The sequence below is a fragment of the Dermacentor variabilis genome, chromosome 1, assembly GCF_050947875.1.
Source record: "Dermacentor variabilis isolate Ectoservices chromosome 1, ASM5094787v1, whole genome shotgun sequence".
NCBI lineage: Eukaryota > Metazoa > Arthropoda > Arachnida > Ixodida > Ixodidae > Dermacentor > Dermacentor variabilis.
The window spans coordinates 273,157,948-273,302,126 of record NC_134568.1 but is presented as its reverse complement, the minus strand read 5'-3'; the positions used below and the strand labels follow the sequence as shown (position 1 = coordinate 273,302,126).

Sequence of the window (144,179 nt, the reverse complement as noted above, 5' to 3'; positions counted from 1 at the left end):
GTGATCATATTCTCCTGTTTGTATATACAGGACAATATGTCGGCGTCAAATATTGCAATAGAATCTCCTGTTCACAGAGATTCTCATGGAAAAACCTATGCAGCAGAAAAAGCGAAAAGAAAACTATAGAAACGGGAAATGGCCCAGTTGCAAAACTATGCAGGGTGTTGGAGGCAATTTGAGTCCCTCTTTTAAAAATCGCCGATAGACCTTGAGTGGATAAAGGCGTTGCACTCTTGCTCCGCTATTAACTGCTTACTACTACTGCTGCTAAATAATTAACAATTTACTGTACTACTACGTGAATGTTTTAAACGCTGTTTTGATAGTATTCGGTCGTTCAGGTTCGGCAATATTGTCATCGCCCCACTATTGATGTAGAAGAAAATGCCACCGTGAACATAGGCCCTGTCCTTAGTTCAACAGCAAGGTAGTTGCAGAATGCAGCGAGAATGTTGGCGGCCTTGTTTCCCAAAAGCAGCCCGTATACGCGAGGAGCCGCAATTGGCCCGCGCCGTCCACGTGGGGCGTCGCGGCGGTTGACCGCCAAGGCGGGGGAGCGCGCATCAGAGACGAGCGCTGAGAGTGGCGTGCGACCACCGAGGCAGCCAGCCCCGCAGCAGAGGGAAGTGCGGGGAAGCCGGCTCTCCGCAGAATGAAACTGATCTCGTCCTCACGAACCGGGCACTACGCTGCTGTAAATAAATAAGCGCAGTTTCCCCTGCCGGGCGCCTAAGCGGCGTTTTATGGCCTCCCCATTTCACCGTGAAAAAGACCCCAACTGCTTTGTAAAGTGTGGCAATCCGGCACTTTTAAACGACGCTGGGCCGATCGAACCAGGGCTGCCTCTGAGCGGAAGCCGTTTTACGGGCTCCGACGCCACTAACTCCTTGTTCCTTGGACGAGGGGGAGGAGGACGCTCTAGCCAGAAAACAAAGAGCGCCGGGCTGAAAGCACGTTGTTGGCGGCGCCAGCGGCCGAGGACGTAGCTCACCGCAGGCCCGCCACCATGGGCGCCAATTCGCCATTCTAACAGACGTGTCAGAATGCCGATATATTTGCGCAAGGGCTGTTTCCAGTTTGACCGATGGGGCTAGCACTGCCATTTCGTTCACGCAAAGTGCTAAAGAACCACCGTTCTGCCAAACTCCAACTGAATACGAATCACGTTCCATATGTTGCTAGAGTTGGAGTGATAGACAAAATAACTCTGAAGCTTATGCAGATAATATAGTCTCAAGGAAAGGCGCCACTACTCGTACTACCGAGCAGTCACACATTTGTACGGGGAAACAGCGCGTAAGACGAGGACAATGGAAGGTCAACAACACATTCCCCGTCCAAATGCAGCGCCAGTTAGTTCAACGTCGATGCCTTATGCATATCATCAGAAGCCAACAAACAAAGACACCGAGGAAAACATGGGGGAAATTACTTGTACTTACTAATTGAATTGAAAAAAATGATCCCCGTAATGCGAAGACGTTCGCCACCTGCGGCAAGTTGTTTTTTCATCGACTTTCATTGCCATTAATTTATCATTTCTTTAATTCAATTAGCAAGTACAAGTAATTTACCCTGTGTTTTCCTTGGTGTCTTTGTTTGTTGGCTTCTCATGATATGATTGATAAAAATCGGGCCCCTCGGGTATAATCCGATTTCTTCTCGTTGGATCCCTTATGCAGTTACACATCGCAGTAATCGCCAGCGGAAATAACCATTGTCGTGGACACAAAGGCGTAGTTGCTTTAAACATTTTCAACATCAATGAAGTGTACTGTTTGCAAGGAAAACACAGCACGAGGTCTGTGTTCTGCAATTAAAGTTGATGCGCATGCTTTGACTTCGTGTCTAAAGAAAGACAGTGCCGCAAACTTGGAAGATAATGACGGCATCTGTACTAATTCCAACTATATTTCTTACATTTAAAAGAGAGATGCAGGAAAGCTTGTAAGTGGTAGGCAAGAACAGTTTATTTGAAGGCGTCAATTTTCGCAAAGCATTGAGTGAGATTGCGAAATCTGAAGTTGTACATTGAAGTGCTGAATTGAAAGAGGTGCAACTGCATCGTAAGAATATTCTAATAACTATAAAAAAGTTGGAGAGGCAGACCTCCTGCATTATCTTTCATTTTATCTTGTACGTACAGCACACGTAATACCTTTTTCATGCATATGAAAGAAGACAACGCAAATGGATTTTCATACTATTAAACACACTTCAATCCTTCTGTTGGCATTGTATCTTAATCGTATCTACTTGACGGGTGTGGTCTTGTTATCGTGAGCTTCAAGAAAGCAAAATTAAGGAGAGAAAGAAAAGAGAACACAAGGTTGCAGGCCTGTTATTTTAAGTTCTTTGATATACTGCGTTATCTTTCACTTGTTTTAAATTTCACCAGATTATTCAGTAATTTATTTGTTGCTTTCACCTGTTCTTTTTGTATCAACATCTGCACCGAGGGGGCAGTGCGCGTGATAACGGCGACGAGGTGGCGTCCGAGCGGATGATGAAAGGTGAAGGAAAATTGACAATAGACCATAGGGTGGTTGCTCGGGTTAGTCGTTAATTCATGATAAAAAATGACGTACAGCGCGAAGGACAAGGACTGCGAGAGACGACATACACTGCGCTGGTGAACTATAGGGTGGTGAACAGCGCAGTGTATGTTGGCTCTCACAGTCCCTGTCCTTCGCGCTGTACGTCATTTTTTATGAGAATAGACAATGAAAATAATTGTTACAAAATACGACCGCAGCCGGGGTTTAGTTAACGCTCATCATGCTTGCCTAGCTCTTGCTCGCGACCGTCAAGTCCCTCAAGAAATAAAAGAAAACTGAGAGCTGCTGTGCGTTACAGCTCTTCGTTTCTGAGTTCGGCAATCCGTATTCCGTACTTATTAAAACTTCAGGTTGTTACCACGCTACAGAGCGCTCCTTTATACAGCACGCGAAATGGCCGTGCATGGCTGATGTTGCCTCCTTCACAAAGGTTCACAATAATAATAATAATTATTATTATTATTATTATTATTATTATTATTATTATTATTATTATTATTATTATTATTATTATTATTATTATTATTATTATTATTATTATTATTATTATTATTATTATAGACATTTTTGTGTCCCTGTCGGTGATCAACAACACGCAGCCATCCACAGAATACAGGGTCTTTCTAAAGCTTATTTTCATGATCTTGATATTTTTCATAACTGGCTGTCATCATTCCTTTCCGAGCCTTGCCTTGTTCTGTAATAGTTTCATGCATTGTTAAACCGCCCTTCTCCAACTTTTCCTTTTGTATTTACATTGCGCTTTGTTGTATCTACTCACTTCTCTTCACAATTGTTCTTTTTTTACGTTAAATAAACGTGATTGATTGATTGATTGATTGATTGATTGATTGATTGATTGATAACCGTTATTTTTGCGACATCTCATGCAAATCAAATTAGCGACTTGTCAAAGCCAGAAATTGGCTTTTAGGGTTTATACATAATTTGTAACTTATACGTTATTTTTAATTCTTAGGGTATATCCTAAATTTTTACGACCCCAAGTCACTTACACAGTGCACGTTGTCTTACACTTGTTGGAGCACAAATTTTATGGAGATCATCACCGCGTATATATATATATATATATATATATATATATATATATATATATATATATATAAAGAGAGAGAGAGAGAGAGAGAGAGAGTTGATATGACGATTCCATCCCTGTTAGATTCGGGTTCTAGTGAACTACAGCTTTTCTAGTACTTCATCACTGCTTCAAGCGTGGCCGGGCCACCATAATTAGGCACCACGATCGGCCACCAGTCGGCGCTGAGGCTGATAAGGGCGGTACAGCCTCGCGGAAATAGACTCGCTGTATAATACCGGCGCTGGTCAATACTTTCGTTTTCCGCGTAGTTCTTGTACCGAAGGCGCGGGCCCACAGCAGCGGAAGGAAGTGCGCAAGCGTAATGGACGCGGCGCGCGGCCTGATGACGCACGCTTCCCCCAGATAGGGCGAGCGCAGCGCGAGAGCATGCATGCATGCACGAAGAAGAAGAGTGCGGCGGTCGCAAAGCGCGTGTGAAGTGCCCGTCCAAGATGGAGCGCCACGGGCAGGCGCGCACCTTAAGGCACCCGGATCGCGCGGGGCGGGAGCCGCGCGGTGGGAAAAGAAGGCGCTCCCTGCGCCGGAGTCCATTAACGCGCTCTGGCAGCGTTCCTTCTCCTGTGATCCGTCCAGAACGGCGTAATGGATGTTGATGATCCCAAATCAGATTAAAGCTTTTCGGGTCTTTCCATCATGTTTCAATTACGGAGCAAGTATCGGAACACCGGAGCCCATTTATTCGTTTCACGGGGCCTCGGATTAGACCAAATTGAGGGCCTTTGGAGAACGATCGCCCATCAAATATTTACGCCGGAAATAATGTTTCCGAGAGCCTCGCTCTTCTCGGATCTCTTCACTGGCGCGCACTGGGCCGCTCATCCCGTGTGCACTTAATTTGTTTCGCTTTCACGCCGGCAAACGCGCCGATAGATGCGGCGCCGAGCGCTGGCGCGGTAGCGCGCGCCCCCGTCACGATCAAGCGCCGGCCCGCCCCGACGAGACAGGCGCCACTCGGCGCACGCGGGGAGCGACGCGGCGCGCATACCGACGCGCGCTGGACGGCGCCGGGAGGAGCGCCACTCGGGCCGCTTTGCGGCTCAGGCAACGCCCCTGGGCGAACTGTCTCGCAGGTGCACTGCACTTGGCCAGTGTGGCAGCAAGAGTTGCGCAACGCTTGCGGCGAAGACGCGAATAAGCGAGTTGAGGGAGAACTGATTTCGCCAGGTCGACCCTCGCGGTTAGCATGGTTCCCCTTGGAATGCCTTCTCTGGCGGTTCAGCAAAATTAGTAACGCAATTTTTTGTGGTCTTTCATTGCGTTGTAGTGCGTTCGTTTGATTTATCTGGCTTCTTTTCTTTTTTTTTTTTAGCAAAGCTGTTTATGGGTAGAGTTCCGTGCATTTTTGCTCTGTGTGTGCCAAAACCGTGGGCCGATCCCGGAGACAGTGCAATGACACCGGGCCGATGCGTGGCGGAAGTGAAGCAGGCTTTAAGCGCTCCGCCAGCTTGCAAGAATAAGCTTAATATCTTGTGTCTAAACGGAACCCGTATCAGATATTAAGCTGATAAGGACAGACACCAAACTTTGACCCGCGTTGGCCATGTCTACGTTCGCACCTCCCTCTCTTTGTCGGCGTTCCAAGCGTTTGCGTATCTCCTTTCCCTTTCTTCCGCTCTCCGTGGTGGCGCTCCCGTCGAAACGTCACGCGTGTCTGGTTTCCTCCGGCTCCTCGGGACGGCGGTCCCGTCTCCCACGCGAACGTATATAATAATCACGGTAAATGAGTTCGTACATTTGTTAAAAACTCTGTGTCACCTCTGTGTCGTGTGCTAAACAGCTTCGCTGGTCATCTACCTTCACAGAGTGGAATGGCTCATGACATTTTTTTTTTCTAAGACGTTACATTGAGATGGAGTATTTAGGCACCAGCATGTGTTTTTCTTTTTTTTTTAATCCTGTTCATCTAACACACTCATTTAAACACACACCACAATGTGATTCCGGAACTTGTTTTCACCATACCAGTCCAGTTCACTGAGTTAACTTAAGCGACAGCAGCTTATCGTGCCCCCCCCCCTCCCCGTCCTTTTAAGCTGTTTTCTTTTTTTTAATCTTTTCGTATGCCACCGAAGTACTTCAATACGGGGATGTGAATGCGATGCCTGGACGCGTGACCGGTGCGATCGAGAGCGCGGTGTTTCGTCGCCTATATAACTCGCATACACACACAGCGCGTCAACGGGCAGTATATGCAGTTCCGTACGCGCCACGCGCACTCACGAGAAACAAAACGCAGCTGCCCCAAGCAATTGGCGCGCTTCTCCAATACAGCAGCGCCAATAATTCCCTGCGGGGAAAAGGGATAGGACGACACCGTTCGCGGCAGTTTTACACAAGGCAGCCCCGGCGGTCACCACAGCTCGATATGTCTTGATGAACGTCAAGCCGTTTTGCCGCGCCAGGCTTTGCGGCGGGAGGAGAACGGCCCTGCCTGCCAGTGCTTCCATAACCGAGCGAGCTCGTCACGGTGGCACGTGGCGAGCGTTCTCCGGGAGGGGGACACGGCCGCGGAATCGCGTGAGGGGGGGGGGGAGGGGGGGCTCGGCGTGTAAACCAATTAGTGTATTTCCAAAATTGTCCCGTCTCGTCGGGCAGCAGGCCTCGCCGGGGGGTCGCGTGCCTGTGGCCCCACGACGGCGGTGGTTGGGCGAGAGACAGGCGTGACGGCTGGCGCTCCCTATTGTGCTCCCCAACGCTCGACACGGTGTCGGTGCGGCACGACCTGTGCTGGCTAGTGCGACCGTGGGTCCGAGCCCGAGAAAGAGATAGGGATGGGGGCGCCCTGCCGCTTTTTGATGGGGAGGCGTGTTGTCGTTGTTGCAAGACCATTGAAACGAGCGCGCGGGAGTGCTCCTCCTGAATGATCCTTTAATTTGGTTGTCGAGCAGCCGAACCACCTGTTTAACGCTGTCCCGACAAACTGCCGTGCCGCTCGTCCTTGGGGACGCATTTGGGCGCCGTTCGAAGGCACGCTGGCGCCGCGTCTTCATTCCTGCTGACTCACGTAACTCGACGCGCTCGCCGAGCGCCGCCGTACACGCTCGCGCGCGCGCCTGCGGGACGGCGCCGGCCATAATTTATTAAGACGTGGGAAAAAATAGGAAAAGGCAGCGGCCGCTTGGCGCGCCGCACTCGGCGTAGGTGCGCGCGCGCCGCTCCTCGCGGTCCCCAGGAGAGGCGGCTCGCGTCCGTGCAGCGCGTGCCTGACCGCGCGGATGGGCCGCTTTCGCGGACGTGGGAAATTTGCTCGGCATGACGACTTTATTACGGCGCGATCCGGGCTGCTGCCGGCGCAGTTTGTGTTACTCGCTCCGCAGGGAGTTGCCCAACATGGCGAGGCCCGCACCACGCTATCGTGGCGTCGCGAGCGCGCCTGGCGCATTTTTTTTTTTTTTTTCTGCCGCGGCGTATAAGCAGCCGAAGCACGCAAAAGCAAAATGCCCGGGCGTGGCCCAATAAAGGGGTGTCCTTTGAGAGAAAGGCGTAAGCGGCGAAAAAAATCGAGCAGGGCACTTGAGAACCTGGGAAAGCAGACGTGCGATTGCCGCAGTGCAATAATAATATACGTGGACTGAATAAGCGTCAAGAGCAGCGATAAGCGTGACTAGAGCGACTAAATGTAACTGTGTATATCACTTCTTGATTGCCTTCGTGATGAATTCTTTTACCCGGATCTCATAGACTGAGCCTTTTAGGCGTAGTCTCATTAATTCTGTAGGGCGACAGATTCTAAATCAATTGTAAACATTGTGAAATGCTGCGTTGCTGGCCTCTCCGTGATTAAATGTTCAAAAAATCACCGGGTGTCCTTAGCTGTCGCCTAAGAGACGCGAAGGCTGAAGCCTTGTAAAGCTTACTAGAATTCACCCGAATCGCCCTCAATCCTTCTTAATCCTCCTTCATCCACTTTAATCGTCCTTATTACACTTTAATCCACCTTAATTGACCTTATTCCCCCATAGTCCACATTAATCCACCTTAATACGCATTAATCCACCCCAATCCACCTTTATCCAATCTCTAATCAATCATTCATTAACTTTGCTGATCATTAATCATCTCTCATACGGCTGGACATGCGTTAGTTTGTTTCTGGCCTTCCTTGGGTGACGTGATATTTTCTGTACCACACAACGAGACCTTGAAACATAGCTTGCTTTCATTCTAAGGCTTTCGCCTTAAGAATGAAAGCACGGAATGAAGTGAAATGACCCTCACAGCAGTAAAGTCGTTGACTACCACCAGCGCTGCAGTAATGTTTATAAAAGGATAAGAGTAAATACAGACATAGCAACTTCCACGAAGTCTTGGCGATGACGTACAAAGATACTCAAAAACACAAACCGAACACAAAAAAACGGAATCTTGTGTTTGTAATAAAAAATAAGGAATAACAACAGCAATAAATAAGGACAAAATAGACAAAATAAAAATAGTAGCAACATATCCCCCTTTAGATATCAAAATTTGGACACAATATCAGAACGAGTTACAGCTAGCTGAAGTCGGTGACAAGTCATGAATGCCGGAGCCTGATGCAAAGTCGGATGCCTCGGCCTTTCGTACTTTCATGCTTAAAGAAAGAGTGAGACAGGCACGAAAGAGGAGGTGCCTCGGTTGTTCAGCAACAAAGCACACGTCGCATGGTTCCCTCACCATAGGCACGATTAGCCAGAACCACCAAGGGTGGTGATGAAGAAGGTAGCACAAAGCACAAACGTGCTCCTTGAATATAGATGGATGGCACCTGAAACTTACTACTCGTAAACACACGCCTCCCCTTAGCGTGGGTGCGCGCCATCCCCGAGATGATGCACCGCGAAAGCTTGAATACATCGGTTGATCACTTGATATGAAGACATCACTCGCACCTGGCGAGCTGGAGGGCTCGTCAGGTGCGAGTGATGTCTTCATATCACAGGGCTAAAGGGTGAGGATTGGCACGACAAGGAAGCGCCTGAGCAATGCGAAGGCGGGTGCATGAATATAAAATGTTAGGAATTAAGCAGAGGCAAAATAGGACGAGGTAATTGGCGAGTCCATGTCTCCACGTCCCTTTTGGAGATCACTTACCGCGGCATTCTTGACCAGTCATGAACAATGCTACACAAAGGATTTCAGAGGCAATATATTTGTACTAAGGCTTTCAAAGCAAATTGATGTGCTAATGCATTTTAACACGGCCCCAACAGCTTTTTCATATTAAAAAGGCGGTCACCAAGGAGATAAGCACTGCAAAACAGTCCTTTGTGAATCGTATCGAGAAGTGCTCAGTAGATGTTCTACATACAACTCAACCTGTTTAATTGACATGTTATAATGAGCACTATTGAAGTGCTCCACTGCATCCTTCTTACAAGGTAGATATTCATTGTGGCAAGTTAAAACGAGCGTCTGCAAACAAAGAAAAACAAATAGAGAGAAATAAATCTGCTATATTCCATCTCACGATGCATGTCGACGCTAATGCTATTCGCATTGAAGCATTGTAGCGACACACAGTATTGTGACCGCGCTGACGCGCCACGTATGAGGCGTGCATGCCGCCGGAGCTCCTGCCTCGCGCTTCCCTCGGGACACGCTGCGCCATCTAAGGGTGCCGTCGTGAACTCCAAGCTGGCGCGTGTGTGAGTATATATTCAGAAAAGAGTGTTAAGATATACATTCCGCCTTGCACTGTGGAAATTTTAAATGATTTTTCTGGCTCAAGCAGAAGTTCGACTAATGGTACCAGGAATACGAACAAAAGCCCAACTTTCGTCTCCAGCTCTCAAGCAGCTTTCACTGCTCTTGCTGTATGAGACATACAACGAGCATCATCATCTATATACTAACGCTTCAACCACAGTGAATGGGCCTCCAGGATCGGTGATCTTTCCTACAAAAGCCTCCACCATAAAGATTCGACTACCTCACCGGACTACATCGACTGCCGCGGAGATTGCTGCTATTCGTTGTGCACTTCGTGTAGTTTCTGATGAACTACCCAAGAAATGGAGCGTATTCAGTGACTCCAAGGCTGCCCTTCATTGTTTGGTTTCTGCCTTAAGCCGAGGACTCCACGAACAGCTAGTTCTAGAAATCAGACTGTTGCTTCACCACCTCGTCGAGCAAGGACACGATATCACGTTACAGTGGATTCCAAGCCACTGTGGCATAATGGTCTTTCTTTCACCAACCATTGAATAAACCGCGCAAGTTTCGCACTAGAAGTCGTCTCGTCCCTGCCTGATCGCCATAGTCTACCGGACGCCTGCAGCCTGCCGACAACGCCACGCTACCCAATAGTAACGCCGGTCGAGGTTGAAGAACCAAGCGTCGCAACAACTGTCAGCAGCGGTGGGGTACGCTACCCTGGAGAACGCACCAGCTGGTGGCAGCGGTGGGATACGCTACCCTGGAGACCCCAACTTTGGATGACATTTAAGAGATCGCCTTCTCTTCGTCCTGGTGACAACGTTCGGAAGGAAGGTGTCAGGATTCATGACTGCATATGGTAAGTGCACGGCTTTACTTCACTAAGATATATCACTTGGCTTTACGTATTTTTTTTTTGAAGAAGTACAGAGCAGTGATTTTTCTTTAACCGTTGACGGAAGTTCTGAGTACGTCGAGGTTGTTATAGAGTTCAGCAGCACTAAGGGCAGCCATGAACTTGAAGGTACTAAAGAAGCCGGAATTGTTGAGCTTGGCCAGAGAGTTGGGCCTCCAAATTGCCGAATCAAAGAGAAAGCCGGAGAACATTGAGGCGATCGACGTGAGCGGGGCAGACGACGATGACCTGAAGGAATGCCTAGAGACATTGCGGATAAGGAAGAAGAGCGTAAGCGCCTAGAAGAAAAAGAAGAGCGCGAGCGGGCCGCACGTGATCCCAAAGAAGAGCGCGACCTCGAAATGAGGCGCCTTGAGATTGAGCTCCACAAAGCTCAAGATACTGAAAGACCTAGCACATATCCACGAGAAAGCGAGCGCAGAATGACAGACTTGATGGCACCCTACACAGTAGAAGGGGACATAGGTCTCTTTCTGGTGCAGTTTGAGCGCGTGTGTGAGAAGGCAAAATTCGCAAGAGACACGTGGCCTCAACGCTTGTTGACATTACTGCCACGTGAGGTACCTGATATCATTACCCGCATGGGGCAAGAAGAAGAGGTCTTCGATAAAGTCGAAGCAAGTCTGCTTAAAAAGTATAGATTATCAGCAGAAGCATTCAGGCGAAAATTTAGGGAGGTCGAGAAGACCAAAAGTGAGTCACACTCAGATTTCGCATACACATTGGAGCCAAACCTGAAGTACTGGCTCAGAGATGAGGTTGCACTCGGCGACGCCAAAAAGACAATGCAGTGCGTTGCTTTAGAACAATTCTACTGCCGGCTGCCAGAAAACATAAAGTATTGGGTTCAGGATATTAGAGGCGAGGACACTACCACAAGAGCGGCCGATCTCACTGACGAGTACGTAACTCGCCTTGTGTTGGAAGGCAACGAAGCTCGTAAGGAGAGGAATAAATACAGACCCGACAAGCAAAAGCGATGGTCAAAGTCGAGTCAATATAACTCAAAGGAAAGGTCAGATTTGGTAAAAAATAGTGACGAGGACAGCGAGGGAAAGGAGGAGTCACCCGAACGGAGGGCAGAAAGGCAAAAAAAGAAGCTTTCGAGGCAAAGAAACGAGTAGTTTGCTACAACTGCCAGCAAACGGGTCATATCTCCGTGGGGGGGCAGAAATCCCAAACTAGTGTTGATGTCACTAAGTAGTAACGTGGAAAATCTCAACTTGATAAAACCGTACATTCGAGATCGACCTTTTGGTAAACGGCAAACAGTATCGGTTGCTTCGCGACTCGGCCTCCAGTGTTTGTCTCCCTGTGGCAAAGGTTCGTATCGAAGGCCCTTTTGGGGTACTGGACACTGAAGCCGCCGTCTCGGCACATCTCTCGCCTCAGTATCCATATTTGTTTTCTAACAAATCTGAGGATTTGCTACGACGCTGGGGAATCGGTTTTAGTGAGGGAATAGTGCAAGCCCTAACTCATTCTAAGGCAAGGGAGCTCGTGGCGAAGGCAGTGTACGAATGTCCTGTGGTGGAGGAAACAGGTTTGATGGAGGATTCGTCAACCAGCACCAAACAGGACAGCCCTATAGGGGATAGTGCGGAAAGTACACTAGCTAATGAAGAGGTCAGGAAAGCACCGGAGCCTGAAATGTCTCGAAAGGCAGAGTGCAGAAAAAAGTTATTGAATGTAAGCCCTGCCACAATGATTGCTGAGCAGTAAATGCGCAAGGGCCAAATCAATGCTAAGTATTACTATGACCGGACGGGTCAGACGCGTCGCTTCGAAATTGGGGAAAAGGTAATGATCCTGAAACCCTAACTGAAGAACAAACTACAGGTTCAATGGGAAGGACCGGTTGGCATAATTCAGAAATTATCTGAAACAAACTACGTAATCACGGTGCAGGGAAAACGAAGGACACCCCAAGTGTACCACAGCAATCTACTTAAACCCTACCGGCAGAAGGGGGCCGTTGTGAACATGTCCCTTAACCAACCTGAGGAGATGCCTGTCGACTTTCCGGAGTTAACAACAGTAACGGGGGCAAAAGACATTCACGAGACCATTGACAAACTAGTAGAGCAGGCGGAGTTGAATCCCATTCAAAGTGCCGAACTGAGGGAGCTCGTGTTTGAATTTAAGGACATATCTTCAGACGCACCTGGAAGGACCACTGCAATCATTCACGATATTGAGTTAACCTCATCGGACCCAGTTCGTTCGAAAGCTTATCGCGTTTCAGCTCGTCAACGTCAAGTCATGGCCGCTGAAATAAACAAGATGTTAGAGCTAGGTATAGGCGAACCCGGAAAGAGTGGTTATACCTCGCTTCTTATCTTTTTTGAGGTCCCAGGAAAGGAGCCACGACCGTGTATCGACTACCGCAGGCTCAACTTAATCACGAAGGACCAGACCTACCCAATACCGCATACAGAGGAAAGGCTTGAGAAAGGCAGCAGTGCTAACTTCATCTCCATGCTCGATTTAGTCAGAGGGTACTAACAGGTTCCGTTGACCGAGAGGGCAAGCAGGCTTGCGGCGTTTATTTCTCCGATGGGAACCTTTCGGCCGAAAGTCCGGAGCTTTGGATCGAAGAATGCTCCCTATTGTTTCTCTAGCCTTATGGACCAGGTGCTACGAGGAATGGAGGACTTTGCACTTCCGTATCTCGATGACATAGCAATCTTTTTTTCATCATGGGCGGATCACATATGCAACTCTTGCGAACCATGTGGTGTCGTCTACGAGAGGCTAACTTTACTGGCAAGGCTCCCAAATACCAATTAGGGCGCGCGGAGGTAGCTTATCTAGGTTATGTAATACGGCAAGGCCATCGTCGGCTTCCGAGGTTAAACTCACCGCAATAGACAACTTCCCGCAACCACCTACCAAGCGGGACATAAAGTCATTCCTTGGCTTGGCAGGATATTACCAAAGATATATCCCGCGTTATTCCGAGATTGCAACTTCTTTCACAGATGCTCTCAGAAAAACAGAACCACCAACGGTAAAGTGGGATGACGCAAAAGAAAAGGCTTTTAGTATGCTGAAGAAAGCCCTAACGAGTCAGCCAGTGTAGAACGCGCTCGACTAATCTAAGCCATTCATTCTTCAGTGTGATGCCAGCGACAGGGGTATGGGGGTGGTGCTTTGTCAAAAGAGAGATGACGAAAACTAACACCCTTTGCTGTACGCCAGTAGAAAGCTTTCAGTTCCTGAGGAAGCATACAGTGTATCAGAAAAGGAATGCGCCTGCGTAGTATTGGTGGTGCAGAAGCTGGCATGCTGTATCGCTGGTTCAAGGTTCACCATAGAGACTGACCACTGTCCCCTCATATGGCTGCAGTCCATGTCTACGAAAAACGGTCGTCTTTTGCGCTGGAGCTTGGCTCTTCAACAGTACACCTTCGATATTCGCTACTAGGAGGGTAAGCTTAACGGCAATGCCGACGGTCTGAGTCGTTGCCCCTAGAGTAACGAAAGCCTCATGCTTACTAGGGTTTCCGTGGCATTTTTACGTTGGTACTTTTTTTCATACGTTTTTTTTTTGTTATCGCGAAGTTGTAGTTGATTGTTAGCTGCTTTTAGCAACCACGTCTTAACGCTTTCAAGAAATGGCTGTTTTTAGTGTTCAGGGGGGAAGGACGCGCGACAGGGATGGGAAAGCAGTAGTTTTTTTTGCAAAGCCTGGTGTGTCTTGAGTAGGGGCGGCCTTGTAGTCGCTTCCTTTGTGGTTGTGGGTCCGACACTGTTCTGGATGGATTGTTTGCCCAAACAGGAGACGAAAAGTTGCGAGACCGGTTTGTAAGTCCAGTTCACCGGGCCGGACCAGGGAGAAACGGCACAAGAGCGCTACAAGGACTGATGAACGACGCCCAGGAATCTACCAGCTAGGAACCAAGGGTTCGTCACCCCTGAAGAAAATTCTGCTGCTGAAACGCCGATCCCTCGCCCAGTGGCTGCTCGGCCCTACGCGTCGTGATCACCCCCCCCCCCCCTCGCCGGAGATGCTGTTACGGTTGGCGTGTAACACCCGGTGCAAAAAGGATTCTCAACCACCATGCCTCATCGAAACGGAGGGTGGATACCTAATTGGCTGTGGTTGTTTCAAGTGGTTACCGGTCTGGCAGGTGCACCGCAGTACTTACAGGCCCCTTCGTGTGTGTGCATGCCTAAGCGAAACGAAGAATGGATTCCTAATTTGCTACGGTTGTCTCGAGTGGATGCCGGTCTGGCGGACGCCCCGCAGTGTTCACAGGCAGTGTTCAAAATCGTTGTGTGTGTGAAAATTGTGTGTGTGCGTGAAAACACTTTCTGCGAACTGTCAAACTCAAGGGGAGAACGCCCTTTCCGCAAGCCAACGACGTGCGAAAGAGAAGCGATCAGCTGCCTACGATCCCCAGGACCTGTGGGCTGCCGCCAGCGGAGGCACACTCGTGAAGACGTCAACTGGAAGAATAGATCTGCCGCCCATCCACAACCCGACGCCGTTTCCGCGAACCAACGACGCGCGAAAGAGAAGGGATCAGCTGCGGCTTGCCACCAGCGGAGGCAAGCTCGGGAATACATCGTCCTGGGAAAGTGGGTGCCGCCTCCAAGCACCGTGGGACTGAGTGCATGTCACGTGACGTTGACGTGAGCAAGATCCCGCCTACGACTTTAGTGGGCTTAATTAAAGGGCCCCGCAATGTACCTTTTCAGTTCATTCATTCTCTTCTTCTCATCTTTCATCAGTCATTGAATAAACCGTGCAAGTTTCGCAGTAGAAGTCGTCTCGTCCCTGCCTGATCGCAATGGCCTACCGGACGCCTGCAGCCTGCCAAGAACGCCACGCGTTACCCAATAGTAACGCCGGTCGAGGTTGAAGAACAAGGCGTCGCAACAACTGTCGGCAGCGGTGGGGTATACGCTACCCTGGAGAACGCAACAGCACGCCCTGACGACAGGCTACTTTCAGAACAGTCAGTGTTGGAATGCCGATGTGAACTGCCGTCGCATCGAAAGTCGGTCAAGGCTTTGTTGACCTTTCTAATTGGCAGTGGCCGATCAGAAAGACTATAATAATCCCATTCCGTCTCTTTTCCTTTCTTTTCAGGCTTTTACTTTTGTCACGCTCTTCTTTCCGTCTTTACTTCCCCTTACCCTTCCCCTGGTGCAGGGTAGCAAACCGGAGGTTTTAACTCTGGTTAACCTCCCTGCCTTTCTCTCATTTGCGTCTCTTTCTCTGTAAATGATTTTCATCGTGAAACGTCCTTTGAGTTGGTCAGAGGGGGTCGCTGTCGAAAACCTCATGTAATGAAAACATGTTATATTATTATCACCAATATATATATATATATATATATTGAAACCGTACTACCCACACGCCTTGAAATCACTGTGTGGAGGGAAGAAGCCATTACTCGATCGATCATGCATGTGTCGCGTGCGCGCTCGGCATACCGTTGTCGCGCTGCCCATGACGCAATCTGAGCTAAATGTAGCCTTGCGTGCGTCTTTCTGAAGGGCATAGCTCAGAAGTACGCTTGAAACTTAAACTGGTGCTCATAAGCAGTTATAAGGCCTACAAGTGCGTAATTTCTTGCAGACATTTCAAGCTTTCTCATGCTATGGCGCCCCTGCGTTCCACACGTATGGTCGAGAAATGTCATGGAGAGACTCAGGCAGCAAGGTAGAAGGATTTACAACCCTTTTCACCAGGGCGGAACGTATCCAACTCCATAAGGAACTTAGCACAGGAGATTGAGGCAAGCACAGGAAGCCCAACCATCCGCGAGGGTGGTGGGCTCGAGCGGCGCAGAGGAGTCTGGGGCGCCACCAGGGGACGCATTCTGAAACGATCCACTTCGGCGATACGTACTATCACCTCGGCGACAGTATCGCCGCCAGGCACGCGCTTATTGGCTGGTTCAGCAAAGTCGGGCAACGTAGTGCTGAACGAGCCAATCAGCTCATCCGATTTTTCTAAAATAGCCAATTAGCACGCGCCAATAATGAAGGCGTGGCCAAAGCGACAGTATCGCCCAAAGTGTTCGTTTCAGAATACGGCCTCAGTATGGGGGTCAGTTCTTTACCGTAGTGCCCAAGCACCCCTTGCAAAACAAACGGGCCCACTACGAATATAGGGAGCGAGCATGATTGTAAAATTAGGCCGTAAGACTACCACTAGCTGTAACATAAGTTCTGCATGTAAGGAATGCGCCAATAAATGTAACTTAAGTAATAATACGATTAGAATTCTTAAGATACTTCAGGTACTTTCTGGGATCTATCTGTCTATCTATATATATATATATATATATATATATATATATATATATATATATATATATATATATATATATATATATATATATATATACAACCGTTTTCCCGCCAATTAGGGTCGCTGAATGCATAGCGCATTCGGCTACCCTGCTGAGGGAACCAGGTTCGCAACTAACCGCCGGACCGTATTGGGTCACTGCGGCGATTAGTATGCTCTAAACTTGGCTACCATACCTGAACATTACCCGCTTCTACTATTATCGTTACCCGCCGTGGTTGCTCAGTGGCTATGGTGTTGGGCTGCTGAGCACGAGGTCGCGGGATCGAATCCCGGCCACGGCGGCCGCATTTCGATGGGGGCGAAATGCGAAAACACCCGTGTGCTTAGATTTAGGTGCACGGTAAAGAACCCCAGGTGGTCAAAATTTCTGGAGTCCTCCACTACGGCGTGCCTCATAATCAGAAAGTGGTTTTGGCACATAAAACCCCAAATATTATTATTATTACTATTATCGTTATCAAAATCAGCGAACTATTATCGAAGATTCATTCCTCGATATGCCTTTATCGTGCAGCCTCTTGGAGCCCTGCTCAGTTACACAGCTTCTACAGTAACTTCCAGCTAGTGGTCTGATTCTGCCGGCGCCGCCTTCGTCGCCATAAAGAAGCAACTTTCTGCTGTCAACCTTCTGGTTCACCCAAAGGATGATGCTCCAACGAGTGTCATGGTTGATGCTTCGGGTTGTGTAGTCGGAGGCGTGCTTCAACAGATAACTAATTCACGGCCAGTGGAGACCAATTCTTCTCTAGAACTTTCATCAACCGAACAGCGATACAGCGCTTTTGGTACAAGAGCTGCTCGCGGCTTACCTTACCATAAAACACTTCCCTTAGTTCTTGGAAGGACGGCAATTTGTTATTTTTTTACGGATCACAAGTCATTATGTACTAATGCATTTCGTCATCCAGAAACAGCTATTATTTCCGAGAAACTCGACATCTGACATTTATTGCTGGATTTCGCACTGATATTCAATATGTCAAAGGCGCTGACAACATCCCTGCCGACACTCTTTTTTTTTATTGAAATGAATATTAGGAGAGGTTGGCGCCTTTATGGTGGCACCGGCTACTCCTTGTCACTTGGCAGAGGAAACAAATTTGCGTAGAAACGGAGAATAGCGACACAAAATATGGCAGTCAGTAGAACACTGGATGAATAAAAAATATACAGTCCAACAGTACATGAGTCGCAAAGTTCTGCGGATTAGTTCAGTCTACGTACGCATATATAAAGTGACATATTTTGAACAGCCAAAACACACAACACATGTAATGCACTGCAAGTACAGAACAGAATTATACATATTGCGTAAAAGTTGCGATCACCACATAAACCAATTAGGAACCACGAACATTGTTAGTGTAACTCATTTAGCGTATTCGGATCATCTGATACCTAATATTTTCCCGAAATGTTGGTGTCCTCTAAAAACTTTTTCAGAGCAAGGAGCGCTCTTTTTTGAAGGCCCGCAGTTGGCCATGGGCCAAGTATCTTTTTTAGAGTGAATGGTCTTCTGTCTAATATCAACAAATTTGCTCGCAGTATCCTTCTTTGTGGATCGTATTTCGTGCACTCGAGGAGAAGATGATGCACATCTTCGTCTGGATGGCCACAAGAACACTGCGGACTAGAGACACGTTTTACCCCGTACAATAAGTGTTTTGTAAATGCAGTACCAAGACGCAGCCGGTGTACCAATGTTTCAAATTTTCTGTTGTCTCTTAGATTTTCCGGCATTGATAAGTTTATACATGGGTCTACAAAGTATAACTCCGAGTTTTAGTTTGCTGATCAAACCAGGTAGTTTTGCTGAGGCGACAAGAAATCTGTCTCAGGAGCTGACGAACTCCACTACGCAATAGGGGAAGATTGGTTGTCCCCGCGTAATTGTGCGCCCTATTCGCAGCTGCGTCCGCTGCAGTATTACCAGGAATATTGCAGTGCCCAGGTATCCACTGGAATGCAATTACGTGGTTCATTGCGCTTGCTTTTGCAAGTTCTTTGAGTGTCTCATACAATACCAAAGTGTTCAAAGAATTTTTCTTATTGCTCTGTAGTAATGTGAGAGCGGCTTGCGAATCGCTAAAGATAACCCATTTTTGCGAATGTTTTTCTGATGTTATGAAACGCAAAGCACACAGGATTGCAAACAGTTCTGTCACAGTGGAAGATGTCTCTCGGGATAATTTAAATGTTTGCTCTAGCGCTAAATGTGGAATGGCGAATGCTGAAGTCGAGGAATTTTTATGACACGAACCATCTGTATAAACGTGGATGTACTGGGGATATAAGGAGTAAATTTGGAAGAGTGCCAGTTGTTGTGTGGCTACTATAAACATGTCTCTCTTAGATATAATTCCGTCAACCGATAATTCTATTTTAGGACATGTTAACATCCAGGGAGGGTAACAAACATCCACTTTGCATAATTCAAATCTTGGTAATAATGCTTTATGTTCTCGAACAACATCGTGAATTTTGCTTTTGTTTCTTTCGGTAAGCGCGAGGTTTAATGGATGCTTCTCGTGTTGGGTTAAGATGCGACAAATATGTCGGCATGTTTCAACCGTTCGTATGACTGGAAATGGTGGATGACGAGCTTCAGCCATTACTAAAGAACTCGAGGTAGCCTGCGGAACCCCAAGACACACTCGCGGCCCTCTTTCCAGCAAACGCTGAAGACGTTCCTCAGAAGTTTGCGATAAACTATAGAGAATAGGTGCCGAGTAAGCAATTCTTTGTTTTATGAGTGCGTTATGAACTCGTAGTAGTGAAGAGACTGATCCCCCCCACGTTGTGCCAGCGAGTCGCCGAAGTACGTTTATTACTGCATTGGTCTGCTTTTCAATTGCGCGGATGTCTGAAGCCCATGTTAGCTGGCGGTCAAGAATAACTCCAAGAAATTTATGCTCTTTCACAAACATCAAAGTTTGCCCATTAAGCATAAGTCGGAAATTATTCAGCTGTCGTCTAGTGAAAGGAGGTACGGCTGTCTTTGCGTATCAAAGACTCATGTCTCTTTCTTTTAAAAAGGTGTCGATACTATCAAGACCCTCTTGCAGCGTTGTTTGAATGTCGTGCATATGAGATCCAGAGGCCCATATGCAGATGTCATCTGCGTACAGCGAATACTGTAGACCAGACGGGAGTTTTAGTGGCAAGGCTGCCATGAGACAGTTGAATAAAAACGGACTGAGAACACTGCCCTGCGGAACGCCCTGCGTGATGCTGTGATAATTACTGTCTCCTTCGATTGTTTCCATAAATATTTTTCTGTCTTTCCAGAAATTTGATACCCATCGCAGTGTTCGACCGTGTAGGCCAAGCTCTAAAATACCAGCAAGGATGTGTATGTGACTTACAGTGTCGAATGCTCTTTAATGTCTAAAAATACTGCTACTGACACATTTCCGCAACTTCGCTCATGTTCGACGCATGTGGCAATGTCTAATACTGAATCCATTGTACACCGATTTTGTCGAAAACGGGTCATGTAATTGGAAAACACATTTGTGTGTTCACACCACCACTGCAGTCGACGGTCTATCATCTTCTCCATTAGTTAGGAGAGAGAGAGAGAGAGAGAGAGGAAAGGGGAAAGGCAGGGAGGTTAACCAGAGAAAAAGATCCGGTTTGCTACCCTACGCTGGGGAGAGAGGGGAGGGGGGAGGTAAAGTGGTAACAAAGTAGAGATAAGGAAAGAAAGGAGCATAGACACACAATCACAATCGGTCACTGTCACCGAATACTGTCATCGCACAGCACAGTGACACTTGCAGCACTATCAACAACTGTTCAGGGTACAGCCGCTTGTCCAATTCTGTCGCCCTCAAAAACCGCAACAGTGCCCTCGTCGCCCTCTGCTGCGATGGCTTGTGATGGCGGTATTTTAATATAAGTTCCTCTGTGAGAGGTCTTCGGTCCAAGCGCGCTATCGCGATTGCGAGTGATTGTCTCTGTAAATTATAGCGAGGACAGTCACAAAGAAGGTGTTGAAAAGTCTCCTCGTTACCACAGTCCTCACACGAGGCGTCGTCGGCCCATCCAATTCGGTAAGCAAAAGACTTGGTGAAAGCCACCCCTAGCCATATTCGACAAAGCAGGGTAGATTCGCGACGGCAGAGTCCAGCTGGAATACAAAGGCGTAGAGAGGAGTCAAGATTGTGGAGTCGGTAGTCGTGAAAACTTCCAGCGTTCCACAAGGAGAACGTGATGTCACGGCTGAGCATTCGAAGTTTTCTAGCGGCATCTGTCCTTGATAACGGTATCGGCTCCTCTTCGTCCCCTTGAAGAGCCGACCGAGCACCGTTATCAGCGTGTTCGTTCCCTATGACTCCGCAGTGACTTGGAAGCCACTGAAATGTCACGGGGTATCCTCTCTCAGTTAAGGTATGGATTAGTTCTCTAATGTCAAATACCAGTTGTTCGTGTTGTCCGCGCCGCAGGGCCGATAGCAAAGATTGCAGTGCTGCCTTCGAGTCACTCAATATTGACCATCTTCGAGGTTGTTCTTGGCTGACGAGACGGAGTGCAGCGCGAAGAGCTGCAAGTTCTGCAGCCATCGGTGTCGTTGGGTGAGAGAGAGAGAGAAAACAAGGGTAGCAAAGGCAGGGAGGTCAACCAGAACAGCATCCGGTTTGCTACCCTACACTGGGGGTGGGGGAAAGGGGAATAGAAAGAGGAAGAAAGGGAGAGAGTAAGTACTGAGTACGTGTGGGAGGGACACCATACACAATGACACTATAAACGGTCTGTTAAGCCCGTGCACTTCAAGTGCCGCACTATTGCACGAATCGCTTTTCGAGCCACTGACAGGTGTGGCCTAGGTCCGAGTATCTTTGACTCGGTGAACGGTCTCGAGTCCAGTCTGCGTAAGGTTGCCTGCAGAGAGAGGCGTTGGACATCGTCGCGAGGGCAGGTACACAATAGGTGCTCGATGGTCTCCTCGCACTTTCATATTACGTAAACTGGACCCATGCTACGGCTACAACTGCCATCTAGCCTTTCCCGCGGCGAAGCAACCTTGTTGTGTCGCTTGTGGCTGGGTGTGGCGTTCACGAACGCATACTCCTACCGTATGGGAATGGCCGAGAGCCATGTGTCGTTGGGTGACATGTCTTGAACCTGATGGTGGTGGCTTTCGCTGGGAAGACCACGGCTCCAGAGGAACACTGGAGAGTTGCAGATCCATCAGTATAAATATGTACGTGTTCGGCGTACCTCTCGTGCAAAAGGAGCAGAGTTAGTTGTTTAAGAGCAGGTGATGACAGCTCAGATTTTTTTCTGATTCCTGGTACGGTGAGGTGCACTGCGGCTCGAGCCAAACACCATGGAGGAATCGATGGTATAGTTGCGGGGGTGAAGCCTGATCGAAGGCAGGTGTAATACTCCGAAATCGTAGTACAAAATGATGCCTGCGGCCTTTCTGACGGTAGTGTTGCCAGATGGTGGGAACAGGCACGGGCAACGTGCCTAATGTGCACTCTCAACACTTCTACCGCAATGTGTGTTTGTATAGGTTGGTCCCGGGCAATCGCAATAGTCGCTGCTGTCGATGTGCATTTTGGCAAACAAAGACAAACCCTGAGAGCCCGAGCTTGAATAGCCTGTAGAGCACGAAGATTTGTCTGGCAGGTGTTGGTCAGTGCGGGCAAACTGTATCTCAAGAAGCCCAGAAAAAGAGCCATGTACAATTCCAACATTGCATGCACTGACATTCCCCAAGTCTTTCCTCCCAGAAACTTGAAAAGTTGGGAGATTGCTCCATGAGAGATCTCTATCAATGATTAAGCCAAGAAATTTGTGAGTCTTCTCATAAGAAATTATTTGGCCGTTTATTGAGATGGCGTAGGGTGCCATTGGTTTGCGAGTGAACGCCATCAGTGCACATTTGTCTGACGAGATTTCAAGACTTTGGTTGCGGAGGTATATAGCTGTTAGATTAGCAGCTTTTTGAAGTCTTGCACGTATCTGAGGACGTGTCACACCTGAGGTCCATATACATATGTCGTCGGCGTACATTGATATCTTGATCGCTGCTGGCAGATGATCAACGAAACCAATGAGTGTGAGGTTGAATAGGGTGGGGCTTAGTGCAGAAAACAGCTTGTGAGACTGACGGGTCGGTAGGAGTCAAGACAAAGGGGAGTCTTTCCTCGTTTTAGTACTGGAATTACCCGGGCTAATTTCCATGAATCTGGAAGAGTCTCTCTTATCGAGGTATCAATAAATATCTCCAAAAGAGCCATTCTTCCTACTGGACCTAGGTTCTTTAACATCATATACATGACACCATCTGGGCCTGCGGTTGTCTTTGTACGGCATGACGAAAGAGCACATTTCAATTCATTTAGACTAAACTCACAGTCAAGTTGAGGATGTAGTGACATAAAGCACGCACGAACTTTCTGTTCTGCTAGTGTTGTCGAACTTGTAAATTGTAGGCAAGTAAACGGAATTCCTGGTCTGGATATAAGTTGACAGAATTCGTCAGCAACAGATGTTTCCGGAGTGCATCGAGCTACGGCAAGGGCTCGGAAGGGATGGCTCTGGGTAACTGGACCACTAAAAGATCGGATAACGGACCATATTCTGGGAACTGGAGTAAACGGAGACAACAACGCGCAGTATTCTCGCCACCTTCTCGTACCTAATTTTTGTAAGCGTCTGCGCGAAGTTCACCGGACTTTCTGTGCCATCTTGTAGTCATCCAGCTTTCCACTGCGGCGGTAAGCCCGTTTTGCGCGTCTTCTAATTGCTCTTAGACATTTATATTCCCCGTCGACTGCAGCGTATTCATTTGGAACAATCGCTTGCTTTGTGCAGATCTTGAAAGACTCACACAATATATTTGCAAAACTTTGAAAGCTCGGATTTTCGCCCAATGAGTTACTTAAATGCTGACGAAAACTTTGCCAATTAGTATATTTTGAGTAGCGCCGGGTCCCCTCAATCCGTATGAGGCGATTTTTTGCCAGGATCGAAAAATGATCACTACCGTGCGTTTGTATGTCCGTTGACCATTCAACGCCATCATGAAGGTCTTGTGAGCAGAGCGTAACATCTATACAGCTTGAGTAACGAAACCCCCGCAAGAACGTTGTAGAGCTGTCATTTAACACGATCAGATTACTTTGCTTCTGTGGCAGACTCTATAATGCTTCCACGGGAATCCTTATATTCACTGCCCCAGATGACGTTATGTGCGTTGAAGTCCCCACAAACCAGCACATGTGAGTTTCCTATACCGAACACATTCACCAAGCTGTCTACTGATATTTTGCTAGCACATTGTAGATAAAGACTTATCACTGTGACGCTTGTATTTCTAAAAGATATCTTGCATGCTACGAACTCCGGTATATTTAAATCGCTCGACTGTATTAAATAGGACGGCAGGTCCTTTCTCACGCATAACATCGCTCTGCTACTTCCAGCAATGCGCGAAGATTTATATATAACATAGTTTGAAAGACGAAAGTCACCTCTTACGCCTGCCTCCTGTATACATAAAACAGGAAAGTTATGTTGAGCTAGGAGTTTGCGAAAATCAGCTGACTTATTTCGAAGGCTATTAGCATTCAACTTAAATACGAAAACATTGTTGTACCGATTATTCATTGTAAGCCTGCCTTGGACCTGTTGGTGGTTGTGGAAGCACCAATGATTCCATAGAAAGCAGTTCTTTTACCTCTGGTAGGTTGTTTGCTTGTGGAATGGAACTTAGAATTGCACGCAGAGCTGTGAATAGCATGGGCAGGATCATCTGTGCTACGGGTAAAGACGCGCAATCACCAAACGACGCTGACGCTCCATGCGTGCTCGAAGCACGTCGCTGAAGAGTTGACTGAGATAGTCACTGGGATTACCGGTGTGGTTGAGGCGAATGCTGAGGTAGTCGCTCAGATGTTAGATGAGGTTGCTGTGTCAATGGCTGAGGGCGTTGCTGAGGAGGTCGGCGAATTTCACTCGAAGCCTGGGCAAGATGAGTAGCATTCTCTGAAGGTGGATCATGTCGCTCGCTGTCAGAACGTTGTCGACCTGAGCGCTTTAGAGCTGCAGAGTAGTTCATATGGACCCCTTGCTCTTTTTCTTTGTTAGAAGTTGGAGGCGCTCATCTTACAGCATCAAGGTTGGGTGGGGGCGCATTACGAGGAGGCAGCCTTCCGTGTTTTAACTCATGTCTGCGTAACCTTGAGGCCGCTCTGCTCTGAGGGCACCCGGAGTAGGAAGTTGTATGGTTTCCACCACAGTTGGCACACTTTGGCTGACACACAGTCTTGTACTCTGAATGCTTGTGGTCTTCTGAGCATATCTTGCAGCGACGCTGACTGCGGCAGTTCTTCGATAAAAATGTCCAAAGCTCTGGCAGTTGTAACATCTTAGAGCAGGGCCATGATGTTCTTCTACTGGGTGACTCGTGAAACCTAAATGCACTCGTTGCGGCATTGGTTTGTCTTCTCTGAAAAGGAGGATGACGGTTCTCAGAGGGCGTGATTCTACCGCTCCGTCTTCTTGGGGATTGTAGCGCGCCTGACGACGGGCAGATGTCACTCCAAAATCCTTCAGGAAGTGAACCAGTTGTTCTTCCGTATACTCAACTGGCACATGGCGTATCTTGCCAACATTCTTGGTATAAGACGACGGAATGAATGGCTTGACTTCCAAACCAGCCACTTCGCTCATCGACAGTAGATGTCTTGCAGATGAGACCGAAGTAACGTTGACAGAGGAACTTCCATCTCTATTCATGCGGAATGACTGCACTTTTTCCTTTGCCGCGAAGACAATTTCCGACGCAGCGCGGTTCGGATTCACTTGCCAGAAGTTGCGTCCTTCCTGTGAGGGTCGAAAAACAACTGGAATTCCCTCAGGCCGCTTCTTTTTATACGTTGCCGAGGGGAACGGCGTTTCATCGCAGTCTATGTCTTCATCTTCACTTAGATCATAGGTAGATGTTTTGTCGTCGTCAACCCGTGCTTTCTTGGCTTCACTTTCGCTTGTCTCAGCCATATTCACTGAAGGTGCGCTGGAAGGTAGGGCAGCGTTGAAAACTAACGTCGCCGGCTTGATGACAATGGTCGCTTGTTGTGTCACTTCCGAGTTCGGCGCCGATTCTGCGGCACTCATGCGCCTAGGAACGCGCTGTCGGACATCTGGCTCGTGCCGGTGTTCCATCCTGCCTACCGCCGTGGTAGGTGTAGATGCGCTGCGGAGCGCAGCAAAACCACGCGATATTCTGCGTGATCTTTAGCACACAGGAATCCCACGGGATCTCCGTTCTCCCTGGACAACAGTGAAGTCTCAACACAGCACTGATTTTTCGAAGGAAGGAAGGAAGGAAGAAGTGGAGAAGGAAAGGCAGGGAGGTTAACCAGTTTAGCTTAACCGGTTTGCTACCCTACACATGGGGGAGGGATGGGAGCGATGAAAGATGGGGAAGGGAGAGAGAGAGAGAGCACATAGCACAGCACACACACACACCGTCCGTTAGAGTCCATCAATCTGGCATGGTACATGATATCACTGTCACAGCCGCTTGTCCAATCCCGTCTCTTTCAAAAACCGAAGTAGTCCCTTTGTCGCCTTCACCTGCGATGTCTTCTGTCGGCGGCATGTGAAAATCGTGTCGAGGGACAATGGTCTAGTGTCAAGGTGTGCTAGAACGGATGCCAGGGACTGTCGCTGAACATTATATTCAGTACAGTCGCACAGAATGTGTTCCAGCGTCTCCTCGCAAAGACAGGCACTGCAGAGAGCGTTGTCGGCCATTCCAATGCGGAATTAGTAAGATTTCGTGAAAGCCACCCCTAGCCATAAGCGATAAAGCAGAGTCGCCTCTCTTCGGCGGAGTCCAGTTGGCATATAGAGATGCATCAAAGAGGGCAGGTGGTATTGACGGTTGCTCTGGTTGGTCTGGCTGTTTGGTGTGTACCATAGAGAGAGCGTGATCTCCTGTGCAAGCACTCGAAGTCTGCTAGCTGCGTCGGATCGTGAAAGCGGTATGGACTCTTCTTTTGCGTCTTCAAGAGCTGCCCGAGCGGCATTATCGGCGTCTTCGTTTCCAGTGACGCCGCAGTGACTTGGCAGCCACTGAAACGTCACGTGGTGTCCTTTCTCCTGTGATGTATGGAGTAGGCATCTAATATCGAATACGAGCTGTTCGAATGGCCCGCGACGTAGAGCTGATAGTACAGATTGTAGGGCTGCCTTTGAGTCGCTGAAGATTGATCATTGTCGAGGTGGCTCCCGATTGACGAAATGAAGTGTAGCGCGAAGAGCAGCTAGTTCAGCAGCTGTCGACGTTGTTGGGTGGTCAGTCCTAAAGCTCATGGTAATAGCTTTTGCTGGGACAACGACAGCACCAGACGAACACTGGATGTTTGTGGAACCGTCAGTATAAATGTGTTCACTGTCCGCGTACCTCTCGTGCAGAAGAAGCAGAGACAGTTGTTTCAGCACAGGCGACGACAGTTCAGACTTCTTCCCGATTCCTGGTAAACTGAGATGGACTGTGGGGCTTATAAGACACCAAGGGGGTATCGATGGTTTAGATGCAGCGATGAAGCCCGAGGGAAGTTGGTCGTAGTACTTGATGATAGTTTTAGAGAATGATGATTGGTGCCTGTCTGAAGGTAGTGCTGCAAGGTGGTGATAGGGGACACGTGCAAAATGCCTGATGTGCGTTCTCAGGGCTTCCACCGTAATGTGAGTTCGCATTGGATGGTCCCGAGCAATCGCAAGAGTTGCCTCTGTTGACGTGCATCCGGGCAAACCAAGGCAGACTCTGAGTGCTACAGCTTGTGCTGCTTGCAGAACACGAATATTTGTAGAAAACAGAAAATAATATCTCACCGAAGAAGCAGCGGCTGCTCGGAGGGACTGGGAGGGACACTCTAAGTCGGGTTTTGTTTATTTCAAGAACTGATGTCCTGACCCTCCCACAACTTGCCGACCTTCAGCAACAAGGCAGTGAACTTCGCGCCCTCCACTGGTCGCACTCTTCATCCTTGAGCCTCCAAGACTTTGACAGCTGAGTCTGTCGAAGTCCACGACGCCATGGCTAGTGCAGCGTGAACTGCTGCTTTCAGTGCTGAAATACTTACATCATATGAACATCGAGAATGAATGAACCTATGGTAGCGCGATTCTGGACAGATTCAAGTGAGTCAAAAAGGTGTGCTTGATATGGGGCTTCACGGCATTTCTCGTCATTTACAATGTCAAGCATTCAGTCGACGTCCGCACGAAAGTCTGTCACAGATACGTCCTTCCATCGACTTAGCAACGCGTGCATGCCCTCGGCTGCAGGAGACGGTACACGTAATGCAGACGTGTTGACTCAGCTCCTTGTTCCTTAATTACTGAGAGCAATTTGTTGGAGCTTTTCTCTCTAGGAGCCTCAGCTTGATGAGCAGGTTGCGCGAGGAGATTGTTGTCACGATAAATGTCTTCAGCTTCTCACTTTTTCATCGTAATTGTTTTCAGAGTACGATCACGTGATCACAGCTAAGGGCCCCGAAAGTCGGCGTTCTTTCGGAAATCCGAATCGTCCATTCTCTTAACAGCGAGTGTTTTGGGGATTTTATAAAGTTAATCCGAAAACACAGAACCCTGCTTATATGCGTTTTAAGCGTAACTCTTCTCCCGCCCAAGCTGTCGCAGGGCTCGCTTCCTGATTGCAACTGCACAGCTCTCTCAGAACTAGTTATACACGTGTTCCGTTAACAGTGCACACGGAGGTTAGCACTTCAACCCCCGTGTACAGGAGTTCACTCTTCCTTTTTCTTTTTTCGCCGTTTTGCAAACAGGCTTCAGGCGTTCCGCGTGCCATCGAGGGTCACACTCGTTAGCATTCAGAGTGAACGCAAGCCACGTCGAGCTGAAAGTTGTGTGCATCGCAAACGACCTGCTGCGCAAATTTGTCTCTCCTCCCGTGCACTGCGCGGGGCAAGAGAGAGGGGGAAGAGAAAGAGCTGGACGCGTGCTGATGGGCGATAACCGAAGCCCGAAACGAGCCAACAATCGGTCTCTGTGCGCGCTACACTAACTGCTTCGCGTATTGATAGCGTGCGGCTGGTTTTTTAAGCCGTGCAAATTCTGCGGGCTCTCTGGAACATAGGAGGGAGGGGGTCACGGGCGACCGGTCAACCTTGAAAGAGGCCTGCCGGTGCGCCCGGGACAACGGCCGGTCATGCGTGCAGTCGCTCGTAATGGCTCCATTTCCTCGGCTCCGCAGAGACAAGTCGCCGCTCGGCTGTTGTCGCTCTCGTACAAGCGCGTTTCGTGCGGGGGGTCCGCCGCCTAAAAGCGGCAAGGGGCAGTTTGGCGACGTCGCCCTGCGCTCGTCGGTGCTTGTCTTACAATCCGCTGACGATAAGGCGCCGCGGTGTAATGGACACCACGCGCTCATTTATCCGGCACCCGATCTCGTGCGCGCCGCCTTCCTGCAAGCGGCAGACGTAACACTCGGCGACATGTCGCGCGCGGCTTTGAAAGTGCAAGACCGACGGCTGCGGCCGGCTCGAAATAGCGCCGCCGGCGAGGGAGACGCTGCGCGGCTGCTCGCCTCAACTCTTAAACTTTGTGTCGGCAGCTTTGGCCGCGCGCTCCCGTGCGTTCGGGTGTGTCCGAGCACGCATATTTATGCTCTGGTAATGCTATAGCCCTTACATTTTATCACTTGTCCTGTAAAAGCAATTTTCTCATCTCGAGTAATGGCTGTTGAACGGGAAACGGAGACTGTAAGGTACGCAACATTTCTTCTCAGAAGCGATTCGGCCGGTTTTTTCTTATACTCGTTTGCAGTAAGGCTTCACTTTGGTACTTCGATGTAAGTGTCCTTTAGCAAGTGTGTGTTTATTGGATTCCTATTTGTTAGACTCACCTTTCTTTTGCTTGCTTTTTTTTTGCAACAATGAGAGGAGTAGATTACCATTCTATTATACCTTATAGACAGATGCAAAGCTCCAAACACAAACAAAATAATAGGACATGCCCACTGTTTTCTTTATTATGCATATATTCCCATTTTCTTGTAACCTTGGCTGATGTTTTCAAAGTTTAAAGCAGGAAAGAGAGACTCAACACCAGCAGTTGCACTGGATCGGGTAACAGAGACATGTGTCTTTTCTAAACACTGTAGGCTTTTAAGGAAGGAAGCACCTTTTCAAGCGCCTTGCCTGGGCACGTCAGTAGGAACGAACAGTCTACAACCAACTTTTTCCGACAGCGGACAGTTAAGTTATCAAGAGCAGTGTCAAAAAAAAAAAATGCATTTGTATGATCACCAAACCAACGATAGTCACACGTCATATTCAGATGCCCGGTCGTCTCGTCAAGCCGCATACGAGGAAAACAGCCAAGTGGAGTCGTAAAAGCCAGTCGAAAGGGAAGCACTAACATATTTCAGACAATTCCTTTAAGCCTCTATAGACAATTTCGTTATCAAACACGGACCCTGGGAAGCTTTCTGTTATATCGAAATTTAGCAAGCATGAAACACAGTGGTGAGCCGCAGTAATGCCGCAAAATGCAAGCCCGCGCATTTTCATCGGCTTTCCTCCGCAACACATTTAAGCAATAATTTGGCCATATATTACTCGGAAAAGTATAAATCCCTGTGCTTCAAGCAAGATACGCATTTTGTTTATTTGGAAACGTAGGAACGGCCACGGCGGCCACATTTCGAAGAGGCCGAAATGCAAAGACGCCAGTGTACCGTGCATTGGGAGCTTATTATAATGAACCACTGGTGGTCAAGATTATTCCAGAGTCCACTATGGTGTGTCTCATAATAATATCGTGCAAAAAACCCAAGAATGTACTTTTTTTCAGAAACGCAGGCAGGGGTGCCCCGTACGTTGAGCCAACTTGAAAACACGCTTTCTTTTTCGACGTGATATATAGGGTGATAGGACACGGAACCGGAAGTTGCTTGGTATAGCAGATTCACTGCTGCCAAGGCGCGCGCACAAACCGTCTATAAGGCTGATTATTACCGGAGAAAAATGCAGGCCGTGCTTGTAGCTTTGAGAAGCCAACCGTAACTACATCTGGTTGACTACCCTGCCTTTCTACAAAACCTATTTCTCCCTCTCGTGCTTCAACTGTGGTGCCGATAACGCCGCTGTAATGTCATGGATTTCATATATATTTTCGCGCATTTTGTCCACTTCTACACCTGAAAGTCCCCAGAATTTGTCAGGTTAAGGTTTCGTTCGCTTTATAATTCAAGTTACTTGTCCCTCTTTATTGACAAGCAATTCACTGACGAGGGGACCCTGGCGCTATATAGTGTCTACGGGGTCAGCCGGCGTGGCAATCATGGGAAGTACACGGATTTGCCTAAATATTGTCCTTCTTGCTTTTAAACGGCTTTGTCACTTTGCAAACACATCGTTTCCGACCAATATTGCTTCATAAGTCAACAAATAAACGTAATAAAAATTGGACGACGGCCGAATTAGATTATAGTAGATCTAGCACATAATAAGCCCGTTGTCGTAACCATTATAAGTCATGGACGGACGCATTCGTCGACAGGCGGAATAGAACATCATTAAGAATTTCATTCGGGCAACCCAGCGCGCAGAGACGCTTAATGCGTTTTGATTTGGCCACGGACCCATGCCTCATCAGGTGGAATCGCTGCAATGAGCAGCGATTAGGCGCGTTCGCGGAGTCTTATTGCCTTCTACATGTAGAAAATCATAGACCGCTTTGAAATTGACGTCAATAAACGCCGATAAAGCGAAGAAAACAAATTTACAAGAAGGTCTGAAGCCATGGATGAGCGCGGAGATCAGACAAATTCGTGTACTAGCCATCATTCCAACAGTGGCTAAATGATCGCGCCGCCAGAATCCCATCTAGTAATTCTATAGTAGGAGTCTCAATGCCTTGAAGAATTTGTCAAAATCCATGACAGCACTTAGAGCTGGTGCCTGAATTTCGTGCTGGCGTATCCACCTGCATTTCGCGGCTTATCAACCCTCCACTTACTGCTCGGATTACGCACTCCGTATTGCAGAAATGTACCCTACAAACCTATAGATTTACTTTACCTTCCTTCACCATTCTCCTCGTCTATGTGCATTTTATCTGCTGTCGTGTTTGGCAAGTGTTATTTGAGAATGATTTTTTATTGTTGCTCTTTTTACTTATTTTTGTGTCTATAATATTTTTCTGTTCCTTTTGCTTCGTACCAAAATAAATGCTGAGTCTCACTACACAGTGCTTCATAATCACATCATGGTTATACTGTGGACAGTCGTCGTTTACGCATTTCGGGAAATAAATTACAACGTTTTGAGGTTAACTGTTTCTTTGCTGGTCATCAATAGTAGTTATAATGCCTGTCGAGCTAGAGTGCTGGTGCCCTTTCATATTCATTACTTTCACGCTTTTTTTTTTAATTATGCTGTGTTCTTTCCTAATAAATAACTCAACGTCAAATATATTCCGCACCATTCTCTATAAAGCCATCACTTGATATATCGTCATCGTATATGTTCTGCGTTTTCTTATTGTCCATAGAGTCTGCGATGTGCGCCCTGTTATTCACCACTGCTCCAGCTGAACTTTTAGAGGAGACAGAACCGTCCGTCTAAACATGGATGCGTTCTTTGTGCTTTTCATGTAGGAATGAAAGCACGGTTTGTTGGAGGGCGAAAGATGACATCTCCGTTTTCTTTTTGATACCAGGAATAACAAGAAGAGCCTGGAGTGGATGGAGGCACCACAGCGGTAGAGATGGTCGTGCTTCAGGCGTGAAGTTTGACGGTAAAGTTCCATGGTTGGCGGCAATAATCCTGCTAAACGCTTTGAGTGTTGTAGCGCGTAGTATATCACGTTACTGTGTGAATTTTCCGGTTTCCGTTTTTTTTACTCTTCGTCTTCTTGCACAGGGTAGCCAGCCGGTACTTACACTGGCTAACCTCCCTGTCTTTCCTCCCCTTTGTCTCCCCCCCACTCCTGTTATTCACAAACTCGCTACAGTCAAACCCAATCATAACGAACCCGGAAACGACAAATTAAGCTGTACATCGAACATGCAAAACCTATCTATTAAAAGCTTATTCAATAAAAATGAGTCGCTTAAAACGAACTGAGCATTGTATATATTGAACTCTGAGTGCCTCAGCCTGCGCCATGAAACCACCGGCAGCTGCTTATTTATGGGCTTTTTTTTGCATATGCTTTTCTAGCACGTTTTTGTGCGGCTGGGCATCGTTTTTCAGCATGTTCGGAAGTGACCGTGTATGTGGTGCAATACGGTACATAAGCCGATGCAGCGGTCGATCCTATCGAGTTGCTGCAGAGACACGTGCTGGTGTGAGAGTCAGGTCGCCATTGTCTGTTTTAACACTGTCGCACCCCTCTGTTCTACCTGTGTATAATAAGCTCATCCTAAAGGTTCGTTATTGACGGGTCAGGATATACTAAAATATTAAATTACTCATTATATCTAACTATCTTTAGTCGTCGAAACAGTTCGTTATAACCGAGTTTGAGGGTACCCCGATTTCGTATGCTCTCATATATTCTTCCATATAGCATCCCAGATGAGCAAAAATGCACGACCTGCAATGCAAGCTGTGTAAAGGAAGGTTTTGGCATACAGATGTTCGTCGTCGCGAAGTATGGAGCTCTATGCATACACGCTGCAATAAGCAAGTATAGTAGCAGCATGGTGGTGTGCTCTTTGCGAAACCTCATTTGTGAGTAATCCCAAGCAGACTGGGGAGCGACTTGGGCTATGCAACCTTTCGGCTCGTGTTCATCGCATCTCTTAAATTGTTTTCTACACCACGTGTAAACGCGAAACAAATAATGATAAAAATAACGGATCACGATTAATCGCTCACTTATTCCGCCATTTGTGCCATGCTTGTGTCTTACAGACTGTCTGATCTTTAGCGCTTGACACAAAAGGCTTCTAACAGCAACATCCAGATCGGTCAACCGTCTTTTTTGTTTGTTTGTTTGCCCGTTTGTTTGTGCACTACTGCTTATAGAGCCTCTTATTCGATACTCATTTTAACTTTACTGTCCAGCTTTTAAGGAATTTTGTGCGCCTACAAACGGCAAAATAATATGCCCAGAGCGAATGTTACACGAGCAGCAAACTTATTATCAATGTTTTTATGGCATAAATCATCAATTACATTAAAATAACCTCTAGAAATATCAGATTTATTTTTACTGCCCTCTCCTTTCTTCTTCTTATACTTCGTCCTTTGCGTGAAAGTAGTTAACATTGTCATCTTATAAAGCATACATGGAACATCGGCAACTACTGTACACCTTTCTTTGCCTTTTTTGGATGCAGGTCACTGAACAGCCCAAGGGGGGAAATTAATTTTGTCTTAATGAAAATATTATTTCGTACGATAGTACAAGCGAGAGAGAGAGATAGGTAGATAGAGAGGAAATGCAGGGAGATTAACCAGATGCAAGTTTCCGGTTTGTTACCCTGCAATGTGGTGGGGGAAGTTTAGGGGTGGAAAAGAGGACAGGGCGAGAGAGATGCTTAACAAGAAAAAATAACAGGAAGGGTGTTCCGATTAGAGGCGTTCACACAAGCGCGTTGGAGATCATGAAGCGCACGACCTTCAAATGTGATGTTAAAACCCATCGATGCTTTCAGGCTCTTTCTTCCGACAGAGGCCGGTTGTCCAACTGATTCAGCACAAGGGAAAGCGATTGTCTCTCTACACTATATTGAGGGCACTGGTACAGAACATGACGTATTCTTTCGTCGCCGCCGCAGGTACCATACACCGAGATGTCGGCCATCCCTACGCGCATAGGGGGAGAGTTTTCATTTTTCCGGGAGGGGTGGGGGGAGGCTGGAACCCGACCAGCTTTCCGGACCCCCCTTCCGTGTATGTATGTATGTATGTATGTATGTATGTATGTATGTATGTATGTATGTATGTATGTATGTATGTATGTATGTATGTATGTATGTATGTATGTATGTATGTGCGCCAGAATCAGAAATCAGAATCTACAGAAGTCATGCGCAGCAGCGCTTATACTCGGACTCACAGAAAAGAGAGAGAGAGAGGCTGCAGTTTCACCGGGAAGGCGCAGCACTATTGGTGATAGCCAAGTACACAACCATTACACGAAGCAAGATTACACCACCGAGAGGACTCGGGCTGTGAAATTGAACTTTCTCCTACTATGAGGTCTTGTATGCATACTCCTATAACGCCGTCACTTCAGTGATCAATTCTTGTAGGTCACACGAAGTTTCTTCAAGTGCAAGAAATATATATATATATATATATATATATTTCGTTCGAGGGAGCTGCTTTATGGTCCGGGTGGGAGTGCAGTCACGTGGTGTTCTACATATTTCGCGGAGTTTATGAGTCGGAAAAAAATTTGTACACAATTAGTACGTCGCGGAACATACCACAGTTACATGTCCATGGGCTGTCCCTTCAAATGTCTCATTGATATTTTGATAATTTGAATAGTACGTCTCGAGTTAGATAATTAATTACAATTACATTATTAAATCTCCGTAACAAAAAAAATTACTGGCAGCTATTCCATTGTACTGTAGAAATACGCACTAGGTTTTCTTCGAGTAACGCACTGGTCTATTTTAAAATCTTGGTGCATGATGGTTAACTGGGACACCCTGCGTATATTTATGACCTTTGCATGCAACTGACGATGTTTCCATCCTTAATAAATCTTGTAAATTATTAGAAATTATTTTTTCATGAGTTGTTAGTATTGCTTACTGGAAAGAGGAGCAATACTGAGACGAACAATATTCACGTACATTTCACACGCCATTGACAAAAGACTCTACCGAAGCGTCACTGAAGTCTATAGTTTTTGTTTTTTTCATGGTCAGAAAAGCACGCAAAGCGCTTTGAAGCAAGGTGAACATACAGCAACATGTTCATTCTCTAGGCATAAGCTATACATACCTTTAGAAATAATAGTTAATTGGCGACCTTCTCTTCAAAAATATAACAAACATTGTCCTGTGTATATATTTAAATATACTGTATATGTGCATAGTGTTTACAGTGCAAATTCAAAGCAATGTTTATGTGAGAAAATACGGATGAGGCAGCCGCCGCTGGTACTTCTAATGCGTTTTTTTTTCTTATTGTCAGGATTTGCAAAAATACAATGAAAGTATGAATTAAAAGTCATGCACGTCCGCACCAACAATGATGCAGTAGGCTATTAGCCCCAGTAAAATTTCAAGTGCAGAGGTCAAGAAAAGTCAAAAGAAACCTCAAATGATGTGAGTAATCATATCATAATATCATATCATAAGAAGCCAACAAACACTGACACCAAGGACAACATATTGGAAATTACTTGTGCTTAATAAATGAAATAAATAAGCAATAAACTAAAGGAAATTTAAGTGGATGAACACTCCCTGGATTCTACTATAGGACACCTACATGCCCAAGAAAGTTGATGGGGAAACGGCGCCGCGGTAGCTCAATTGGTGAAGCATCGCAAGCGAAATTCGAAGGTTGTGGGTTCGGTTCCCACCTGCGGCGAGTTGTTTTTTCATCCACTTAAATTTCCATTAATTTATCGTTTATACATTTCATTTATTAAGCACAAGTAATTTCCCCTACGTTGTCCTTGGTGTCAGTGTTCGTTGGCTTCTTATGATATGACTAATAAAAATCGGGCACCAATGTTAATCCCCTTTCTTCGCAGCTGTGGTAATGACACTTTAGGTGTGTGCGAGCCCTCCACCGGAAAACTCCGGAGCGGGCTCGAGCACCCTCCGGCCACCTCGCGGCAACTGGGACATCAAATCTCACAGAACGCTAGCTGCCAAAAGATAATAATATTGCTAATAGGGATAACGCAATACGTTTTCTTTTCTTTCTTTCTAAAAAAAGTAAGCTTCAAGACATTGCTTGTTTGTGGGCAGCGATTCTCTGCGCACGAAATCATGGAAGTGAGCAGAGCCAATTAGTACGATTTTCAGTTCCCGTTTATTACTCACGCAAGTAATTAATAGCGTACGCATCGCGCCATGCTGCGGCAGGAACCGAAGCGCCCAAGCACTGCGCGCTCGCTCGTGTGCGATCGAACGATCATATACATATATATATATATATATATATATGTGTGTGTGTGTGTGTGTGTGTGTGTGTGTGTGTGTGTGTGTGTGTGTGTGTGTGTGTGTGTGTGTGTGTGTGTGTGTGTGAAAGAGCGAAAAAAGGAAAACAGATAACAGTTTGTGCCGATCGGTTTTTCGCCGTTTCGGGGCTGTTTCAGACGCCTTATCGAGTTAGCCGGGAAATACGTTACGCCTCCGGAATTCTTTATTAAATAAGGGAGTCGGCCCAGCGCGCTGAGCCGCCGCCGCCGCCGCGCGTGACAACGCCGCGCCGTGCGGAGAAGCTCGCGCGTCGCGACCGCGAGTGAAAAACAAGCAGCGGCGCCCTAATTAACTCATTACTCGCGAGAAGAAGAGGCTGAAAGAGCTTCGCCCCGGATGAAAAATAAGATGCGCGCGGTTGTTAACACAGACGAAACCAGGGTCATTAATCATTTCGGTAATAGAAGTCTTCCGAATTTTTTCGCCGCTTTGTACATATGATATACGGCAGTGTTTGTTTGGCTACGTGTTTGTCCAGCATTTAGAGCAGGCCTCGGTGTGTAGTACATTTCGCTGCCTCTGAAGTGCTTTTGTTTGATTTTGAACTTGTTTTCCTGTTTTTGTGTTGTTCTTTTCTTTTCTTTCTTTTTTTTCTACTTCTTTTTTTCTGTGTGTATTATTCGGCATGAGAGACCGCGTTATCATGATTCCCACCTCTTTATTTTTGTTAGCAACATTCAGCATGTTATTTTCGCGTGAGGTTTCAGCTTTCTCCTATACCTGGACGCGATGGTCTGAATGTGTGGCTTTTTTCGCTTTTTTCATGGTCAAGCGGGTAATTAATACTGCAGGAGCATATTAATTAGAGAAAACAAATTGCAACTGCTTTATTAATTGCTCGCGCCGAGATTCAAGCGCGCCTAAAGTTGTTTATCGCTTACCGCTATCGCAGAACCAGCGCATTAAACTTGCAGACTCGTGCTTCTTTCGCCACTGTCGGTGGGCGTTCGGCCATCCAATGCCAAAGGGGAAAACACGTACGTCATGTTCAACGAGTATGGAAACATCGTCACGTATAGCACGCCACAGAGAATCCTCATCGACGGCTGGGAAAAACAAAGAGCGATGAGATGTCAGTGCATCTGCAATCGTTTTGCAATGTACAGCCGTGTTCTGGAGACACGAATTCAGTTCGAACAAACGGGATGCGTGTTCGGCGGCGCAAGAACAGTGATCCAACCCACTGCGATCACCAAGGTGTTTAGTTCAATTGCAAATATTTACAATTTAGTGTTCATATACAACGTCAATCGCAGTAATGCATATGAGCAATTCAACATTTGCGTCCTGTTGTTACTCTGGCACTATACAGAAAGTTGATTGATTGATTGATTGATTGATTGATTGATTGATTGATTGATTGATTGATTGATTGATTGATTGATTGATTGATTGATTGATTGATTGATTGATTGATTGATTGATTGATTGATTGATTGATTGAAAGTCCCAAAGCAGCTTATGAGAGGCATCGTATACTGGAGGGTTCCGGGTTTAGTTTGACCACCTGGGATCCTTTCCATTATTGTGCTGCCAAAGCGCAGTACACGAGTGTTCTGCATTCGGCCCCTATCGGAATGCACACGCTGTCTCCAGGAACCAAACCTGTGACATCTTGCGCAATAACAGAGAGCCAGAGCCACCGTGCCACCTCGGAGGCTGCAAAGACAGCTGTGACAGTTCATTGGAGCACCACGCTCGACAGGATTGATGACCGGCCCCTTACGGAAGGCAGAATTCTTGGATGCTGGTCCCGCCGACGTCGGCACGAACTGCTTTAAAAGCGCTAATGTGTTTTTATTTTTTAAAGAAAACGGGACTCAGTGAAAATTACAGAATGTGAGAACTGATGCATTCTTTTTTTATTTTTTAGTCTTGTTTTCTTATCTTTTCTGCTCTTACCCCATCCCCCTGTGCAGAGTAGCGAACGGGACACGTAATCTAGTTAACCTCCCTGCCTTTCACCTCTCTGCCTTTCACCTCTCTGCCTTTCACCTCTTGTTTTCCTTCCCTTCTTAGGGCGATGCCTGCAAATAAAGCATGTGGCTGGAATGGTTCTGTAAGCGTGTGCAGCTCCGATCGCAAGAAAAGCTCCCAGTGAGTGCCGGAGCCATAGCTCGTGCCAGTTTCGCGTCTTCCGTTACGAAACGTTTAGCTAAATTTTCAGCTGCCTGCGGAGTAGAACGACTGAATGAAAAAGCGAAATGCTAAATGCATGTTGTGCCAGTCCTCATTACACGGGTGTTGCGCGTTATACGTAGTATAAGAAATAACTATTGAAGAAAGCCTTCAGGATGATATACACAGTGATTAACAATCGCTTCCGCAATTTATTGGCTTCGTAATCCACAACGTGTATTCTGTGTGCATGAGCTAATCTTTGAGATTAGAATTTCAATCAAATCATGATTTTAATCGGTTTGTTAAAAAGACCTACTGACGTCCAGCAGATGTTGCTGAAATTTGGAAGCACGGTATACCGTTGGTGCAGCTGATGATTAGGGTAAAATATGCACCAGTTTCGCCCGAAATACCAATGAAGTAACGGAACGTCTTCCGCGAAGAGAAGCGAATTTTCTCCCTGCAGAGGCATCGATGGGGGCTCTGTATTGTGGTAAGACGTTAAAGAGACGGGCCTTGTAGTCGGTAAGCAACGGTGGGCCCCTTTGTGCGGGCTATTCATTCGTCCGCTGTGAGTTGCCACTGGGAACAGCGATGATGAAAAGCGCTGCACAAAGTGTCTTTTTCCGCGCTTTTGCTCTGGCACTGTGGCTGCAGACGTTATTCCAGCGATAATATTTGCCGAGCGAACATTCTGCCTACTTCCAATTGTATGGACTGCAAGATCGGGTTTTACTCCCGATTTGGCATTCCGAATTTAGTTAACATTGATTAACTGCAGGGTATAGTAACTTGCGTTAGGTTAAACACCCTTAAAAATGAAATCTTGTGTACTTAGAAAACCGTCTGACACTGGCATTTCAATCATACTACATTGCACTGCTACAAGTATCAGCCATTTATATTTGTATTTTAGTTCATCATTCTTTTATTGTTCAATTAGCATTTGCTGGTTCTTATTGGGGAAGAACTGTCCACATAAAGCCTATAGTCCATATGGGCTCTATGTGGATATATATATATATATATATATATATATATATATATATGCTACAATTGTTAGCACATCGTGGCAGGTCGAATCAATTGCATCGATTTTTTAATTTAATTATGGGGTTTTACGTGCAAAACCACGTTCTGATTATGAGGCACGCCTAGTGCAGGACCCCGAATTGATTTTGACCACGTGGGTTTTTGTAACGTGCACTTAAATCTAAGTATACGGGTGTTTTTGCATTTCGCCCCCATCGAAATGCGGCCGCCGTTGCCGCGATCTGATGCCCCGACCTCGTGCTTAGCAGCGCAACGGCATACGTACCAATTAAGCAACCATGGCGGGTTCGATTGCACCGTTATTTCCTAATACAAATTGTATAACAGTGGCCACTAGGAAATCAACAATGGCTATAAGGTCGATAACTCGATAATCGATAACTCGAATTATTTTAATCCCCGTTAGGTCCAATGACAATTATTCCCTGTCATGAAGCTTCCTCCGCATTTAGGATATCCGCAGAACTGATTTGTCGTATTCGGCGTTCCTTTGCTTCGAGTTGTCTATTAATTCGGCCTGACTTTAAAATCTGCCAGACTCCTGGTTAGCAACAGCTCCGGAAATACGTTGGATGAGGGTTCAAATCCCGCGCCTGCCATGTGAATGACAGTTTCCTTACATGAAACTTCGTCCACCTTGCGAGCTTCTGAAGAGCTGATTTACCATATACAACAATCTTCTTCGTAACTTCCAGTTATACAACGACTGCTATGTGCCTCTCCCGCTGTTGTGTTGAACCCAATAAGACGTCATGAGCGCGTTCAATGAGACAGTAAACACGAGCAAAGATGTATAGGGCCGGCGTCGGATCTTCTGATTATAATAATACAGAGTAATGTGCAAAGCACCGTCACACGAAGGGTTGTAATTATTTTATGCTTTAGTAATAGCTGTAATAGAAGTAAATGAAAAGTTTATGAAATGTCGCAAGAAAACGAGCCGGCGCTCGCCGAAGTAGGCTCTCTCCGATTTGATAGTTTCAGAATATTGTACGCAAGCAAACCTAAAGACAAGTTAATTATGCGCGACTGGCACCTTCAATCGGGCTAATTCCCGAGGTCATTCGGTGATTCTGGCATTCGTACTAGGCCTGGCGAGACCACACCGTCTGCATTACGCGTGCGTTGCCCAGAGCGCACATGGCAATGACGCACGAAGTGTTACCCATCTGCCGGCGTGAAAGTGTCGGCAACAACAATGTTGTGTATACTCTATGGCACATACAGCGACTTTTCTTTCTTCCAAGTCTTCTAAAAGATAAAAAACCCGTGCAACACAAAAGCATTGGATAATGTGCGGCTAGATTCCGCTAACAGCGCCGTGGTTACCCGTTTTCCGGCATTCTATAAACGGCAATATGATCGCAGAAGGCTGAGAGCCTTTAATAGATCTTCCGAGATTCCTCCCCTACCTTTTCCCACAAAGTATATCCCAAGCCATGGTTTATGCTTCAGGAGCCGCACCTGCCTTTCCTTATCCTCTCTCTCTCTCTCTCTCCATTTGTGCGCCGTACTAGGGCAACACCTCCTAGACAAAGGGTGTTCTCTATAGAGGGTGTTGACTAGGGGGATGTGTAACGTGGTAGACAAGACCTGTGACGTCGTCTCTGCTTCAGTACTTATAAGGCGCAGCTTTTGGGCGAGGTGATTTTGCATTGTGATAACCAACGGAGGATAAAAAATAAATAAATAAATAAATAAATAAATAAAGAGACGAGGACAAGAAAGCGGCACCACCTCGTCTCTTTGTGTGTTTTTCGCCGGGCGACACGCGCTGGTCATCCATCATACAATCATTTCTGCTGCCCACAGCGGACGGGCTGCTATAAGAACAAGAGTGCGCGAGCTTTCGTTTACATTTTCAGTTGTTTTCGCGGCGGCATACATCGGCTTAATGTATTGCAGACAGGGTGCAAATGCCCACTGCGCTTGTTTACTTGCCATGTTCAAACGTTGCGATTAAGGTGTATATAGTGAATATGCGAAGATTTTATTCATTTGTTTTATAGATACTCGGTCAACGTCCCGCTGTGCAACAGTGCACGGCAGTGTTTCAACCCGATAGCGTTAAAGGCCCCGTGTCGCAGAAAATCCGGCGTCGCCGTCCCGCGTGCTTAGAAAAAGTTTATTTCAACAAGAGATGATACGAACACCGAGTCACAATCACGGCACAATTCCACGTGCAGGACGATAACATATACAAAATACGAACCATTGTAAACACGGCGCGTTTTCAAAGTAGTGTCCCGAGTCCATATCATCACATAGATCCACGGAAAGGCACAGTTGCACAAAAACTAAATGTCACATGTATAAAATGATTTTCAGTATATACAGCGTACACAATTGTTAAGTACAATGATAATGTGACAGAGACGCTTTACATAATTTTTTAGTGATGCTATGAGATTTGTATATACGAAAATGATCATGTACACGAGAGCACGCACACAAAGAAATCATGGGCACCTAGATTCTATGCACGTGCAATGAATACTTTTGATGGCCTGGCTACAAGAACCAGGCTGGTAGAAAATTAAGTCCCGCGTCCGGCGTCGGACGCCGCTTCGGCAAAATGAATTTCGATCCTAATTTCGAACCACGCATATTCAAACATTCTTTTGCCACCAAAGCTGCCCATACCTTGTCTTTCATTCTTTACGAAGTTATTCCTCGGAACATTGAGAAGGGCGGCCCACAAACAAATGTAAAAGAAAAAAAAAAAACACCGACAATGCATATCTTTTATGTTAGCTCTTCTCAGGTTGAACTATTAAACGTGCGAAACAATAACAGGAGGTCGACCCACGTAAAAGACCGCGTTTCTACCAGAAAGCTTGCCTTCGTGCGTAGCGTTCGCCGCCAGCGTCTCGTGGTAAACGTTACGGTTACATAAACTGTAGTTGCCGGGAAGCACGAAAATCAGTCAAGGGGCTTTGAATGCTATCGCGTTCCACTTTTAAAGGCGAAGCTTAAACATCCTCCAAATTTATTATTATTATTATTTTATTACTGTTGTTGTTGTTGTTGTTGTTGTTGTTGTTGTTGTTGTTGTTGTTGTTGTTGTTGTTGTTGTTGTTGTTGTTGTTGTTGTTGTTGTTGTTGTTGTTGTTGTTGTTGTTGTCGTCGTCGTCGTCGAACAACAGAAAGCTTACCCTATGGAGAGTGCTCCAAGCAGCACTTGCGCGGAAAACTTCGTGAAATAAATTTTTTTTTTCTTCTTTGTTGTTGTTTCACTTTGTAGTCACGATAGTATTTAGGTGTTCATGTGCTGGAATCATTGCACGATAACTGAGTGCGATTGGAATTGCACGCAAGCGTAAGACGCTGAAAAGAGCCCAATCATGAAAAACATTTTTGTTTTGTTTATCAAGGCAATATTCACGTAGATTAGGTTTTTGGACTGCTGAATTATTTGTAGGATAACATAAGCATACACACGTTCTTGCTGCATTTTGTCACACGGCTTCATTCTTTCGGTCATTTCGAAACCGAGCCAAATTTTGCCATTAATCCTCGCTAAATACTAAAATTTACGGGAAAAAGAATGGCAGTGGAATGGAAGTTTTCCCAAAATTTTCATCACGCTTTCCATTTTTCGGTTTCTGCATATCGTGCCTAGCGGACGATCACAGCCATTACGGTGACGCGGCGGCTTCCGAACCACGTTAGAGTTAACAAACAAGTGCGAAAACAATGGTAACTTTGAAGAGGATCGTTAGAAAATACGGCACCTGCAGTATAGGCAGCCCTTACCTTACAAGATAAGTAAAATACTATATGGAAGATACCCTCTCGAATGCGTCGTCCCACAACCTTCATCATTCGTTAAGAGTACTTCTGCACTTTTTGAAGACGACTGGCCTCAATTTATTTATCTATTTATTTATTTACAATACCTCAAGTACCCCTGCTATAGAGGGGTTTTACATTAGGGGTGGGCGAGCTTACAAATTGGCGGAAAACTCCGTTAAATTGCGACCACTTTTCATTGCACGGTGAACGCTGTTGTGCGAGAACGCGCATCACATACTCATTCTTTCCTGTTTCCTTTTCTACCCACTCCTCCCTCCTCCAGTTTAAGGTTGTGAACAGTGCCGGATTAAGCGTGGGGGGGGGGGGGGGGGGGTGCTATGGGAGCTGCAGCCCCGGGCGCCCAAATTTCACGGGCCCCGCTCAACCATTTGAAAAACAAATCAAGTTGCTGAGCGTGCTTGCTGCCAACGTTCTACATACGCACAGTGCAATGTACATACGTGTGTAGAATTGTACGTACGTTTTGTTGAATGTTATGCGTTTATAACTTGAAGATTGGATGCCTAATAAAATGTGTCTCGTTTTGAAGAATGTGCTCTTCTGATTTTTGGTCCTTGCTGCGTGCCGATGCGCCACTTCGACTAATTGCGAATTTGTTATGGACTGACGCTTTAAACATACCGACGTGTACGTCGCATAATAGCCGTTAAATAATACTAGAAATCACGCAAGCAAATTAGTTTCCCGAACCCAAAAAGATTATGTATACGAAGTGTCTATCGACTGCAAGGGTCCCAGAAAATTGGAAGAATGCAAACATTATACTAATCCACAGAAAGGTAGACGTTAAAGAATTGAAAAAATTATAGGCCCATTAGCTTACTCCCAGTTTTATATAATATATTTACAAAAATAATCTGCAATCTAGTAAGGGCAACACTGGACTTTAGTCAACCAATGGAACAGGCTGGCTTCAGGAAGGGATACTCTACAATGGATCACATCAAATCAGGTTACTGAGAAATCCGCAGAGTACAATAAGCCTCTCTATATGGTTTTCATAGATTACGAAAATTCATTTGATTCAGTAGAGATACCAGCAGTCATAGAGGCATTACGTAATCGAGTACAGACCGCTTACGTAAATACCTTGGAAAATATCTACAGAGGTTCCACAGCTACCTTAATTCTACAAAAGAAACTCAGGAAGATACCTATAAAGAAAGGGGTCAGGCAGGGAGACACAATCTCTCCAATGCTATTCAGTGCGTGCTTGGAAGAAGTATTCAAGCTATTAAACTGGGAAGGGTTAGAAGTAAGGATCGACGGCGAATATATCAGCAACTTTCGGTTTGCCGATGACATTGTTCTATTCAGCAACAATGCAGACGAATTACAACAAATGATTGAGGACCTTAACAGAGAGAGTGTGAGAGTGGGGTTGAAGATTAATATGCAGAAGACAAAGATAATGATGAATAGCGGGGGCAAGGGAACAAGAGTTCAAGATCGCCAGTCAGCATCTATGAAGGAGTACGTTTACCTAGGTCAGTTAACGACAGCGAACCCTCATCATGAGATGGAAATTCATAGAAAAATAAAAGTGGGTTGGATTGCATACGGCAGACATTGTCAGCTCCTGACTGGAAGCTTACTATTATCATTGAAAAGGAAGGTGTACAATCAGTGCATTTTACCAGTGCCGACATATCGGGCAGAGACTTGGAGACTGACAAAGAAGCTTGAGAACAAGTTAACGACCACGCAAAGAGCGATGGAACGAAGATTGCTAGGGATAACTTTAGAGACAGGAAGAGAGCGGTTTGGATCAGGGAGCAAACGGGTATAGACGATATTCTAATTGACATTAAGAGAAAAAAATGGAGCTGGCCAGGTCATGTAATGCACCGGTCAGATAACCATTGGAGCATTAGGGTTACAGAATGGGCACTAATAGAGGGTAAACGCAATCGAGGACGGCAGAAGACAAGGTGGAGCGATCAAATGAGAAAATTCGCGGGAGCTAGTTGGAACCGGTTTGTGCAGGACAGGGGTAATTGGAGATCGCAGGGAGAGGCCTTCTTCCTGCAGTGGACATAAAACAGACTGCTGCTGCTGATGATTGTGATGATGATACTTTATCATTAATCAGCGAACGTAATATGGGGCTTCGAAAAATTCAGCGCTTCAAACCACTCATCATCATCGTCGTCATCGTCACTAGGGCCCCAAGGATGCAATTAGCCCCGGGCCCCGAAATTTCTTAACCCGGCCCTGGTTGCGAATGGAGTTCCAGCTGCTTAATCTCCCTGCCTCTCCTTTATTTCTCCCTCTTTCTCTGTCTCTCTCAGCCAAACAGCTGCCAGATTTTTTAAAATTTCCTGTTAACGAAATGTGCGACAATCACATAACTATCACACAATAATATCCAAAGTATGCCGCTCAACCTTTCTTGCAATTCAGCATGGCTAGCTAAGATGGATCACACCTAATTATACGTCTGTTTCAAACTGAAGCTAACGTTACTGCATGCATGCAAATAAGTGAAGGTAATTTCCTCTACAGAAATAATATAGGAGAGATAATCGGTGTCACCGGGAACAATATTATAGCTCTTTCAAGCATTACCTCCCATCTTCCTCCTCCTCCAGAAATAAAGAAAGAAGGAAATGGAAAAGCGTACAAAACGAGTGCCTTCAGCTACTCTGTCCGACATGTAACGAACTGTTTGCTAGGAAGTAGCCCAGTGTCTTACCAGCGAGTGGGTGTACCTCGCGCATCTGCTACATGAATTCCGGAAAGATTTTCCCCACGTGCGTGTTTTTCTCGAGACAATCATGGCTGCGAAGGTGTCAAGAGTGGGCAAGCCGCTCGTTGCTCTCGGGCACAGGTGGCGGGAGCGCGCAAGAATTTCGACGACGCGAGAGCGAAGGGCGACGCCTGGCCGCGTGTAGTAATGAATTGCCGCTTCCAAGGACTGTCACAGGCGGCCATGCGTGAGCCAGACCAGAGCATTGGAGGAGCAGCCGAGAAGAGGTGACGCTTCGCGCGCCATGAGGAGCCCGTCCGCGCCCGACCGCAGATATTGCGTCCAAAATGATAGACGCCCCAAGGAATAGCTCAAGAAGTCTGACCTCGTTATTAAATCTCCGCCGGCGAGCGGCGAAGGCAGCGCGGCTCCATTGGAGGGCCGCCGACGGGCGCGGGCGGAGCGAGCGGCGGCGGAGGCGGGGCGGCAGGTTTCGGCGGCGCGGCCTCCTCCGCAGCGATCCCTCCCCGGCATGCTAATGGCGCCCGCGCGGGCGGCTCGCCATTTGGCGCTGTGCTCCGGTCGCCGGCGGATATCATGAGCCGTGCCTGATGAGCGCCAGGATGACGAGCCCCGAGCCGACGGACGGTAGCCGCTCGGGCTCACCGGCATCGCCCGTTCCCTCGGCCGAGGGTGCCAACCACAAGCCTCGCCTTTCGTTCAGCATCAGCCGACTGCTGGGCGACGACAGCGAACGGCGGCCCGACAGCGCGCTGCTCGGACCTTCGCCGCCGCTCGTGTCGGCCGCCGAGATGCCGGCGCTGGTCGCGGCCGCCCACCTCAGCCCGCTGCACCTGGGCGCCAACGGGACGGTGATCCGCGTGCCCGCACACCGGCCGGCGCCCATGGGAGCCTCGGCGGCGTTCCCGTCCTTTCCATGGATTGGACCCACGCACCCGGCCGTCAAAGACCGCCTCCAAGGTACGCTACACGGGCTCCGGACGTGAATGCCAGCTGTCTGGGCTGCCATTCACGGCCGCCGCCGCCGCTTGGCACGTGCTCGCGCGCGTCACTTCACTGCGGCACACTCGCGCGGTGCTACGAAAGGCACGCCGTGTGTCACACCATCGTATGACGCCTTTGTGTCGCGCTGTTGATGAGAAATGGCGTTGCAAGTACGACAGGAATGGCATATTTCTGCTATGCGTGAGCGATTTCAAAGTGTAAGGATTTATCTTTTCCCGACGTACGTTGTAGTTGAAAGATTGATATCTTGCAGCTGCTAGGTACTACTGTCGCATAAATGACAGTTGTGAAAGCAGTATTTCGTAGTGCCATGCACCAACGCTTATACGCTGTTTCGGTAACCAACTTAATAGTAGTGTTCGGAACAGAACAAAATATGATTAAATCTATGATGTTAATTGGCCAGAAAGTTTAAAATCTTGCATGTTCTAATCGACTAAACTGATCTAGAACGCTTCCAAACTAATTGAGGCAACTTGATATTTCACTAATTTTACGTTTCAGCTTATCGCGTATGATGACTCGTTACCATAGTCCTAAAGCTGCATCAGAAATTATAGCAGCGTGCAGTTATAAGCTGGCGTATGTACGGAGAATAAAGCGTGAAAGAGTGCATCGAAAGGGGAAAACCGAAGCAAGAGAGAGAGAGAGAAAAAAAGAAGGTATGACTGCAACCACGTAATCGCCTAACGCACCACATTACCCTGATGCGAGGAAATACGGCAGAGCTGCGTGAAATGCTTGCAACCTAGCACCTTACGCATGCACATGTGTACCGTGCTTTAGGTCCAGTCTGGATTGTGACTGCCGATTTATTGACATTGTATGAGAGCGCATGTATGACAATAGAGGATACGTAAACCTTAAAGCAAGCAGGAGACAGGATGTATAGGAAAGGCAGGAAGAATATAGCCAAAAGGAAATTCAATTGGTCATGCTGTCCTGTGGAAAGCGGATGTGGGAAATGCATAATGCAGGAAGAACTACCAGGACTTAAAGATAGACGATTGACGCTACGGAGGCATGCAAGATATGCGTATGCCCCTCCCAGTATACGTTTATTGCAAGCCACCTGGACAAATATAGTAATTAGAAACGTACTTATTCTGCTCATATACAAAGCGTTCAAGTATCGGTACCGTCAGGGAGAAAGAAAACCAGAGTTATGTGGCTTGAAAGACTCTATTCGCACTATAATATGAATGCAGACGGTATACATAACGCCTCGATATATACAGTTTCAAATACACCACTATAACATCTGTCTAATTCTTAAGAACTTTAAGTCAAACAGAAACGAGATTGCTGATGGAGCGTTTTACTTTCCTGTGCATATGAATATTTCGCATAGGACGTGTACAAGTGTACTTATTTTTCAGTGTTTATCCAGTTGGACATTGTAATCCTTAAGAGTCTGTCCTACTGCCAACTTATTTCTGTGTCCTATCAAACTGTACGCGACGGTGCCAAGACGGCACGCGCGAAGGGAAGAAGATACGAAAATCGATGACATCGTCTTGTATACAATGCTTCCATCCATTCCGACCCACCATGCGTGCACGCTGTCTTTGAGTTACAATGCATAATTAATTAGCACCTATATATAGCCCAACACTCGAAGCTCGCGCTATATGTTCTTTTGGACTGCAGCACCGCAAAGCAAATGAACCGCTCGTTTCTCCTCGGAGAATTTCGTCGTCGTTTTTTTTTCCCCTCGCTATTTCGCAAACGTGCCCGTGGCTTTCGATGTGCTGTCGCGGTAGTGGCGAAATGTACACGTTTTCAGTGCAAGTGTTCTCAGTGTGTGATTCAGCAGCGTGCTTTATGTCATAACAGCGTAAAGCATAACTCATAACAGCATAACAACAGCAACATAACACATAACAGCGTAAAAAGACGGGCGCGAAACACGTTATTGCCAAAGCATTGCACGTGTTGTGTTTCAACCGTATAGGATAGTGTTATAACAAGCGTGTCATAACAGTGCGCAGCTTTTGAAATTATGACGGCGATACCCTTGGTTGCGCAGTGCTCGCCACAGCAGCGCCGCTGGTGGCTCGCATGTGGTAACACTCATGAATGTCAAACGTGGCGGAGGAAACACCCGTAAAAAGAAAGATACACAAATGGCAAAAAAGTGTTCATTAATGTACTGGCGGCAGAGAATTCTATAGATGAAAGTATCGAAAAAAAAATATTATCTAATACCTGGATCGTTAGATAGCCACAGAGAACGGAACACTTGGCCACGATCACTAATTTGAACACGTACTTAGGTGTGCAATAAAAATTTTGCTGTTGCCATCGTTTTCTCACTAAGTGGGTGGAATTATCATATAAAATTTAATAGACCTTGCCGGCAACTAAATCGTGCCCCTCTATCACAAATCTCAAAAATATAGCGCTTCTCACAGACCAAACCACAACTACTTGTGCTTCAATTTTAAGTTTTAATACTTATGGTTTAATTTAACTATGCGGCGTCTTTCCGTGAGCGGCGTTCTGCTGCTGAGCAGTATATGGGCGTGTGCCTCTATTCCTGGCCAGCGCGTCCGAGTTCCATTGCTGGCTAAATATTTTTAAAAAGCCTATGTATTGACGATTCAGTGCCGATCTAAAATTAATTGGGAGCCAAATAATTACTTTGATTTAGCCTAATCGGACACCACCTATAGGGACAGTGGTAAGCGTAATTCATAGGAGATGAAAACTTTAAAGGCACTGTCTGCAAGAGGCAGCTATTTGGTCGACAACGTCTGTTTCCTCCCCTCCCCCCTTTTTTTTTTACATCTGAATCTATACGTTTACACGAATCCGAAAAAGGCGAGGTGAATCGAGGTAGTGACAGAAATATTGTCGTTATAGGTTCACGTGAACGCCAACGGGTCGAGGGCCGAGGGATAGGGTTGACTGAACCCGACTACGACAGATGGGTTGACTCGCGCCACCAGCTTCGGTAAATGCATGCAAACGCTGCCGGGCCTGTCTGGCACAACTTGTGAATTAACCAGTTGTGATCGATCTCTTGCGAAGGAAGCTTAACACAGACCAAAATCACGAAATGAGTCGAGTTAGGATTCATTATGTGAATGCAGGCGCAGCAGCACATTCTGAGCAATGATGCGAGCTGAATTCGAGAATGCTGCAGGTGGACTCGTCGGTATAGCGTCATGTGAAATACGATCCGTGCAGCTGTAATCAGACAACTCCACCGTCAACAGACAGGTTCCAAAGAAGTGAAGGAATGCAGACTAGGAAAGGTTTCCTCGCGCAATAGCGAAACAACATGCGTGTTATAGGACGACAAACATACAGGCATCAGCAGCGAGCGGCTTTTATTAGCCACCCCCCCCCCCTCTCCTCCCTCCCATTCGCTCCCCTGTAAGCACAGGTTACAATCCACCCGTCCATGTGCTCTCTGTTGATGCTGTCATTATGCCATAATCAAAGAGGCTATCACAGTCGCCGAGCAAGATGCACTTAAGGGGCCCGTGTCTGCTGAAATGCCGGAGGCAGCTCGCGGGGCTGCTATTCGCGAAAACTCTGCTCGATATAACGCCGCTTTCGTTACGCGAATGCTCGCTTATAAGGTATAGCATTATCAGAAAGATGATGCGTGCACGCCGCGTTGCTATCCGAAGCGCTGAAAGACCGAGGCGAGAAATTTTAGTCAGAGAGCTAGCTTTGTTACACACGGCGGCCTCGTCGTATGTTCATGGCGACAGCGATCGCTTCCTGAAGTATATATGAACGCAGGCGGCACCATCAAGAAGAACAAAACGCAGACGTCACTTTAGCATGAAACCAACACCTCGTATATTTATGTATATCAGAGGAACAAGTTCTGACGAAAAACAATAATTCTTGCAGCGTTAATGGAAGAGCTGTATCTGTATTCAAGTACACTGTAAAATAATTTACACCCTAAAAAGTGAAAAAGAGTGTAAATGTGTCTATAACTCATACCCTTAGGGTGTCCATGATATAGATAACACCATAAGGGTGTGAGTTATAGACATATTTACTCCCTTTTTCACTTTTAAGGGTGTAAGTTATTTTACAGTGTAGAAGGAGCTTCTTATCGTCGATGAGTTTAAAGAAAGTCATATCTATGATTATATAATTATGCAACCAGACTAAGATAGCAACCAGGGCCAGGATAACGTATATAGCGATTCTATTTCAATTATACTATATTCCGAGCTTCGTAAGTGGTCAGAGCATAGCTTCGCCTATGTTATCTCAATGATCGCGTGGTCGTGAGCGGTGGATGACAAGAAAGAACAGCTAGAATCGAGCGATATAGTATAACCGCTACATTGAACCGGCCCAGATAACCAAGTATACGCCTATACGCTCTTTTGCTTGTTTAGCTTCATTAGAAAGGAAAAGCGGACAGTGAAATCGATGTCCTAAAAAAAAAGAAAATGAAAAAAGAAAAAGAAAGAAACAACGACTGCCGAAGCTGTACTGAGACAGTATAGTATCATATAACTTCTTTCTTTTGTGAATTCGTGCGCGTTCTCTCTAAGTAATTTTCGTCGCTCGATATTTGACATGCATGAACGAAGTTTCCATAGGACATGAAAAGCACACTAAGCCACGATCTGTGGATAGCTTTGTCATTAATTGACGACAGCAGTAACTTATAGACGGCAGGAGCAACGCGTAACTCTTAAAAACGAAAAGGAAAGAAATACATGTGTGTATTTCTCCCCAATTTCTGTGAGTAACATACTAGAACAGCTCTATACCGGTGCAAGAGAACAAAGACAAAATGGAAAATACTGCCAAACCTAATTTTATTCATAGGTATAAGCTAGTACGTTTAAATACGTGCAGGAAATCGCATTCGCAGTACATCTGAGAGTGAGTGAACAGAGTTTTAAACTGAATTGCACTCTACTGGCTAGCTAATGCGTCCTCCTATATAGATACGAGAAAAGGAGCAATCGAATGTACGCGTCATCTCAGCCTGTCAATGGCAAACGATTTATGACAGAGCAGAACCGAGCAAGAAATTTTAGAATTATTAGAGAGGCTGTACCAAAAATAAAGAAGAAAAATCCTAAACAAAATGCTCGGCGTACCCGCCTTTTTATATAACTCCTTGGCAAAATGTGAAATACTGCCTAAACGCAAAGCGCCTTGCTATTGAAAAGGCGAACATGTCACCTTTGATGGATGAACGGATAAAGTGGTGAACAGGTGAACAGGTACGAGGTGCTTTCAAGGATATGCCTTTGCACAAGCCAGAAGATTGCCCGTCGTTGCTATTACATAGTAAAGACGGAAATAAATTTTTGTGTGCACGTCTACCGAGATGTGGTGACTGAGCTCGTCCTTTCTTTTTCTTCCTTATAGTTTTTTATGCCTTTTTCTAATGCAAAAATAGCTGTAAACTTGAGCGAAAACGATTAATACGAAAAGAAAGCTATGACAAACTAACTGAGTGAACACAGTCATACAGCAAACGGTCTGAATAGCATCAGGTTGCACAACTGCTTGCTCTCGCGCCTTTTCGTTCGTTATACTGCAACTGAACATATATGCGGAACTTTGACACTTTTCTAACTCAATATTGTGCAGCGTGTCAGAGCGGACGAGCGCCAAAATCCACCAATATTTCTTTTATAACGCGTGCCGAAATCTCAGTATACATGACCGTTTTTGCATTGTGCCTCCGCTGAAATGCAGTCTTAAAAAATGAAAAGCCTCTGAGGGTGATCCATATACGAGGGCAAATCAGAAAGTCTTTGCCCCTATTTTTTTTTTTTTTTAGCCAGATTACGGCGGTAAATATGAAGTCAACATATCCCTTCCCAGCGGTGGACCTTTCCTGGACCGTCCCGGCCTTATCTGCCGGTAACTCCGCGGCACGGCGCTGCTGTCAGCTGTAGAAGATGGCGGTTGTACTTCACATCTCCACGGCGTACGAGCAACGAAGTGTGATTCGTTTCCTTTAGAGCAAGGGACGAACGCTCATTGAAATCCACAGGGAAATGCAGCCCACGTACGGAGAAGGGTGTCTCGCTTTGAGAAGTGCGAGGTGGTGGTGTTGTCAGTTCGCAAAAGGCCGTGAAGACTTGCATGACAATGAGCGTTCGAGGAGGCCGCGTGCGTCGCTGACTGACGTCATTTCTCAAATTTAGTGCTGCGATGGGACAAACGTCTGAACCTGTGAGGGGACTATGTGGAAAAGTAGTGTAAGGTATGTAAAGAGTGCGTATATTTGTAATTACGTATCTGTATATGTACCTTATTTTGGCTAATAACAGATAGGGGCAAAAGCTTTCTTATTCGCCCACGTAGTAAGGTAACCATTTGCGTACCTTGACAAGTATGACACGTAAAGACTATCTGTGCCTCTTGACTCGGGAGAACGACAAGGAAATGTTAAAAAAAAAAGTATATACTACGGGTCATTATCATGGTGAAGAAGTTTGAAGGAACTTCACGTGTGCTTTCAAGTCATCAAATGGTAGAAGCGGAGCCAAAATATGCCACTTTGTAATCCAATAATGATATAAACAAGCTGCAGAAAGTGGCGTCATCCAGATGCAGCGATGCTGTGGACAACTTTAAAAGCAAAAGTGTTGGTAATTTCAATTGCGTGATTGAGCTTGCAGACATGCATGCTTTTATTGAAGGATGTTTCGGTTATTATTTTGGGAGAGCATGCTTAAAAGCGGCGAATAGTTATATAGGAAGGATAGAATATATGGTTAATGCATTCGTACGCTATTTTTGCCTGTATACTTTCCTCCTACACAATAAGCAGGCGCTTTTTCACAGTACGCTTCGCTGCGCTCCTTTGTTTACGAATATACAACCTGTCTGCATAGACTTGCATCCGTCATTCTGCAAATCTTTATTGCCGTTGAGCACTTGTTCGGGAGGCTGTAGTTATCTAGAGCGATACACTAAACGAACGTCAAAATCCTCCGAGCGGTCATCAGCGGTCTCAATTTCCTCCATTGTATGCAGACAGAAATGCAGCGAATGGTTAACATCGCCGCAGTTACTGCCAGACGAGCTTCGTATGTGCCTGCTTGCCACGTGGGGCAATTGCCGAACAACACAAAACGACGGGAAAAACCAAAACCATCATCGCGTTACATGCAGTGTGCAAGCTTTCAAAGGCTCTTGTTTACAAAGCGGGTCAGACGTGCTTTAACGCCAGAGCCCCCTCCCCCCCCCTTTTTTTTTTTATACGAATTTGTGTCCAGCTCACTCTCTTCGCATTCGGTTGCGTCATTCGCTGCCTGCGTCGCTCCCCCCCCCCCCCCCCCCCCCACCAGCGGTGTGCGTACAAGCGCGACCGAGCTCGACAGGACGAACACCTGCTGTTGTGCCGCGAGCTGAACGCGTGCTGTCAGCGACCCACAGAGTGCGTGCACCACTCCTCCAGTGACTTGAATGCGTTGCATGTGCAAACCGCGCCGTGCCCAGCGTGTCGCGCCTGCTGAATGCGGGCGTGTGTGTATATATACGACGGACCACATTCCATGCGCCACAGTCAAGCTGCTATGGCGGAATGTATACGGGCTGCGCATGTTCGCACAAGAAACGCGCGTAGAGGATTTCTTGCCGCGAGTGCTTCTCCTGGCTTGATACGCGTACACCACTATACTACTATGCACGCTCTTTTCTGACTGAGCTGTTTCGCAGAACGCCTGGAGTTGAGCGAGAAAGTGTTACTTGGGTCAGGTTTCCGCCGCTTCAATGTGCATACAGGCTTTTTGTTATATTCGAGTTCGTTAAAAGTCAGTGGAAGCCAAACAGCGCTCTTGAATATGCGATAGACTGCCGCATTTTCTTGTAGCTCTTTTTCTTTCCCCCCATTGACATAGGCACTAGAATGGACAATTGCGTCTTATTATTTGCGATTATGTTTAACTCCTTGATTCGATGAGTAATGAACAAACAAGCAACTGCCCGAAAAAAGAAATTTAGAAGCAACATGAATAGTAATACACAGCACAACAATACAGTGTTCTGCTGCGTGTTATATAGGTACACGCCGTCGCCCCGGTAAGAGAAAATCAAAATATTCACTAATGAAACTTTGCATTTCGTATGTCAATTTGTTTTTTCCTCTTCCGTATAAGTATAATTGCAGAAAGTCGGACGCAAAACGAAATACCCTGGACAAAAAGTCTTCCTTAAATACAGACGCAGGTATAACGTACACGCAAATAATATATATAAGGAAAGCGCATCGTTCTGCGTCTTCCGGTACGAACGCGCCTATCGTCGTCTCAAGGGCTGCGAGGCCTATAACAAAAGTATGTGACTATATATCATTTACGTGCGTGTGGGTGTACATCGCGCCTTAGCCAGTTGTTTGTTTGCGTGTTCATGGTGTTTGCTTTCATCTTTCCTATACACACTCCTATACTACTATGCACGCTCTTTTCTGACTGAGCTGTTTCGCAGAACGCCTGGAGTTGAGCGAGAAAGTGTTACTTGGGTCAGGTTTCCGCCGCTTCAATGTGCCTACAGGCTTTTTGTTATATTCGAGTTCGTTAAAAGTCAGTGGAAGCCAAACAGCGCTCTTGAATATGCGCGATGCCGTCATCTATGCAAACGTTTGCACTTTCTCAGCATCTCTTTCTCTCTCTCCTCATGACAAATATATGGCACCAGAATCCGGCAAAATTAATGGTGCTCAAACGTCTCCGTCTATCATGTCAATAAAAAGAAGAGAAAAAGACAGTATTTACAACGAGTAATGAACTTTACGAGAGGTCTCGTTCATGTCGCAACCGAAAGTAAAATGAAAAAAAAAATTTCGGTTATAATTCAGAGCACAACAGGCAGTGATAAACTATGCGATTGATTGCACATGTGCCTTTAACAATAGTGATTAACAATCAGCATTCATGCGTCATGCACCAACTCTAAACATTGTGTTAAAGAAATCTAACAAGTTGGGCGTCATTGTTATCTTTTAAAAAACCATACCTGAAGTGACTCGTTTATTGTTATTTATTAACTGCGGCATTATGAGAAGCTTGGTTGAAGAGCTCCCTATTCCGAATTGGTAGCTAAACACGCAAAAAGAAAAAGCGAAACGCAAGACAAGATAAAAATACAAATAGAAACAAATATAAATTTTGGAAATCTTTCACAGTCGATCAAAGCAAAACAAATCTACATACACTTTACAAACATGAAAGTTTCTTGACATAAATTGCAAATCTATAGAAGTCATGCTTAATGAAGAGTCGGCGTATGACCTGTGACAAACACGAGTATAGTATATGCGCAAAGTGAATAGTCACTATAGAAACCATGGAGCGCGATAAACATTTTATACATATACAGACTGTACACAATGTGAAATGAAGCATCCTGTTCAAATATGCGTGTTATGTTTCGCGCGCAATTTCATCACTTTAACGTATTACGCCGTTTGCATCGAAGTGGTAACAAGCGTTATCTTGCTATAAAGGTCAGGCTGGAGCGAACATTCCGGCAAGGGGACTCGTTAAGGATACCTGTATTTGTAAACTTGTCTTTGCAAAGACTTGTTTTTCTAATGAAGAATTGTCTTCGTCAACAAGTCTTCATCAAGCGATCTTGCCTTCGTAAGGGCAAAACCAAGTCGCTTTTTTCGGAGCGTTCGCTCCGTTGCCGAGACATCTCTTGTTCGATCATGTTGATCACACTAAGATGAAGACTTCGAGTGTACCTCTGTTTTGCCTAGTTTAAAGGGAAATCTATGTGAATTTCTTTTATGCGCCCGACAAATTTCTTATATCACCTTCACTGCCAACGCTCGATCCAGCCTACACTTGCTTATCTGTACCTTTTGTATGCTTATCTGCTTGTTGTTGACGTAGCGACAAATTGAACAATATTGTCCAGAATTTAGTACTACGTTTTAATGGACATATTTGACGTCAAGATAGGTACGGGCTTAGCACAAGATCCAGAGGTATGTATATACGCGCGTGGGGCCTCCCTTGGAAAGAAATCCCCATTTTGTCTCCGCGCATCACTCATAAGCGCGGACGCCCCACTCAAGCAGTGATTAATTCAGTGTTCAGACGTCTTTGCCTTGCCGCGAAGCAGCGCCATGCGACATCTGACTGCCTAACTCTTCCCGCGCGTGAGAAAATTGGGAACGCTCTCGTGAAGAAATAAGGCGGTAATAGCTCTCTGAAGCGACGAGCGCTGACAAGCCGTGACGTGTCTCCTGCATCGCGAGGTCTTAGGGCTAATCAGCTCAGTCACGCCACTTGTCAACTCCCCCTGAGCAGCGGCGTGTAAGCGTGCATCATCAAAAGACAGCATGCCAAAGGCAGATTTTTGGTTTCTTCCACTTAACAGCACATTGTTAATGATGGCTACTCAGGAAAACAATCTAGTAACCAGGTGGCCGAAAATGCGCACGATCTCAAGTATTTAACTGCGCTATATGTACGTATAATACTGCTGAGTGTCTCTAGCCATGCAGGGCTGTGGTCAGTTGCTTCATCTGCACAAGCTTGTTGCAGCGAAAAGGCAATGAAGCTATAACTGCCTATAGCTTTCTCTTATTTTAACTGTCGTTTCCCTATAATGTATTGTTATAACGTGACTTTATTGTGCATGGTCGCATTTGGCGGTGAAAGACAAGGCCTCGATGGACAGCACTATAGCCTTAATCATAGCCGAACGAAACGGGTATGGTCACAGTCGTGCACTAAGTGCAACTCGACTTAATTTGTACTTATCAGATTGCGCATTTATACTCTTACTAGATATGTAGGCTGTTTCCTTTTAATTATTCCGCTGTCTCTAAATTACGCCAGCATTATTGACCATCTGGACTTATGTAGAAGAGGAAAGTTCTGAGATTGCAACGCAAAAGTCTGACCGTGCTTGAATGCTTGTGGCTTAGGTCTACATTTTTTATTGTTGCTCTCTTTTAGTAACACATGCCTTTCGAGCAGTTTTGAAAAGTACTGACTCATCTTTCTTGCAACCGGTATGTCAGCGTAATGGTGGCATCGTCAACTTTTAACAAAGCGGTTATGTATGTATATACGCGGCTTGTTCCTCAAACAATTTGGAAGACATCGATGTGGTTTCCGTGACGGCATGGCGTCTGCAGTTGTCAAACGCTAGCTGTACGTTGTTCGAACTTCACCTTAATATGAATGACAACCAGCACCGCCATTAGGCCATTAGTTTAAACTCTATAAGTTTCGGTCGTGGTTTCCTCTAAAAACCTCTAAGAGCTCGCAATACGTACCACCGCTGGGCACCTCAACCTTTCCCATTGTTCTGTCTTTTTTTTTCTCAAGTTATCATCCTCAGCTTTATTCTCTACCTCGTTCACGCACGTTATATCTAGCTTGGACTTTTCTGCCCTATAGTGTTTGTGGCTGTGCGCCAGCAAGCGGGTTTAGCATGGCGTGCTGCGCCGACAATCGTTCCGTCTGAGCAACTCTGACGTTTTAACGCGATAGCGTTAAGGGCCGTGTCGCCGAAAATTCGGTGTCGGTTTCGGCGAAGTTGTCCGTGAGCGAAAAATGCCGCATACATTTAGGTATATGTACATGCCACGCCTTGCTATATGACATGCAGTACATGCGGGTTGTATTGGCGCACCATTCTGTCACTAAAGTTGCTCATACGTTCTCTTACATTATCGACAGTTATTCCTCGATGTTTTGAGAATCAGAGGCCACAAACAAATGTGATGAATCAAAACACCGACAGCGCATGCCTTTTAAGTTGAATCTTCTCGAGTTAAATATTAGCAGTGCGAAACATTGACAGAAACATGAAAAATTATGTAATTTTTTTGGCGTTGATGTGCACTACCTCCGGGATCCGCCCACGCAAGAGGCCGCGTTTCTACCAGAGAGCTCGCTTTCGTGCGCAGCAACCCACCGTGGTTGCCCAGTGGCTACGGTGTTGGGCTGCTGAGCACGAGGTCGCGTGACCGAATCCCGGCCACGGCGGCCGCATTTCGATGGGGGCGAAATGCGAAAACGCCCGTGTACTTAGATTTAGGTGCACGTTAAAGAACCCCAGGTGGTCGAAATTTCGGGAGTCCTTCACTATGGCGTGCCTCATAATCAGAAAGTGGTTTTGGCACGTAAAACCCCATAATTTATTTATTGATTCGTGCGCAGCGTTCGCCGCCAGCGTTTACCGGTAAGGATTACGGCTACAAGCTGTAGTTGCCGGGAAGCGTGAGAAGCAATCAGGGATCTTTGAACGCTATTGGGTTCAATTCTTAAAGGAGAAACTTAAGCGTCGTCCAGGTTTTTTAACACAGGGTTTCGCCAAAAGTTCATCAAATCAGTGTCTCGGAGGAGATCAGAAGGTGTAAAACTATGTCCCTTCGGGTGGGTCGATAAACGCGACATCTGTGATACTCATGTAGGGAAGCCTCGCCTGTGAAGGCTGTCAAGCAACTGCTTCCTTTTATTCTGCAGCAGGCGGAGCCAGAGAAAGTGTTCCAGGTCTGTCATCTCACCACGCAAAACAGAAAGCGGGGAAGCACGCGTTCCTTTCGAAACGGCGGGTAGCAAAACCCCTGGCGGCCTTTGGCACCGAAGGAATTTTTCCGGCTCGCCCGACGCCTTGGAAATACTTGAGGGGCATAAAAACCCAAAATGAAGAAAAGAACAGACAGACAAGAGTAGCTTTGCGTTCGCGTCATCTTGTACATATTGCAGGAGAAAAAACATTTGGATACCTGCCGAATATGACACCGAGCAAAGGACAGTAAACGCGATCTGTACTGACGAAGAAGGCACTGTCCCGAGAAAGTAGGAAAAAAAAAGAAGCGAAATAAAGACCCCGGTCCTAATTAGCCGTTGCAGGAAAGAGTGGTTCCTGTGCTTTATAGGCTGCCATAAAAAGGATTAATTGGGGAATACTAAATCATTAAAAGGGTGCCTACTAATTCTCAACGCAAACGATAGCTATATCTTACTTGCAAATCAGTACGAGACCCACGCATAAAAGAAAACAATATTTACTGCCTTCAATACGTATTTATTTGCTCAACTACTCAAGCTGAGGGTTGGCTGCGTGAACGTGCACGAACGTTTATGCAGACAAGGACGTGTGGCCAGTCCATTGTGTACGTGTTGCGGCTGATGCGAGACACTTCGGCGCGTGATATTGGAGTGTCCTGCTTTCAGTGCGCAACGCATGTCACTAGTGAGGGACTGTCAACTCCTTGGCCCGCAGTGTACGACATTCGACGAATGTTTGTACCCCAGTGGTTGTTCGCCTCGGCGCGATCAGACTCATCGCGCTCTATCTACTTTTCCAGAATTAACTAACTTAGGTCCACGTTTGAAGCGTCCGATACTATTTCTTCTATTTACCATTCTGTCGTTGCATGACCTTCAGTGACCGGCCCTACTGTGTGCGATCTGCACTGTGTGTTCTACTTTATTCTTTTAGATTTTTCCTGTTACTCTTTCTTTCCTCTTTCCTCCCCTCCTTCCTATCTTCCATTTCTCTGTTGCTGTCACCTTCCTTCTGAACAGTAGGCAGGCGTTGTGCCCCTTCCGGTGGCAGTTGCCAGCCTGCTCCTCGCTTTCCCTTTGCTGTTAAATGTATATATTTTTTTCAAAACAAATAATAATAATAATAATAAGAAGAAGAAGAAGAAGAAGAAGAAGAAGAAGAAGAAGAAGAAGAATTTCTGCCTTTTCAGGCGGGCAGATTTCCTTTCCTATTTAAGCTTGAAACTTAATTACAATCACTTTTGAAGGAACCAAGCAAAATGAATATGATTCAAGCTGACTGCAAGTAACCAAGTTCTTATTTTTTGTATACAGCTTCAGCTACAGCTTCAGCTACGCAGCTACAGCACCCAAATTACGTTCGAAGGCCCGCCCAGGACCAGCGCGGTCCCCCACGGCAGGAGTAAGAATTGTAAGCATGCAAAAAAGAGAAACAGGGAGAGAACGAAAGAGAAGGGGGGGGGGAGAGAGCAAAGGATAAGGAAAGGTAGGGAGGTTAACTAGGACTGAGCCCGGTTGGCTACCCTACACTGGGGAAAGGGAAAGGGGGACGGAAAGATTAAAAGAAGAAGAGAAAGTCCACCGGGGATATCGTTCAGTCACTCAGTCCGGATCATAGTCGCTGACTCAATCCAGTAGCCTTCAAATATCGCAGCAGAGCTTTTGTGGCCTTTTGTAGCTGCGATATGCGAGGCCATGGTCCCAAGATCTTCTTCAAGGTGAACGGTGTTCTATCGAGCTGATTGAGAGCTGTGCAGAGGTCATGTCTTTCGTTTTGAAAAGATGGGCAGTAGCACAGTAGATGTTCTATAGTTTCCTCCGCACCGCAGGTATTGCAGTCGGCGCTATCAGTCATTCCAATCAAAAACGTATATGCATTGGTGAATGCGACGCCCAAGCGTAAGCGGCACAGCATTGTTTCTTCATTTCGCAGAAGTCCTGGTAACAGCCGCAGTTGCATAGAGGGGTCGAGGGAATGCAATCGTTCTTGGGTGAATTCAGGTGTGTGCCACTTCTGTAATGTCATACGGTGCGCTACCTTGCTTAGGTGTTGGGCTGCGTCGGTCCGCGATAAAGGTGCTCCATGCTGCAGTTATATCGAGCACTTTTTATCGGATTGCTACGTTATAGTTCTCCCGTGCTTGCTAAAACATGCAAGTCAAATCTTCGAGAACTACAGAGCGTGCAAGCACAGGCACTACGTGTTTGCCTAGGACTTCCGCGGAGCGCCTCAACAGCAGGAACCATTATAATGGCTCGAGACCATCCGATCACGACTTACATTAGCATCGACACGCTTAGGGCCCATGTTCGTCATGTTTCACGCATGCAGTCAAGCTCTCTTGCCTGCCTGCCAGAACGACGACCACAGGCGTCCTTCTCCAACGAGGTCAGCATCCATCGTGCCTGTCTACCATCGGGCTTCACACCCTCAGCACGTTCAACCTCAGCTTCGTGGTGTTTAGAACAACCTCGAGTGCGTCTCACGGTTCCAGGTATAAGAAAGAAGACCGACCTGCCTACCTTTGCCCTGAAGCAAGCAGCTCTGGATTGTTTGAACGAAAGAGAAAGTATAGCAATAGGCAAGACGCCTGATTGTGAAAATGAACTGCACATTATTTTCCGCGACGGATGCTTTATGTCGCTATTTCACTTTCCCTGATAAAAATAATCAGAGCATAATGAGAATTTCTAACCGCTTCGCTAAAAATCTCGATTTGTTCTTTAGATTATGGAAAGAAAAGATAGCGCCCGATTTTTACGTCCAGATTTTAAGGAATATTACAGCGAAACTGTATATGGCTAGTTTCCAGCGGATCGCTGTCCGTAGACCAAAAACCGTGGGCCGATCCCGAAGATAGTGCAACACCGGGCCGACCAGCGGCGGAGGTGAAGCAGGCTTCAAGGACTCCGCCAACTTGCAAAAATAAGTTTAATATCTTGTCTCCAAATACAACACGTGCCACATATTAAGCTGAAAGAACCCGTGTCGGCCACGTCTACGTTCGCACCGCGCTCTCTTTGTCGGCGTTCCATGCGCTTGCGTATCTCCTTTCCTTCCGCTCTCACGTGGTGGCGGCCCCACCGTCCGCGTGAATGTATATAAAATCACGGTAAATGAGCCCGCACGTATGTTGATTCTGTCTCCCCTCTGTGTCGTATGCTAAACAGCTTCGCTGGTCATCCACCTTCACATAGTGGAATGAGTCATGATTTTTTTTACTCAAAATTGGAAAGGGTGTTATAGAATAGCTTACTCGTTGACACAGCAACAAAAAGAAAGCCAGCGGCAATATATATATATATATATATATATATATATATATATATATATATATATATATATATATATATATATATATATATATATATACATTGTCGCCGTACAAAGAAAACTAATATTCTCATTTAGCATTTCGAAATATCAGGCTGTTAGCCTGTTACGCAGTTTTTTCCTGTAGGTAGGTGGGCTTAACTGGAGTACAGTTGAATAGGGGTTAGAAGCTGCATACATCCGGCTACTTCATTCCCTGACTGTGCACAAAAATTGCTTCATTAACAAAGTGGTGATACGTTAGCATGCGCAGATACTGAAACGTACACGCATGTGAGAAAAAAATACGAATAACTAAGAAAAAAATAACAACGTGAAGCGCTAGTCACTTACATTGGTACGCATGCTTATGTATTCTTCTGTGCCCGTTAAAACACTTTCTGGACTTCTATCTATAGTGGTCACGTGCGCAAGAATAAACTTGTGTGAGGACGAGCAGCACTGCTGGAAAGAAGTTTAGACTTTTCTGTGACAAATTGAAATAGGAAGTTCTAATGTACATGATTATTTTCGGGAACCAATATCAGAAATGAATATCAGCTTAGTGCAAAGAGAGAGAAAGAGACAATTGTTTTCAAAGCAAACTGGACCCTTCAAGCCAGATTTGAAAGCTCTACCAATATAGGCTTTTAATATAGCCTGAAGTATTATATCCTTACTGCACTCAGTTACGAACACCTACAAGTGCAGTTATTCCCCTCGCACAGACAGTAGACCATCGGAACTCCATGGTCAGGCACGTTCGCTCGCTCCCTCGAATGATTTTATTAACTGCAGTTAGCGATGAGTCTTAATCCGCGTAATTTTTTCATCATATTTGTTGTAGTTCTTTGCCTATGCCTGATGTCAATAAATGTACTTCTTTTGTTTTGCTTTTTTCCTTCTATCTCTTGCTTTATTGTGCATGCCCACTCCTGCAATAGCCCTTTGCATAGAGCGGCAGTATGCACACATAAATAAATAAATAAATAAATAAATAAATAAATAAATAAATAAACAAGTAAATAAATAAGGAAACGCAATATAGATTGGCAGCCAGCTCCACTATCGGAGTTAAAGAAAAAGTCAAATTACGGTTTCCTCGCTGCAGATGCTCAGGCTCATTACACTCGCATGAGTTGAATCCTATCGCTCTACAAGAATCCCATATGCTGACTTATCCATTAAGGATCCCGCCAAGCCTCCGAAGGCTCCTGATGTTACAGCATGAGGAGCGCAGTTAGGACCGCTTGTACGTGCAAGGAGTGAAAAGCTGTAAGAGGCCAAGAGTTAATGGGCGCACCACACACGTGTTCTCTGTTTTCTTTCGTCGTGTCTTTCGCGTAAAGATTCACACACGCGCTTCATTAAGCATCACAAGCGCCATTGGCACTGGCAGATGTGTAAACTGCACGGCGGAGCGCGTTCGCAGCAGACTTGTGCACGTTACAAGGGAAAAAACTGTAACCGATCACTTCATTCAAAAATGTAATTGATTACAGTGACCAATTACTGCCCCACCAAAGTAATTGAGCAATTACTAAAAAGCAATCGATTATTTTACGTTATTTCTGTCCCAACGTTTTTTAACGTTGATCAAATACAGTGCGTCCTCTGCAGCACTTCACTCGTTCTTTATCTTCACTAACGATTACATTTCAAATTTTCGTCGATCATCTTCCTTCCGTTTCTTCTGAAGACATCATCAGCGACTAGCAGCGACACTGAGATCTCGCTCGATGCGCGCGCAAGAAGCAACAGGGGTGTTTTAAGAAAAACCTTGCGCAAAAGAATGTGGTCAATCAATGCCACGATGATCACGTTTGGGTCCTCTCTGAAGCGCAGCGCTTCATTATTGTTGCTGGTGCTCGGAATAGGGGCTCCCGGTGAAAAAGCTGCCCTATAGGTGATTTAATGACATCAACGTCCGAAGTGGCCATCACTATTGAGCCATATAGCCAATAGTTGACCAACATCCGGGGAAGTGTTAAAGAGACTGACTATCGATTTTCAAGGACCCAGTTTTTTTATGGCGCAACGAAAAGCTCACCCTCGGCAGTGGTTACACCAGCAGCAGTTACTTCCAAAAGCCCGTGGATGTTTTGTAAGCAGAATTTTCCAATCTGAGCAGCCTCTTAAAAAGAAAAAGTCCCTCCTCCAGCAACGCTGAGAAGTGAGAGCGATTCCGATAGCCCGCTTTACAAATTGTGAAAGTCGCCCCTCCTTCTGCTATCATAGGAATGAGTGCAACTGTTGTTAACCACCTATAAGTCGAGCTTTTCAACCACGCTTTTGAACATAACAAGCTGGTGCAATAAGTTTACGTTGCTGCACAGACCTTTCTTATATCTGTACCGTGTTTTTCGCCAAATATACGACTACGTCATGGCTGGTTGGTACTCGTCGTTATTCTTGTAACTCATCGAAAACAAAGGCCAAGGCAGCGCCACTTTTCTACTCACTACAAACGAAGGCTCATATTCACATTGTAAGTTAGAAATGACCTATAATAAAAAGTGTACGGCATTTAAACACTGATAAAAAGACCAGAAACCGCGCGCACTAGTAGAATGCTACATGAGCTGTCATTTATGCATCTTCATGCTTCTTCCGCGTAGGGCGCCGAAGGTAATTTTTCGCGAATTTCATTGAATTATTAAGTATCAGCGGGGTTATAGCGATTCACGTTCTGAGCTGTCGTCTGTCCCTTTAACACGAGGAAACAAATACTGAGCGCTCGGAGTTTGGCTGTCTGAAAAATGCGCATCCGCGAGGCTGCTGCGCGGCACAACCCAGGGCGCTCTACTGTATAAGTGCTCAGAGCTGTGTCGCCTGTTGCAGGCTTGTCTCATAAAGCAACTGGTTACATGAAACTGCTTGCTGAAAGAGAGCTATTGATTTGTAATATGCGTTAACGAGTAAAGAAAGTAATCAATGAAATACAAAACAATCAAAATATGTATTTGACAACAAATAATTAACTGTATTTCGTTGCATGAAAGTCCGATTCGCAGACGCATACACGAAAAACAAGGCCGCGGTATACTGTGAGGATTCTTTTCGCTCGATTCTTTTCTACTCTATAATCATCCATAGTTGACGACCAGCCGTGTCAGGTGATGAAGTACGTGGGCGGAGAACCGCTTCGACGATTGACGAAGCGCGAAAAGGAATAGAATGAGTATAGAATTGTTACATTATGGCGGCCCAAGTTACAACGAAAGGCGCACCATGGTTGAGCGTAGAACAGGCAGAGGGACCGACTGAGCCATCACCTCTTCGATATCAGAAGCCAGCACGCGTTGAACTGTGACGCAACAAGGGTAGTCCGGCAGCCCGTATACACTTCAATGGGGTATACACGCGCGACGCTCAGCGCGATCGCATTGCTCCTAAGGCATGGCCGTGTAACGTTGCGGCTCAAAACATGCAGGCCTTCTGTTGGGGTATAGCCGGAGTGTGCGCGTCTTTGGTGACGACTGGCGAGGGAAAGCAAGGAAAAGGTAAAGAAACAGCTGCGTCGCGACGAAGTGGTGCCACCATCGTCATCATTATCATCAACAACACTAACGTACGGCAGTCAGTTAAGTCTGCCGAGAGACGAAGGCCCCTCAAAGTGACCTCCGGTTACAACCCTGTCTTGCGTCAGCAGTTTCCGTCCTATGCCTGCAAATTTCCTTATCTCATAACTCCATCTCATCCTTTGCAGCCTTGCACTGGGCTTCCGTTCGCTGGCACTCGCTCTGATACCCTCACAGACCACCAGTTCTGTGTTTCAGGTCTTGTAACGCGGGGATTTCGTGAAACGTATATGCATCGCCCATGCCTGTTGATAAAAAAGAATGCAGGACCATTCAGCGTGACTGAGATCGTGCCGGGGGAGAATAAACCAGCAACAGTTCTTTTTTTTTTCTCCAACCCACGCCTCTGTTCATAATTTTCACCTCGTTCGCGCATTTCTAAGAAAGGCGTTGAGTGAACATATTTTTCTTTCCTCACCTTAACAGGTAATGAAAGAAGCAGCAAGAGAGATTGATTGATTGATTCGTGGGGTTTAACGTCTCAAAGCAACACTGCAGGCCTACGAGAGGCGCCATTGTGGGAGGGGGGGGGGGGGCTCCGGATTGATTTTGATTACCTAAGGTTCTTTAATGCGCACCGAATTTCACGCTCGTGAGCGTTTTTGCATTTCACCTCCACTGACTTGCGGTCGCTGCAGCCGGTAATCGAACTCGCCACCTCTTAACAGTAGAACGCCACTGCCACTCAGTCACGGCGACAGCTCGGCAACGAAGAAACAAGTGGACACGAGGGCAAATACTTTGGCTATTATCGAAAATGGAGAGCTTGGCTTCAACACGCTGCACAATGAGAGGGATACGTTTTATTAGATAAGGCAAAATGACTCCGTCGTCATTTCCCTCTCCGTGGGTATGCAGGTGCGCGTAGTTGTTGAAATGCTTTTTCAGTAAACGACCGAGGTGTTTCATCGCACGAGCGCAAAGGTGTAGGAATCTTTTGATGCCCAGTACACAATGACGTCTGCGAACTCATCCGGGATGTCGTCGCTTCGGGCCTGCTAAAAGCGTCCATTACGCGTACAGCCTCTGAAGATAAGAGAAAACGCGCATAGGGTCGCAAGGAAAACAAGTGTAGAACGGGTGGCAGTTAGGCTGCCGTCTAGGAACAAGTGGGAGAAAAAAAAAAGAGTCTCTAAATGACTCGACGCAGCGGCTATAGAGCGCAAAGGGCGACCGCGGCGTGTAGCTATCGCCCGGCGTTTCGTGTTGGCAGACAATTAGCGACCATTTGAAGCCTTCCCTCTTGTTGCCGCGAGCGCACTCTGTCAAGGAAAGTGGTCATGCGTAGGAAGATTAAATAAACACGCAAATGTTGCCATTCGGCAAAACGAGAAAGCCTTTAAGGTTCGCCAAGGACGAGCGCGCGCGTCGACGGCGGCGCATTGCGAGCGTATCGATATCTTGCGGAGTTAAAGCCTCGTTTCCCCCCGCGTTTTGAGCGTGGCACAGAAACAAGAGACAAAGATCGTCGGTTCTGCTGCGGGCGGCGACTAATGTTCGCCGAGGACGTGAATGCCTTTTTACGACCTGACAATAATCGATGCGAGCGTTTGGCTCGGGGGCATGCGCAGCCGGCTGCCGCGGGTAGCACGCCCGCCAGCCGTGCGTGCGTTCGTGCTCGCTTGCAGCGCGCGTTGCAGCGTCAACGCTCGTGTCCTGATCGCGGACACGCGCTCGCGCGCGGAGCCTTCGCATGGCCGGCCGCCCGCGCGCGGCGGTCATCACGGGCCGCAATTTCCAGCCGTCGCGGCCCTTTTGCCGTGCCTCGTGCTCGAGAGGCGTGTGCGGCACTTTATTGGAGAAGAATGCGCGGTGCGCAAAAACAGAAAACGGATACATTTGGTCTCGCTTTTCCTCGCGTCATCCGGCGCTCGAAGCTCGGTATATGGCATCGCGCTGCGCGGGATGTGCGCCCGGCGAGTCGCGTCGCACGTAAAGTGTTCGGAAAGGTCTCGTGACGTCTCCGTGTGTATGTAGTGCATGTATACGTATATACCGCTACCGATAAGCGCGTTGCAAGTAGATGCGTGCTGCCGTGTCCGTGTAGCAGAGCTCTGTGCCGCGCGATTGATGGGAATCGTACGATCGATTTGTCTTGTCATCGGCTACGTAGTCTTTAGCAGCTATAGTAGGCCTGCTGCTGATGACGACGCAATGAAAGATCTGCGACTCGGTTTTCTCGAAAAAAAAATTTGGCTCGCCGACGCAGGCGTTTTCCTTATTCTCCCGGCGCATACGAAATGCGCCTGAAGATTTTCTGCCCTTAATACCTTATTTTATTGCTCTGGTTGCATTTAAACCACGTACGTGCAAGCGAACCGGTTGCCCGCCTAACGGCGATCAACAATTTATAGAAGAAGTGATACAGCGCAACAACAGATAAAACCTTTGCGTACGGTGCAGGTATATCTAGCGATGTCATTACAGATTCCTTCGTACATAATACCGTAAGTTTTCCACTGCCAACCTCACTTGCGACACGTGTGTGGTTGTTCGTAATGCCAATACATGGTACAGGATAAAATTGAGCATAATTACATGTATTTGGCTCTGAGAAGGTGAACGCGTCATTGCCAGAAACGAGGTGAGATACATATATAATATATTGATGGAGCTGTACATGGAGGAAAGGCAGCGTACATTTCTCAACAGCACCATCGTGGTCCCACGGAACGCGCATGTTCGGCACGCAAGGCAGGTGTTGATGGGCATCAACCCAGAAAAGGCAGAATGGAGGAAGTCGCTGGAGAGATAATCGTCCACCGACCGAGCGAGGGGATTCAGTTGCTGAGCACTAAGTACGGATGTATATACACGACTCATATGTTGGGAAGCAGGACGTTGTCGTTCTTCCGTCATAGCGTGCCATCTTCTATCCAACAGACGAATGAATGCACTTCGTAGGGCCAAATCAACTCGTATGGGTCATACTCTTCGCAGCACGTGGAAATGTTGGGATCATACTATAGCATTGAGCTCTTGAATTCCCGTGAAAAATATTATACAGGAGCCACATCATGCCTATTATCACTTTCAGTCTACAATCACTTGTTTATCTGAAATGCACACTGCCTGCGTTCGTGGTCTTACAGCTGCTTGCACATGTCTACGGAACAAGGAGGTCACAAAATAGCCAAGTTTCTATAGTGACCTGGGCGCGCAGCCTGAGATGTATGAGAACCCGTACGCTAATTTCAAAGTTCACTTCTTGACTTCCGGCACCGCACTTACGCTGCGAAAACGTTTTACATTTCATGCCGCTATCGTAGGCTTCGCCATACAGCTAGATGTATAGGTAAGCTGATGAAAACATTAGAATGTTTAGAAACATAATTAAGTTATATGCGGCCTTATAAGATGTTCAAGAAAACTATCACATAGAAAGCTTGGAACTCTGCGAGATTATTCCATCCTTACGAAAACCTTTTTTTAATTGTTTAATTATTTTTATTTTATGTTTTTACCTTTTCGACATATTGCTTCGTTTCATTCTTCTTGGGACTTAAATATTATTTACGGCAGCAAGATGCAAACGGGCTTATCGTTACCGAATGCAGCGTGCTTAAATTTAATATTAAAGCACCAAAATTCAACGCATGCAACTTCTTCCGACGCGAATGTGCCCGATTTGACTCGCCATATAGTCGCCTTCCGTAAACTCGACATCGGCTAATGGAAGCTATACAACGGCACGCAAACAGCTATAGACTACTAACAATACTGGTTGCACTAAAGTGACGATCTTGCTAACCGACAACACTTGCAAACTCTCACGCGGAATGCGGGTTCCTACCACTTTAGGCACAACAGCTAGTTTTCTTCCCCCGAAAGAAAGGCGTTTTTCACGCACGTTCTTCCATGTCAGCGTTGCTATAGGCAATGCTGACGGAGATGTGCGTGAGCGTTTGGCCAGACGAACGCAACCAGAATTCATACCACGTGCGCTGCAGCGCAGGTATTTTGGACGGCTGCAGTGGTGGCAACAAAGATGTCTATAGGTGTCACACGTTATCCTGGCTGCACTGAATACGTCTCGAAGAATAATTGTTCGTGACCACAGTTGTAATGCCAGCTACAGGTTTTGCAGTGGACGCCGGAGTTACAAGTACACAGAGCGTGACAGCGAGCACAACCACACTAATGGTACATTTAGAGCGAACAAATAAATGCTCGATCCGGCGCGACATTCGAACGCTTCTGTTAATTCGAAATATTTAATTATTCGAGTTGACTTTGTCGCCAAGTTTGAAATAAAGGAAGTCACCTGTACTTACTCTCTATAAATACTGGCCGATTCACAGAGAACGCGCAAAATTCAATTTTATATACAGTGTACCCCCGTGGTAAGTACCAACTCAGTCATCAGCTTCTGTGATCCACTGACATGCTCTAGCGTCGCCTGCGCCTCAGCTCACTTCCATTTTCTTGTACCCAATTGCAGGGTAAGAGGCGGGAAACTTAGATCCGGTTAATCTCTCTCTCACCAAGCACCTCCTAATTCCACCTAACAGTGCGTTTCTCCAGTATGTTCGTGAGGCCTCGACAACGAGGACGTACATGCCCTACTTCTCGATTCGACTGTCCTAAGCACATTACGTAGACAAGCACCTCGAACAAGAACTCCGTTTTACTTGACCCACATCGCCCTTTTTTCACTTGCCAAAGCGTCGGGTCCATGGCCACAAAATACAGAGCGTCGCAAATCGGTAACCGCGCCTCAAGGCTTCTTTAAAAATAGTCATATACTTGATAAATGCTGACTTCACAGCACCACGTGTGTATGTTATTGGTGCGTCGTGGGTGAAACATACTGGCGCACCTACATCTCCAGGCTCTTTCGTCTGCAGCTTTTCGCAAAGGGCTTTCAACCATGAGTCGGCACATATTCTTTATCTTTTTTTTTCACATTATTTGGTATAATGCAACGATTTCTATTATATTTTGTTTAGTATCACTTTTTATCCTTTTTTACTTTATTAATGAGCTGGAAAGAGAGTAGTCGTAGCTAGCATACGGGCGGCAAGGGTCCCCCTGTTTTTTCTTTGAATTTTTATTTCAAGAAAGAAAGAAAGAAAGAACGGAAGAAAGAAATTGTCGCAATGGGGTCCCTCGGCAACTTGCCCTAAAAAGAGAGGAACGACAGAACCACGTTTTTCTCCCTTTGTCAGGACGTGCGAGTGAAAGACCGAAGTTGTACCGCGTTCACAGACATTCGTGGCTCCTTTTCTCGTCCTTTTTTCCTCTTCTGCCGCTGCCGCGACGAATAGTTGTATAATGCTATCAGGATAGCCGTGCGAAAGTGACGCAATGCATATTTGTCTCCGCGGGGTCAGGCATACCAACAGAAGCCGCGTGAGGTGTCCGGCGGTATTTTGTGAAGCTCGCGCGGCAGCGGGCGAGGAGGAAGAGCAGGGCACACATGCGCGCACCTCGCGCGGGGGCGCAGCCGAGCATGACCGCCGGCACTGTGGCCGCTGTGCCGCCGCCGCCGCCGCGAGGGGCGGGGGTCAGACCCGCGGCGTCCCCGAGCTCAGCGCGGCCCGCAGGAGCGCTCTCTAGGCGTCGTCGTCGGCGGCATGAGATAGGCCGCGCACAAATTGGCCCATTCGTGCTCGCCGAGGCGGAGTAAACGCGGCTGTCACTTGAGCAGCTCGGAGGCGACAAGAGTGCGCGCGCGCGAGCTCTCGGCCCGCCGGGGTCTCGCAGATAAATCGTCACTGCGTGGCATGAATAAGCAACGAAGAAGTCCACAGTTTCCGATCTCGCCCCTCGAGAAAGAGAACGCCCTTCTTTTCTTCTGCCTTTATTTTTTTTTCTTTTCGCGTTCGTTTCTTGCCTTCTTGCCCCGGCGTTTCCTTCTGTCCAAGTAAACAGGCGCGCGCCTTTCGTCTACGCACGTAATACGCACGCTCAGTGCGCGGCGCCGTTTGGCCGTTCGGGGAAGCGCCGCCCCGGACGTCGGAATCCGCATCTCTGCTCGCTGGCTGCGGGAGCCCGCTGCGCCGCCGCCACGCCGGGAGGAGATGCCACCACGGCGGCGGCACCGGCGTTCCAGCGTCGTCGTCGGCGGCGCCGACCCGCCACACGTGTGTCGTGCCGTTTGGGGCGGATATTACATCTCGCCGATTGATTCCTCACGCGTATACTAATGAGCCCCGAATGCCCATTTGCATAGATATACGCCTGCGCTCCTCGGCATATTGCGCCTTCTCGGTAAAGAGATGCGCCTTTAGAGAGCGCATCTTCTCGTTTCTCTGTCTATTTTTTTTTCGTTTTTTTTTTTTTACGTATACCGCGTTGCCCCTGCTTTTCCTCCACTTCCAGGCGGTGGAGAAGCCGCGAGCGTCGCCAGCTCAGAGCGGCCTCTCAAGTGCGACCCTCATAAATGCGCAATGATGCGCACCACCGCGCGGAGATGCCTGGCATGGGTGCACGCAGCCGCAGATGCGGCGGCGACATGGGCGCCAGTGTGCGCGCACCGGACCTGAGTAACAGGGCGTGGCGGGCGTCACTCATTTTGCGCTCGAAGGTGCTGTCGATCGAGCACAAAATAACATATCGCCGATATCAAGAGACTGTATACGGCGCAATGACAGAACACAGCTGCGGCAATGAACGCTACCAATGTTCGAAGTGTAGGTCGAGATCACCCTCGACGCTAAAAAGAAAAAAAAAAGATGTGCGTGCGTTTGAAGACAATCTTTCTAATTTGATAGATGCTATAGATACCTTGAGAGAAAGAAATGTGGCGGATATATACAGGGTGTTTTACGTAACTGGAGCCAAGCTTTAAGAATATGCAAATCCCACGTAGCTGGACCAAACCAAGGTAATGTTGTTCGCCGTCGCTTGGAGATACTCGGATTACTTTTCAAATTCAGTCTAATTAGATCATTAGTTTCAATTAATTAATCAACTTCTCAAATATTTTAATTCGATGAAGAGTGTCAATGAGGAAAATGTAGAGCAACATGAAACTCTCCCGATACAGCTTTCTGTTGCTCAATACGGGCTACATAAAAGTGTTTTTCCGAACTTGAAAGAAGCTCGCGAATGCACGCAAAGTGCCTCGAGCGGCCATTCACGCGGCAATTTTGTGTATATTCGCGGGCTGATACTACAGCGAACCTACTATCACCGTAGAAAAGTATTCCATTTCTATGAGGTGCTTTTTTTTCTCTGACGCATTCTCATCTGACGCATGCAGCGCAAATATTGCTATCAGCAAAGTATGTCCAATCACTTGTACTGAGGCGTTAATGCGCCTTAGGCTTCTTTGGCTCCACTATCTGTTGGCTGTGTATGTATAGCTTAGCGTGGCACAGTTGCCTGGCTGTTTATTAAAGCCTCAAGTATGCTTAATGAGGAGAATCAGTGCCTGAATTCTGAGATCTACGTGCTGTATATCACCTCCTGGCCATCGAGTGACAAAATAAAAAAAAACATGATATTCACGATCGAGCGAACAGCTCACTTACTTGACGAGGAAGACACTATACGAAATGCAATAAATAGGAGGCTGACGACAATAAAGAAGTCGTCCCCGTGCGTTTGATCGAAGTCAGTGAGCAAGCGTAGAAATATTTCACGAAGGATTGTTCAGATAAACGCGCCAGCTGACGGGATAACTTTTGAGTTGACTTAATCACTTTTATGAACGGCATTTATATATATAAATCCAGTGATCATGTTAAAAAACTACGCCTGCGTTAATTGCTACATCTACACACAAGAAACTTGACTACGAAATAACTTACACGGATGGCTTTAGAAAGCGTCGCAAGACCGGCTTTGAGAAGCGTAAAAGTGTTTGTTTTCTTATTTATCCATTTGCCTCTATTTTCGCTGTTTTCACGTGGGTCTGGTGAAAAATTGGACGCGTGCCTGGTTGACCTCCGTGTCTTCCCGTCAATGTTTCTATCTGTCTTTCCCTCTCCTCATGACTGTAGAATAACCAATACATTTTACGAACTTTCCATGCTGCCAGAACAACAATTCACTCGCCAGTGCTTTCCTAACATTTGAAAGAATTTACAACAACAACACATGCAAAGTGAAATGCAGAGGCAGCGAGGCGCCGTGGCCCGTGGTTTACAAAAACGTCGTTTGTGCCCCGCTTCCAGGTAACAAGTGCATATCATGCGAATAACCTCTTAGCAGAGCCTCCCGGCGCTTTAATAATAGAGCCCATTGTACTACAGCTGCGGCCGCAAGAAGAACATCAAGTGCTCGCCGGGCAAACGCCGCGGCATGCAGATATACGCCTCCGGGTGCACGACACATGTATACCGCGCGTCCAAGCCAGTCCAAGCTAATGATCACATGCAGTGCCCGAAGTTTGCTCCACCGTGTGCGTGTGTGCGCGGACAAAAAAAAAAGAAGGAAAAAGCAAGCAGAAGAAGAATAACTAGAAAGATACTTTTCTCGAAGCGCGGCGGCGCGCGCAGCAGCTGAGGAACACGGACGCCAATTCAAAACGACTTAAGCAACCTTCGACAAAGAATCGGCCACATCCGTTCAGCAACCGTCTCATTTCCGCGCCGAAACCAGCCATTGAGGCGCGGGCAAGCAAACGTTTGCGGGGCAAACTTTCTAACAAGGCGGGCTCACGCACGCCTGCCGTCCCACGCGCTGTTGGGCTCTCATGCGGCCGCTCCTTCTCTTTCGCTGTGCGTGCGCGCCGCGACCGCCTCGCATAAAAACAATGACTCGGCGACGCTGAAGAGCGCTGGGGCGCCCGCGAATTTCGGCTCGGAGGACGGAGGCGAAGCGAACAAGCGCCTTTCTATTGCCTTACTCGGCGCAGGTCGCCTCAGCGCGGACATTAGAACACGAAAAGTTGATGGCTAGCGGAGAAGCGCTCTAATCTTGAGTGGTGCCCCCCCCCCCCCCGCCACCCGCCATCCCCCCCCCCTTTTCGTCCACGTCGCCGCTTTCTTTTTCGCTTGGTCTTGCGCGTGTTTCGACTAAGCCTCTTGCTCTGATTTTGCCTAAACTGTCGTGCCCCCTGCTTTCCTTTATTTTTCGTTCTTTTTTTTTTTTGTCTCTGAAAGCCAGCTTCACCACACCGCTTTCCTTTTTCTTTTCCTTTTTTTCTTGGGTTTTACCATGCGAAGCGAAGTAAGTGTCGAAGAAGGCAATGATTAAAAACGTCAGAGACGAAACAAATTCGCTAGAAACTTGGGAGTTTGTCATAATTTCTGCGCGTGAGGGCGTTTGGGTGTATGAGTGAATGAAAGAAGTATTTAACCGCTCGCAACTCCGTCCAGTTTGAACATATAGCTTGTGCAATGCAAATTCCTTTCAAACATCGTTTAACTTTTTTCCCCCACTCACTTTCTGTGTTGTGGTGCGAAGTTCCAGTTCCATATTACGGCACTGTTTCTGGAGGGCTTGACACTACAGGGTTCCAAAGGCAAACTTGCTTAACTTGTATCGTATACTAAAGCGAAGTTAATAAAAAGGTTGTACTGGTAAAGCACCCTTTCGAATTTCTATTTTAATTCGTTCCGCGGTTAAGTCCTGGTTACAAAGGGAGGATATCAAGGCTAAACTTTCGTTTTCATTTGTTGAATTTCAAGCCCCAACAGTATTGTCGGTATGACAGTGTGACGTCACAGATTGCAATGCATTTTCACGTATTCGGGTCGTATGCGTTGGGAGAGTTTTCGAAACTTGCTAAAATGAATATTTGTTTTGAGTTAAAATGCAATCCGCACCTTATTTGCCAAAAAACAATTAGCTTGACCTTATATGTCAGACGCTTTCGAAATTCATGACGTCACAGCTAGCTGGTGCGGGAACATGACGAAGAAGTCGCCACTCGTCTTGCGTTTTTGCGTCTTCTCCGTGGCTATAGCGTCCCTTGAAACCTGACTTAAGATATCTAGCCTATAGCTTCATCTCGGCCGGAGGCCATGATTGAGCTAAATGAGAAAACCGTGCCATAACGGCTAACTAATTATGCAACACCAGTTCCTTAATGATCAGCCCTAGCACCCGCAGCTGGGAAATGTATACGAAGTTATACGAGCATACGATAGGCAACATTTCATAGATGCTTATGAAAAAGAAATTTGAAAAAAAAAGGGTATTATAAAGATAAGAATTTCGTTCTCTCTCCCTTACCATTTACAGATTCTGTCCGAATGGAACTTGTGAATCTAATAGGCACGCAAATAGGCACGCAAATAGGCACGAAGGTTACGAATCAAAAGCTCAGAACGTCCAAATATCGTGTATCGGCTATTCAAATATTGATTACACACCCTTGTGGTTCTCTCTTAAGGCGTGCATGTACTATCATAGATAGATGAAACATGAATGGTATTATAGTTCGAACGCGAACAGATGCTGGCAATTTTTTCTTAATTCTGCCGTCTTGAAATGCCGCAGCAATTCACCGACGCTTTCTAATTATTATTATTATTATTATTATTATTATTATTATTATTATTATTATTATTATTATTATTATTATTATAAATGCGTGTGTATGAATCATTGACATAGACATACAAGAAGCAATAATACAGCTCAGCTTTAAAGGCATAAAAAACAAAAATATAGAGTAAAAATAACAGTTGGAACATGTTTACGCATATAAACTCGCAGAAGGCTCAAGCGAGCGCAGAACAGCCTAGGTGGTGTTGCAGCAGCACGGCACTTATGATTTGCACGCTTTTATGTGCATTATGTTAAAAATAGAAATCTACGAAGAAAATTTGTACCGCGTTCAGGAGCACTTCCCACACACACCTGAAATGAAGATAATCCACATTATTTACGGTAAAGGAAGGAAACACCTCAAATTCCAGCGCGATTGAGCACGTTTCAGGTACCACAGAAATAACATCCAAGGTCGGGCAGCGCGCTGTCCTCGACGAGCCACGCCGAATCTCGGAGGCCATGTTGCAAGTAATAGAAGTTCTCACTCGCATCAACTCAAGTTTAGCGCAACGCGACTGTTTTATTCCAAGCAAGTTGGCTTTTCCTTCTTCAGAACGGTTGTGTCATGTGAGGTGAAGATGTGCAGCTGTGTGCAGGCTGCATGTCGCTGGCCTCGAGATGAGAGCAAATGTCCAATCAGAACGACCTGCGTTTTCTTGGCGCATCGTTGCGTGAGTAGATCGCTCGTGTAAGAAATCACAAAATGTAAGAATGAAAATCAAATGGCACTCCGGCACGAGCTCCTTGTTTTGTTGTTCGCTGATTCGTTCACTCCGTTCATATTTCATTTGTTTGTCGCCGAAGGCACGGCAAGTGGTGCCAGCAACGAAAGGATTCCATCAGTCTTGCGTTCCGGTTAGGTGCGAACAGCAGTTATTCATGCGACAAATTGAAAAGATTATGCTGTTAACACCCCCCCCCCCCCCCCCCCCCCCGTCTTTGGCTTTGAATATGTACCACACGGAAACAGCAGCGATCGTCCAAGAGGAAGCTACACACATGGCACGCCCCAAAGATTATGCAAGCACCGTTAACCACAAAGGTCGCACCGACGGCCTCCACAACATCTGTCCAGCGTGTATACAAAAGGCATGCGAGCCCGTGTCGCGTTACTTTTTGTAGGCGTCATGGTGATCCGCATTGGTTGATTTTAGTCTTTGCTGAGCATGGGGCGCAGTGATTACTCTGTTTGTCTTATGCGACATTGAAATTTCAAACTAGTAAGTCATTACTCAATAAATCCCGTCATTGTGTGGATTTGAGCGCAATAAACAAAGCCTTTAGGAGTTTGAGTTTAACCTTTTCTTTTTCTGTCTTTTTCTCGAGCGCACGAGTGAATATAGAATATGTTCACGAGTACAGCGATAGCTTATAAAACGACTGCATAGAGCGTATAGTGGAGACAAAAAAAAAAATGTGTACGCAGAATTAAGCAGCTACGGCCAAGTCGAATCGTTAGTCAAAGCTGCTCGAAGATTTCGCACGTCTAGCACACTTAACGCTCTTCATGCAAGGTCGACCGGCTTGTATGTTATACCACGAAGAACAGAAGGGAAAAAGACGTGACCATCTGTTATATAGCGACTTATAGTCATTAGGTTTCCGAAGTCATCCATCTCGAGAATGGACTGGAAACAAAAGAAAAACCTATAAGAACCGTTCCTTCTCGATTCCGTGTATGGAAAAACTCGGTGAATGATGAATTTTACGGCGTTCATTTTTATTAACATTTTGCATTCTACCTCAAGAATTGTGAACGATCAGCAGCGCACGCCCTGCAGACTCCGGCTGCAAAAGGCCAAGCTAGTGGCATAGGACCGGCAGAAGTTGGTGGTTACGCTCCAAAGAATGTTCATTCCCATATCAGGCGCGGCAGCTCAGCTCTTGTCGCTCCTCGCAGTCTGAAAGAAACCGCCAAGAACGCAGAAAAAGCTAAACTCCTTCGGATGATCACTCCGCTAAGGGCCACAAAAAACGAGGCATCGCTCTTGGCGAAAAAGGGGCCTCTTTACTTTCGCGCAATCAGCCACAGTTAGGCGTGGGCCAGAGGCATGCGCCGTTATACACTATAGTCTTGCCGCGGGAAGCAGTCTTCCCACCTAGCATTGCCGGTTGACTGCCTAAGTGCTTTTCTCTCCCTTTTCGTCTATCTCGGGAGAACAGAGATGGAAGTAAGTGAATGTAGAGTGTATAACGCTCTTTTATTGGTCAAAGCGGACGACCGCGCAGTCCACCGAAGAAAGCAGGCGGTTCTTCCCCATACCGTCGCCGGAAAAACACAACCCCTGCGATATGCAAATTGCGCCGGCTGCGTAACATTCGTTCGCTCTCTCTTTCCTACTCTCTTTGAGTTTCTATTTCTTCTCTTTCCCTCTATTTCCCGGCACACTTAGCATGGGCCGCACTTGTAGCCTGCGCACAGCCGCTGGTCTCTTTCGGCCCTCGCTTCACCGATTTACTACCGCTTTCCGAAATCGTGCACGAGCCAGGTCGAGAAAAATATCGAGAGCAGCGCTATTTAATTTCAAGAGCTGTCCGTATCCATTACCATTGTGGATCCATTTAGAGGGGGCGCCTGTTTTGCGCAGGGCGCCTGTGTGTGCAGGCGTGCACGCGGGTGGGGAATTCGGCGGCCCGGCAAGTGAGCCGAGTCCCGCAAAGCAACGGGAAAAAAAAAGAAAAACGTAAGGGAGGAGGCGTGCGCGCCGAGGGTTGCGAAATCGCGCCACGCAGGGAGCAAGGCTTCCCTATTTGCATGGCCCGGCGTAGTTTGTATGCAGCCTGGGGCCGCCTTGTAAATGCAGCCACGCCATGCGAACGTTGGCAAGGGGGAGAGATCAGAGCGAAGGGACGAAGAGGGGATGGCGAAAAACAGACGCAAGCGCAGGCGCTACCCCCACCCCTTCCTTCCCTGGTTCCGCGCCGAGCACGCTTTTGTTCATCGTCCCCTTTTTTCTTCCTTTCCCCGCGTGTCCCGTCGTTTGTTCCCTTACCTTTGCGTACCGCGCCCTCTCTCGCCCCCTAGTGTCTGAATGTGGATGCCCACTTCGCGAAGCTGTTCTTTTGGGCCCGAAAGAGCGGTAAGCACTCCAAGTAATCAGAGTTTTTACTCGGCCGAGCACTCGGGCCCCGCGCGCCGCGGCAAGTGGCGGCGAACGCACGTCGAAACTGCGCGCACTGAGTGCCGCGCTCAGTGTGACGCGTACCCCCCCCCTCTCCCCTCTCCCTTGCGCGGCTCGAATCGGTGAGCCGTGCATGCTAAACGATGAAGCCCGGCTGGGCGCGGCTATCCGTGGTCAATTCGCGCTCCCTCGCGTGTGCACCTTGAGCTCGCGCTCTCGTCGGGCCGGACGATGCGTACGCCGATTCCGTTGCTGCGCACGTGCCACGCGAGGAGACTCCCTGCCTCCCTCTCTCTCTCTCTCTCTCCCTAAAACATGAAAGGGCCGCGTTAATTTCAAGTCCCATTATGTTTCTCATTTATGACGCTCGAAATGTGAAGCTGGAGCTGCACCTTCTCGTATTCGCCTCCGTTACTTTATGTGTGCTGAATTTTCTTTCCAGCCAAAATTAATTAATTAAACGTGAACTAACTCAAGGCACAGTGAAAATATTAACGAAATCTTCATCCTACTGCTACTACTGCGTGTCACTACACCTACTAGTAAAATTATAATATCAATAAATATGCTTCGCTTGCTATTTATGAAGTCAGAAACGACAGCTGTTGCGATTGGTTTAGTTGATTGAGTCATACGGCGCAGTCTGGTTGACACTCCTTGGGCGTTTACAGATGACTCTGGTATGGAACCACATTCATCAGGCGTTCGCTACTAATAGAGTTCGGGGGATTTGCATTATAAGATTACGCTGCCATGCGTTTGGTTTTCCTCCGCTTTTGTCGGAACGCATGGCAGTTCTTGTGTGGTTCATTGATACGAGTATTTAATTAAGTTTTTCGGTGATTATTTGCGCCAAAGGCCAAATATTTACCATGCAGCAACGCCTACGACATATCCACTGAGCAGTTGTTATGACCCTGGTCGCTGGGGGGGGGGGGGGGGGTCTTTCTCTCCTTTTTTTAAATCTTCCGTGTTCTGCCTCAGAGGCATTCGTTGGAAATATAAACAATGTACGTAGCTGAGGCGATGCGGTGATTAGGCTTACGTCAGTGTCGAAGCTGCCATGACACAAAGTCCATGAAGTCTAAACGTGGTGTGAAGTACAGTGTATCCTTATATTGCGAGTATTAGAGGCCTAGAAATAGCAATCAAGGTCAATTTACGCACATATTCACAATATTTAACGCGCCTTTACTTAACTTGTGTGGCAATAAATCTTAATTTCGCTGTTTTATTTTTCTTTTTATTTTGGATTATAAACAGCTTACGACTGCAAGAAGCGCAAGTATATACGTTAGATGTTTTACTTAATACTGCATACTAAATATGTGCTGAAGCTTAATGCGGGCTATGTGACACGAGACTTCGAACTTGCGTGATCCCTGTGCATAACCGCCAGCACGTTTTCTACTTTTGAACTTGCTCACACGCACAATTTGCCCCGCAAATCTACAATGTAACTGCAGAGGTGTGTCGTCAGCCCCTGGGAAGTCTTGCCAGAAGACATACAAATTGCGTATAAGCATTAAGTAGGCTTTCCGCGGTCTTTATACAAGCGTATTAGAGGGGCAGAAAGACAAGTTACCTTGGGAACTTGCTTGGTGACTCGTCTAGCGTGAAAGCAGACGAAACCGACTGCCTGTGAAATGACACGCACAAAATGCACAAAACTCTCACAACATACACAAATACTATCGGTTACATCGAAAACTATGATAAAAGCATCGGTCGAGAGCAGCGTTTCGCAGGAAGGTTAGAACTGTCTTCAGTGGCGAGGGTCGCACAGGCGTCGCTGACCTACGCATGGTCAAATTTGCGCACATGTGATTCTGCGCAGTTTGCATCTCTAAAAAACGGGCTTTCTTATCCGCGCGTTAGCAGGCGGGTGCACTGCGCGGCCGCCGGAAGGCGCCCGCGGTCTCAGTTTCCGGCTAACAACTGTGCGCTAAGTGACGTGTTGCGTGCTTTGCTTGATTATAACAAATGTGCGTGCTTGCCAGTCTGTTATAATGCAAGTAATACGATTTACGCGTGCAGCTTACCGGCGTGCAATTTTGCGTGAATCTCGCATCAAAGACAGTCTTGAAGACGGGTGCTCAGCATGGCATGCATACAGTGTCAGGCGAGGCGTCCTGTTTAACTATATAACTGTTACAGGTGGTCATTTTCATTCCTGCCAACTAAAGTAGCGGACATTTACTTGTGAACAACAAAAGGGTCTCTACGGTATAACGTGTTCTCAGATATTTCATTTCTTCTCACTTTAGTTGATTAATACCGTGATCACGAATGAGAGCAGGTAATGGCTCAGCGTCTTTGCGTCGTTAAAGGGATAATGAAGAGAAATATTAAGGTAAGCTGTATTAGTAAACTACGCTGCTGCAATGCCAAATTGACCAGACTTACCGCGAGAGGAGTCGTAGCAAGTCACAGAAGATGCGAAAAGATGAGTGACGTCACCAGCCTGAAGTTCTCGCACCAGCCCGCCGACGTAATGGATTCTGACAGCGTCTACTCGGCTCTTATTGTTAATTGTTCACCGGTAAAGAAGCACTACATTGCATCAAAAAGGCACCAAAGACGCAGCCTTGGAAATTCGGAGAACATCTGTTTTTCGCAGCGAAACGGCCCAAACAGTTGAAAATGCTCTGAAATCCGTGACATCAAACCGACTTACCGGCGTTCAGAGTTCGGCGCGGAAGTTACGGAAGTCTTCATTTTCTTTAGTAATTATACACCATTTCCCAAAATGGCAAGCTGAGTTTTGAAAGGACACTATACCAGCTCAAACTGATTTAGTGTTGCTTTTCGGTGTCTCTTTAGTTTGCGTGTTTTTCCGACTGCAAATAACGAAAAGAAAGGGCGCAGTCGGCATCGTCAATGGTACGGAAAACCAGGAATCCACTCCCAGTCCGCGGTAATTATTATGTACAACATTTAGGCTGAATAAAGAAATACGACCTTAGACTGCTATGCGCGTGACCAACTAAGAACGAAGCTTAGCGAACGCAGGGTGTGAGCATGTCCGATAACACAGCATGTGCGTATACAGCCAAGTTTCCATTAAGTTAACAATGCAGAGTCCGAAGACTTGTTATAAATGTACGCCATTGAACGTGCCCGTTGTAACGAGGGCTATATAGGACAGCCATGGAATGACCTGCCAACACGCAACAACTCAGCCCTAAAGAACCCGGCGTACCGAGTGTTTTCATTGTCTCTGGGGAGCCAGGTGCTTCTAAGCAGAGCAGCCACACTCATGCGGCTATTTTCTGTGACCCACCTGGTGCGGAGCTAAAAGGTGCATTTATACCATACAAGACATATACATTAAGACATCGCAAAAGGACAAAACAGGCCGCGACTCACAACTATAGTTTGTCATTTGAAGTCATTGAAGCTCAATCCAATATATAAAGGGTGCTTCACTCGAACTGACAATTTTTTGCGTTGTATAATCAGGACAAACAGAACGCAGTGCTGTTAGCGCTACCAACAATGCACGCACTGTCCAAGCCTTATAACCTAACTGTGTTGCGCAAGATGACTATGTAGCCATGATTCTTATGCAGGCTATTGTATATTCTTTTCCTTTTGAATACAACCGTAATAATCAGTTGGAGAACGACTTCACGTCGTCCAATCTGTTGCAAGTGGTGCAAGGTAATGAATCGATTTCAAAACAAAATGAAAAAGGAAAAATAAACTTACTATACACCCAAGGGTTCCAGCAGTTCTACTAAGTACGAATTCATGTCTCCCATATGAGTGACAATGTTGCCAGCCAAGAAACCGAATTCGCATTATCCTGCCATTAATTCTAATCACTATTAGAATACGAAGACAGCCTGTTATTGTCGGTATGTCCACTATGACGTTATGACCGTATAGCGGGCATTTGCGATGCAACTAAGGGCTGTGCTTTTTTCTTCTTTTTTTTTCTCTTTTTGTGGGATACAAAAATAAACAGACGAGTTGTTATCGCCGTTTGCTGTCGACGGCTGCACCTTTTGGCTTGATTAATATTATAGGATATAATATAAAGAAAGGATTAGTGCTTGGCGAGTTTCCTTTGGGTCGTTGGTCTAATGGAAACAGCGCAGCCTTGATAACAAGTATATATATATATATATATATATATATATATATATATATATATATATATATATATATATATATATATATATATGCGGCGCCACGTTGCAGCTCCTCCGTTTTCCGAGACACTCTTTGGGGAACCCCCTTCGTGGAGCCACTCGGTGTGAACGTCGCGGATCTTAACGGCTCCAGAAACGAACCGCATTACGGTACGACCGAACCACCACTCAATGATTCGCCCCCTCAAGGTTTTGATCCACGCCCACGCAACTTTCGTCCACGAAGACTTGCCGCTACCTACGACTTTCAAAGGCAAGAGCCTCGTTACCCTCAACCGATGTCTTCGGCAGAATAGTTCAATCCGCATTCTGAAGTTCGCCCTTTGCCAGTGTGCTACTTCTGTGGGATGCCTGGCCATATAGGCAGGTACTGTAGCCGACGCCGAGCATCGAACTACGGACCGTCAGCGCCGACCATGCGGTCTAGCGGTCTTCATGCTCAAGAATAAGGTTCATGTGCTGATTGATGGGGTCTCTACAATGGCTTTAGTCGACACGGGAGCAACTGTCTCAGTCATGAGTGTGGGGTTTAAAGGCCATCTGGGACGCAAGGTTATGTTTCGTTGGGACCAGTGCACAAGTTTCCGTGGAGTCAGTGGTGAATCATTATACCCGGTTGGTGTGTGTAACGTGGATGTATCTTTGGGAGGGAAAGCTTTTAATGCAGAGTTTACTGTTCTTCCTCGCTCCTCGCATGACGTGATTCTGGGGATTGACTTTTTGCAATTGTATGGTGCCAATGTTCACTGCCGGACGGGAGAACTCAGTGTGCACACCAGTATTTCGCCTCTGCTCTTTGAAGGTGCAGCTTGTTCGGACACTGTGTTGTGCGTGTCTGATGACACAGTTGCGCCCTCCTTATCCGCGATGCGTGTTGCCGTCGCCTGTTCATCTCCGACTCCTATCTCGTTCGATGCTGCAGTGGAACCTGTACATCGGAACTGCCTCAAGAAAAACGTGTTAGTTCCGCACTGCGTGGTCTCAGTGACCAATGGATGCGCGGGGCTGTGGGCGCTAAACTGTTCCACTGAAGCAGCAGTGCTACCTCAAGGCCTAAAGATTGCCACGTTTCAGGAAGACTCGCCCGCATCGGTGGCAGTACTTACAGAGCTACCCGATGGAGGAGCAACCAGTGTCTCGAGCCCCGGGAGCCCGAACATACATTCCATGATTGATAAATCACTCAGGGATCACGAGCGTCGAGTGTTGATGGCCCTGCTTACGAAACACACCTCGGTATTCGACTTTGCGCAGCACGACGGCCCGCCATCAATTCCTGCGTCCACAACTCGTCACCGCATCAACACAGGAGCCGCCCAGCCAATCCGACAAAAGCCATATCGTGTGTCACCGTCAGAACGTAAGATAATCAGCGATCAAGTCCAAGAAATGCTTTGCAAAGGCGTCATTCGAGAATCATCTCGTCTTTGGGCAGCCCCTGTGATATTGGTGAAGAAAAAAAGACGGTACGTGGCGGTTCTGCGTTGATTATCGTCGCCTAAACGCCGTTACTAAGAAAGATGTATATCCGCTCCCACGAATTGACGACGCCATCGACTGTCTCTTCGCGGCATCTTACTTTTCCTCTATTGATTTAAGGTCAGGTTACTGGCAAATTCCTATACACAAGGATGACAGGGAAAAGACAGCATTTGTAACGCCCGACGGATTATTTGAGTTTAACGTGATGCCTTTCGGGTTGTGTAGCGCACCCGCAACGTTCGAAAGGTTCATGAACGCGATATTACGCGGCTTAAAATGGGAAGTTTGTATGTGCTTCTTAGACGACGTTGTGATCTTCGGGCGAACGTTTAGTGAGCACAACAAACGTTTAGACTTGGTCTTGAACTGTTTGGAGAAAGCGGGTCCTGTGCTCAATAAAAAAAAATGCCGTTTTGGGGAACGACAAACTCTTGTGCTAGGACATCTGGTCGCTGAAGAAGGCATCCGACCAGATCCACAAAAGACTGCGGCCGTAGAAGCATTCAAGGTACCCAACTCTGTCAAGCAGTTACGAAGTTTTTTGGGCTTGTGCTCTTACTTTCACCGATTCATTCCCCGATTTGCTGACATGGCTCATCCCCTTGCACGCCTTCTCCAAAAAGGCGTTCCCTTTGAGTGGACTGCAGAATGTGACTCATCGTTTCGCCAGCTCAACTTCCTGTTGACGTCCCAACCAATTCTTCGCCACTTTGATCCTTTATCACCAACCGAGATTCACACCGATGCCAGTGGCGTAGGCATCGGTGCTGTGCTAGTTCAGCGTGTTGGCGACAGTGAGCACGTGATCTCGTACGCTAGCCGGTCCTTGAGCCGCTCCGAGCGCAACTACACAGTCACCGAACAAGAGTGTCTGGCGGTCGTCTTCGCAGTGCAACGGTTTCGTTCGTACCTCTACGGGCGCCCCTTCACCGTGATAACGGATCATCATTCGCTATGCTGGCTTGTAAATCTGCGGGATCCCTCAGGACGAGTAGCGCGCTGGGCCCTCCGTCTATAAGAATACAATTTCGTTATTTGCTACAAAAGTGGCCGGCGACTTGCTGACGCTGGTTGTCTCTCTCGGATACCACTTCAGACAATTGAATGTGATGCGGACAACTTTGATGAATACATCGCTTTTGTGTCCCCGGAATTTCCGGATATGGGTACCGTCATATCCGAGCAGCACAAGGACGAGAGCTTACAACCACTCTTCGCGGCAGCACAGGAGTCACCTGCAGGCAGTCACTTTCGCCTATACATGATGGTGGCGCGCTGTATAAGAAGAGCTATTCAACCACCGGTGCACGCTACCTTTTAGTTGTCCCCAAGAACCTTCGCAACCAAGTATTATACGCCATGCAAGATGACCCAACTTCCGGTCATCTTAGTTCCACACGTACGCTCTACCGGGCTCAAGAACGTTTTTACTGGCCTAAGATGCGGAAGGATATAGAACGGTACGTCGCCAGCTGCCAGCGCTACAAGTGTCCGCCACAAGCACCACATGGCCTGCTTCAACCAGTTCCCCCTTCTAGCGTCCCCTTTGAGCAAGTTGGTATAGACCTTCTCGGCCCTTTGCCGCGATCCTTCAAGGGCAATCGTTGGGTTATCGTTTGCGTAGGTCACCTTACCGCTATTGTGAGACCGCCGCGTTGCCATCGGCCACAGCTACAGAAGTTTCTATCTTCTTGCTGGCTCACGTTATACTCCGACATGGACCTCCTCGCATAGTAATCAGCGATCGTGGGCGACAGTTTACCGCGGACGTAGTTGAAGAAACCCTTCGTCTGTGGTCATGTAGCTTCCGCCATTCTACGCCGTACCATCCACAAAATAATGGTCTGGTCGAGCGCACAAACAGAACGCTTGCCAATATGCTGGCCATGTACGTCGATTCAGAACACAAGAATTGGCACAGTATCTTGCCTTTCATTACCTATGCCTTCAATACCGCGAGACACGAGACTACTGGTTACTCACCATTTTTCCTTATTTATGCTCGTCCGCCGCGCTACACCCTCGACACCATATTTCCCTACTTCGCTCATGACAACGAATGGATTGATGAGATCCTCTGTCGAGCAGAAGGAGCGCGACGCCTCGCTAGGCTACGCACCCTGGCATCGCAGGACCGATCCAAGATACGCTATGACGGGCGTCACCGCCATGTTTACTTCGATCCTGGTGACCATGTGTGGCTCTGGACGCCGTTGTGGAAGCGTGGCTTGTGCCAGAAGTTTCTCGCCCACTGCGTCGGCCCCTACGTTATTCTGGAGCGCCTCAGCGAAGTGAACTATCGCATTGCGCGTCTCACGAGCAGTGGACGACGCTCGGCCAAGGCTGAAGGGAAACACGTCGCGCGTCTGAGGCGTTACAACCCACGAGATGACTGACTCGCCCGGCGGGCTTCGTCTGCCAGCGGGGAAATGTCACGAGCTCTGTTATGATCCACGGCTGCCGCGCGGACATCGAGGTGGAAGAAGAAGAGAACGACGTGAGCCAAGCTGCCTCGGGACCGTTCAAAACGCGCCTATCAACCAGATTCATCTGGTTCTCCATTAAACACCTCGTGTGTAACATTATATATATATATATATATATATATATATATATATATATATATATATATATATATATATAGATAGATAGATAGATAGATAGATAGATAGATAGATAGATAGATAGATAGATAGATAGATAGATAGATAGATAGAAAGCAAGGAGAGAAAGGCAGAGAGGTCAACCAGACGAGCATCCAGTTTGCTGCCCTACACTAGGGAGTAAGGGTAAGGGAAATAGAAAGAGAAAAAGAGGGAGAGAGTGAGCAGTGATTGCACATGGCAGGATGCATGGGGACACCATACGCGGTCTCTTAAACTGGTGCACTTCAAGTAGTGTACCAGTGCACGAATCGCCTTTTGTGCCAGTGACGGGTGTGCTAGCCTTTCGGCAAGCCACTGGGATAGACGGACGGCTTTAGGGATGCCACAATGTTGTGAACTTCTGTACAGTATACGCACCTCCTCCTCCTATTGTTATCATCATTCATCAACCCCCTTTTCATGCCCGTCCCTTTTTCTAGAGTAGCAAGCCAGAGCAAGATATCGCTCAGGCCGACCTCGCTGCCTTCCTGTTAATTTTGTGTATATATATATATATATATATATATATATATATATATATATATATATATATATATATATATATATATATATATATATATATATATATATATATATATATATGTCGCATTAGGTAATGCTGAAACAGATGAATATGGACCAAGCTAAGCATAAAGGCATCTCTTGAAACGTTCTCGTTCAAACAAAGTCGACGGATGTCTGGTGTACAGAGGTTTCAGATGCACAAATACGAAACAATTACACACTATGCAGTAAAGTCAATAATTGTCACAAATGCCAGTGTCTTCAAAGAAGTGTCGTGATGCACTGTGTGATGCACTTTTGATGGCCATGGGCCAAACACCCTGGCAAGCTAAATAAAAGAAGTTCTTTTTCTAGGCGCTGCATTTGTCTATTTTCTGTGGGACAGTCGCGGAACAGCTGGAATACGTCCTCCTCGTTGTGGCCGCAAGAATGTATTGAAGAGGACGCGCTTAATTCGAAATAGCAAGTGCTTGGTGTAAGCATTTCAGAGGCGGAGACGATGTAAGAAGGTGTCGATGCGTCGTGGAAGTTTGGGGTCTAGCTGGTACTCAACATGTGGGTCAACTGCATGCAAGATTGCTTCCTTTGTGCTCTCTGTGAACCAGTTAGACACGCACAGATCTCAGTTGATGCTTCGTAATATTCGCCGTGCGCCGCAACTTTGACGCGAGAATAAGGCGGCTTTCCGAATTGTCATGAGTCGCTTTTGCCAACGCATCCGCCATTTAATTTTCTTCGATATCGCAGTGACTTGGAACCCACTTGAATACACGTGCGTCTATTTGTCCCGGAATGGCGTTTTCAATATACGTAGGAGCCGCCGCATAATCGGTGATGACGACCCATTTTCGTGGCGTTTTTGACAGTTTGGTGAAGCCGTTGGATACTAAAATGGCTCCGAGCTCCGATGACATTGAAGGCAAAAGAGGACCCAACCGACACGCATATTCTTCGTGCAACTCTGGAATGTCAAATGCCGATGTTGTACTTTCTGGAGCTACGGAGCCATCAGTGTACACATGAATGAAGTCTTGGTATCTTTCAAATATAGATGATGTGAAGCCCACTGCATCACTGGCAACGCGTCTGGTACTTCATTTTTACTACTAAGCACTTCTACTGATATTTCAGTTGTTGGTAGTTCCGGAAGCCAGGGAAGGTAGTTTAGATTTGGATGCCAGAACGTCGAAACTGTGGAACGTATACTGTTGGAACACACAATCTAACTGTGTTCAGACAGGACTCTCCATACGTGATGCGCTGATATGATCGTCAGTTACTCTGTGAAACACGTGACCGAGTGCTTAGAGCATACGATACAATTGCAGTCAGTGTGCACTGATTTCAGGCGAAATAGTGCGAGCATGGCGAGTCAGTAAATGGTGGGCATCTGTATCGCCGGCGTCGCAGATTGCCGGAACGGGGCGCGGACTCTCGGACTCTGTCAGAGACCTTCGCGGTGACTTTTGGGTTCCTTTTCTTGTTTTTTTATTTCTTTATTATTTATTTTTCAGACCAGTAAAGAGAAACTCTGTGGAAAACGAAACGTATACGCAGATAAATATGTGCGGAAAATCTGTCCCAAAGCTGCGACGTTGTTTACGCCGTGTTCGGGTGGTTATGAACTGCGCTTGGTGCTTAATGCGCGGCGTTTCTTGCAGCATGGTATGGCACCGTTGAGCATATTTTTTTTTTTTCGTGACTGCAGTGCCATTCGGGCTGCCGAGCGCCATGCCTCCCGTGCCGCCCCGGAGGATCGGCCATCCGTACCAGAACCGGACGCCACCCAAGCGGAAAAAGCCGCGCACTTCGTTCACGCGCATGCAGATATGCGAGCTAGAGAAGCGCTTTCACAAGCAGAAGTACCTCGCCAGCGCCGAGAGGGCAGCTCTTGCCAAACAGCTCAAGATGACCGACGCCCAAGTCAAAACGTGGTTCCAGAATCGAAGGACCAAGTGGAGGTGAGCCAAATTTCTTACCATCAGTGCAGTGCTGGCGCTGTATCTTCTAGACTATACTGGGCCAAGAAGTGGAGAATCTTTTCTTATTTTTTTTCCGAAGCGACTGTCGTTGTAAATACTGACGCGCTATTTTTATCCTTCTGGTGTTCGTTTTAAATCTTCTCCTCTCGCATATCGCCCTTCTCACGCTCCGTCTGCTCTTATTGCATCGATAGACTCAGCGTCTAATTGACTGTAGCGCCTCAAGGTTCGTGCTAAACGCACTATCGGGAACAAAAAATTTACCCTCACACAAACGGTGCCCTTAATGAATGACGATAGTTGAAAACGAGTGGTTCGCCCCTCTGTTCCCTTATTTGTAAAGGCTGAAGGCACTATGGAAGAGACCGGCCTGTGTATTGTCCTGGTTTTCTCAAGGTGGCCCGAAGTCGGACAGAATAGACAAAAAAGAAATGGTCTGTTTCAGTTTAGCTTCCAGGCAACCTATAACACGAGAACTGCGTTTTCAGCTTTCTGAAGGCTCACACAGCCGCGGCAAGCGGGCATTACGCATGCATCTGGGCCGCGCAGACACTCTTCCAGTGTTCCATCCTGAGACGACTTTCCCTTTGGCTTCAAATCTCCGAGCAAGCAGCCGATGCTGCGGGCGATAGCGAGCGACGCAGTCGGCCGCACGGAGGACGCCGACGAAAATCGCACGGTTCCTCAAAGAGAACCGCCAGGTAGGATCCCAGCCGACCGTCTGCAAGGATACTGTTTGAAACTTTTTAGTTGACGCGGCCACCTGGGAGCCGGTGTCATCAAAGCCTCCATCGCGCGCATACCCACTGACTTCTCTGCTACATGCCCGCGACACGCCTGCAGGCGGCGACTCGCTCTCGATGAGACGAAAGTATACACAGCGCCGTGCGGCAATAGTATTGAGTATTGAAAGGAGCATCGCGAAGATACTAGAGCGAAAGTAACGAGCCCAGCTAGCGGTCCTTCTTCTGACTCAGTCCACTCTGTCTTTTTCTTCATTTGTCGCCGCCGCTGCTCCTCTCGCCGAAAGTGTCTTTGCGCGGCAATGTCCAGAAAACCAGTTTTGTGACACGGCCTTCTCGGAAGAGAGAGAGAGAAATAAAATAGCGAAAGAGGGACCCCGGAGAGCGCGCAACGCCGGGGAACAGCTTCTTATCTTAATTATCTGCCGCTTTTGTCCGGACCGTTGAGCATACAAACGACCGCATTACTGGGGCTGCGGCAGGTCCTTAAGCGATTAGAGAGCCGTAAACTATACCCGCTTGCCGCGATGCGCCGACTGATTTCTCGTGCCTCTCGAAGGCTTTGCGTATAGCTGGGCGAAACGGACGAACGGGCTACCGTGTCGGCTTCTTGTGCGCCGTCAGTAATGTTCCATAAGAAAGTCGGTGGCAGCGCTGAATTAGTGGGAACAAACAGATGGGCAAAGTACACGAGCTCTTTCTGGTGGTCTGCAGAAGGCGTGCACACTCGGTCACTTAGAGACATGTGCAAGATGGCTTCGAGCAAGGGAACAGTTGAAACGCGATAGGCATGACTCGAGAGCGCAATATTCGGAGAAAATGACCGCCAGTTGTCAGTGCTAGTACGACTTCAAATAAATAAATAGAGTAAATAAAACGCATCTGCAAGACAGAAAGAATGGTTTTCAATCCAGCACAGTGTCCTGCTTTTGACTCCCTGTTGGCAAAAAATAACTTACTCATTTAAGCACAAGGCTACTAAAAAAAAAAAAAGGTATATAGGTTATATAGCGCTACTTGGATAAGTGTACACAGCCACTTAGGTGGGTCCGTCTAAGTGAGGGTATTGACGTTTGTATGAGATAGCTATACAATTCGAAAGTGGTCAATTACAGCGCATGGTGGCATGATCATATCTCTGATGGCATGATACAAGCAAAATACCTATATACTAGGTACCTTTATGGAGTTATTTTGGTTCTTCATCGGCTGAAGCGTAGTTCAAGGCTATTAGCACAGCGAATGGCACTCGCATAACGCCATCAAGGAAAATCACTTTTTTTTTCTCCTACGTTTGAAGCAGAGTTCGCTGCATTTTCATTCCTTTACACCGACTCTCGACACCCAGTGCGGTAATCTTAAACTATTATTTATAATACCTTCGAATTTTAATTTAATAAATATGAATAGTTTAGGGCGAATGGACGCCACAATTGATTAAAAACCGGTTCTACATACAAGCATAACAGTTACGACCAAGCAGCCCAACCATGATCTGTTGAATCATGCTAGAAAGCGTCGCATGGTTTAGCTAAATGTGCAGCCTTCGCCAGCGAGGAACCTTAAGCAAGTAAGAACTTACCGGATGAATTAAAAAATAATGCTGTGATTTAGTCGCAGCATAACGTCATACGCAATATGTCTAATTCACCTATAATTCCGCTAAACGTAGCGACCGTGGGTGCCGAAAATTTAAAATTTCGCTGACATGCGCTCACTGTCAAGGAGCAAATGTATGCTTGCTATAGCTTTATGTTGTGCAGAGCGTAGAGTTGGGCCGGTATAATGTAGCGATGCCTTCCGCTCGCTTGTATGCGACTCTTATCGTTTACCGTTCACGGACAGCGGATTGCATTGTTAACGCGGGTGGAGCGGTGCACTCTGGCCACTGACGAAGCGCGGAAAGCGAGCTGATGGGTGGCATCAGAAAATGCATCGGCACAATGTCGCGACCTTGCGTTCTAGTGTATACCATACAGTCGTCCCCTATACACTACGGAAACTTGATGTTGGACGAGTTCGTCAGGCTTATTACTTAACACGTCTTTAGGACGCGAAGAACTATACTCAAAGAAGGAGGAATAAAGATAGGAACGATGAGCGGAACGCTTTGTGAAATCCCCTCGCGCAGGTTCGTGACTTGTATTCCTCGTTTATGATACGTATGCGCTGAACCGACTAACGTAGAAAGGACGAGTCGCGTCCGTCGTGACGTAACGCTCGTCACCATTGTGGCGCTCTGAAAGAACTAAGCTTTTCTTTCCTTACGTGAGGCATCATTAACGCGAATTGATTACTTACATCTGTACGAGAAGTTACACACACACACACACACACACACACACACACACACACACACACACACACACACACACGCACACACATATATATATATATATATATATATATATATATATATATATATATATATATATATATATATATATATATATATATATATATCGTGTGTGCCGGAGAAATGCGCCCGAAGAGGTAAAGTCTCTTGACAGCTTATTTCGGCACAAACTTGACGGCTTACACCGGTTCTAAAATTATAGCTGGCTGGGACGACGAGCCGAGCAAGGAGGAGACGCGTTACGAAGCGAGGAAACGCGCCCGTCGCGGCAGCGCAGCCCTTTGCCAGCGTCATTCGGCAGAAGGCGCCACTAAACCTTCTCGAAACTAAATGCGAATTGTAGCGATCAGCCCGAACGATCCCTCCGACTTGAGTATGCTTCTGATGCAGATCCAAAAAGCCCGCGCATGGGCCGCAGACATGTGGAAAAATTATAACGGTTTGTGCGACGGACGTCTGAATTTTTTGTCTGCGAGAGATCACAATTGATATCGGCTCATTTGCCTACGGTACTGTTAATATTTTGCAGTCCTCGAACCCATTTCAATCGCGCAAACAATTTTAGAGCCCCGTTCCCGTTTCCCTAGGGCATGATTGCATGTACTATACATAATATACTACAGAAGATGCAGATGGTCAAGCAGACTGCTGAGAGGCCTCACCCGCAGGATGCTTCGCCTACGCATGCGGTGGGCGTTCCACGCTACAGCAGACCCTCCGTTTCACGTGGAAAAGCTTCTTTTCCCGAGATAGCATGCAATATTTCCCTTCGGTTCTTGCTGGACATGCAAGTATTTAGGTCAAGCATAACGTCAATGGATGAGTGGCCGGGTTGACGAAGTTTTTTGTTCGCAGAAAACACTCACAGCTAGGCGGCGCCTCATTGTCTCCACTGTCATGACTGGCCTGCACGTGCTCTAACACAAACCGTTTTTGAGCAAGGGAGCGGCTTTACGAATTCGGGCTCCCAGTTGCGTAGCTGAAATTAATTTTTCACTAGCCCAGCAGCCAACGATAGCCAAGATTCAGCAATATGCGAAATTCGCGATGCCTGCTTCGTTCCTCTCAAAAAAAAAAAAAAAAAAAAAAAGAAGGTGCTCATGTGGTCGCGACCGAAGAACGCATACGCAAAGCGCACAGCCGCGGCGGCGCCTCTCCGTGCGGCGCGCGACCTGTCCCGCGGCGGAGCCTCGAAAGGCCGGGCATTAGCGCCTTCGACTTGCACACGTACTCTTCTCAGCCAATGGCCGGAGCGGCAGGGCCGCGAATTACGTGGTCGGCCGGACGACCATTATCGGCGCGCGCGAGCGCCCGGCTTCCGAATTGCGAGCTGTCGTGCGCTCGGAGACGCCCGGGGCCCCATCCGTGGCCCGGCTCCAATGGGCCAAAAAAAGGGGGCCGCCGTGCCTCGCTGCCGGCAGTGCGGCCAGGAACCGGTGACCAGGCGGGCAGCCGGCCGCGACGGCCAATGCAGCAGCGCCGTCCGGGGCGCCTCTAATTGCCGCAATTTGCCCTGATGACAAATGGCCGATGAGCGTCTCCTCCGCCGGCGTCGCCGCAGTCTCGGCGGTTGCGAGACCTGCGCCACAGGCACTCCGGAGCGGGCACGCTATAGGTTGCCCGCTCGCAGCAGGATCGCCGGCGGCGTGCGAGCTCGTGTGCATGCGTGCGCGTTGCACCGAGAGTTGCGCCGTTTGGTTGCGCACTCGCGTATGGTGAAGAGGCCTCGAGAGGGAGAGAGGCGGCTGAAATGAATTACAGCCTCTAATGAATCACGTAGCTTCTCGCGAATGTGTCTCTACTGTTCCTTGAAACCCCACACGCGCTAAACACTCCTAAACAATTATCCTTGTTCAAGGCCAAAGAGCCATTGTTGTGTCCTCTTGGGAGAAGAGCTTAGATTGTTTCGCTTCATTCGCATACAGCCGTGGAACATGAGTCAGCGAGTGCAAATGTTCCAGAGACAGTAAACCGACCCGAGGAAATGGGATATGTACCTCCATCTAATTCTCTTACCCCAGTCTGAAGAACGCATGCACTATCAAGCATCAAGATGGCCGCTAAAAGTTATGGTTACAAGGTCGTTCACTCCGAAACGTCTACAGTAGACGGGCTAATAATGACTACGCTATTTTCTAGAAAGTAACGGAAAATTTGTTTTTAGGTCTTGGGTTAGAGTTAAGTTTCCTTACACATATGGAAGAAAAGTTTTTGTTGTGGTTGTTTTGTGCGTGGTTATTCGCCACACGAAGAATGGTAACCTTATAAATCATCGTACATTTCTGTCCAGCAGAGGCGAACAACGCATGCCTTGCGCCATGCAATCATGCCTTGCGCCATGCAACATTGCATGCCTTGCGCCATGCAATCTGAGTAGCACGCTGCGCCCAGCGATAAGCACATGGTAGCGCGTCATATATATAGTAGTGCGGCAAGCGTTCTTTCAGTAAAGTTGAGGTAAGGAGTGTTTCAGAGTATACGGGCCATTGAAAAAGGCAGTGAAGTTACCGGTAAGAGAAGACGCTTTACCGGAAACTGGATCATTCCTTTGTCGATAAGCGCCTTCTTTTTTGTGGTAGCAAATGAATGCGTTAGACATAAGCAAGATTTTGTAGGTCGACCGAAAGCAGAAATTAAGTAGACAACGTGCCGGAAGCGCTAGCCAGATCGGAGTAAAGTGGGCGTTGATGACGAAATCGGTGCTCTGTTTGTTCTTCATTTGGATAAACACGTAAAATAAATGCGAAAGCAAAGTCTTCAGCGTGCTTATACAAAGTTGCTGCTGTGAAATAACATTCGAGAAGCTAAAGACAGGCGGCAGCTCTTCTGGGGCCAAATTCACAAAGCTTTTCGTTCGTAAGTGCTTTCTGTCATTGGCCGACCACCTTCGCCATAATATGTCCAGCATGCGCATTGGCGGAAATTTTCTCTTACGAACAACTCTAGCTTTAGAGCTTTTATTGAATATGAGCCCTGAAGAGCAAAATTCTGAAAACATTTCGCTCGCTTCGATCATCACGTGTATTGATCCCCAGGGTCACAATACTTCAGCGTGGGTGGGAAAAGGCGCGAGCAGCCCATGGTGCGGTGAGAAAACAAGATTTTGCGTCTCATCATGAAATAACTGCCCTTGTAGGAAGAATTGCGAGTTTTAAGCTGTCATCATCATGCCGCTCTGGCGTCGTCTTCAGGACACCTCCTTCTCCTCAGGCTCATACTCCAGCCTTGCATTTAGCGAAGACAAAACACATTTGCCCACCACCGCCGCATCTGCTCGAACCTACGACAAATGTGGCAGTCTGCAGTTAGAATGGGGACGCGCTATCGCGCAACTTTCGCGCTTCACATTTTTCTCTTCTTCTCTTTTTCTTTTTTGCGAAGTTTTGTGAGTGACGCAGACTGAAAGGGGTGGATCAGCGAAGTGTCGTCGTGCCGCCGCCATTGTCGTCTCCGTACTTCGTCATCGCGCCATCATCATCGTTCTTTCATACAGTTGGGGGACGCTGCGCGCGGTTGTATGAGCTTTGCGCAAGTTGAAATATATAGGGTTGTCGGGGGAGAAACTGCTGTCGTAGCATACGAGTTCACAGCCGGTTGAATCGCTTAAGTCTGCAGATATAAGAGTAATAAAATACTTCTCTGGATTCCAATTGAACAGGCTTAAATACGAAGACAAATAATGTCTACTTAAAGTGTATAAGAGTGAAGAGTCACTATCATTCATTGTATACAGCAATAACATGACACGCATTCCGGGACCGTCAGCTGCAAACACGAAGGAGAAGTAACTCGAGCTCGCTTCGAGGGAACCGAGTGCATAACACTCAATTACGCGGAAAGGAAGGCGCGCTAGGTCAGCAGTCCCAGAAGCGAGCTTAGTATTAGCAATTCATGAGCTTCTGATATATCAGGGTCTGATATTGGTCCGCTAATTTGGCTAATAAAACACCCACCACTAGGAAGCGCAGCAGATTTCTTCCTCTCCGCTCCTCACGTGGGCGGACAGGCATCTTTTCAATGATCTCGCCACACTCGAGAAGTGCGCACACCGTATAAGCTAGCTTCGTCTAAAGAGCGCGATAAAGCGCGAAAGGCAACAAGCAAAATCGGTGGGTCTCTCACGGTCAGGCACCACCGTTCGTTGGCAGCAGCGCAGCCATCAGCAGTCGTTCTATACCGCTTATTAAAAAGGTCGTTAGGGATAACAAATACCTCTTGGAACCGCAAGCGTTCCCGTGGAGCGGACAATTCGAATAGCAGCCGCGCTTTCTCGGGCTGCGCCCACATGTGGGGACGAAGCGCGCCGCCGATTACTCGGATGGCACGCAACGCGCTCTTAGCAGCCGTAGCAGCAGCAGCGTCAGTGCATGCCATTTACTGTATGGCCATCGGTGGCAATGCCTAGCGTTTATTCGGCTGTTAGGGAAAGGCGGGCATATATATATGCGAATGCGCGGTAGACCGGCGCCCACTTTGTTAAAGGCTGACAGGCAGCGACGGAACCGGCGGGGCACATAAATCACGCGCGCGGCCGTATACCTCGGCAGCGCCCGATCTCGGGCCTCTTCTTCGCCGGTGCCACTCGAATAGCCGCCCAGCACACGGTGTTATTAAGCGCGCGCCAGTCTCCGCGCGCACATGCAAGTTTATACGCGCGCGCCCGCTGCAGAGACAACTGCTTACCACCACATCACCCGGCTTGATAAAATGGGCACTGTGTAACTGCCAGGCACCATTTTCTCCGCTCTCGCATCCGCCCGAGTCGTGGCGCAGCAGCGCCTCGGGGCCGCGCGCAGACGGGGCCATTTAGGCGGCGCGGCTCGTTCGTTCCCAAAAAGTCCCCCCAGCGCTGCCAGCGGACGTGACGCGCGGGCCGCGTTATGCGCTCGCTCCTCTTTGTTCTGGAGCGCCGAAGCGGCCGGTGGCTACCGAGTTCATTCGGGAGGTTGGGCTCGGTAATGGCCGCTTATCAACGCTCATTTAAAATGCTTGTTCCGCGAGAGAACAGCAGCGCGCGGCCGTGCACGCCGCGCTGCTTCTCTCGTGCCTGTTATGTACGCGAAATGTGAACGCCCCTGCGAAAAACGCTAGGAGGTGTTCAACGACACGCTTCGCGGCGTTATACAATGTCCGCGCTCGCCCGCCGGCGCGCAAGACGAAGTGCAGGCCCGCCTTGATGGCGCTCAATTTGCTCGCCTATATGCTCTCATCCCATTGGAGCGTGCTTCTAGAAAAGAAGGAGGGAGGGGAGACCTTCGAGTCGTTCTATTAACCGGCGCTTGTTTGCGCCACCTGAATGCCTCGGCTTTTGTCAAAGTGTTGTGTATAAATAGTTCGGAGCCCTAGTTACAAGCGTTAATAAAGTTATCAAGAGCTTAGCAAAGCGACCAATGGTGACTCCCCCCCCCCCCCCCCCGCCCCGCGGCTAAAATGAGCCTGCCGCTGCCTTTAAGAGGCACATAGGCGTTTCTTAGCACGCCTCATATGCGTGCAAATGTAGTTACGGGGTACACATGTTAAGGAGCGCCCATTGTGCATATAGCTGAAACGCTGCGACGTGTAGGTATGCATAGGCTCATCAGTAGACACCTGCAGTTTCTTTTATACTCAATAGCTTGTTACGTATAGTCGACTACCGTTAATTTGACCCTTGCAGGACGGCAAGATTTGGTCGAATTATTCGAAAGTTCGAATTACCAAGCGGCAACTAAACTAACAATTAAAATAGTTTTATTGCTTGAGGCAGTCCGTGATTTCTTTCTGCTTCTTGCGCTTGAAGAACAACTCAACCGGTATGCGGAAACGAGCACCGACGTGTTTAATCGCTGCCTTAGCTTTGAGCAGGAAAAGGAAAATAATGTGCTGAAAGTTCTGAAAGTAAAAGTAGAGAAAAAGTAAAATAAATCATCTTCACGCCTGGGGAAGCAGTAGCGTCGTGTGCTATATATATATATATATATATATATATATATATATATATATATATATATATATATATATATATATATATATATATATATATATTTCACGCCGTAGTAGCCTCTGCACGCGTGAGGGGACACCCGGTGGGGGTCTAATTAACCAAAGCAGCATGTCGTCCGAACTAAAAGATTTTTTCTTCTTAAGCAATGTATGGTTTTGTATGGTTGCTCACCGGAGACATTGTAGTGCATGCGTTCCAATAAAGCAAACATTCAAATTAACCGAGGTAGAATTAACGAGAGGCGACCTTATTTACCAATGTATAGCGTTTCTCTTTCGACCTAAGTTACACTCTATGGGAACTTTCAGCAAAGCCTCCGTTATTCGTCCTTAGGGTGAACTCGCAAATTGAACGAAGTGTTCGCAGTCACAATTCTGTATATAGTTGAACGTTATACTTGCTCAAACGACTTGCTCAAACGACTTCATCGAATAGGTTTCATTTAAAGCAGGGCGATATCAGATTTGTAGCAACCTGATAAGTTCGCAGGCTTCACGTATACATCCATGAGAGCAAGCAATGTAGCGTGAACTCCTCGTAGCGTGGACGTAAGCCCAGACACGTGCAGCGTGGTTTCAGGTCTGTTCTGCATTATACTCGCTATCACGGAGCTTCAAGCACCTGGAAATCTTTGTTTGATAACTTATTCCGCGACTGTAGGACGACGGTCCCCGCAAAGACGAACCCAGCGGCTAGCTGCTGGTTGATTTCAGCATGTCTTTAGCAGCTCGCCGACTGCGTCCATCAGAGGAGCTTTCCGTCTCTCCTTCCACATAGCGTTTCGTACACACTGTCCGCCTTTTTAGGCGGATAGTGCGACAGAATGCTCGCGCTGTCCGGTGTGCGCGTGGCCGAACTGACCATACCGAGGCCTCGGGGTTCAGGAGGTAGGGGCACGTCCTGACCCGCCACATATCTCTGCAGTTGACTCACGTTCGCCACAGGCGGCGCCGAGCGAGCGCGCAGGTCGATCGGGCGTGTGCGGCCCCGAAACCAGCGGCGCGCTCTTCGCGGCGCGCAATCAATAATTAATTCGTTCCACGCGAGGGCTCCGCGCGCCGATTCAAAGCTAATATTAATGCCCGATTAAAGAGCACGCGGACAGAGAACGTTTCGCCAGTCAGACCGAGAGAGAGAACAGAGAGAACTGCGCGCCTCCTCATATATATACGAGAGTGATTAGCCACTCCCGGGGGTGTCCGCGCTCGACGCGCGGCCGAGGGAGGGGCCACTTGTAGGCTCCGTTCTCGCTGGCCGGAACGTGACCATTGGCGGAAATTAATGCGCGTTTGACTCCAATAAATCTGGATTAGAGGCGCACCGCTCTCCGCCGCAGCGTCCAGGCCCCACGGAAAACCATTGTGAAAACAAACAGGCTGCCGCCTCGGTGCGATAAATCGCACAAAATGCGCAAGAACCGTGCCAATGGCGACTAAGGCGTCGCCTTCTGCAGGTCACGCTCGTGCGCTACGGAAAGAGCACCTACACTTGAATTTGTTGCTCTTAATTCCAGTGGGAAAAGCAGCAGACTATGAAAGCGTATGCACATCGCACCCCTTCGACATTTTATCAAAATTTTCGTGCTTCGTCGACCTGACACGTATCTGGTTTTTGCCAGTTTGCCATGGAACAACCTTTTATTTCAAGCCGTCACTTAGAAATAAAAGCTGCTCTATGCAAGGCTGAACTGTGCATTCAAGCTTCTGTAAACTACTTTCACCATCTCTTTTCATTTTTTCTTCTTTTTTTTTTTACGTGAGGTCTACATGTCCAACATCGTAGAAATAGTTAAAGAAACTAATCTGTATAAGGCCACAGGGTGGCAGGGCGTCTGTTGACACATTGCGCAGTGAATGAAAGTAAAAGAAATGCGCCCTATAGAGATGGCATAAGTTAGTATCGTTTCAGGCGACACAGCGCTGTACACCATCGTTTACGAGCTATATAGCTGTCGCCACACCAGCTGGCTCCTTTTATCTGCCCACCATTATCAGACAAGACACTGACGCCAAATCGCGTGCACTGATATATATGCGTGGTGGCGAGAGCCCAGTAAGCGAGAGAACGAAGCGCGTCGCATGCAACGAGCCTGCGCGCGCGGACAAGACGAAACCGGCAAAACTTTACGAGCGGGACGTTAAAGAGGCTCGCCACGGTCAGCGGCCAGGGGGGACGGACGAGCTCTTCCTCTCTGCAGCTAGCTGGGCGGAGAGGCTGGCAGCCATGAATGATACATTCGAGAAAAGTCGCGTTTACACGGCGAAGAACGCCTGAGTGGAATTTTAAGTGCCGTCGGGGGCACCAATCATTGCAATGGCCGGGGCCGATTCAGGATAATCGAGACCAGCCGGCGTTTATTTTCCTTGGCCGCGTCGGCCGCCGAAGCAACAGAGCCGTCGTCCCCTCCCCTCGGTGCCGTTTTTCGTGCGCCAATTAAAACGAGGGCCAAGGGGGCCTGCCCCTTGCCGAGACGACGACGCTTCGTCTGGGGCCGTCCCGGGGCGTCCGGCCGCACCGAAGAACCGGGGTACCTGGCGAGCGGTGCGGGGAGGCAAGGGCACGATTGCGCGGGCCCTAATGAGCGCCCAGAAACTCCACCCCATTGACGCGGCGCGCTTATCGGCACGGCGGCGTGCTCACGAAGGCGCCAGATTTCGCGCGGGCGCCCCTCTCGAAACGCTTCGCCGCGCGTGCGCGCTGGCCAGGCGCAAACAACGCGCGCTCGCGAGCGCGCCAGGTGCGCGGCGCCGCGAACAATAGACGCGCGTGTCCCGCCGCAGTGCTATAGGACAGTGCGAGGAGGCTTGGGCTCGAGGGGGGGCTCGAGGACGCTGCTGGACTTTGCCACGACTACGGGCGCAGCCGCGCTGCAAAAGGTGCTCGCCATATCAGCACGCGGATCGTTTGTAACTCCGTGCCGAACAGGTGTGCGAGCAACTTGCAGACACATGGATATGCGCTGCGCGTCCACCAGAGAGCCGGCTGCGAGCCAATTCCTTTTCTTTCTTCTTTCCTTCCTGCGCTTCAGAACGATTTTGGCCCAAGATTTCTGCAGCGATCCTTTTCCAGCACGTCTCTTTTTACGATCTGACGACAAAGAAACTATGTTGGGAGAGTTTCCCCACAGCGTCTCCTTCGCTCTTCTAGTGAAGTTTCACGTCACGAAGTCGTTACGCATGCATATAAGCCCACGTGTAGCGTCGCCCTCGAGCTGCGTAGGGGCGCGAGCACGCATGTCGTCGCAACCTGCCCTCGGCGCCTTCTTGGCTTCTTATCTGATCGCTTTGTAGAGGAAACTCAAACCAGTCGCTGTGTGCTGTGTATAAACTGCCGATGGAGGAAAATGTGTCGTGGATATGTTCTAAAAGAAACTGCACAATAACGCCGAGATAGATATCAAAAGCGGCTTAAGGCTATATTCGTCGAATATGGTGGCCCTTTACAGTTAGGACCAGACGTGGATTGCGAAAAAGACGCATAGGAACGACGCTTTATAGGCGTAGTTCGTTGTATAGCGAGTAACTTAACCGTGTACTATATTTACCCAACGCCGTAGAATACCGTATCGATTCCTATAATCCTCGCAGCGTCAAGCACTACATTGCAGAGGACAAGCTGCTCTTCCTGTTGGTGTTCTTTATTTTATCATTCTTGGTGAGGCAAACGGTCTGTAAATAAAACACTTATTTTACCGTCGCTATAGGCTACACACATACCGATACACCAAGGCCCTGTGTGGCCTACCGCCTCTCTTGCGACCAGAAGGGAGAAACCAGGGCCTGCACGGTACGGCACAACAGCCTGTCAAAGTTGTAAAATTACGCGATGTACACCTTGCTCAAGCCCAAAGGCACTCTGCGCTCGTGCGAAAGTCGGTACCGCATCCCCGCTGACCTAATGCACCTGTTATGAGCGAGCGTTTATACGTACGCCCTTTCTCGCGGTATCAATTCTGCAAGTTCCCGCCGTGCCCCCTTGTTCCCCTACTCCGCGCCTCTCGCATCGTCACGTGTAAGATGCTGCGGCGGTGCCATTGCGTTGCGAGTGTCTTTGAGAAGCGCCTGAAAAAAAAAAAAAAGCGGGAGCGGAAGCGCGTCGAGCAGCGCGCCGTCGCACATTTGCATAAAGGGAGCGGCCGCGGCGGAGGGACCGGGGGCTCGCGGGCCGCCGCTGATTGCAGTGGCAACCGGGCGGCTCTCTAATCTAGCGCAGGTCCCGGCGCCTGGACCGCAGACGCGGGGGCGCCCGTCGCGGCGCCGGGGCCCCGTATGCCACCACCCCTCTCGAACGCCGCGCTGCTAGACCCTCTCTCACAGGCGGCGGCCCTGTGTGTCATTGCGGCCGCGGCTGCTGTCAGTGCGCCGAGAATCCTCCGGGGGAGAGAGTGAGCGCTAATGGCCGCGGGTGGGGGCCGTTCCGGCGGCCAGTGTTCACGGAATCGCCGCTAGTGATGATACCCATTTCGGCCGCAAAAGGTGCGCTCCGTTTCTCGTCCGATTTGAATACAACCTGCCTCGGTACTTTCGCTGCCTGCTCAAGGGGCTTTTCCCGCCGACATAGGTCGAGAAAGCGTTTCATTACGGCAGCCTTGAGAAGCGCGTAGCGCGGATGAATGGGCGGACTGGTGCTGTTCGGACGGGCTGCCCTTCCGCCTCCCCCCCGACTACTGCGGTTTTCTTTTGAGCGGTGCGTGTGTGCAGGACCGTCGCGCGCGCCCTGTCGGCGCTGTTCTTCACGCGGTATACACGCCGACGCTCCTGGTGAATTACAGAGTTTACTGTTCAGTACACCCCCCCCCCCCCCCTCACGACCTGCGAGACGGGGAAAAGCCGGCGGCAACGGGCGACCGACCTGCTGCGTGAAACGAAAGCTACCGGCTCGTAAACCGCACGGACAGATGGAGCTTGTTTAAACCGAAAGACCAATGCCGGACTCATGTCGCTGCCCTCCCTCCGCTGCCCTGCTCCGTAATCTCAGTCGACGTCCCTTTTATCGGTCGTCAGTCAACGTAAAGACCGGTTTTGAATGTCTGCCTCGGCGCCAAAGAAAGTGGCAACTCTGCCATAACATGTGCTCATAGCGAGTCGTGTTCGTGTATAGGCAAGCAAAACGCCTGTACCATGCTGAACAAAAGGAAGTGCGACCAGACTTCTGTTTATCTCGACTGGCACCTCCAATTTCCCTTTCTGCAAGAGTATAGGCCCAAACACGTCGCGATATGTTTTCAAGGCGCGATTGTTGAAATTACGGAGAGAGGCACGCAGAAAACACAAATGCATTTTTGCATTTAAAAGCGTAATATGGTGTTCCCCGAAATAAAAACATAAAGGAACTTCAACATCTGTGCACCATGAAATCAGTTCTAAGACCTCCGTGCACTGGAGCGGTAAACTATCATGTATATAGAACCTCAAGCATATTCAAGTTCACGATGCGACGTTTTCAGTAGATATATGACGTACAATCTGTCAGAAGTTCCGAAGTTACAGTGGGCATATGACCGAACTTGCCGCGGGACAGCGTGCTAAGGACCCCGTAATATTTTCGCTGCTCCAGAGTTTCAGACATCGAAACAGTGTTTCGCGCTCTCCTGACCTTGGGAGCTCCACGCGTGATTATATAGGAGGCCTGAAATTGTCGCGGCGGTAGATGTCGCTCCTTGCTGAATGGCTGCAAAACTTTCGGCAGACGACTTTTCCAGAAATTGTACAAAGAGCAGCTACGTAAACGTTTAAAGCTGATAAATGCGCTTCGTGCACGCGAGGAGTTTAGAAGCATTCATTGCCGCGCTTGTCACGGGCTGTGTGCTATGTTGTTTGGCGACGCGCAGGCAAATTTCAGCTCGTGCATGTACACGGACTTGTAAGCGCTTCACTATTCTTTGGTGGCGCCGATTAAGAAGCAAGTGCCAACAATTATATGCGGAGGATAACTCGCCGCTAAATAAAATAACTCATGAAGTCACAGAACAACAATCACGGGGAAGGCCGCATATAAAGGGCACCAGATTTTTGCCGCCGTTGCATCACGATGAACGTCTCACGCGAAGCCAAGGTGGGATTGATTACCAGGCTGTATAGTTTCGTTTCGCAGATATTTTACGACAGAACAAGAACGGCAACAGTACCACTTTAGCGGAGCTGAATTCCTCATGCCATTGTACGTACTTTGTAATATTGCCTAAGGTTCCGCGTTCCTCTTCTGGACTGCTCACTGCCACCATGCAGAAGCAAAGAGGAAGAGACGAAAGTCAGGTTACGTTCTATTTTTTTTATCCATGTAACCGAACTGCCATAGCTCTCAGAGCACAGAAATCACGAAATAGTTCACAATTCCTCGCCATCTCTTCGCTTACCATGGAATTAAGCATGCACAATGTAGTTGTCGCACGGCAAGTACGCAGGGGATTTTTGGATCTTAGATACGACGTGTTAAGAGTGACAAAATGTGTGTGCTTCTTTTTGGCGGATCTCCTGCTTGGAAGTCTTGTATGGGTTGACATCATCAGGGACAAAGTGAAAGGGATGACGAAAAGTCACCTTTTACTCCAAGAGCTCAATGACTTTCAGTTCTACACGAATGCAAGTGAAAGTGAACTTCGCCTTAAAGCCTGGCATAACCCATCTATGGCTTGGGAATATGCGCATAGTACTGAAATAGTACACGATATTTTAAAATAACAGTTAGGTTCGCCGTATGTACGTCCTCAGGAAATACGCACAAATTAAGGTTTTGTGAAGTGCACAGCAATCTATCCTCGCATATGTCGCATGCACTTCACTCGTGCGCCGAAATATGGCAGCGTGAGGCAACCGAGACTTGCTGTTGGGCGAGCATCCATGACTTCACTGCAGGATGCAGCTGTGCACCAACCCTATAGGGTGCTATTCAGGACATTGTCGAATTCTGCCATATTGTGACATTCTCCATCTTGTCAGCTCCGATTGGCCCCAAAGGGCTGCTACGGCCTCTCTGATTGGCTCGAAAAGGCCGTCATTACAGACTTCGACAATACGGTGGACTTTGACAATGCCATGAATAGCACCCCTAGTGTGGCGTCTTCATGCGTACCATATATATCATGACCTATAGCATGCCTGCAACTCTGTCGTGAAAACAGCAACATGTCGTCATTTTGCACGCCTGAAGTGACCTTATTTGGTAATTATATATAGTGGTCGAACGCGAACTTCGGTCACTACTTCCGAGGCTTCGCAACAAGTTTCACGTGCGAAGTCGTGCGAACGCTCTTGGGGGATATATAGCGCGAAGTGACGCGTGCCACTTAATACGGTCTGCGCGTATAGCTGGAACGAAAGATCAACATAACATCGACCCCTCTACGAAATATGCATTGTCAAAGTGCGCCATATAAATATATATATATATATATATATATATATATATATATATATATATATATATATATATATATATATATATATATATATATACATATATAGCAGTGAAATACTTGCTTCAGAAAAAGAAACAAAAGAATAAGGAACAGCCAAGCTACGCTTTGCAAGTGAAGTTAAAGTTCTGTAGCTCACACACGCACAAAAATTAAACAAGTAATATGTAGACATTCCCAAGGTCAATAACTCAAGCTTTCCGCTTCGATTATAGTGTTGGCGTACTTGTTTAGCCATCGGGGATCTTAACATATCACATTACGATACGACCTGCAGCAACGAAGTAAAATAACGCTCAGTGCATCGAGTGAAGTCACTTGTTCGTGTTCGTGGCAAACAGCAGCGAGAAAAATGTCCGCAGTGCGACTTTTGTGAAGCTAGCTGTCGCATTTAAAAAATAAGTTACGAAACGACGTTCGATTAAGTAGAAATAACAGTAGTTATGGAGTCAATGTGTATAAAGTCAAGAAGTAAAGGAAGCATACGCGATCTTTAAGAACGCCTGCACGGACTCCATAAGGTACCATTACTCTTCACAAGTGAAAAATTTCGGATTAAGAAAGGTATCGGTCAAGGAGGCACAATTCTTAAACATCTCTATTCACTGCAGGCTTTCAAAGATTGTTAAAGGTGCTAGATTGGGTTAGACCAGGTGCAAGGATTAGAGGAGAATGTCTCCCTAACCAGTGGTTCGCAAATGACATTGTCCTGTTACATTGCCCTGTGGTGAACATTACAAAGAATAGTGTGGTCTTACTTCTCTTTCTTAAGTTGGTTATATTTTAAAAGGAATTGCTGGCATAAACACTTCACGAGAACGAATGCATGTACCGGCACAACTAACGCTTCATTTCGGTTTCATCACGTCGTGGGCGTCGTTATGGCCAGGTCGAAAGCGATCGGGTAGCGCTGCATGACGCTATCCCCTATATGACGCTTGAAGGTATGTACGGGTCCTACTTTCTCGTACGGAGGAAACCAGCAAGTCTCGGTGAATCAGTGCACCAAGCACAGTCACACTTTGTGCCAAAATTACTGGCGACGTTCGCTGACGATAGTGGTAAGGGCACCGCCCGAAGCCCCGCAGTCTGCACTAGCGCCGTGCGTGTGTTCCCTCAGCGACTGCCCGAGATTGCGCTGACGCACGTATCCCCACGCTGACGGGGCCGACCGGGCGCTCGTCGGTCATCGAGTCGAGCGCTCGTTGGCCTCGCAGCCCGTAGACACGCAGCATCTAATCAGGCCGAGAAACGCGCCGGTCGTCGTCTCGCCGAGTTGCGTTTCCCGCGGGGAAGCTGGGCCAGGGTGGAGGGGAGCTTTTCCTCCGCGGGGGAACCAGCGTCTCGCATCGCTCCACAGGCCGGAGGAGCGCGCGGCTTCATTGAGTTAGAGCCTGCAGGTGCGGCTGCGAACAGCGCAACGCTCGCAGCTGTAAACGCATCCAGAGCGGCCCAGATCAGAGAAGCAAGTTAAGCGGACACTTACGGCGTTAATTAAGGCTGGCGGGGCGCGGGCGAGAAGCGCATGCGTGCCATCGATTGGCGCCATCGACCCGAGGCATCCGTGCGCCGGTGTCTGCGGTGGGCCACAGCTTGGTCGCGCTCATTTCCTCCTCGCCTGCTGCCTCCTTCGTCGTCCCCGCTGTACGTTTTCTTCTCGCTCCTTCTCCGCGTTTTGCGATGGAGCGCATTAATTATCGTTTTCGGAGGTTCTCAGAATGCAAATTAATTACGCGAGTCGAGCGTGCGTTGAAACGTAATCGGGAGTTGGCGAAGCCCGAGCAATAAGCGTGCATGCGATAGAAGCACCGCGGGCTCCCCCTTCTGCGTACGCACACACGCACACGTTCGACGCTTCGCATGCCAGCTTCGGCTCTGGCGCGGAGCCGAAGCTGGCAGCACCGCTGTTCACTCCTTGGCCGCTTTCTAGTCGGGCGGCCAGTGCGGCGCGGTTTACGCCGCACAAACGACAGAACGGAATGTTCCCGCGGGAGCGCACCGTTAATCACGATCCCGTTTCGGAGCACTGCGGCCGCGGCGCGCCCTGTCGGCGTCAGCGTATGCCTGCGCGCAAGGCCTCTTCATTTTCGCGAAAGCGAAAAAGCCCAGCAGCGTCTGGCGTGCCGAGGTGGGTGTTCGGGCATAAAAGCGACCACACGACGTGCCTGGAACCCGCAGCACGCCCGCTGGGCGCTGCGACAAAACACGCTCGCGTGCCGTCGCTCGGGACGCATGGATGGCGGTCGTGCGTTCATTTTGCCGGAGCAAGCGACCGATATCGCGTCAACATCAATCTGCTGGTCACAAGCGGCTCGTGGCACTCAATTTAGATACCCGCACGTCAAAAAAATAAAAAAGAAAGGAAAAATCTTTCGGGGTGTTCACCCCTCCCCCAAATTCGCGCAGCCTGCAAACAATCAATAAACGCTAAACATCTTATTCTACTGCGGTCGTCACGTCGGAATATACTTACAACGCAGAACTGTGCCTGCTTTGCTCGCCTTGTCCTCCGCTTTGGTCACGTGCCCGTGTGATGAAATGCTCTTCTAGAAATCAGCAGAACAAGGACGCGGGCCATTGATTGGGGGATTGATTGATATTGAGAAATTGAAAATTCTTCCAACAAGTACGTTGCCGGTCTGTCCGAATCGATAATATGTTGAGTTAATGGCAACGGATTACACATGTAATAAGTTAATTGCAGCTGAGTTTCATATAGTTTATATAGTTCATATAGTTTATATATATATATATATATATATATATATATATATATATATATATATATATATATATATATATATATATATATATATATACATATATATATATATGAACCCACTGAGTTTCATATAGGACGCCGTGCCGTCACCGATGATCAAATAGCCCTTTAAGGAAAGTTTTTCTGCAATGAGCCAGCCAAATCATCAACGATGTCAGCAAGGGAAGCACCAATCTCAGAACCAAACACCGTTCTACTCACAATGAAACAGGAAACAATAGAAGCCTAAGCACCAAACAAAGAAGAAAAAAAAAGGGGAAGGAAGCCATATTGATTATACTATTAGTAATACAAGTGCTAATACTTATACTCATGTTAGCAGTCTTCCTGTGCGTTTGTATACACGACTTGTTGCCTTTGCTTTTTTTGTTCGCGCTGGCACAATGCAAGAGAACTGGGAAAGCAACTCTAATGCTGAGAGTCATTGTGATGATGATGATGGTGGCGGCGGTGGGGCCCCATGACTGATACTGCTTTAGTTGCGTATGCGTTCTTGCAGTCCTATATACATAGGTCCCGAAACAACCAAACAAAGTCACATTGCTTTATTAGTGTGACAGTCGCAAGAATCTTCTGCGCCTGTATGTAAAGCACACCAACTGATGACGCCCTTTGATCTAACATGAAAAAGAACTCGCTGGTTAATAAGCGCAATCGTCATTATCTTTGCTGTCGAGTTACTTATGTTGTTAGCTATTTATAGAAAAATACTACACTTATTTTGAGCGCGGTGAAACGAGAGGTTCGTGGGGAGTTACATGCTAGCCAGATGAGGGGTATGGGCCTTACGCCTCCTGGCGCGGCAGCGAGGACCGATATGACGTACGCTGAGTGTCGTACTGGCTGCGTTTATATTGATTCAAACAATGATAAATGTTTGCGTGAGCATATTTAGCTTCTGCACAGTGTGCCGTAATTTATTCTTTATGGCCTGGTATTACAGCAAGGCCACGGCACTTAGAATGCAATAGCTTAATTTATCTACGCGACGTATACATACATTCTATATAGATGCACCCTGCTTTGTCTCGCTCTTAAGTTTGCATATTCAGGCGCAGATGTTATGTGGTTTGGTTTTGCTTCCCGGGAGAATTAGTTATCATGGTTAAAGCTCGATGCAATGCACTTTATTATCGTTTATTTTTTAAATGTCGCTATCATCGCTTGCGCGATTTGCTCTCCAAATAAAGTGTATTTTTTCAAAATGCAACCTCTGTGTAACACTTGTAATGTGAGCGAACGTTGAACTCCGTGAAAACTGGAACACAGCAAGGATTCTGAGACGTGTTCCTTTTATTTCAGAAAAATCAGCCCTCTTTCAACCTACGCCGCATTTCCTGATGATCTGTAAGTGAAAAGTTATACAACCCGATGTAGCGGGATTCTTTTAGAACAAATCCTGAATAATCAAGTGAAAGAGTTATAAAATTTAACTTCGTAATGCATCTAACGAGCTTACCTTATATCTGCAGGTTTTTTCTGGTAACAGCCGCAACTTAACTTTAATTTTTGTTTTTGTTCACATCTCCGGCACCACACACTCTTAGGCAAAGTTACACCCTTTGGAGTGCCCCTTCTGCCACACAACGATAATCGTCATCTGCCTTGATGCGTTTTCTTTCTTTAACGCTGCGAGCCCGGTACTTTCCAGTAACGAACGGCATGCGCGTTATCAGCATGATAGCATTCCCGACAGGAAAGTAGCGGGCGCGGCCTTTTCAAGAAAGGAAACGCATCAAGGCAGATGACGATTATTGTTGTGTGGCAGAAGGGGCAATCCAAAGGGTGTAACTTTGCCTAAGAGTGTATGCACAAGAAAGAATGGGTTAGGTGTTTTTCCCGCATTTACTGTTCTTGTTTCGAAGTGGACAGCATTTCTTAACTTCAGTGGAGGTGCAAGATAAAAACAAAAGCAAAAAGCCTACATTCACAATTTTAAGTAATAATATGAGAAGTATGTAAACAACAGAAGAAAAACGAAATAAGTTGATTCAGGCATATGTATAACAGATTGCCTCGTCCCACTTTCAAACTCCTTTAAGATAAATCAAAGGCTTGCTCACCTGTTTACTATCGTCTTATCACGTGAAGCAGCAATTGGTCATCCAGATCAGCTTGTGTACAAATTTAGTAAACGACGGCAGATTTCACTTGAAGTAAGATATGCATGCTTCCAGTTTGCTGAACTATGGTATTATACATACTATGTGTGCCAGACTGGTTTCTGACTAGCCAGCAGTGTGCAATCAATCAATCAATCAATCAATCAATCAATCAATCAATCAATCAATCAATCAATCAATCAATCAATCAATCAATCAATCAATCAATCATTTTCCCCTTAGAACGGATATACATAGGCATAGACTGCTGTATTATATGAGCCAAATAGCCAGTGTCTTTCCACGCACATTCTTTTCCGGATGATGATGATGATGATGTGTGGTGTTTAATGGCGCTAGGGCCAGATGTGACCAAAGAGCACCATGATCATACCTTTTTTGCTAACATGGGGGCATGCCGTTCAGCGAAAAACAACTTCAATTCGTGCTAAGGTGATGCCAATATTTATTTTACGGTCGCTGTATGTTGCTTGAAATTTCGCACCCGAGTGCATCTCTTTCTCGTCGCTTCGCACGCGTTGTCACAGTTTCGCGGCGATCGAATTTAGGCTGACAGGCTTGGCTCCGCCATTGCCCTAACGACTCGCACACCCCCGGGCGAGATGTTATACGCGTGCCGCCTTTTCCACACACGGCGATGCGACTTCTCCCCGACGTGTGCCGCACCGGCAAGCGGCGGCGGCGCCAGCCACGTTCGGGGCGTTGGCGGGCGCGATCGAAGCGCCGTGCCTGACGGGTCGACCCGAGGTGCCGCCGCACCTTTCGTGGGCGACAGCGTCACGTCCGCGGCTCTTGGGCGTTTAAAAAAAAAATGCAGTCAATCTATCAATCAGCCGGCCACTGAGGCGACCGATTCCGAGGAACACATGGCGCCGAGAGGCCCCGCTCGCCGTCTCGCCACGGACCACTCTGAAAGACTGCCACGTTAAGTGACCATTACAGCTGTCGTTTACCCGAAATTATTTCGACAATGCGACCAGGCCCCTTGTTTTTTTGTCTGCGGGTCGCTCAGGGCGGCGGCAGACAATCACACGAGTTTCCCCGACTGAGGACTGACATGCGATCATTATCTCTTTCCCCCCTGCCACCCCGCGCCTTCTCGTAAACAGCCCCTCGTCAGGATACGCAATCAAAGAGTATATGGCGTGTAAAACCTAGGAGCCAAATTACGGCTCTGTCTTCGAGCAGTCTTTTCGCCCTCCCTCCGTGGCGCCTTCCCCCCATACGCTCGCCTTCCTCCTCACCTCTGGCCGCAATCGAGCTTGTATGCAAGCTGGGCAACTGTTGCATAAATTCATGGCCGCCCTTGCCGCTCGGGGCGAAACATGGCGCCACGGCGGCTCCAGATCGCCGTGGCGATGGCGCCCCTTCCGCCGGCAGCCAACCGGCGGCCTTGGAAAAAGGTGTCTCGCCCCCCCTGCGCGGCTCATCTGCCGAAGCGCTCCCATGGACGCGCACGGTACGCACCGGTGCGCGTCGCCGAGATCTCGCCCTTTGGCGCCGCGCGCTCTTCAAAGCTGCTCCCTTGTTTCCTCGGCGTCGCGAGCCGGTGGCTCTTCCCCGCCGCGGTGTTCCCGGGGCGCGCGCTGCTCGCACGTGGTCAGCGCGCCGGCGAAGTCGCGACGCTAGCCATCGCTTCCGGTGCTCCGGCGCCTGCCGCGTTCTACACGCAACCCCCCCGCGTCGTCGGTTCGTTCGCGGTGAGCGAAGCCGTACGCTCACACCGCCACCGAATAGGGCCAGCAGCGTGCGGAGTAGCTCCCGTGCCATTTCGGTGATAATTGAATCACGTATGATCGGGATCTGGGGGCCGGTGCAATACGGCGATTCTTTCCTTTGGATTCTATTCCAGTCGTGTTACCCGTCGCGTTCGTATAGCTGACCCCGATGATAGCGGCTGCGTTTTCAAGGTAAAGGACGAATAAACTGCATCTGAATAGAATTTAGCATATTATTATGTGTTGTTCCTGCCCCATTCTGCCCACTACCTTTTTTTTTTCTTTCTCAACAGCCTTGAGAGTGCAAAGGAACGCACGCAAGGGCCATTCGCATTCTTAAACCAAATACACATGGAAATCTGTTCTTCCCTTTCATTCAACCCTTTATTCACAATGATGGCCTGTGACATAAGAGAAGGAAAAGTGATTATTATTATTATTGCTAAAAATTCTGAGGTTTTACGTGCCAAAACCACTTTCTGATTATGAGGCACGCCGTAGGTGAGGACTCCGGAAATTTCGACCACCTGGGGTTCTTTAACGTGCACCTAAATCTAAGTACACGGGTGTTTTCGCATTTCGCCCCCATCGGAATGCGGCCGCCGTGGCCGGGATTCGATCCCGCGACCTCGTGCTCAGCAGCCCAACACCATAGCCACTGAGCAACCACGGCGGCTATTATTATTGCTGAGGTCAATGGTCTCAGTGTACTCTTCAATGCTTCGTTAAGCTTTTCATCTCATACTGAACGCAGTGCTATGCGTGGTCTGCGCTAAGTTCGGTTTGCCGCCTCTCACGCGAATGGAAATCTCCCACTCATTTCCTAATGCTGTTTTCCTAGCACCATTTCCTAATGCTTCCTAATGCATTTCCCCCACTCGAATACGCGTCGGTGGTGAGGAATGGAACTTCCAATTCCCCACTGTGATAGACTATAAAAAGAGTTCAGAAAAAATTCGCAGCGATTAACCGCCATCGTTTTTGCACTGGCATCGGTCAGCCTTTTAGCGCTTGCACTTTACTCTCACTACCGTCTCGTACCTGCTGCCGACGTATTCGCGCAGACCTTTTGTTTTTGTACAAGTCCCTTCACGGGAACCTTAACCGCGCTGATCGACTTAATTATGTCGCGCTTCGAATTCCGCAGAAAGTCACAAGGAAGCACCGACCATTCTTCTGTTTCTGCTTGTTACAGCAAACATGCTGCTGTGTATGTAGAATTCAAAATCTTTGTGATAACTATTTCACTTATCTTGATATTTTTCACCAGTCGCTTTCGTCGTTCTGTTCACAGCTTCGTATTGTTGACTGCTAGGTTTTCTTGGTGTATGTACGTGCTCTCTTTCGCCGTGATATAATACATTTTCAGCTTGCCTGGCGATATGTCTAATGTTTCAGTGGCTTTTTATTTTTCCCGTATTTTAATGGTCTTGGTACGTTGCATTTACATGTATTTACATAATCGTTCCCTTTTCTTTATTCACTTTTCCTTTCGTTTCTACCTTTAGATGTGCAGTTCTTGTTTTTTTCATTCTACTTGCTCGCTAATCTTCTGTTCATTTTTGGTTTACCTTGCCTTTGTCGACAGATAAGAGCTCGTTTTAGCAACTTTCCGTGTCCTCAGTTGTGTGCGAATACCATGTGTCCAAACGGCTTTTCTTTACAGGCATCTTTTTCTTTTGCCTTTGTATTCCCTTTTTTTTAAGCTGCACATTATCTTTTGGTTAGATTACCTGCGCGCTAGTATTAAAACCACATGTTTTTTTTTTTCTGGGCACATAATCTAAAGCCTGAAGTAGTTCATTTACTTTATTGACTCTCACGCATTGTTCGTGTATTTCTCTGTCTTTCTGCTGTGAATTCACCTTGGCATCGTTGATTGTAAACTGTTGCTTTTCATACTTCTCGTTTTCTATTTCATACTTTTTTTTCACCTGTATTTGTATTTGTATTTTGTTTTTAGCGTGAGCCAGCACTCAGACCTTAGGGTTGTTCCTGGACACGTTAAATATGATTGGCTAATTAGTTACATGTGCTGCGATCAATCTTTAAACCTGTCTGTGTAATTCCGCGTGCTTGGAAAACTGCTGGCATTTTCACCTGTCTTCAAATCAGGCTCGAAAACGCATGTTGCAGAATATCGGCTGATTTCTTTTCTTTTTGCAGTTTCCAAGATTTTCGAATAAGCTATTCGCAGCGTATTGTTTTTCAGTGTAGAAAATGTTCTTGTTGCACATCAGCGTGGTATTCTTTTCTGGCCGCTCAATGACCACCGTGCAACCTTGTCAGCCTTATGATGCAGGCTTCCACGCTCGCCATGCAAAGTGGTCAAGTTGATGTTGTGTACCGTAACCCCAGCAAAGCTTTTGACGCAGTACCCTATATATTGATCGAGAAGCTTCCGTACTACGATGTTGAAGCTGCTATTGTAGCTCTACTACGCAGCTGTCGCCTCGATAAGTCCTGCTTCGTGAGCGTCAATGATCAATCTTCTTTTGTCTAAACGGTATCTAGTGGTGTGCGCCAAGGCTCCCGTGTTAGGTCCGCTTCTCTTCCCAATCTTCGGCACTGACGTTTCCTCAGCAATCCAGAAGTCTTTATTTCTTCTTTACGCTGATGACATCAAAATATTTAAGGAGATACGCAGTATTGAGGATTGCCGCGCTTTTCAGTCCGACCTATCCTCATTCTCTGAATGGTGTCAATTAAACGGGCTCACTCTAAATTACTCTAAAACCAGAATGTTGTCATATTCGCGTAATTATATTCCCTTATTTTGTTGATCATTCACTGCTGACGACGGTTGATGAAATAAGAGACCTCTGTGTGCTTTTTGATAGTACGTTAAGCTTCTTCTCCCACTCTAAGCCTGTAGCAACGCGACGTCTGCACATGCTCGGTACCGTCTGCAGGCTCACACGAGACTTCCATATCCCCCCCCTCCCCGCCTCTCTGCTCAAATTGTCCACATCCATACGTCTTCGATGACTTGAATGCGTCTCAGTGGTGTGTAATGGCACAAGCAACTCAAATAGCTAATTAATCGAGCATGCGCAGAAAAAGTTTGAGTATATATAAACATCCTTTTCTGATCTCGTGCATCAACAACTTTTCAAATTTAAATAGTTATCCTACACTTCCGTGACTTCGCTCCTCTTCCTGTTCTTGTACAAAATAATTTATGTAATTATTACTTGCGCGGATCCACCAGCTTATGTTTCACTGCATATCACGCAGAAGACTACCAGGGAACATATATGCCTTTCCGCGTTCCTGCATCTTTCGGCAGACACTCGCCTCTCTACAGAATGCGAAAATAAAAGAAAGAGATGCAGTCATCCCATAATGGTGACGGCTATTCTTTTTCTCAAAGCATAAATAACGTTATATATATATATATATATATATATATATATATATATAAAGACATGTAGAAGGAAAATGAAAACAAACGACGTCACAGGGTCATAAATCTACAGCGCACAGTCCTATACATCCGCGAACGTATAAATATCAATGGCAAAGGCAAGTTGCACCGCATTGAATTTGTAAACAAAGTCACAAAGAAAGTCACACAAGCGGCCGCGATGTAGATTGCGATGAGTATGCATGAGAATAGATGAGGAATTGGAGAGTTAAAATAATACATGCACATGATATGACATTCCAAAACGAGTTTCAACACAGAATACAAAAAAAAAGTATGACACGTAATATGCACGCGCTAATAATTACAAATAATGAAAGCAAGTTGTATTTTGTGTCTATTCAGTGCGATGTCTAGTATCAAGACGGCAAGTTGGGCCAGTTGGTTAGGATTCATTGTAAGGTTCGTTACAGCGCAACACAAAACTCGGACCAGCGCAGTGTCGTCGTTGTATTCCTTCCTTTTGTCCGCGGCTTGTGTTAAGCTGTAACGAACCTTACAACGATATGTAGTACTTGTTAAGGATGCCTGTATCTTCATAAATATGTTCGAGTGCATCCAACGCTTTTGGCTGGATTATTTTCGATGGCCATGGGCCCAACAATTTTGCGAGTGAGAAAGGTCGGTGAGGATCAACGAAGTGTAATGCTTGTTCTAGCTGCCGTCTTTGCGTAGCGTGTTTGGGGCATTCCAGGTGGAGATGGCAAACATCATCATCGTCATTGCCACAGGAGCAAGCCGGGGAAGAAGCCGGTTTTATTCGATATAGAAGATGTTTTGTGTATGCTGTCCCGGGCGCAGTCAATAAATTAGTGTCTCGATACTTTTTGAAAGTTCCACATCAAGCCGGTGTTTTAGTTGAGGGCCCACTTCGTAATGAATCGATTCCTTAGTATGTTCATTGAACCTGGTTGACATACACAAGTCCTTCTTGAGTTCTCTTAATATGCGTTGCGTGTCCGTTGGTGTTAAAGGGGTGAGTCGAATTTCCGCATCTTTATGGGCCGATTTTGCCAATTACGAGTCCGCTAATTCGTTGCCTGCTATACCAGCGTGTCCTGGGACCCACTGTAATATCACATCATGTTTTCTTTCAGTAGCTTAAATTAAACTCTTCAGTACTGCATATGTTATTCGTGCGTGTAGTCGGTTGTCATGAATATTTTCAAGACATGCTAAAGCCGATAAGTAGTCAGTACGAACTACCCACTTTTTCGTTGTCTCATGTGTTTTGATAAAAGAAGTGGCTTGGAGGATTGCCACTGATTCAACTGTTGTTGCTGACGACGTGCGTCCTTGCCGACACGCGTATTCTACCTGTAAGGATGATATAACATAAGTTGCAGTCGCATTTTCTGTGATTACAGAACCGTCCGTGTCATTTTCTCCATCTTGATATATTTCAAAACGTGTTGTCTTATTTCTGTCCCGGGCTTCACACTTTCTCTTGAGCAATCTTTCTAGCTGCGCCCCTCCTCACTTCTCATATAGTTTCTCTCTCCTTCCGCACATACTGTCCGTCTCTCAATTGTGTGTTATTACTGTATTGTTGCTCATTCGGTAACTGTTTATCCAGTTTTCTTTTTCATTAATCTTTGTTTTATCCCTTATCTACATGTTGTAGTTGTTTTACATCTAACCTTGTTTATTTTCGTTTTTCTGTGCACCAGCACCCAGACCTCAGTTATGTTCCTGGGCACATAACTATTGATTGATTGATTGATTGATTGATTGATTGATTGATTGATTGATTGATTGATATTAAGGGTGCTACCCGGCATGTCGCCTTTCTTTTCGTCTCAGTACACTCAGCGAAACGGGATCGACATCGACTTTGGCACTTATTGCCAAAGTCAAACGAAGTCTTCTTTGTGCTTTTGTATAGATGTGAAAAAGGCATCAAGTTCATTTTACACTTTGGCACAAGTTTACACTATTACGGCTTTGGCGAATAGTTTTTATTTATTTCTACAGCCCGACTGCAGTAGATGGCTCACACATGACGCGTTACGGTTGGAAATAGCTGCTTAATTTGCTTGAATGTTAGTAGCATTAACGTCGAAAGTTACTGTGAGGTGGGTTCTGGTAAAATTTTCCATTCATATGTCAATTGAGTTTGCGAAGCTGTACAGTTCTCTTGTATTTACCAGTACTCGGATCATACATTGCCCGTTGAAAGTTGAGCTTGTCCCCTGTGGAAGTCCCAATAAACTGAGTCCACCTCATGGTTTCATTATTCTGCACACTCCAGGCCGTTTGCCGTGCTTTGCAGCCCTATAACATCCGTATCCACTGTTAACACCTCGACATTTATGTTTTTGGTGACTGATCATAAAATACTCATATATCGCGCATCTGTAAAATGTTAAGTAGTGTTGCTTGTATACTGTACAATGTAAGATCTCTTTTACCTTATTCAGTGTCAAGGTTAGTGCATAGCCCATCTCTTATAGGTTATAAATAACGTGTGAAGGTACAACATACGTTATAAAAAAATTGGATATTTTCGAGTATTGCCATAACTGTTCCTTCGTCGGTCTTATACCGCGACCCGAGCCTTGGTACGACTGGAAAGGCATGGTAACCGAAGGACGGGCTCAAGTTCCCACGCTAGCCTCTCTTGTCCTCATGACGTTTAATGAAAAAGGATTGCATTGATTCTGAAGGAACCAACGTACGACTCAACCTATTGAGTTTGATAATGTTTTCTGAACGTCTCGAACGCGCAAAAATACTTTGAAAAACGTGACGTCATACTAACGTACCTGTGCTGCGGCTCTGGCGCCAACTCTGGCGCCAACTCGGCTTTGGCGCCAACAAACCGCCAAATAAATGGAAATTGAGGATTCGAAAAATTCTTCACCAGGTTCAACTAATTTAGAGTTGCTTTTTATTGTGCTTTCAACACTAGCAAGTCCCCCTTATACCATTATGCATTTTACGATTTCATTCAAACCAGCTTCAGTTTTTGCCAACCTCTCTCTACTTAATTCGGTGCCGCTTTACTTGCACGCTCTTATACGTTATTTTGTTTATACTTGTCGAGTAGCTAATAACCTTTTGTTTAGTGCTGACAGCAACATTGAAATAATTTTACAAGAGACATGATTTTAGAAAATTAGCCATAACCGCAGCCCGTATTCACAAAAAGCGATCACGCTGGCATTCTACGTAAGACGAAATTCCAGCCAATCCTGATGTTGGACATTATATTAGCGAAGGCTAATATAATATAATATAATATAATATAATATAATATAATATAATATAATATAATACAATTTTTGTTCGCACACCTACGAACAAAAAGCTTCGTGAATACGGCTCGGCTTCTTTCGGGGAGCGCCTAATTTCTTCGTTTGGGACCCGAGTTTTCTTGGTGGCACCACTTGTTTGACGCTGCTGTCATTCTCAAGAGATGCCGCAGCTTAATGCATAGTCATTAGGCCACACCAAGCGGTGCCATTTCACACTACCCAATTGTCTTGCATGCCTCCTAATATAAGTGCCCGTGAATGAATGTCAATCAGCAGTATACTCTTTTTCGGTGTGTCGATATCCGGCAGGTCTTCAAAGACCTTCCCTTGCATCAGTTGTCGCTTGCCATGATATGCAACAATCTGCACTGAGGGATGTTCTGGAACATATCTACAACATCGAAGTGTGCCCTTGCCATTGGAAATGATACACGATTGTGCATCGAGAATGCCTCAAATCTGTTCTCATCAATAGTCACCTTATTTTTTTCGCCTTTCTCCATTCCCCAGTTCGGAGTAGCAGGCTAGAGCTGACCTTTCTGCCTTTTGTTGAGTAAAATCTCTCTCTCTCTCTCTCTCTCTCTAGTAGAGCCACAGTCGTATACTAAGTTTGTAACAATAATGTTGGCGCTTGCTTGCAATGCGCAGTGGGATTAATCGACATGGTCGAACAGAAGCTTCCCGCAAAAAAAAAAAAAAAAAAAGCAGAGCTGTCTGCTCTTAAAGCTTGGTCATTGCGTTGAAGAGCAGGAATACTTTCATCAAGATGTACTCGTTGGGAGGAAATTATTCAGTCCTAAAGTGCAGTCAACGAATTTCGCAGGCAATTGACTTGAACATAGTCAAATGTTGATACTGCGGTGGAGTCCTGACAACTGCCAAAAAACAGCACTGCACATTCAGGGGTGGGATAAGTTGGGATGATATTGTGGACAATTGAGGTATTTGCTGATGAGGACACCATAACGGCAGGTGTAGAAGAAAATGCAAAATGTACAGTGCTGGCTGCATCTATATAGTGCAGACTCTTAGGAACAACATGGCGCGTTTGTTTTTTTATTTCCACTTCTCTGGAAGCTTCCCTACGAAATCGCTTCGACTCCCAAAGAAAAAGATAAACAATAAGTAAAGTAACCGAACGATGCCGGCAATAACGCAGCGTGTACATCGACAGAGAGCGCCACCGGGATATTCCATGCCATTTTCGAGGGCTTGACGCGGCGGCGTTTTCCGAGGCTCCACTTCCGACAGATGCATGCTACAACGGTGGGACGACGTCGTCCGTCCGCGACATCGCGCGCCGTGATCTGCGCCGTATGAGCGTCTCTTCCGCTGGCGCTTCAATGAGGCGTTCTCGGAACGCTCTCACACCAGGAGCCGCCCCACGCGCCCAGAGACAAGGATGCTGCGCTGAAAGCGAATCGCCGCGATGGCCGCCGATAAAAACGGGAGCGCGTGGTGGTGCCTTATCGGCGGCCGCAAACCGCGGCGCCAACTCCCCGGCCACTGATGCTGCGCTGACACCCTCGTAAAGAACCGAGGAAAAAGTACCCGGATTTCGGACTCCGCCATAGGTCCCACGCCGCCGCTTCGAGCATGCCGCATGTGGAACGAGTGGCCGAGTTGATGGAATCTCGCGATTTAAGAGTCGACCGCTTGACTCGACGACGCCGCTCCGCCGGCTCATTTCTATATGCGAATGCTCTCCGGCCGCCACCATCGCGCCAGGGTTTCCTTTGTGCAGCCTGCGCGTTTCGTCTTTGCTGCTTTTCATCGGGCCTTCTCCGCTGCATTTGCGCGCTCGTTTCTTCTATGTGGGCGTTATCGTTGTCTACGGGAGTGTGTGCGCGTGGTGTATAGTGTGTGTGTGCTGCGCGCGCGGGCGCGCGAGCTGCTCCCCGCGGGGGAATGGGTACTTTATGTGGGCGACACCATGGTCTTACTTACCACCCCCCCCTCCTCCCATTCTACTTCTTGGCGTTGTTTAGTATACACCGTTGCCTTTTGAAAGCGCCGTATGTCTGTCAAGGCTCTGCATTGCCAAAGTCTACGGCAGCACGCAGCCTCTTGCGTGCGCTGTATAGCAGGGGAATTGTACAAACGTTGTATTCGGCCAGGCTCGCTCTTATGACGCAGAAGTAGCCTGGGCCTCGCAAAGCGTCGAGAAACACTGGGCGCGGGCATTTTCGGGCTCGTCGTCCAAACGCTGTAAGAATGCGTTGTCGTTGGGTAATAAGATGGCTGTCAAAAGTTTAGCCATATGCCGTCAAAGAATGGCGCAAGCACCACCACGTCGACATCTTGCTGTTGCCTCCACGTGAAAGCATACGGCGTTGAACGCCTGAGCAACAAATATGAGGTCGACAGATGATTATTTTCTCCCCACGACAGGAAAGATCGTTGTGGAATTCTGAAGAGCTGGTTCAAAAAATGACCACCGCCTCAAATCAAAAACCACCTTCAACCTCGCGGTGTTGGAGGCCTTGGTTGGAGCGGTTGTACGGATGATGATGGTCGGCTGAGATCTAAACTTTCATCAAGGGACAGCATTTTATGAACTGTCTTCTCTTCCACCTGATAAAGCAAGAGAGAAATAGCATGGTTAGCCTTGGTTAATCTTGATTGCAAGTCCAGGTTAGTCTGGTTGTCTAGCGATGTTGCGGCGTTTAGCCAGTCGTTGGGCGCGCTGTTCGTCTGTTTCCTGGGCGATTCGTTTCCTCTTCATCTCGTTTCGATGTAGATTCCAGGCCTCCGTTTGCTTATCAGAATTGTCGCCGTCCATACTGCCGCCTCAACTGTGGTTGCGGCGCACGCGAGCTCTCCTTTTCAATCCTCCGACATGTTATCAGGCATGTGACGCAGCTGGCGAAGAGAGCGGAGGAGAGCGCAACGACGAGCAACGCGGTGTGACGTCATGCCAAACGGCGGAGGCGAAAAGGCGCGGCGCTGCGCAGCGGCGGAACACCTGTGCCTCAGTGGTACTAGTGGCGCATGCGCTGTAGTGACTAGGGAGTGAGAGAGAAATATCCGCGGCGAGGCGCGCGTTGTGACGTCATGTACCTCCTCGGAGCACCGCCACGGCGAAATCGCAAGTTCGCGGCCAGTAAAGCTTTCGCTTTAAAACGCCGCAATAAATGTGAAAGGGCAGGCTCAGCTGTAGCCTTCGTACTTCACCGACGCTTTCTGCATCACGACGTTAGCGTTCGAAATTGATGCATTGCAAGTTTACCAAAGTTTAAATAGCGCGTTCCAACAGTTATGAGCCCTTAAGTGTATAATATACTTCGGTACTCGTCCTCATATCTAGGAGCGAATAAATACGATTTTGTTATTTCTTCTGAAAGATAATGTATAAAGAGTAGTACAATTTACACCACTGAAAGGATCCCTCTGCAACCTAGTCTTTTTTGGTTTGGCTCCGATTCTCCGATGCTTTATTTCAAGTTCCTAAACGAGCTATCTCGGGCAGCCGGAGACCCGTGCTTTATCAAAATATGTACGGTTCCTGCCTAAATATCACTCTCTCCGTGGCGTCCTTAACAGCACAAATGAGATTCCTATCTTGTTGATCGCATGGAGTGCTGTGCGAGGGAATTGCATAATGGTTGAGTCTCCGGAAGTGTTTCAGGTCGCGAGAATCTCCGCATAGAATTCCGAGAAGTGGAAGAAACAGACAAATAGTGGGTCCATTTAAAAGAGTATTGTTTCACACTCGAAGACAGGTGTGTCAGCGAAACGAGTGCTTCTCGGCATGCATGCGCACACGCTCCGCAGAAAATCGGACAGCCCGCCGTCCACGGGCGTTTACTAAACTCGCTCGACCTTCACACTTCCTCGGCGCGCCCAACTTCTACTCTGATGGCGGCACTTAGCGATAACGAGACACGAACGACGCTTGCTTTTGAGCCCCAAACGCACACGGTCTTTACGTTTCCCTCTCCACTGGTTCATTTATTCATTTTTTATTCGCTGCGCTTGTCGAACTCCAAGACGGTCGGTCGCGCCGCGCTCGCGTTTCTCGGCACTTCTCTCTCGCCATTTTTCTTCTCTCTTCTTTTTCCCCGGTGTGGCACTCACAAAGACACGTTACATATCTAAGACCCGGAGAACGCCCCGAGAAGGTCTCTCTTCCATCTGGCCTCGTAATGAGCACTCTGATGCGCGTTTTGCCCCCTCTTTGTTTATTTTCGTCGCCCGCGACGGGCTAATGCACATGTAGAGGTGCGCCCGCGCGCGAGGGGCAGGCGAGACTGCCGCAGCCTACCTGACAGGAGAGGACTCCGGCGGGCAAAGCCAGTGCCGCTAAAGATGAAAACCGGTCCGACGCCTGCGCAGGGCACCCGCGCTGCGCGTGCGCGCGCTCGAACTTCTCGAGTATAGTGCGCCTGCAGTCCCTTCGGCCGTTAGACGGCGACTGTCGGTGTGCCGCACGAACGGCAGCCCCTGCCCCAACCGAGGCGCCAGCCGAAACAGTGGCTTTACAATATAGCCGACGAGGAATGCCTGGCCCGCGAACTGACCGGCCAGCAGCAGAGCGAGTGCGACGACCGGCACGTGACCGGACGCCCTCCCGAGCAGTGGTACCCAGAATAATGACCTGCAGTGCCAGCTAAGAGAGATTGAAGGCTCATACTCTCTGGCGATCACCTCCAGGGGACGCGCAGCCGTGGCCTCATCTACCGCTTTCTAGAAGGTCCCTCGGTGCCTCGTCAGCATTGCCTATAAAGCAAAAAAATTGCGGCAGCAGTACCGTGAGAAGTGCCGCTACTGACGATTGACAAATTTCTAATGGCGACACTGCCAGCACCGTCGCTAGTGATAGCAATAACGGAGCTCGTATGTTCTTACGTAATTTAAATAAAAAATATATGAGAGAAATCGCAATATTTATACTTATTTCACGTATATTCGCAGCTTCGCCTTCGACTGAGGTGCGAATGAATATGTAAATTTGATGATTCATCCGTCTTATTTCTCTGAGTGTGCGTTTTATTTTTTTGCTCAGCCAAAAGAATTGCGTACACGTGAATAAACTAACAATTTCAAGAAGAACGGTATCAAGAGTGTCTCTGATCATAGTTCATGTCATTATAATCTGGCGCGAAAGACTCAAAGGGGTAGTAGTATGTAGTATATAGACTAAGCAGAGGTTCGCTCATCGCCATAGACATAGGTAAGACCACTGCAGGCTTCCTTACAGGAATGATATAGTTTCGGTTTGTTAGGCTACAGATGGGAACGAGTATGAAGAGATTAATATGAAAAGAAAAGAAGCAGGGAGGTATACTGATGAGGTTAGATATCACAAAAGGTGCGATGGCCACCCTGTCATGTGCATACTACAAATGAGGTATGCTGTTCTCTAACATAACTACCTCTGCTGCTTCCCTTCCTGTGCTTAGTTAGCGTGTGTCAGCGGGTACTTTTTTGGCAATGGCGTCGGGAGTCAGGGCTGTGTGCTCGTGGTGCCCTGCTGGACGCCCGAAACAATGTTGGCTTTTCCCTGCGCAGGCGCCAGACGGCGGAGGAGCGTGAGGCGGAGCGGCACGCGGCCAACCGGCTCATGATGTCGCTCCAGGCCGAGGTGGTCAGCAAGTCCATCTACGAGGGCGCCCGGGACTCGTTGTGCATGAGCAACGCCTCGCTCCACGCCCTCCAGTCACTGCAGCCCTGGGCTTCGGAGGCAGCCGCAGCGAACGCGCTTCACGCGAGCGCCGCCGCGGAACGAGGTGCGGCGGCCGCCGCGTACCTAGCGCAGTCGCCATCGCTCACCTCGCAGCTCTGCTGATGGGCCGCCGGCCAGGCTCTGATCTCGGACTACGGGCATTACGCGCTAAGCCACCTCGACGCGCCTCTGGGACAAAAAGTGTGCGCACCACGCGGAGCCGGGAAAGCGCCGCATGGTGGCTCGGTGCACGCATTTGCAATGGATTCTCGAGTGGACTGCCCCAAGGCTTCGATGTGACTGTGACTGTGTAGGCAGGGAGGTCGTCGCTATGCTGGCCACACTGACGGACTGCATGCCGCGTCGGCTCTCCGCATTCGCGGCCCATCCATTGGCTGCTAGTTCAGTGCACATGTTAAGGCCTGCAGTGCACGCAAGCCGACCGATGCGCACTCGGCGTACGCAAGCTGTGTAGTGTAGGGCGCGGAGGTGGGTGTCGCGTGATATGTTGGCGCCAGATCACAGTGAGCGGCACAATATGCATATTCTGGCGCCTTAACCACGTGCCGACGCGCCTCATCGACACAACATGCTTTAAGTAAGTTTCATCAGGCATTTACTTAACCAAGATGGCGGACCTCATGCTACAAGTGCAACGAATTCGAGACCGTAAAAGCTGAACAGTGTTCCAGCGCAATAAATTACACAGACAAGAGAAGTGACACACGCTTGTTTCTTGCGTCCACTTGTTTGTCCGGGTCCTTCATTGCGCTTGAACGTTCTTCAGCATGCCTTACCAGCAAGACCTATAGTCTTTACGGTGGGAGAAACTGATGTCAGTGTGGGTGACATTAGTGCGTAACCCTCAGTTTACTCAGTGCTGTGAGCGTGATGTCCACTATCACGGTTAAGGCAGTTAAGGTGATTTCGATGGGCGAGGAAGCCAGCTATACGAGAGAGATAGAGAGAAAGGCAAAGGAAAGACAGGGAGGTTAAAGCTTTACGATAACGTAGCGTTGTACTATAGCACCTATTTTCTCGGCACGTGTAACTCCGTGGTTGAGCACGCCTTTGACCATTGTGCTAGCGACTTTCCGCTAGAGTTTCATGATGAAGAGCACTTATTAAGCAACCACAGCTCACCAGCATTGCTTAGTAAATATTAAGCATTTAGATTAGATGTTTTAACGTAAGTTATGTTTACGGCAAACGATGCTGACGAGTTAAATACGCACGACAGGTAGCTTTATCATTCTTGACAGCTATCACTACTTTCTTAATGAGCGTGCACCCACTAAATGCGGCATCTCTAATTTAAGGTCCCGGTCCTTAAACGTTCAGAGACCTTGTACCTTAAAAACATGCCTATCGAAGTTATATTGAAGCACCAACATGACGCGGTCAACCGACGAAGTCACATGAGGGGTTTAACTGCGCCTTAACTGAAAGCGACCAGGAACATAAATACTGTCATATGCAATAGGCGCGCAAAAGAGTGCAAAGGCAGCCAGCAGGATGACGCGCGAGAGAAGTAGTGCAGAATAGAAAAATAAACTCGACCAGCGTGAAGCCGGTAAAACGGGGCGTGAGCAGTTGTTGTTTCAGGAGAGCCACCGTGAGTGAAGCACGCATAGCGCGGCCTCCCCTTCGGCCTGCGTACCCGTCGCCAGCAGCTGTGTATAGAAAGACGTCGTCAGCGCTGTACACTCATTGAAAGTGCCATGACAGCGACGCGAGGTGTGCAAGAACTGTGTACTAGTCCTCCACGAACACTCTCCGGGCCCGAAATCATACAGCATCCGACGTCGCGAACCCCTTGCAAGATGAAACCAGTGTCTTCCGCGTCATGGGACTCTCCGGTGGTGACGACCGTGTTGCCACACACTCAACACGTGTAAAGCGTTTTCTTGTTTCTTTGTCAGCATTATCATTGTTCCTGTACAACTGCGTGGCTTTCGGTTTCCTTTCGTGGACTGCGGACGTGACCTTCGTGGCTCTTCCCTCCTAAGGAAAAAAGCAAGCACCGGCTGACTCCCTTTCCTGTCATTTCTTGTCGTGCTTTTTTTTTTTTCTTCTCTTTCACGCGCCTGGTCCGTTCTGTCATCATTATTACTTTTTTTTTTTTATCGGCGGCCAGCCCCCACAGGCAACCGCTGCAGTGCGCGTTGGAGCCAAAGAAATGCCATAGATGACGCCGAAGCAGCATAAGGCAATATACTCTAGAGTGCGTGCCCCTAAAAGCCGTGTTTTTGTTATCAGCCGCCGCTGCCTAAAGAGAAGACCATATTGACTCCGGCTTCGGGAGATGAACGCTTAGCCGCGTCTAAAGATTTCAAGCCGCGCAGCAAGGCGTACGCCGGATGGCTTCGGCGATGTGGGGACAGTCGCCTCATTTCTTGTTGGCACTATTTTGCCCGTCCGGGTGCACCACGACTGCCGCTCTACCGGACAGTTTTGCAGGCGGGTACAAGTAGCCGCATCACGAAGCCAACGAGTCTTGTAGAATGCACTGTTGAGAGATTCGCTGCAAGCGAATGTAGCCTGTTATGTACATTAAAGCCCTCTTCTAGGCCGTGCTGTACCATACGAAACCATATGAAATGCGAAGAACCCGCAGGCAAACAAGTAAACAATGAATTTTCCTTCTTTTTCTTTATGCCCAGTACTTTATGAAATATTAAGAGCAGAGATAACGCTTAAGGTATTAAGACACGGCAGAGCTACTAAAACAGGCGGCATGATTACTCCAATATTGCACAGAAATTCACGAACAGCATAAAATTGGCAATTGATAGTCATATTTAAAGCGTTTGTATACATATTAATAACTGTGTTGAATAAGCTAGGCTTCCTGAAACGCATTCTCCCTTAGGAGTTTATTTGCTCTGACGGAATTAAGGTCCGCACTGGAATAATACTATTATGCACGGCTCTCGATCAGAAGGTTTAGAACGTTGTCATGTATTATATTTGTAATATTTACATCATAATAAACTCATTCCGTACGCATGACCATTTGCTTCCTTGCCTTTGAGTGTTCTTGTTAGCATCTTTTGTGCATCGCAAAGCTTGCTCTATTCTCATTGTTCATGGAATTCATACAACCATGCATCGTGAAGAGCAAACACTGCAGATGCAAATGATCACTTCGTCTTTTACTTTATCAAACGCGATGTACATGGCTAGGATCCCGCATTTATAACTATAGTATATCATCTGTTTTGGAGAATGTTATAAAGGAATTCCGCCCCGCATAGAATGAACAAAAAACATGGCCTCATCGGTAAGATTTTTATTTTTACTCGTGTCCAAAGGTGCCTTGATTTGCAGCTTCACCCGACCACATGCCCGAAGCCAAAGAATCACTAATGAGGGTACATCTCCCGGTGACAGCGTGCGCACCAGTCCTTCAACGAAGGCACCTGTATGCATACCGAAGACAAATGCAAAAGAGGCCACGTGTAGCTTGAGGTGAAATTAACTTTGTCGAAGGCAGAGACTCCACCTTGCCGCCAAAGCGGCGCGTCAGCGGGCATCAACTGCAGCAGACCATCGCACGGCCGCTTCCGTTTTCTCCAAGCTATGCGCCGCTGGCGGCGTTGTCGAGCTGTCTCGACACTGAGGTCGGTGCCTTCACATTGTTTATAACTGTGCAGTTATATGCGTTCTGACTTTCCTACCAAAGGGGGAAGCCTCGATTTAACGCTTCCTTGTGCATACGAGAATGACAGGTTAAAAAAGTACGCACCTGTCATTCCGCTACTCCTGAATGACCTGTGTTGGCGGAGCCAGTGAACGCTACAGATACGCAACTATGCGATGCTATGCAGATATGTACAACGCTTTGTAGCTACACCGGGCGTTTGTACCAAGACATTAGGTAACATTTAAATTTGAAATGAAAGGACGGTTCCTTCAGAGACATGCTATCAGTGTTGGCGACCACGGGCTGACGGGTGACACATGGTAAAGAGTCGCTAATTAACAAACATCCATTATTTATCCCTTAAACGTTTAGTTTCAGCGGCCTCATCGTAAGTGGCAAATTGAAGCGAGATCTACGCACAAGGCACATCAAATTCTGGAAAAATGCGGTTACCCGCGGAACTGTGGCACGACGAAATTCGGCTATCGGAGTGCGCGAAACCGAAACAGCGAGCGCAAAGCCGAGCTCCTGGAGTAGCCGTTCTGCTTACGTCACCTTACAGCGGGCAGCGAGTGCGCTGCGACACAGAGGAGCACGGAGCCGCACAATTCATGATGCGCAGGTGTTTAAATGCCCTACTTTTATTCTGTCCCGCATCTTCTCCCACGCTTTGTACACACGCGTAATTAAGCCCCTAACGCCCCCTGAACACAACGACCCGAAACCACTACCCGCAGCTGCAGCTGTCAAAGACACAACTGCAAGGTGCAGAGGTCAATCTCGGAGTTGGTGCATTACCGAGCCGGCCCGCGGTGGCTTTCGTTGCTTAAATTACAATGCACAGTAATAGTATGTGCTCCTGTTGGCAGTAGTGGTTTATGTCAGTTGTGGTTTATGCCCTATAAGCGGTTCTGTGGCGCTTTACAGTGAGTTCTCTTTACGGCCTCTTTCCGTGCGTACTTATACTGAGACAGTCTCTCTCTTCTAAGTGATGGGCCAGTGTTGGATTCAGTGCAATTCCCGCTGCATGCCGACTAAGACCACGATACTTTATGCAAAGAAAGAGATATTTTATGCAAAGAAACGCAGAGATGTAGGCCTGAACTAATCTGCTCTAGTCCGCTATACTCTGCAATAAAACAAGAGATGTCAAGCACAACTACAGGCACCCTAATCAGGAAAGCCACCAAACTAGCACTAGCAATGGGAGAGAGGGCGTTGCGCTGCTGAGCATGATGTCACGGGCTCTATCCCAGCCGCGGCGGCAGCATTCCGATGGGGACGGAGTGCAAAAGCACTTGTGTTCTTAGCTTTACGTGCACGTTAGATAACCTCAGGTAGTCAAAATTAATCAGGCGGCTTCGGATCGCGGTTTTCGACTGTAAAACCAAATAATTTATTTCATTTAATTTTAATATAGACAGACCCTTGTGGCTTCCCACTTCCAAGAAAAAGACAGACCAACGCTATGGGCACGATTCCCGTCATGGGTGTGATTTAGAATAAAGCCCGCGAATTATTAGCGGTTCCTTTAATATTCAAACATGTGCATGGACAACCTGAAAAACAAGGCATGCCAACACCAAAGAACAACATACTGCAAGAAGGTTATAAAAATGAGACCTGAACAATCTGAATAGAATGATACCTGAATGAAGTCTGAAGTTGGACACCCGCTACTCTGACTCGTCACTTCTGCAGGAGGCGGAATCACTTATCTTCAGATCACACCAAGAGATAAGAAGACCGTTCACACCTCTCACCAGGTATCTGAGCAGACGGCAGTGCATATATATCAAGCAAGAGCAAACGAATAATGTGTTTACACCAGTCAGGAGAAGGAGGACGAGATGGAAAGAAAGAAAAGGCAGGAATGTTAACCAGAAAAGCTTCTGGTTGGCGACTCTATACGCTGGGAAAGGGGAACAGGGGAATACAAAAACTAGGGACAGACGAAGCCAAGACGCGGTGAATACGTCCACACGCGTACAGGATCACGCAGGGAAAGCGTTCGCACAGGCCACTTGCCCTGAAGTTGCAGAAAAGTGCCTTCAATGTCTTGTGGGCGACGAGCGATGGGGATTCAAGTAACTAGCTTACCTTCTGTTTGGATCGGACTGCTGGTACGATCTGTTGGGAACTCGGCGCTGACGCCCGTGGTTGTACCTGGGTCGCAAGCCCCAAGGGTAGCGTTGGCCTGGCGGCCTGGGGTACAACTGGAAGCATCCGAAGGTCCCGGCAAAGCATGAGTCGACTGGTAACAACAAAACAACTTGTTTATTTTAACATCGCAAAGAGTTGGCGGTCAGGTTGACCGAAGTAGAGAGACGGGAGAGCACTTCACTCAACAGAAGAAATCGGAGCCCTCCCTTTTGCGTCCGGGGGCAGCTGTTTTTATACTCTCGCAGTTGAGGGCAAGAAGGAACCCCTCAAAAGACGAGCACGTGAATGTACAATGGGCTAATGGTGACGCACACTGTCGTAGCGATGCCGTAGCACCATGACGAGCACGATCTCGTAGCACCCTGTCGAGCACGATCTCGTAGCACCCTGTTGTAGCGCTGCCGGTCGGGCACAATGACTGTAATGAGAGGATGGTCCCTGCTTTGGCATCGCCTGTTTCGGGCACAATGACTGGAATGAGAGGATGGTCCCTGCTTTGGCATCGCCCGTTTCGGGCACAATGACTGGAATGCGAGGATGATCCCTATGCGGTCGCATCGCCGCAGTCGCGCTTGGAAACACCTGGCGATGAGCGTTGCGGCGACGACGATCGGGCCAAAAATGTCTGCCGCCCCGCCGCAGTCGCGCCGGCAAAACCACGTGTCGCAGGCGAATCGCAACAGACCGCCCCGCCGGGGGAAGGAGATCCCGATGGACAGGGGACTGCATCCGCTGTCCGGAGGGATGTCGCTCGATGATGCACATAACCGAAGTCGGGCGTCCCTCGACGTTTCTTGAGCGCAGCGCACAGAGAAGGCCTCGTTCTCTCGTTCAGGTTCGCACGGGACACTGCAAAGTGACTTCGGGAGAGTTCACATTTTTGTTCTCGTTCCCGGCAAGCGTTAGAACTACGCTGAAACTCAACCGCTCAGTCAGCAAGCACGGCACAACCCTCACTAAGCCCTGCCAGGCTCTTTCCCCTTTTTATACCACTGCCTAGTTCCTTACAGTAGTCTAGCATCACTCAGAACGCGTCCACAAATTGAAAAATTGCACTAGAAAGCATATCATCACTTTGAAACACTAAACAAAAGCAATATGTTAAAAAAAAATCCTGCCTCAGGAAGAAAAACATCAGTAACAAACAATTTTGAGGCTGATTCCTACGTTAGGGGCTTCGACTTAAGCCATCGGCGTTACCGTTGAGACTCCCCTTTTTGTAACGCACCTCAAAGGAATATTGTTGTAAAGCGAGGCTCCAGCGCAGGAGGCGGCCATTTTTGGGAGAGATGGTCTGCAGCCATTGGAGAGGGCAGTGATCCGTCTCAATGATAAACCTCGAGCCGGCTAGATAGCATGACAATTTCTGAACGGCCCACACGAGACACGCACACTCTTTCTCGGTGGCGCTATACGCCTGCTCACGACTGGACAGCTTACGACTAGCATACAGGACGGGGTGTTCTACTTCTCCATTTTCCCGTTGGCACAGTACAACGCCCATGCCTCGCTCACTAGCATCGCACTGAACAACGAACCCTTTTGTATAGTCTGGCGATCGTAGCACAGGCTGGTTTGTTAGGGCACTCTTTAGGGCGCTAAAAGCTCTTTCCTTTGTCTCGTCCCAGACGACTGTTTGAGGCTCTGTTTTTCTTAGAGCATCCGTCAGGGGAGCCGCGATATCAGAGTACCTAGGGATGTACCTCTGATAGTAGCCGGCGACACCCAAGAACGACCGAATATCGGTCTTGGTGCGCGGTTGCGGAAAGTCTCGCACAGCGGCCACTTTTATTTCAGAGGGGCGGCGACGACCCTGACCAATCACGTGACCGAGGTAGACAACCTCGGCCTGTGCTAACTGGCACTTAGGAGCCTTTACTGTCAAGCCTGCTTCGCGCAGGCGGGTTAGCACTGCCCGCAAGTGTGTCATATGCTCAGACCAGGATGCGGAGAATATCGCTACGTCGTCTAGATACGGTAAAGCGAATTCTTGCTGTCCCCGCAACACTTTATCCATGAGACTTGAAAAACAGTATGGCGCGTTCTTCAAACCAAAACTCAACACTTTAGGACGGAATGTTCCCATTGGTGAAATGAACGCCGCATACCTACTAGCCTCTTCTGTAAGTGGAACCTGCCAATAACCCCTGACAAGATCTAGGGTGGAAATAAACTGAGCGCTACTAACTTTCTCAAGGCGCTCCTCGATGTTAGGGATCGGATAAATTTGATCCTTAGTGATGGAATTAAGCCTGCGGTAGTCGACGCAAGGACGAGGTTCCTTGCCCGGTACCTCAACTAAAATCAAAGGGGAGGTATAATCACTCTCACCTGCCTCAATAACACCGAGCTGTAGCATTTTCTTTACCTCAGCCTTCATAATATCGCTCTGGCGGGGTGACACCCGATACGCCTTGGATCGTACTGGCTCTGTGGAGGTAAGTTCTATATCATGAGTAAGTACAGAAGTCCTACCAGGCCTCTCAGAGAACAGACCTTGAAACTCTTGTAATAGCTGGTGTAGTTCGGTTTTCTGCTCGGGCGACAGCGGTGCTTTACTGATAAGGTCACTAATGACTTGACCGGTGTCTTCCCTGTTCGTCACTGAGCCTAGTCCTGGAAGCTCGACCGGAAGCTCTTCAGGAACGTTTACCATCATGCACACCACTGCTTCCCTTTGTCTATAAGGTTTGAGCAGATTACAGTGGTAAACTTGCTGTGCTTTCCGCTTTCCTGGCAGACTTACCACGTAGTTAACGTCCGACAGTTTCTGAACAATTCGTGCTGGGCCCTCCCACTGCACGTCTAGTTTGTTGTTTAGCGATGTACGCAATATCATGACCTCATCGCCAACCTCAAAACGACGGGCCCTGGCTGTCCGATCATAATAAACCTTGGCCCTCTGCTGGGCCTTTGTCATTGCTTCACCTGACAACTCCTGTGCCCTTCTTAAGCGTTCGAGGAGCTTAAGCACGTACTCCACCACGACTGGGTCGTCGCCCCTACCTTCCCATGATTCTCGAAGCATGCGAAGCGGAGACCGAAGCGAGCGACCGTACACCAGTTCAGCTGGCGAAAACCCCGTAGCTGCATGCGGCGCGGTCCTTAAAGCAAACATCACCCCAGGCAGACACAGCTCCCAGTCAGTTCGATGTTCAAAACACAACGCTCTCAACACGCGCTTCATGACGGAGTGGAGCTTCTCAACGGAATTCGACTGTGGGTGGTACACTGAGCTGTGTAACAGCTTTACCCCACACCTTTCGAGAAAAGTTGTCGTCAAAGCGCTTGTAAACACTGTGCCCTGATCTGATTGGATTTCCGCAGGGAAACCAACTCGCGCAAATATGGACAGTAGTGCATTAACTATCTCAACTGAGCTGAGTTCTTTAAGCGGCACTGCTTCAATGAACTTTGTCGCTGGGCAGATCACAGTCAAAATGTGTCTGTACCCCGTGGCTGTTACCGGCAGAGGTCCCACAGTATCAATAACGAGCCGTCTAAAAGGCTCCGTAATGATAGGTACCAATTTCAACGGCGCCCTCGATTTGTCCCCTGGTTTGCCCACCCGCTGACAAGTGTCACATGTCCTCACGAAATGGTCTGCGTCCCGAAAACACCCTGGCCAATAGTACTCTTGCAAGAGACGGTCCTTAGTTTTCTTAACTCCTAGGTGTCCGGACCACGAACCCCCGTGTGACAAGCGCAACAGATCCTGACGATAGCATTGAGGCACGACCAGCTGATCGAACTCCACTCCTCGGCGGTCTAGATACTTCCGGTACAGGACTCCACCTCTTTCCACAAAACGCGCAGTTTTCCTGGCGATACCTTCTTTGACATTGCAGCGCACGTTTTCCAGGCTGCCATCCTTTTTTTGCTCGGCTATCAAAGCCGACCGGCTGACTTTTAGCAACCTATCAAGTCCGTCTGAAGTAGGCGCGATGAGCAAATCAGTAGATAGCTCTTCTACCTTTCCCGAATCGGGATTTTCCTCTCCAGTATCTGGTGCCTTTAACGTTACAGACTCAAGTTTATTCAGTTCGGGCGTGCTCGGAATATCAGCTTGCTGCGCCTCTGACCCTTTTTCGTTGTTTGATAACGTCGGCCCCGCAACTACCGCCTTTGCAGCGAGCTCCCGAACCTTCGATCTGGTTAAGGCCTGAACACTAGCTTCACCAAACAAAAGCCCCTTCTCGCGCAGGAGGTGATCGGACCTGTTTGAAAATAGGTACGGGTACTGGGGTGGCAGCATAGATGACACTGCCGCCTCCGTCTCAAGCGCTCCGAAAGGTCCTTCAATAAGCACTTTTGCTACCGGCAGACACACGCTATGAGCTTCCACGGCTTGCTTGATCCATGCGCACTCGCCCGTGAACATATGGGGTTCTACGTAAGACGGGTGAACTACATCCATCGTAGCTGCGGAATCGCGAAGCACTCGGCACTCTTTCCCGTTTACGAGGAGGTCTCGCATGTAAGGCTCGAGAAGCTTCATGTTCTCGTCAGTGCTGCCTATTGAAAAAAACACAACTTTTGGTGTTGTTTCCGGACACTGCGCCGAAAAGTGACCCGGCTTCTGGCACGTATAACAAACGCCCGCTCGCCTCATCTCGAACCGCTTTCTGCGTTCGGCTTCGGCTGCCGCCGTCTCCTTAGGTTCGGTCGCACTGCTTCCACTCGCATCCGCACTACGCGTGTTCCCCTTTGCTCTCATGGGTGTGAACTTCGGCCTCTCAAACTTCGAGCCAAATTCACCCTTTTGACCGTCCTTAGCTCCGCGAGCTCGACGCGTCACAAACTCCTCGGCTAGCTCAGCGGCTCTAGCCACCGTACTCACGTCTGGCCTATCCAAGACCCAGTATCGCACGTTCTCCGGTAACCGACTATAAAACTGTTCTAGCCCGAAACACTGCAGAACTTTATCGTGGTCACCAAACGCTTTCTCTTCTTTGAGCCACTCCTGCATGTTCGACATAAGCCTATACGCAAACTCTGTATATGACTCACTTCTGCCTTTCTCATTTTCCCGAAACTTCCGACGGAACGCCTCCGCAGACAGCCGGTACTTTTTTAGAAGACTCGATTTCACTTTGTCGAAATCCTCTGCCTCCTCTCTATCCAAGCGAGCGACTACGTCGGCCGCCTCGCCGGGTAACAAAGTGAGCAAGCGCTGTGGCCACGTTTCCCGAGAGAACCCCTGCTTCTCGCACGTTCGCTCAAAGTTAACCAGGAACAAACCAATGTCCTCTCCAAGCTTAAACGGCCGCATCAGGTCAGTCATTTTGAACAATACTCGTTCTCCTGCACCGTGTGCCTGACTTCCATTACGAGCGCGTTCCATCTCTATCTCGAGACGCTTCATTTCCAAAGCGTGTTGACGGTCACGCTCTTCTTTTTCTTTCTGCTCTTTAAGTTCGCGCTCCTGTTTCTCTTTTTGCTCTTTAAATTCGCGCTCATATTTCTCTTTTTGCTCTTTAAGTTCGCGCTCCTGTCTTTTTGACCTCTCCTCAATAGTCTCAAGGCATTCCGACAGCTCGTCATCCTCAGCCTCTAACTCAAGAATAGCCTTTAGCAGTTCAGGTTTTCTTAGTTTGTCTGAGACATCCAGACCCAACTCTCTTGCAAGCTCCAACAATTTCGGTTTGCGCAACGACTTCAAATCCATGGCTGCTCTGAATGCTGCTTTCTCTACTGCTTACTATTGTCTTGCCGCAAACTAACCCGGCAGCAACGACAACCACAATTACCAGCTCTGTTTCTAACACTAACAAAAAGCCTGGCAAAGCTCAGAAGAAGAAAGTCCCGCACTCACCAAACCTCGCAGGCAGGAATTCCGCGCAGTCGTTCCGCTGCAGGCAACCAGTCGTCACACAGGGCTCGTTGCACTGCTCCCGGATCGTCGTTGAGCTGCTCAGCATACAGTCAACTGCATCTCTTCGCTGCTGGCCTCCGTTGTCGTGATCTCACCGCTGGCAGACAGTTGTCTGAGGTCGGAGGCGATCTCACCGCTGCCAATCAGATGTTTGGGATCGGACTGCTGGTACGATCTGTTGGGAACTCGGCGCTGACGCCCGTGGTTGTACCTGGGTCGCAAGCCCCAAGGGTAGCGTTGGCCTGGCGGCCTGGGGTACAACTGGAAGCATCCGAAGGTCCCGGCAAAGCATGAGTCGACTGGTAACAACAAAACAACTTGTTTATTTTAACATCGCAAAGAGTTGGCGGTCAGGTTGACCGAAGTAGAGAGACGGGAGAGCACTTCACTCAACAGAAGAAATCGGAGCCCTCCCTTTTGCGTCCGGGGGCAGCTGTTTTTATACTCTCGCAGTTGAGGGCAAGAAGGAACCCCTCAAAAGACGAGCACGTGAATGTACAATGGGCTAATGGTGACGCACACTGTCGTAGCGATGCCGTAGCACCATGACGAGCACGATCTCGTAGCACCCTGTCGAGCACGATCTCGTAGCACCCTGTTGTAGCGCTGCCGGTCGGGCACAATGACTGTAATGAGAGGATGGTCCCTGCTTTGGCATCGCCTGTTTCGGGCACAATGACTGGAATGAGAGGATGGTCCCTGCTTTGGCATCGCCCGTTTCGGGCACAATGACTGGAATGCGAGGATGATCCCTATGCGGTCGCATCGCCGCAGTCGCGCTTGGAAACACCTGGCGATGAGCGTTGCGGCGACGACGATCGGGCCAAAAATGTCTGCCGCCCCGCCGCAGTCGCGCCGGCAAAACCACGTGTCGCAGGCGAATCGCAACAGACCGCCCCGCCGGGGGAAGGAGATCCCGATGGACAGGGGACTGCATCCGCTGTCCGGAGGGATGTCGCTCGATGATGCACATAACCGAAGTCGGGCGTCCCTCGACGTTTCTTGAGCGCAGCGCACAGAGAAGGCCTCGTTCTCTCGTTCAGGTTCGCACGGGACACTGCAAAGTGACTTCGGGAGAGTTCACATTTTTGTTCTCGTTCCCGGCAAGCGTTAGAACTACGCTGAAACTCAACCGCTCAGTCAGCAAGCACGGCACAACCCTCACTAAGCCCTGCCAGGCTCTTTCCCCTTTTTATACCACTGCCTAGTTCCTTACAGTAGTCTAGCATCACTCAGAACGCGTCCACAAATTGAAAAATTGCACTAGAAAGCATATCATCACTTTGAAACACTAAACAAAAGCAATATGTTAAAAAAAAATCCTGCCTCAGGAAGAAAAACATCAGTAACAAACAATTTTGAGGCTGATTCCTACGTTAGGGGCTTCGACTTAAGCCATCGGCGTTACCGTTGAGACTCCCCTTTTTGTAACGCACCTCAAAGGAATATTGTTGTAAAGCGAGGCTCCAGCGCAGGAGGCGGCCATTTTTGGGAGAGATGGTCTGCAGCCATTGGAGAGGGCAGTGATCCGTCTCAATGATAAACCTCGAGCCGGCTAGATAGCATGACAATTTCTGAACGGCCCACACGAGACACGCACACTCTTTCTCGGTGGCGCTATACGCCTGCTCACGACTGGACAGCTTACGACTAGCATACAGGACGGGGTGTTCTACTTCTCCATTTTCCCGTTGGCACAGTACAACGCCCATGCCTCGCTCACTAGCATCGCACTGAACAACGAACCCTTTTGTATAGTCTGGCGATCGTAGCACAGGCTGGTTTGTTAGGGCACTCTTTAGGGCGCTAAAAGCTCTTTCCTTTGTCTCGTCCCAGACGACTGTTTGAGGCTCTGTTTTTCTTAGAGCATCCGTCAGGGGAGCCGCGATATCAGAGTACCTAGGGATGTACCTCTGATAGTAGCCGGCGACACCCAAGAACGACCGAATATCGGTCTTGGTGCGCGGTTGCGGAAAGTCTCGCACAGCGGCCACTTTTATTTCAGAGGGGCGGCGACGACCCTGACCAATCACGTGACCGAGGTAGACAACCTCGGCCTGTGCTAACTGGCACTTAGGAGCCTTTACTGTCAAGCCTGCTTCGCGCAGGCGGGTTAGCACTGCCCGCAAGTGTGTCATATGCTCAGACCAGGATGCGGAGAATATCGCTACGTCGTCTAGATACGGTAAAGCGAATTCTTGCTGTCCCCGCAACACTTTATCCATGAGACTTGAAAAACAGTATGGCGCGTTCTTCAAACCAAAACTCAACACTTTAGGACGGAATGTTCCCATTGGTGAAATGAACGCCGCATACCTACTAGCCTCTTCTGTAAGTGGAACCTGCCAATAACCCCTGACAAGATCTAGGGTGGAAATAAACTGAGCGCTACTAACTTTCTCAAGGCGCTCCTCGATGTTAGGGATCGGATAAATTTGATCCTTAGTGATGGAATTAAGCCTGCGGTAGTCGACGCAAGGACGAGGTTCCTTGCCCGGTACCTCAACTAAAATCAAAGGGGAGGTATAATCACTCTCACCTGCCTCAATAACACCGAGCTGTAGCATTTTCTTTACCTCAGCCTTCATAATATCGCTCTGGCGGGGTGACACCCGATACGCCTTGGATCGTACTGGCTCTGTGGAGGTAAGTTCTATATCATGAGTAAGTACAGAAGTCCTACCAGGCCTCTCAGAGAACAGACCTTGAAACTCTTGTAATAGCTGGTGTAGTTCGGTTTTCTGCTCGGGCGACAGCGGTGCTTTACTGATAAGGTCACTAATGACTTGACCGGTGTCTTCCCTGTTCGTCACTGAGCCTAGTCCTGGAAGCTCGACCGGAAGCTCTTCAGGAACGTTTACCATCATGCACACCACTGCTTCCCTTTGTCTATAAGGTTTGAGCAGATTACAGTGGTAAACTTGCTGTGCTTTCCGCTTTCCTGGCAGACTTACCACGTAGTTAACGTCCGACAGTTTCTGAACAATTCGTGCTGGGCCCTCCCACTGCACGTCTAGTTTGTTGTTTAGCGATGTACGCAATATCATGACCTCATCGCCAACCTCAAAACGACGGGCCCTGGCTGTCCGATCATAATAAACCTTGGCCCTCTGCTGGGCCTTTGTCATTGCTTCACCTGACAACTCCTGTGCCCTTCTTAAGCGTTCGAGGAGCTTAAGCACGTACTCCACCACGACTGGGTCGTCGCCCCTACCTTCCCATGATTCTCGAAGCATGCGAAGCGGAGACCGAAGCGAGCGACCGTACACCAGTTCAGCTGGCGAAAACCCCGTAGCTGCATGCGGCGCGGTCCTTAAAGCAAACATCACCCCAGGCAGACACAGCTCCCAGTCAGTTCGATGTTCAAAACACAACGCTCTCAACACGCGCTTCATGACGGAGTGGAGCTTCTCAACGGAATTCGACTGTGGGTGGTACACTGAGCTGTGTAACAGCTTTACCCCACACCTTTCGAGAAAAGTTGTCGTCAAAGCGCTTGTAAACACTGTGCCCTGATCTGATTGGATTTCCGCAGGGAAACCAACTCGCGCAAATATGGACAGTAGTGCATTAACTATCTCAACTGAGCTGAGTTCTTTAAGCGGCACTGCTTCAATGAACTTTGTCGCTGGGCAGATCACAGTCAAAATGTGTCTGTACCCCGTGGCTGTTACCGGCAGAGGTCCCACAGTATCAATAACGAGCCGTCTAAAAGGCTCCGTAATGATAGGTACCAATTTCAACGGCGCCCTCGATTTGTCCCCTGGTTTGCCCACCCGCTGACAAGTGTCACATGTCCTCACGAAATGGTCTGCGTCCCGAAAACACCCTGGCCAATAGTACTCTTGCAAGAGACGGTCCTTAGTTTTCTTAACTCCTAGGTGTCCGGACCACGAACCCCCGTGTGACAAGCGCAACAGATCCTGACGATAGCATTGAGGCACGACCAGCTGATCGAACTCCACTCCTCGGCGGTCTAGATACTTCCGGTACAGGACTCCACCTCTTTCCACAAAACGCGCAGTTTTCCTGGCGATACCTTCTTTGACATTGCAGCGCACGTTTTCCAGGCTGCCATCCTTTTTTTGCTCGGCTATCAAAGCCGACCGGCTGACTTTTAGCAACCTATCAAGTCCGTCTGAAGTAGGCGCGATGAGCAAATCAGTAGATAGCTCTTCTACCTTTCCCGAATCGGGATTTTCCTCTCCAGTATCTGGTGCCTTTAACGTTACAGACTCAAGTTTATTCAGTTCGGGCGTGCTCGGAATATCAGCTTGCTGCGCCTCTGACCCTTTTTCGTTGTTTGATAACGTCGGCCCCGCAACTACCGCCTTTGCAGCGAGCTCCCGAACCTTCGATCTGGTTAAGGCCTGAACACTAGCTTCACCAAACAAAAGCCCCTTCTCGCGCAGGAGGTGATCGGACCTGTTTGAAAATAGGTACGGGTACTGGGGTGGCAGCATAGATGACACTGCCGCCTCCGTCTCAAGCGCTCCGAAAGGTCCTTCAATAAGCACTTTTGCTACCGGCAGACACACGCTATGAGCTTCCACGGCTTGCTTGATCCATGCGCACTCGCCCGTGAACATATGGGGTTCTACGTAAGACGGGTGAACTACATCCATCGTAGCTGCGGAATCGCGAAGCACTCGGCACTCTTTCCCGTTTACGAGGAGGTCTCGCATGTAAGGCTCGAGAAGCTTCATGTTCTCGTCAGTGCTGCCTATTGAAAAAAACACAACTTTTGGTGTTGTTTCCGGACACTGCGCCGAAAAGTGACCCGGCTTCTGGCACGTATAACAAACGCCCGCTCGCCTCATCTCGAACCGCTTTCTGCGTTCGGCTTCGGCTGCCGCCGTCTCCTTAGGTTCGGTCGCACTGCTTCCACTCGCATCCGCACTACGCGTGTTCCCCTTTGCTCTCATGGGTGTGAACTTCGGCCTCTCAAACTTCGAGCCAAATTCACCCTTTTGACCGTCCTTAGCTCCGCGAGCTCGACGCGTCACAAACTCCTCGGCTAGCTCAGCGGCTCTAGCCACCGTACTCACGTCTGGCCTATCCAAGACCCAGTATCGCACGTTCTCCGGTAACCGACTATAAAACTGTTCTAGCCCGAAACACTGCAGAACTTTATCGTGGTCACCAAACGCTTTCTCTTCTTTGAGCCACTCCTGCATGTTCGACATAAGCCTATACGCAAACTCTGTATATGACTCACTTCTGCCTTTCTCATTTTCCCGAAACTTCCGACGGAACGCCTCCGCAGACAGCCGGTACTTTTTTAGAAGACTCGATTTCACTTTGTCGAAATCCTCTGCCTCCTCTCTATCCAAGCGAGCGACTACGTCGGCCGCCTCGCCGGGTAACAAAGTGAGCAAGCGCTGTGGCCACGTTTCCCGAGAGAACCCCTGCTTCTCGCACGTTCGCTCAAAGTTAACCAGGAACAAACCAATGTCCTCTCCAAGCTTAAACGGCCGCATCAGGTCAGTCATTTTGAACAATACTCGTTCTCCTGCACCGTGTGCCTGACTTCCATTACGAGCGCGTTCCATCTCTATCTCGAGACGCTTCATTTCCAAAGCGTGTTGACGGTCACGCTCTTCTTTTTCTTTCTGCTCTTTAAGTTCGCGCTCCTGTTTCTCTTTTTGCTCTTTAAATTCGCGCTCATATTTCTCTTTTTGCTCTTTAAGTTCGCGCTCCTGTCTTTTTGACCTCTCCTCAATAGTCTCAAGGCATTCCGACAGCTCGTCATCCTCAGCCTCTAACTCAAGAATAGCCTTTAGCAGTTCAGGTTTTCTTAGTTTGTCTGAGACATCCAGACCCAACTCTCTTGCAAGCTC

The 144,179-nt window shown here is 47.8% G+C and overlaps 1 protein-coding gene, 1 non-coding gene and 1 pseudogene across 3 annotated transcripts; 1 reads left to right on the top strand and 2 right to left on the bottom strand.

Annotated features, from left to right (window-relative positions):
* Positions 1 to 5,040: 5,040 nt before the first annotated feature.
* On the bottom strand, positions 5,041 to 5,223 carry LOC142567986 (U2 spliceosomal RNA). Its single transcript, XR_012825331.1, has one exon. It is a non-coding gene; the product is annotated as a U2 spliceosomal RNA (small nuclear RNA).
* A 41,776-nt stretch (positions 5,224 to 46,999) lies between these two features.
* Positions 47,000 to 129,667, top strand: LOC142564782 (T-cell leukemia homeobox protein 3-like). Of its 2 annotated transcripts, XM_075675939.1 has the most exons (4): positions 47,000 to 47,398; positions 90,914 to 91,166; positions 111,768 to 111,812; positions 126,502 to 129,667. In XM_075675939.1, the coding sequence occupies exons 1-4, from the start codon at positions 47,029 to 47,031 to the stop codon at positions 126,776 to 126,778; spliced, it is 945 nt and encodes a 314-aa protein (XP_075532054.1). In that variant the 5' UTR covers positions 47,000 to 47,028; the 3' UTR covers positions 126,779 to 129,667. The 2 variants fall into 2 exon arrangements, with proteins under 2 accessions (XP_075532054.1, XP_075532062.1); XM_075675947.1 differs by lacking the exon at positions 111,768 to 111,812.
* On the bottom strand, positions 62,774 to 62,870 carry LOC142568086 (U2 spliceosomal RNA; annotated as a pseudogene).
* Positions 129,668 to 144,179: the final 14,512 nt, after the last annotated feature.

Coding starts and splice junctions, on each gene's coding strand:
- LOC142564782 (XM_075675939.1), top strand. CDS start 47,029: ATGAGCGCCAGGATGACGAGCCCCGAGCCGACGGACGGTAGCCGCTCG. Junction 47,399..90,913: donor CGTCAAAGACCGCCTCCAAG/GTACGCTACACG, acceptor TCGTGACTGCAG/TGCCATTCGGGCTGCCGAGC. Junction 91,167..111,767: donor AATCGAAGGACCAAGTGGAG/GTGAGCCAAATT, acceptor CTTTTATTTCAG/AAAAATCAGCCCTCTTTCAA.